Below are 131,902 nucleotides of genomic sequence, written 5' to 3' on the forward strand. Positions count from 1 at the left end.
ACATCATAGTAGTATGATTCAATTCATCTTTTTGTTAAGTGTGAATTACTGTGCTACCCATTGCAGATATATTGGGAGAGGTTCAAAACAAAGCACTATGTGATAGCTAAAGGAGAAGGTCAACATTAACTTGTACACTGAGGTTAATTAGCTCTTGTAGCCTTAATAAGGGAGGCAGAAAGGAGGGAGACAATCCATAGTAACGGTATTAGAATACAGAGAAAGTCAAGACTCAAAAGTCAGAAAACTTGGCTGCTATTGACCACTGTATCCAACATGAAGACAGACTGAACTTCATCCAGGATTAAGATTCAGAAATTTGGGAGGAATTAACCGTTTCTTTAAATGCAGTTTGGTTACCTGCCACAATTCCGTTTTCTGAGAAAGAGGAACAAATCTGAGAAAGGTGAACATACTGGGGGCTAACCTTGTGCACACTCAGTCCTCGTGCTCAGACATTCAAAGCATCAGGGATGCTTGATTGGATGTGGAAGCCATACTATTCTCTGAAAGGTTTGCTTGGGGCACTGTGAGATCTGGAGAGGGAATGTGAAACTTAAAGCTTAGTGTCCTAACTATCCTCAAAACTCTAAAACCTCCGCAAAAGAGTACAAAATACTGAGGATTAAGATGGCGTTGTATTTTTTAATTAACTGATTAATTTGTAATGTGCTATTTCCATTTTCAGGGAAAGAAAGTTAATCCTTTCAGTATTCAGATTAAGTACAGCCAGAACCTTGACTGACAACCAGATATATACAAAAGTACAGAACAAAGTAATGGATTCTTCTAGACATTCTTTCACTAATGGTCCAGATATATCTTCAGAAATTCTACAATAAAGCAGATGGCCAAGGAAGATCAATGGTAAAGGAAGATTAATTAATTATTTATGTCATTCAAGGTCTTCTGAAATTCTAATGTAGTTAGAACAACTTAGTTATTAAAAATTAATTATTGTGTTGTCCACATCGGCTTTGCAGCTCATCTTTATACTGGTTCTGTTCTCTAACCATCCCACCATACACTTTGAGACCAAGGTATTGTCCAGTACAATTAGTCAAGTATCCAGAAGAGCCTGCACCAAATTCTGGCTCTGTCCCTGACTACGTGACCTTGGGCAAGTACCTTAATCTCTTGTGGCCTCTTCTCTCCTTGGTAAAACGAGGACTTTAGATTAGATGACCTCTAATGCCCTTCCAGTTCTGAATCTACTATTCCTAAAAGTCTTTTCCTAATATCCTCAGGTGAAAAAGATAAGAATTAGTAGGAAAAAAATGAAAATATTCATATTATGCCTTAAAGTTGGGAATTTTAAAATCTTTCTAAAAAATCTAAAACTAGTTCATTTTTATATATAAATGGAGTATTCATAGAAATAACCACATACAGTACACATGTGCTATGAGTCCGATGGCTATCATCCTTAATTGTACTACATGTAGTACATATGTTCTGTAAGTCCAATGGCTATCACCCTTAATTGCTTTGCTTTTATCACAAAAATTTATCAAACATATTTCCCATGTTTTTATTCTGCTCTGACTTTGTGTCCTTCCTTTTCAGCCTCCCTTTTATTTCTAGAATTATACTAAAAACTCAGTTGCATTAACAGTTCTTTACACAGCTGTTTCCGTGCCACACTTAGGTAGGCAGACCTGTAGTGGACTGACTGCATGATGCCATACCTGCATAGACTGCTCCTCCATATCTCCTCCAGCCTCTCCCCCAAACAAAGTTAAAAAAAAAAAAAAGGTTATTACTTTCCAGCTACTAGTCTTTAAAGAATTCTGTCAACTCCCCAAGGTTTCCCTTGTACAGTGGCAGTGGAAAGTGGCTACCTCTCCTTATTATTCCCCTGTCTCCAAAAAACTCACACCAACATTAGATTAAGACTTCCATTTGGGGGCTTGGTGGGATGAATTTTGTGAAATCTAACCTTAAAATGGCTAGCTCAAGCCAGGAGGTCGTCCTCTTGCTCATGGGGCCTCTGCCTACAGCTCTGAGGTGAGCAGCCACTAAGTTCTATCCAGTTTCTCCATAGTCTAAAAATCAGTCATAAAATTAACTGAAAGGGGCTTACTGTTCTTGGTTACAAAAAAGCATCTGATTTGTTAGAACAAAATGGCAGCCTCAGTGGCATTTCTTCCACAAAATATCGCCACGGTATATGTTCCTTCACAAATGTAACCAGAGAATCCAATCCAACGATTTGTATCATCAGCATCAAGGGTGACGTAAAACAAATCAGAGTCCATATGAAAGAGGAATTCCCTATTTATGGCAGTTCTGTATGTTCCTATTTGTAGAAAAATTGGTGATTGTTAATATTATTATTATTGACCCTGATTCTACAGGGTCTCCATAGAGATCTTTGCCAATCAAAAGAAATCAGTCTTGTTAACTATCCATACATTAAAACCAAATGGATGAAAATTGCCTTTTGTCCAGATCGTGACCCTGAGATGGAGGGGCAGCTGAATTAGTCTGTCAGCCCATTTATCTGCAGATGCCTGATTCCAGATATTAATAGGAGAGAGTAAGCTGGAATGTTTCAGAAATTCCGGAGTGCTTTCAATAAGCCTAAACTGCTCTAAGAAAAGAAAACATCTTTTAAACACCAATATTCAGAGTGATGCTACATGGCAGCTACCAGGGAATCACCACAGTCTTATAAAACTGTTCCGGGTTGGGTGGCTAAATAGGTATTTCTAACACTTTTCTGTCCTATTTCCTACCACAAACATGGAAGAAGCATGGCTCAGTGGAGTGAGAGCTGGATTTGGAATCAAATGGTGGTCCAAATCCTCACCTGCTTCTTCCTTTCTGTGTCGCCATAGAGAAGTCCTTGCTTCTTTAGGCCTCATTTTCCTTTCTCCCAAAGTGTTCTCTAATGTTCTAAATCTGGGATCTAACGCCCAAGACTAATCCATTTTCCTTATGACTACAAACGTCAGACTTATTTCTCCCTAAAGCGGCATCTACAAAGCACCAGCTGAAGTGCACCTTTTAACCAGACTTTCAGAGGTATAATTACTTGTGGCTACTTTTATAGAAATCAAGTGTGTCCGTGGACAGATTAGAAACAAATCTGAAAGCTCACACGTGGTTGTAGACTTGACAACTGACACGTACTTAAAGAATCAAGCTCAAATCTCTCTTGAAAAAGCACTTGTAAACAGCATGGCTAGACAGACAACACATGCTGGCTTTGGTGAATCAGGACTAGCATTTAGAAAGACAAACCAGTTTATGAATGTCTGATATCCCATCTTCTTGATGGATGGGTATTAAAATATGCAGACCAGTGATTCCATCAGTTTAGAGAGCTCCTTGGTGAGAAAACTCCCTCTGCTGATGAATTGGAAACTGTTGTGCCAATGATAATCTCAGAGCGCTGCTTACGGCACTGAGACATTTCGGTGACTTGCCTAGGGTCACACAGTATGTGCTGGAGATAGGGCTTGAACTCAGGTCATTAAGTCTCCTGAGATGACTCTGTAGTCACTCCTCCACATACGAGAGCAAATTGTTTTATGAGGACTGTTGGATGACAGAGAAATAAGTGGAACCAAACCTACTAGGCAGAGACATAAGATCAAACCACACATATGATAAGTCTATATGTGTGGTCTCAAACTCAAAACTACCAATTAACATTATCTATGTTATGTTGTATTTTTATTAATTTTGTGAAGCATTCCCCAATTACATTTTAATCTCGTTCAGCCTACACGCAAGAGTTGTGTAGGGCAAGTCTGACACCTCAGGTCTAACTTACCTATAATAACCACTAAAGGCAACAAGCTGTAGTGACACCTTAGTGAGGTTTGTTAGAGCTGGAAGAAACCTCTGATGTCTTCAAAGCCAACACCATGTCATGGAAACTGAAGTTCAGAGGTACAGGATGGGCACACTATTTTTCAAAGAGAGCCGAAACGTTTTCAGACAGACCCAAGCTTACGGCACCGGGGGATACAACTGCTCAGTTATTTCATAGCTAACTCTCAATCTGACAAGCATTTATAAAGCCCCAACTATATGCCAGGCGCTGGGGAGACAGATAAAAATGAAATAGTCTCTATCCACCAAGAGCTTCCATTCCCCTGCAGACAAAACAACACAGGCATACAGAGAAGGAAACATAAGATAGATAAGAGAGGGATTTGGAGAACGGGGCTGGGAAGAACACTAACTCAACTGGGAAAATCAAGAAAGGTCCTGTTTAAGAGGCCGATGTTGAGCTAAAACTCAGAGAAATCCAGGACTTTCAAGAGGTGGGGTGGAGGAAGGACTCTGGGTGCGGCAGGGGAGAGGAGGGAACAGCCTGTGCCTAGGCATGGAGGCGGGGGCAGGAATGTCACATAAGGGAACATCAAGGAGGCAACTCTGGCTTAAATAGGACATGTGACAGGAAAGGTAGGCTTTAAGATGAAGTCCAGAAATCCAAAACAGTCATTCTCTGATATTTTTTTTGACCAGTTCACTTTATTTAGAAAGAATTCTAAGTAGTATAGATTGTCACCCCAACACACACACACACACATGCACACACGTCTGTCTGTTGGTTAGCAATCTATAGGATCCATTTCCAGCTCTTTACATGCAGTCATCATTGTCATTCGGGGCAAAGGTCAAAATCAACAACAATCTGGGATCCGTTTTTTACTATGAATCAGTAACGAAATGGTCAAAACCCAATGGCAAGGGCAGAGAAGCAAATGCTCGGTAAGTGAACCCACTGCAGGGCTGGGGCACCAGGACTTTATAATCAGTTATGGAATAACTAATTTAAGGAACCAGAATTTTTTACAAAAGAATTTTATTCCACCAAAAGTTTTACATATCTTACATGTGTAGCATATTTACAAATTCACTTTTTATAACATTCATTTAACGTTTAGTATTTTACCCATTATTTCTTTTTTTTCCTATTTTCATCAGCACAATGCTGTCCAGTACTCACAGTAATTAAAAAATCAGCTTTTTTGGTAATCCTCCTAGGAAGAAACAGAAAAAATTTTACTAGTTACCAAGTTTCAATTGTCTCCCCCACATTAAGATTTTCTAAGATCACTTACTCATCACTAATTACACTAATGGAAATTTACACACAAAAAGGATCAGGACGGCCCTTTTTTGTCAATTAAAGGTGTAAATGATGAGCGGTTTGAATGGAAGCATATAAATAACAAGTCCTGCTCAACTTGTACAAGTGAAGCTCACAAATAGTTAAGTTAGAAGTGAAGAGTCATTGGGAGGGGATCAGAGCATGCATCTGAAATGACTGATGTAAAAACAAAAGGCATCAATAAAATATTAATTGAAGAACAGTTACAATTCCATCTTGCTTCCAACTTTATTTCTGTGGCATTTCATGAATGTACATTAATTAGTATAATATGAATACCATTAGAGAAGCCAAATGTTTACGAACATCTGAGGCAGGCAGGCGGCTTGGTGGATAGAGCTCCAGGCATTTCAGTTGTGTGACCCTGGGCAAGTCACTTAACCTGTCTGCCTCAGTTTCCTCAACTGTAAAATGGGAATAACAAGAGCGCCTTCCTCCCAGGGTCGTTGTGAAGATCAAATGGACCAGTATTTGTGACATGCCCAGCACATCTGCAGGCAATTTTCACATTTATTTATTATAAGAGATTAAAATTAAAGGGGAATATTCAAATTCAAGATAAACTATTTTATTAAAATTCAAACCTAAACAAAACACCCAACTAAAAATTCTATCCTTTGTGCTGGTGATTTGAAAATACCACACTTGGGTAAGATTCACGTCACAGAATTTTAGGATGTTTCTTAAACAACGCAAATAACACTAATTAGCAGTTAAAACACTGAATCAGAATCAGTAAGTTCAAATTTGGCCTAAGACACTTACTAGTCACATAACCCTAAGCAAGCCACTTCACTTCTTTTAGTCTCAGTTTCCTCAGCTGTAAAATGGAGACAACACTAGCACCGACCTCCTCGGGTTGTTGCGAGGGTCAAATGAGCTAACAGCTGCAAAGAGCTCAAAGCGTCTAAGCACTCTAGAAACACCATCGTTCTCATCACTCATCTTCCTATCCAGAGTATACGGAATTCCGTTTATGTCTTAAGAACTCAGGGTTTCTACCTTGTTCCAAGGCATCTGTTCGTTTCCGTTTTGCTGCCATGGCTGGATGGGGCTGCTCCTTCAGGGATTCCGCAGGGCAGTTTGGCCTTGGCAGATGGCACCCAGGAGTAGGGCCTGGTCGGTTACTGAAATACTTGGTTTTCAATGCCTTAAGAAAAATGCCAGAAGGACCAAGGTAGTTTTAAATTAGCAGTCAAACTTCTCCTCACATTCCCTCTTTTTTCTAGCCTGAACAATTATATGCTTAAGTAACATCAAAGAATTCCATGTTTGTTTTTTCAGTGAGGACCAAGCATATCTAACAGGAGTGTAAACATTTCTTGGGTTATTAGTGCCTTAAAAATACAAGGTGTACAAGAAAAGCCCAAACTAAAAACTTAGCCCAAGTTTAGCTAATCCCATGAATAACAGAAAGGGAAAATGTGCTTATTTTATAGCTCTTTACAAAGCCCTAAACACAATCTGTGGCACTGGAGGAACTTGGCATCTTTTCTCAGAAAAGTATATTCTGCTGTATATTACATCTAGGTTTAAATATTTTGTATATTTCAGTTCTATACTTGAGGGATCACAGTTCAATGAAAATGTGGAGAATGCCAGAAAAAAATGAGTGCTCTCTAATTAGGGTCCTGATATATCAACCAATATCAGGAAAAGTACAGATGTGGTACTGCCTTTGATTTTTAAATTTTTAGTCGCTGTTTCATTTAAAGATCAAAGATTTAATTACAGTTCAAATAAAAAAGAAGTAGCTGGTCATGTCTGAACAGGTCTACTGTCATTTAAACAGGCAGTCAGGGAAGCACTCGAGGCTTTTAAAGTTTGCACGTATTTTCACGTTAGGGCAGCTAGCTGTCACTGTGGGCAGAGAGGCAGGCCTGGAGTCAGAAAAGACCTGAGTTCAAATTCAGCCACAGATACTAGCTCTGTGACCCTGGGCAAGTCACTTAATCCCATTTGCCTCAGTTTTCTCATTTGTAAAATGAGCCAGAGAAAGAAATGACAAGCCCTGCAGTATCTCTGCCAAGAAAACCCTGAATGGGGTCATGAAAAGTTGTATATGATTGAAAACTGAAAAAAAATTCTCATAAAAAAAAAAATTCGTGGATATCTTTCACCTCACCAGTTTCTCCCTCTCTCAGAGACCCATCCTACCTAACAAATGATATTTTTAAAGACAAAAAAAAAAGGTGGGGGGGGGAAAGTCATCATAACTGATCAATACGCTGAAAAAGCCTGAAAAATGTACAGCGTACAACACATGTGGACAAAGGAGCTGGGCTGAGAGTGTCTTCTCATATCTCTTCTTTCAAGTCATGTTTGTTCTCTATAATTTCACAACAGTCACTTTTGATTTATTTCCTGGTTGTTCTTTGTTATAACAATTGTGTACGTTGTTTTCCTGGCTCTATTTACTTTGCTTGTACTTAGTACTGGCTTATAAATTCTTTGTGCACTGAAATGACCTTGCCATCATGATCCCTCCATTTCTATTTTTAGTGTGATTCTAAATATTTCAAAAAATGAATCTGCAAAATTCAGGGTTTCAAACGGTGCTCAAAACTGAATACGTTACTAGAGAAACTGCAAATAGTGGTCATTTTAATTAGGACAGGACCACAGAATTGGAAGAAACTTTAAGGTTTAATCCAACTTCTTCATTTCACATGAGGAAACTGAGGCTCCATGACTTGTCCAAGGGTCTCTCAGGTTTAGACCAGATTCAGTTCTAGTGCTTTTTTATCTATTTCTCGACGTGTTTTGGACTCCAGGTCCAAATCTAAATGAAAAGTCACACTTTTCATACAGATACATAAACTCAAAAGAATACCACTTCCAATTTTTAAATAGATATTTCCTGGTATTAATTCAACAAATTCTTGGCAATCGTGGTCTGAAAATTCTAGTGCCCAACGGAGAGGTCCTGGATTTCAATCAAAGTAGCTGAGCCTCTAAAACGGAGCATCTGCCAAGCTCAGCCACTCGATGGACAAGCAAAACCTGCTCCATCCTGTGTAACAATCTCAGTAAAGCAAGTGTCTTCCTGCCTCCACCCAGTCATAAAATGCACTGCTAACAACTGTTTCAAGCATTCTGGTCTAATGTAGGTGACAAAAGATATAATATAAATGAAACCCACTTTCTTATTTTCTCCAAAGTTCCAAAACAAAAATTTAAAAATATTACTGGGATACTGCAAATGGCAACTTTACTTTCCAGGTGTGATGGCCACTACTGGTACATTAAAGAAAATGTTTCCCCAACACTTTTAATACATACAATGCTCTTTTAAAGATTCTCTCCAGATTGCTTAACATGATCTTTAAAGGATATGTTAAAATACCTGAGCAGCTGTGAGCCGTGTACAAGGATTAAATGTGAATAAACCTTGTATGAGGTCTAGTAAGTCATCTCCCGCAGCACTAAAGATATGTTGTAAAGGGATTCCAGGGAAACTCTTAAATGTCACATAATCTGGAAGACTACACATACCCTAGAGAGATTGCAGAAATTATCAAAGTCAACGACAGGAAAAACAATGCATTAAAAAAAGCGCAATTCGCCACAAGAGTCTTCCAAGCAAACACATAAACAATCTGCCTTCCAAGTGCACCCCAAGAAACAGTCTGCAAGTTACCAGAACAGAGGGGCCTGCCCTTCTACTCTGATGGTGCAGCGAGTGCCAACACTGATCTCTGTCTGTTTCTGCCTCTCCATGCAGACTTTCTCCTGTGTAATCTGGCTCTGCTTTCTCTGTCCTGAAACATTTAATACAAGTCTCTCCATGTTTCTCTGAATTCTTCATAGTCCTCATTCCTTATAATGCAATGATATTCCATTACATTAATACTCCACAATGTTAAGCCATTTCGTAATTCCTGGCAAAATAATTTGCTTTCAATTTTTTAAAACTCAGCACTCTAAATATTTATTAAAGACACAGAAAAGCAGCCTGATCTAGTGTGTAGGGATCTGTCCCTGAAGTTAAGAAGATCGAAATTCAAATTCTGACACATACTGTGTGTTAACCTGGACAAGTCAATTAAAATCTCTCAGTGTCTCAGCAAGTCTCTAAGGTCCTAAGTTGTAAAGAAGTGGCTGATGGGTATTGGTAGAGGCAGCTGCCTAAATATGGAATCTTTTATACTAATAAAAGTCACAGGTCTGGAACAAAAATAAAGGAACCGGAAGTATACGAAAAAGAAACAGGAAAAGAACAAGGGGCCAAAAATATTTCAGAATCTGTTTGTGGCAATACGTTAGATATTTAAATCAACCAGATATAGTTTCTATACTTCAGACCTGATGATTTACAGAAAAAAGCAACGCTAGATATATTAAATACAGAGGAAGAAACAATGATTGTAGACAGAATTTACATTTTATACAAAAAAATGGCACAGATTAATTCTGTTTGGTTAGGAAGAAAAAGAGGGGCTACGGGTCTAGGCAAAGTGAGGTTTAGAAGAAGCCTCTACTTACGCCTAATGTCAGAGAAAGCTTTTGGGAAGGAGTGCAATATATTAAATCACAAAAGATTTAATAGCACTTAACCACCTCTAGCACCCGGCACACAGCACATGTTTATTGAATTTCTTATTCAGTGACTGTACTATTACAACCTTCTAATAAATTTAAGGTCAAGAACATACCTACAACATCAAGATGCCACCGACTACTTAGAGCAAAAGCATATTATCAATGTAATTTCCACTTTCAATGTGTTTCCTTCAATAGTGAGGCTCAGAGTGGGGACCAGGAAACACCCCGATTTGTCCCTGAGATGCAGACTCCTCCCTCTACTGTGTATTTCCTGAAATACTTAGTCACGGTGACTATTCCTTGCAAGAAAAGGAAATGGAACAGGCTGCCATTCACAGTCTTAAAGAACTTCTCTGAAGCAATCTGCGCAGGATTGAAGTTAGCATATGGAGGAAACAGGGCTTAAATAAATCCAAGCCTTCTAGGTCCAAGGCTGGCTCTCTATCCACTACTCCACACTGCTTGCCACAAAAAGGCACTTTGAGGTGTAATGTCCAGCGAGTCACTGAGGCAACAAGAAGAAAAATACAAAAATAGATCCAGAACAGAAGCAGGAATACAGAGAAAAGAGGTTTCTAAAGGGCCTGGATATCCTGGGAGTGCAACCATTTTAACCTGTTAATGTCAGTTTTAAAAGGGTCAAAATTAAAGGAATTATTCTTTAATATATAGAGGGACAATTCCCTAAATATGATCTACACTTTAAATGTCTTTTAAACATCTCTTTGGGCCGTGCGGCTTCATATGAAAAGCCACAGGTAATTCCAGCAGAGAACGTTTGTTTGTTTGTTTGCTTTCGGAGGCTGACCGATGATTTTATTGCACTTTACTGGAACATCGAGATGTCTCCATTAAAACAAAAACCCTTATAAGACTTGCAGTAGCCTTGGCATTCCCAGAACTACAAGGAATATGATCGATTAAAAAGCTTTTAACAGTGCCTACTTATTGGTAGTAGTGAAAAGACGAGATTCCTGCCATGAAATCCATATGATATCAGCATTTAAGACATAACACCACCAACAAAGACAGCAAACACAAAGCGAGCGGAGGAAGGCTTACAGGCCACTGCTCTTCGGTGGGTGTTCCTAAAGTTTCAAATATTCTTGTTAGCTGATCAAGGTCAGAATCTCCTGGCAAAAAGGGAACCTGTAAGAAATGAAGGAGGTAAGAGTGACTTCCTGTAAAAAGAATTCATGACATGACCCCACTGTCCCAAAGGTGCCCAACTCCAGCGACTTCCTAAAATGCTTGAAACTTTACCGTGAAAATGATCGCCCTAGGCCTAAACGGTTAACTGGATCAGTACTATCAGTGAGTGTGGTGGAGTGGACAGGACCTGGATTCAGAATCCAATGTCCTATGCTCAAAGTCCAGCTCATCTCACTTATCAGCAACCACTGACCAGCAAGTGACTATATCCTGGAGGCCTGAAAATAAGGAAGAGGAAGAAGGGACCTGATGATCCCCTGTGCTACATGTCACTACACAGACAAACCTCAGTGCTATCACCAAGCCATTTTAGATGTAAAGTTCATCAAAACCTCAAATTTAGTATTAGATTATCAGACTAGAATGTCATTTACACTGAAATTCAATTGAGTTCTTTCTTTCTAAGGTAACAGCTTCTAGAGTGCAAAAAGATAAGGGTTACCCTAAACATGAAGCTGAAACTTGTGGACAGAGAAAAAACTAAGGAGACAACCTAAACCATTACTATGAAATAACACTAAGAATAATGGTGGGAGAAGCCTGCAACAATCATATTTTATATGTATGTATGTATGTATATGTATATATATGCATATATGTGTGTGTGTATATATGTACGTATATACACAAAACATCACAGCATAGTACTATTATAGGAAGAATTTCGAACTGGGGACTCCTACATCTAATACTAACTCTAAGACCAAGGTATAGACAAGTGAAGAACTAAATCCTTGATGTACCACAAATATGATTAAGAATGATACAACGAGCAGCTGCTGTGGGGCAGGATATGAATAATCGGTGTAGACTTGCTAAGCCAGGAAGGATTCTTTCTGTGGAAGAGACGAGTCTGAGCTAGGCCTCAAAGGATGTGTTAAAAAACATATGCTTAGTCCACACTGATTCAGATATACAACATACAGTATATGTGACTGTTCTGCAGAATAGTCACATAAAATAAAAACTAAATAAATGGTCTTCGGTGTCAAACTTACATTACACAACTATAAAGCATTTCTTAGCTTATCAATCTTTTAACTTAGACATTTCATTTTTTTCTTAAAGAGGAAAAATTTCTACATTTCTGGTCACAATAAAAAAATGCTCATTATGTTAATATCAAGGAAAGGTATATACAATACAATAAAGTGTGTGTATATTCAAGGCTTACCCTCAGAAGCAACTCTGCTAATATACAGCCAACAGCCCACATGTCAACCCCTACACCATACATTCTAGCTCCAAAGAGGAGCTCAGGGGCTCGATACCATCTGAAGAAAGAATTAGAAATATTGCTTTCTTACAATAAAAGTATTTAAAAAATCCACCAAAGAAAAATTTACAGCTGATTTCCCTAGTTACATCCTAACAGCACAGGTCACAACTGCTTTACAGAACAGATGCATTTCCAAAAAGCAGATCACAAAGGAAATTTCTGTAAAATACATCATTTTGTCACTTATGTCTATAGTAAGATCAGCAATGCACCTCCAAGGATTATGAAAGGCTGCAGAGCAGGGAGAAGGAAGACCCAGCTCTATAACATGCTGGGCATTTTTGTCCAACAGAAGAGCCATGAAAAATAAAATATTTCCCTGACTCTGGACCCTTACTCTCAAAAATCACCCCTTCCTAGAACCCCAGTAATGCTTCCCTTACTGGAGAAATGCCCTGACTCCATGCTTAGTCAACCATAACCTTCATAGCGTTTTAAGGTTTACAAAGTGCTTTACAAACATTCTGTCACTTGATACGACAACACTGAGAGGTAGGTGCTTTCATTATCTTCATTTTACAGGGGAGAAAACAGAGACAAAGGGTAAGGGCCTTACCCATGGTCACCCAGCTGGCGTCTAAGTCCAGATTTGAACTCAGGTCTTACTGATGCCATGCCTCGTAGTCCATTTGCTGTGCCAGCCAGAATTTTAGAACACAGTGACAGAGCTAGAAGACACTTTACTTTGTCTTAATCCAATCTACTCCCCCCATGAATTGTCCCAGGTTAAGCAACTAATCAGCGTCAAGGTTAAGACTAGAACCGAGAATCTGTGACGTCTATGTAGACTCTTTCCACCACACCACTGTGCTCCTCTCTTCCTTTCTGGGGGGACATGACGACGTCCAGGGCAGGAGCCACCCTGATCATTTATAATGAACTCACTTTGTTTTTTTCGATTGTACACGTTAGAAATTTTATACATTGACTACACTTAAAATAAGGAAGATACACTAATTGTAAGTTGCAAGAACAGACAAAGAAGTTAACAAGAAATTCAGCCATCAATGTTATTAGAAGGGTGTATTATCTTCATTAACTTTCTTTGGCAAGAGGTTGTTTAATAGGCCATCTTAACAATATTCCCAGCTCTTCAAAGAACTATATCACACCTTCAAATCCTCTTTTTCTAACTCCATTTTTTTTAATAGGTGAGGCTCCCTCAGCTATTGGGAACAACAATTCAGTTAGCATCCTCAGACAAATTAACAGAAAAAGACTTGAGAATGCAAACGAACACTAAATGAGAATCTTGCCAACTGACATAAGACACTTTGAAAATGAATAATTAGCATGAATTAGATCAAGAATAATTTACCAACTATTAGGTATTTATTCAAAAGAAGACAAGGATAAAAGAGAGATGCCTCTATATAGCGAAATATTTATAGCAACATTTTTTGTTGCAATAAAAAACTGGAAACGAAGTAGAGAGCTACTGATTGGGGAAAGGCTGAACAAGGTGTGGTACATGAATGTAATGAAGTTAAATCGTGCTGAAAAATAATGACTGACAAAAAGAGAGAAGTACGGAAAGATGTGAATTTATACTCAGGGAAATAAACAGAATCGGAAAAACAACACACACACAACTTTGTAATGGAAGAGAATTCTCAACAAAATGATTGAAACGCAATGTTGAAAAATTCTAATGACCAACCTAGGCCTGAAGCAAGGCAGATGAGAAGGTATTTCTCCTGGCTTCTTGGCAGAGGCTATGGGCGTGGCACAGTAATAAGTTAGCACGCCAGGCACTGTGGTAAGCACTTTACAATCATTATCTCCTTTGATCCTCACAATAACCCTGGGAGGTAGGTGCTATTATCTCCATTCTACATCAGAGGAAACTGAGGCAAACAGGGGTTAACTGACTTCCCCCAGGGCCACATAGTCAGTAAGCGTACAAGGCCAAATCTGTATTCAGGCCTGCCGAGTACAGGCGGGCACTCCGCCCACGGTGCCATCCGGCCGCTATGTGTAATGCTACAATTTTTAACACGTTGATTAGTTCTGCTGAACTTTTATTCCCTGCTTTCTTACTCTCTGTTAGAAGGGATGCCCTGGGAAACGTAGGTGACATATAAATGGTATCAATGGAAAATGAAAAAACAAACACAAAAACACGTCTTGCTCATCTGTTGTCATTTTTGGTTCTGACATGTTAAAAAGGAGAAACAGAAAACATCAGAAAAGATTCATTCCTTCAGTTTACATTTTTTCTCCCACAATTCTGGTTGAAAACTTCATTATCCATCGCTTACAAGTGGAGGTATATTCAAGACTACTTTTACACTGGACCACTAGGTGGCGCCATGGTGCAGAGTGCTGAGCCTGGAACCACAAAGACTCATCTTCCTGAATTCAAACCCTGGGCAAGTCACTTCCCCCTGTTGGCCTCAGTTTCCTCATCTGTAAAATGAGCTGCAGAAGGAAATGGCAAGCCACTGCAATATCTTTGCCAAGAAGACCCCAGACGAGGTCATGGCGAGTCGGGCACGAGTGCAAATGACAACCACAGAAAGCTTTGAGTCCCTCCCACGTGGTCGTGCTGAGCACATCACCAGCTCTGATGAGACCATCGATGGAACAGGACAATTAAAGTCTCAGAGATTAGATCTGCAGAGGAGCATGAGGGTAAACTGAGGGAGAGAACTGGAAAGTTACATAACAGATGTTGGATAGGAGGAGAAACTGCCATTATAAGCTAAATAACCTTCAGTACCCTTAATAGCAAGGTTCACTTACATGAAAGATTTAAACTAGGGTTTTGAACTATGTTTAAAAAACAAGGCAGATGCACAGCCATGGTAATAAGACATCGTTTTAAAGAGAGTCCTGAAGCACCAGCCCAATCCTTTACATCAGAGGCGTCAAACATACAGCCCATAACACTTCTGAATGCAGCGGAAACCAGATTAAAATGTAACTGGGAAATATTTAACCCAATAAATAAAAGTACGATAAAAGATGGCTAGTATTACATTTTCTAAAACTAAGTTAATGCACGGCCTGCAGGGGTCTCTATGGCCCCTCATTTCCACGAGTTTGCCATCACTCCCATACAAAGTAGTTTTTAAGCTCAGGTTTCAGCAATGGGCTCTGGGCAGAAATCCTGAAGGCGGCTAACCCTCCATTAGATGGAGCACTTATATTTTACAACAGTATCCAAAAGCAACGTCTCTGACATCTCTCCAGGTATTCGAGAGAAGATAAGCAGCAGCCTTCATGCCCGGTTATCCCAAATGGCAAAAGCTGGCCAAGCCTCCACTGTAGTCCAGTCACAGGCCTCTTCCTCCTCTGTCCAGAGGGCACCCGTGTGTGAGGTCGAATCTTTCAAATCTTTTGCGTACTTTTTTGTCTCATGCAACTTGGTTCATTCAGAGAAGCAGATGCCATACACTCATTACCCAGTGGCCACACAAGACAAGAACTCTTCTACCCTCCCCATAACATGTGCAGGCCATAAGCATACAGTCCTTTCCCGCGCCGCCTCTGTCCCTCCTCAAAGACCCATATTACAAGTCAGGGACAATCCCCCTCACCGCAGCTTTGGACTAACCTCAGAGGTTACTATGACCATAATTTGTGTGGTTAACACCCATTTCTGATATTCCAGACTTCCTTTTATCTCTTAGCAGCAGCTCTAAGTACCATTATCACGTTTTTCCTTTTCTCTTCTCTGGCTGACCCTATTCCCAGATAAAGAATGATTACTCTTTAGAATTCTGCCAAGTCTATTAGCAAGAGGCAGGCAAGAAACAGAAAAATAATTTTCAAAGCTCTCCTTAAATCCCCAGGAACGTTACTAGCCTCTGTCACCTCCACAGTGAGGCAGGAACAACTTGTAAGCCTGCAGTCATTTATTTGAACATACCTAGTTACAACCTGATGTGTATACGCTCTATTGGGACTCCCAAATGACTTAGCTAGGCCAAAATCAGCCAGTTTTAAAACTCCATTTTCATCCAACAGCAAGTTGTTTGGTTTTAGATCCTACGAAGAAAAGGAGGGAAAATTAACATTTATAACCATAATAAATTTAGCTAGCTTAGCTAGACTTTTAAAAGAGCCAAAACATTACAATGATATTAAGCAAATATATTTGCCATTACAGGTGAGATCTGTATGGATCGTACCAATTCCAGGCTTGAGATACTCTGGAAAAGAAGCACACTAACACCTTTATCTGGGCCAAAAGTATTAGCAGCTCAATACTATTAAAACAATGGCAAGAGAAAGTTTTAAGATGTGTAATACAACAAGCTGCTGCTCTCAAGTGCTCAAGAAGCCGCGTTACACCTCAACAGCTTGCTAATTAAAAACCTGTGTTAATACTCATTCCAAACAAAAACCAAAGGACTTCTACTAGAGTAACAACGGTATGTCTAGAGCTATTGTCCCTAAAAACAAAAGAATGGTTTCCTTTAAAGGTATTTTAGAATTTTCACTCATTTAGACTGGTCTTTCCATATGCAGTGAAGATCTTTAGTTGAAATCTGGGAATTTACAGTGTTCCTTAATTACCGTCCCATGTTGTTTGTGGCTGTTGTTGTTTCTGTCGTGTCTGACTCTTTGTGACCCCATCCGGGGTTTTCTTGGCAGATACTTGAGTGGTTTGCTGTTTCCTTCTCTAGCTCATTTGACAGATGAAGAAACTGAGGCCAACGGGGTTAAGTGACTTGACTACCCTGAGATAGCTAATAAACGTCTAAAGCCACATCTTCCTGACTCCAGGCCAGTGCCCTGTCTGTTGCACCACCTAGCTGTCCCATGTGGTGGAGCTAACCAATATACTTCATTGTTTTGTGATTACTATAAGAACTCTGACAGTATGAAGTATATCCGCAAAACTTACACTGACTTCAGAATATCTGAAAGGGGAGGCAGTTTGAGTACAGAGGAAAGAGGGTTAGACGTAGCGAAGTCCAGAACCTGCTACTTACTAGCTATAAGAATTCAGGCAAATGACCATTCTCAACTTCAGTTTTCCCACATCTGTAAAATGGGAAAGATATTTGTACTGCTTACCTCATAGGGTGGTTATGGGGACCAAACAAGATAACGTGTATAAAGTGCCTTGTGAACTTCAAAGGACTGTATAAATGTCAGCGGTTAGTATAATTGATAAACACTAAGTCTGATATAAGGTTCTCTAGTATATTATGATTTTAAAGAGTGGAGAGCAGGGGGGGGGGGGGGGGACCTGGAGCCCTTTGAATCCAAACTTCACAAAACAAATCCCCTTAATAAAACGATCTGTTCTGTAAAACTTGGGACTCAGAAGGTTGCACCCAAGGACTTAGAAGGCCACAGGTTCCCTGTCCCTAGAAGTCTGCTGGAAAAAAAACTGTCCAGTTCATGGTAGAGTTAGGCTTTAGGACACCCTTATGAGACAGTGGGAAAGTAAGAAAGAAGTATTTTGTTTCATAACTAAAGCATTTATGTAATATTGTTATCAGTGCCACCTGAACTGCAATATTATATTCTTACGAGACTAAACTCCATAAGGGCAAGGACAATCTTAATCTAAGTTTTTCATCTGTCCCAGCCTCTGGCATGGTGCTCAGATCTTCCAGGCTCATCTCCACAGACCTTTGTTTATCAAGTCATAGAAAGAAATCTCTTCACCCTGGATGCTCATTCCACCCCTGGACTACTTTTGCCATCTCAAAGGACTCTCTGCTCCTGGGCCTCTCCCCACAATTGGCTGCTTCCTCCTGGAAGCTTCAATTTAAGGGGGAGTCCAGGCCAACCCTGTCTTCACTCCTCTCCAGGGGCTTTTTGAAGAGTACCTTCCCCTCTGCTCCTCCCCCCAAACTTTTCAGCTCCCTTTGATTCGGGGGATTCTCCATTAGAATATAAGCTCCTTCAGGGCAGGGCCAATCCGTTTTCAGCTTCTATCTGTATCTCCAGGGCTTAGCATGGTGCCCACACATAGTAAACACTTAATAAATGGTTGTTAGCTGAGTAGGTGATTCTTTACATATATTAAATCATTAAGATGGCATGAAGTGGTGGGCAGAAAGCAGGCCTCAAAGCCAGGAAGGCCTGGACTCAAGGCCTGCCTTTGACACATAATGTGAACTGTTGTAACCCTGGGAAAATAACAACCTCTCAATGCTCTAGGCAATTTTCTAAGACTATCTGTGGCAGAGAAGGTGCTAATTTACATTGGTAGTCAGCGTGTCCTAATCTAATGAAGTCATAAGCCCAGTTCCCAGGCCCCTACACTATTACAAAGAATTAAGTTATACTTTTAGGAGTTGAGACCTTGGCATTGTACCTCTTGGAAATTCAAATACGAATCAGCAGAAGACACCCGGTAAGAAGGATGACTAGGAGTGTCCAGGGCCAGGCCTTGAATGGTTGTCAAATACAGCAATAGAGGGATAGCACTCAAATGATAAAGTTGGTCTCTACTTATTGGTCCCTTATATTTTCCATGTATAACAAAGCCTAACTTTGCCATGTATACAAGACCACCACACCTAGGGGAATTATACTGGCTGTGACAGCTAATATCTTACCCGATGTAGAATCCAGTGTTGATGCAAATATTCCAGTCCTTGAAGAGTCATCAGCATGTAGGCTTTGATATGTGAAGGTGTGAGCACAAGACTATTATCCTTTATTATGACCTATGAAACAATTTCATAGCATATGCTTAAACTTTCATAATAGAAATTATTTTTCTTTGAATAAAACACTGCACAAATGTCATAAAGTTTCTGTGACTATCTCTTACAAGGATGATTTAAGGGAAATAAAAGCTTTGTACTTCTAGTGAAAGGTCAGATTTGTACCCCACTTAACCCAAAGAAGGAAATTAAACCACATCAATAGTTTTTGTGGCTTGAGATGACTTAATGATAAAGGAGGTGAGGAGTGAAATTTGAAGAACTCGGATGTGTTACAGATTCAGAATACGTGAAGGTATGATTAACCTGGCATTCCTCTATCAGTACGTTCCTAAGCACAAACAGAACATTACACCTCCTTTTGACATCAGACAAATCAGCTTCCTCCAGGTGTCCTGAGTCACTCTTACCTCCAGATCAGTTTCCATAAAGTCAAAGACAAGACTAATGTTCGACTTATGCCCAAAAGCATCAAGGAGCTGTTTGAAAACAACAACAAAAGGTTTTTCTTACTCTTATGCTCTTATCGATGTACTACACACACTAATAATGAGATTTAGTTTTTGAAATTAAACACTGAACACAGATTATGAGCCAGTTCATATCTATTCTGTTAATCACTAAGTACTGAAAACTCTCTACATGAGTTCATTTTATTGCATTATCTGCTTAGGCAGTTTCAAATTTTATAATTAGCTATTCCAAAAGCAAGGCTATTATACACTAGTTCTTATGCTTTCTATTTTCCCCCACATGTAGAAATTATGAATTGACTTCTTTCTAGACTCCCATTCATAAAAAGTACTTTAGCATAAGTAGAAAACTGCTATGAAGGCAGGTAGTAGCATCAAAATGGTTACTAAACACTCTCCTCCTCCCCCTCTCCCCCAAAGAGCAAAAAAAAGCCATCAAACCCAACATTTAATCACCCACCCAGGGCCAGAAAAGTGTTATTTCATTACCTATGAAGTAAAAGAAATGAAACCTATAGCAAAGTGAATAATATTTTATGGGCTAGTAAACTTTTAATGTTTTCCAACAAAGCAGCAACTTGTTACCCCCAAAGAATCTATACATCCTCCCAATGTATTTTCAGAAAAGATCAGGCACCCAAAGTCCAAGTTTCAGCGAGGCTGTACTCACACCAATAATATTTGGATGGCTTAGTTCCTGAAGTAATTTTATTTCCCTCAAAGCTGTTCTGTTTATACCTGCAAAAGAGTAAAGTGAGAGCCAACATTTCTGAGATACCATACTTTCCTCTAAGCATGGGAAAATAAGTATCTTGACATCTAAGAAGCACATTCTAAACAAGTCCAATATGAACCTTTAAATTCTGACCAAAAGATGTGCTTACTTTTCTCTTCTACTTCTAAATTACAGTTGTTAGCTTAAGAAACAGAGATATAATTAAAAGTTAGTAAGCAATAGCACTAACTCAACTTGAGGCATCTTATGACCTTATGATCAAGACCTCTGCTGAAAAGTGGGAGCTATATGAATAGCGCAAAAGGTAGAAATCCAAGATTAAGAGGTGCAGTCATTGGGATGGGGTCTTCTTTGTGGGAGCCTGCTTTAGTAGTGGCCAGTCATACCTTGTTACCTTGGAAAAGCATGATATGTGGAAAAGGGGCTCAAGCACTTTTTTTTCCTCTCATTTTCCCTGTCATCCATACTGTGGCCTGCCATTATAGCACACCAATCCATCTGAATCTCCAAAGAAAAAGGGAGTTGAAAAATACAACAAAGGAGGGCTCTTAAAACTTAAACAGAGAAATAGAAGCAACCTCAGCCTCTTCATTTATCAGGATGGCTCCAGAGAGATTTTTCAAAACAAAATCCTGACTATTTATTTAGGTGGAAATGTCCCTTCAACCACTTCCTCAGACTGGAGACAGTCAGTTTTCTTTGATCTCCACTTCCAATCCTTTCCCCTCTTCTTCCCGTTAGCCCCCCACTACTCCTTACTCCTCCTCCTAAGGAGCTCTTCCCCACAGACCTAAGTGATGGAATCAAATCTAAGAAACTTTGAAAATACTAACTTCACAGTGATTTCTAGAAACTCTTCCCTTCCCCCTCAAAAGTGAACCTTTCCTTGTAACAAAGAAAAATAATTAAGGAAAAAAACTCCCAAATAAATATTCTAAAAAGTTAGTGACTGTAATTGATAAATGCATACAACATTCTGTCTTAGTAGTCTTTTGCCTTTGTGAGATAGGGAAGTTAAACATATATTTATTTGAGATGCTTCGTTTGTATGGAATAGGAGTTTAAATTATACTCTCCTTGTGGGCACACATTCTAATATACTGGGATAAATTTTTTCATAATACCCAGAAGGGCACTTAACTTAAGTCTGTAATAACCTGCAATCAATTAAATTCAAAACAATGTGCAAGGCACTAGGGGTCGAGTCAAAAAGAGAAAAACAGTTCTTATCCTCTAGGAGAGTATGTTCTACTAATGACATCCTCTGGAGATACTGTTTTAAAAAGGAATGAAAAGGAAAGCTAGAAAAAAAGAAATTAAGAAAACCCTGTTTCCTATTCTCTGCTACAGCAGGGGGTAGCATCTAGCACATGCATTGCCGGTAAAGATTGCAAACAAAAAGCCCCCAAAACCCTGCTATGGTATGTGAGGGCTTCGGTCATTATTTTTTTCCAGGGGTCAGCATTCACTCCTAGAATATCGTGCCAAGTGGAATCACAATACAGAGAAAAAGCAAATTCGAGGCTCCAAGAGTTGTTTCCAAAGGTCCCTCCTGAAGCTGAAATGTTTGTAGCATCCACTCCCACCCCTACAAGGGTGCATTAAGTGTTAAAGCAGTCACTGAATGCTCTCCAAGCCCTTTCCTCACCCCTCAAACTACTCTTGTGCCACGTGTTTAGAGCCAGCCTGGTGAGGGCACACTGGCTCATCCTCTCCAAACCAAAGCGTTATCAAACTCCAAACAGGATTATTATTATCTATTCCTTTGATCCTTGACTGGCAAGCAGACAAACGCAGCTTGAGGGCAAACATGCTCAATGGAAACATGTTCTTGAAAGGGCAAGTAAATAAAAAGTGGTTCAAAGGGGAAGGTCAAAGGTTGCACATGGGGAGCAGCTTCACGGGCTTTTTCTCTGCCACACTCAATATGTAAGGACTCATCTGATGGTGTCTATGTTTCACTGACCACCTCAAGCCTTCCCTTTATGCAAGAACAGAGGCTTTTCCCATCATGCCATAGGGCTTAATTTATTTATTCAATAAACATTTATATGTTAATTACCATCTTTGGCTTCCGATCTATGTCCAAGTTTGATCTGGAGGGGAAAAAAGGACACAAAAATTTAGCAACATAGATTTAAACACTTGTAAAACCGAACCATCCTGCACACATGTACCACTTCCAGAGCTCATGAGAGCTAGACTCCACCTCAGTCCCAGAGATGGAAGGAACTTTAAAAATCAGCCTAGTCCAATCCCCTCATTTAAAATATGCACATTCAGATAAATTATACCCTAGAGTACTGACAGCAGTGGTCACAAAACCATTATTAGTAATCTAAGAAATGATGGGAGACAGGCAAAGGATCAGAAGACTGAAGACAAAGACCTACTGTCCCACTTTCAAAAGAGGGGAAAATGTAGATTCTGCAAACAGCTAGATGTCCATATTCAGAGCAAAAGTTCTTAAAAAGCAAACAGCATAAAAGACACTTAGAAAAGTAATCACTACCTCTATGGATACAGGAAGGGAGTCCAAGAGCAAACAAGGGACAGAAAGAATCAAAGAAGATGATATGGACAATTCTGATTATATAAAACTTAAAAGTTTTTGCACAGACAAATCCATTGAAGTTAAGAGTACAAGGCAAAGATTGAACTGAGGAAAAATCTTTACAGCAAGTTGACCTGAGGCATGTTTCATTTCTCAAATGTATTTAGAACTAATTCAAGTGTACAAAAACAAAACCCGTTCCCCAAAAAATACGAACAGAGAGTTTTCAAAGTAAGAAATCCAAGCTATCAAAAGCCATAAGAAAACAAGGCCACTTGGGCAATTTGGATCTAAGCCCCTAAACTCCTAAACCATGCAGTTTTTCACCTAGGGAAATCACTTACTACGAAGCAAAGGGCCCTTGTGTACAAAAATATTTATAGCAGATCTTTTTTATAGAGCCAAAGAACTAGAAACAAAAATAGTGCCCATCAATTGTGATATGGCTGAACAAACTATGCATATGAACGTAATGAAACATTATTGTGCTGTAAGGAAAAACAAAAAGATGGTTTTCGAGAAGCCTAGTAAGACTAGTATAAACTGACATAGAGTGAAGTAAGTAAAACCAAGAGAGCCACTTGTAACATTGTAAAAACCACTCTGAAAGACCTAAGAATTCTGAACAATGTAACGTCCCATCACTATTCCAGAAGATCAATGCTGGCACATGCTACCCACCCTATACTGACGGAGAAGTGATGGGCTAACTATGCAGAACAAGACACACAATTCTGGACACGGCCAAATATGGGAATTTGTTTTGACTATGTGTGTATTTGTTACAAGGGTTTTGGTTTTTCTTTTCAAAGCGGGGTAGGAGGTGGAAGGGAAAAACAAATGCTTGTTAAATGAAAAAAAATTAATTTTAAGAAGTTAAATAAAATTAAACACCCCCTCAAAAAAAAGGCCAGATCTTGCTCAATTAACCTCACTGGTTCTTCTGATAGGATTACTAAACTGGTACATCAGGGGAATGCCGTAGATATTGTATACTTTGATTTCATCAAGTCATATAATCCTAGTCTCTCCTTACATTTTCACGCACATTAATGAGCATATGTGGGTAAGTGACTACATAGCTGATGAAATACCTAAATAATTAGTAAATAAATGGGCTCTGGTGACCTACTGTATGACTTTTTACTTAGTCCTTCCAAACATTAATGGAGCACCTCTGTGCAGAGCTTTGTGACGGACAAAAAAATGAAGAGTGTTCTCTGCCTTTAAGGATGTTACAATCTAACAGTTTATGTAAATAAGTAATTAAACTATAAAGTACAAGGTAGAATGAGAATCTGATGTCAGGTGCAATTAATTCTAACAAAGTGTTACAGGAACTCACAGGAAGGCTGGAGAGTAGATAAAATTTAAAAAAAAATCCTACATGGAAAAAAAGACTAGAAGAAGGATGGATCTGAAGGAAGCAGCAGTGGACCATAGATGTAAAGCTGAAAGGGACCTTAAGTGTCATGGACCCCTCGAATGCAGTGAAGTGTATGGGTCCCTTCTCAGAATAATGTTTTTAAATGCACAAAAAACACAGGACTATAAAGGAAAGGAATTATATTAAAAGTTATCAATTTGCTTTAAAGTTCACAGATTAGGTTAAGACCTGATCTAGTTCAATTGCTCATTATTACAGATAAGAAGACTGATGCCCAGTCAGACTAAACAACTTACCCAAGTCCCCATAGCTATTAAACTAGGTATAAATTTGAACCCAGATCTTTTAACTCAGCCCTCTTCTGACTACAGCAGTTTGCCTTCACTTACACTTTACAAAGGGGAGAAATGAAGATTACTCAGAAAGGTTACATGACTTTTCTGTGACATCACTGATATGAACCTGGATTTGAACCCAGGTCTCCTGATTCCATAGACACCTTTTTCACTATACCAAGTTGCAAACTCCAATGAAATCTGTAATGAATCATATCATTACTAAGCATCAAAGGTTAGAAAGTAGAGCTTGTGTTTGGAGAATAGCTGACACATCAAACAGAAGAATCAAAATTTCATCAAAAAATGTGGACCTGAGGAAGACATGTTCATAGAATTTGCAGGTGATACCAATCTGAGATAGAGAATTATTATTACAAACCATGAAACAGCTTCACAAAAAGCCTGCTAGGTTGGAACAGGCTGAAATCAACAAGATGAATTGAGGGGGAGGGGCTGGGTTCTGATTTGACCCTTATCAATAACTCTTCAATTGAGAGTCTTGTCAATTTGACACAGTACGTGTCAAAGGCCTGATTTTGCCAGCTCCAAGGCTGGTTCTCTTATGTCAAGCATCCTCTGAAGAGGAAACTTAGCAACAACAAAGACCTTCATTTAAGGTTGAAGAAGATACCTAGAACAAGTAAAGGCCAGAGGGGGCACCTGCCTTAAAAGTTCACCTGCAAAAGACCAAAACGTGTATTTGGGAAGGGGACAAGGAAGAAAGGGAGTAAAAAGGGAAGGGGAAAACGATCTTCCAAGATGGGACAAATTCCGTATAAACCAACAAGTTACTAAAAAAAAAAATGAATGCAATCTTAGGCTGAATTTTTAGAAGCACTATACAGCTCAGAGCTAAAACTAGTTATTTTGGGGCTTAGGGCAATCATGACAAACTGTAATTGGAACAAGTGGAATGGGATATACCTTCAGCTGGGTTGGGGGAAAGCAAGGCAATTTCTCCATGGAAATAAAAGGAATCCTGGATCCTTATCCTGACTTCCCCTCTCTCTCTCTCCATTTGATAGCTTCTTGTTTGACTAATTCTTCTTCCTAAAAAGTTGCTAAATTCAGATGTTTCTATATTGTTTAAGTACTGAAATTTTACCTTGTAAATGCAAATTCAGTTCCCTGGGACAAAGCCCTTGTTGTTCTACCCTAGATATGACTCTGATACAAAGCACCTGAATAAATCTCAGTGTGATCTGTGCTGTCAGATATTTCATAGAATACAAAATGCAGCCTTATGCATATCATTATTTTAAGACACACACTATAGTGCAACCAAGATGGCAAAAGATCTGGAAACAATGCTGTAAGAAAACCAGTTTAAAGAAGTAAAGAGGCATGTTTTGGCTTAAATATAATAATGTCATCAAAAACTGAATAAAACTGCTTTATAATAAGATCATAAATTTGGAACTGGAAGGGACCCCAGGGGATACTGAATTCAACATCCTTATATTAAAGATGAGGAAACTGAGGCTGAGAAGTTAAGTGAATTAGCTGCCCAGGATCATAAGGCTAATAACTGTTGGAGACATGATTCCAACAGAGGTTCCTGACTTTAAGACCTGCACTATCCACTGTACTACCTGGATGCCTCCGTAGTAACAAGGGGAGAGAGCTGTCAAATAAGCTTCCCTTTGCTAGAAGTGTTCAAATAGACAATGGATGCCTTTTATAGAAAAGTGATTTCTGCATCCGGTAGAAAGTCAGATGATGGCCTGAAGAAAGTTCATTTCAATTTTAGGATCCTATGCTGGGGATATGCTGGTAAATGTTTAATAACCTGACCTCTGGGAAACACACACACACACACACACACACACACACAACCAGCTTGTATGCATGACACAGTTTTAATTTTAATCTATGTTATTAACATTTTATTCATCACTTTTCAAGTCTAGACAATCAAGAAAATATTACATCAAGCTCTTTGTAATATTTACTGATTTTCAATGTGTAAATGATAACAGTAAAAATTTAATAATTTGTTCTCTGGCTCCAGCACACCCCTGTCTGTGAGCTGAACTCTTTGGTTTTTTATGTAAGTAGGCAGTTAAGATTGCAGATCATCAAAACTCCAAAATTAATTTAAATCATTCAGCCTGATGAACTATTCAGAGGGCACCAATATAGACATAAATATTTTATACTCTCAAGGAAGTTATACCCTTCTGGGGGATATAGAGTAAATAAAAGATAATCTGAGAAGGAAAAGTTTTTTGTGGGCAGTAGCAACTGAGCTGACCCTTGAAGGAAGCTAGACATTCTAAGAGGTAGGGTTTAGGATAAAGATCAGTTCAGCTGTGCAGGCTAGCCAGAGGCACTGAGACAGGAGACAAAATATTAAACTTGGGGAACTGCAAGTAACCTTGTTTGGCTCAGAAAAGGCAAAAAAGGTGGTTGAAGCCACACTAAGACAGATTTCAAATGTCAAACTGAGGAGTATAAATTGTGTGCTAGAGGTTAAAGAGAGGGACTAAGGCAGGAATAGGGAACTTGTGGCCTTTAAGGTCCTTGGAGAGAGTGGCCTTTTGACCGAGTCCAGGTTTTACAGAACCAATCCTTTTATGAAGGGTATTTGTTCTGTGAAATTTGGATTCAAAAGGCTGAACACAAGGACCTAGAGTGCTACATATGGCCTTGAGGCAGAAGGTCCCCCACCTTGGACTAAAGCTTCAACAGGGTCAGACCTCTGCTTTAAGATTGTTTTGGGAGCTATGAGGAAGAAGGTTGGAGAGGGGAAAGTCTGAAATGAGGGAGACCAATTAGGAGAACTTCTTGCCATTTTTATTAATAACTCAGGAGAAAGTTGATAAAGTCTAGAGTTCGAGTGGGGAAGAGAAGGCTACAACTGCAAGAATCTCGTGGAGGTGAAATTAACAGCCCCAGGCAATTGACTGGATTTGGGGGCTGGGTTTAAGAGAAAGTGTGACTGGTCAATTACGATTGCAAGCCTGGGTGACTAGAAGGGATGGTGGGAGAGTTTTAGAACCCAGAATGTACCTCAGCAACCACCTAGTTCCATCTCATTTTGGACACAAAAAATTAGAGAGAAAGTAAGTTACTTCTCCCAAGCTTCCAGCTAGCTTAGGGAAGACTAAGAAGTCAGGTTTTCTAGCTCTTAGTGTTCTACTGTGCCATGCTACCTCCTTCCATCTGAGACATTTTACAGCTTAATCTGAGGAATTTAGATTGGTGAAGAAAATTTAAAATTTTAAACTATGAAGCAAATAATTCTTATAGGATATTTTATTGCTACAAGTAAAGGTGTGGTCCTGCATAAAGGCAAAAGGTAGGGACTAGAACCTCTCTCTCAAGGGGCATCCAGCCCTCCGACTGGGCAGCCATTCTCTCTCAGGTAGTTTCCTCTCCTCTCCTCTGGTGTTCTGCTCAGGGGGAGGTAAACTCCATGGACAAAAGCTGCCTTTTTTCCTTTGGGTTTACTGGCTAGATTTCTTGCTCAAAGATCAAGCCTTTAACCCAATTCACGCTGGATCTCATAGAATGGACAAGACCCCACCCACCTAGCACAGAGTGGATGTAATAACTAAATAGTAATTATTTCTCTTTTACCCAGGAACCCTGAGGGTCTTCCCCTCCCATTTTTTTTTTTTTTTTTTTTTTATTAAAGGGGTCATCCCTTGAGTAACTTAAAGAAGTCTATTCATTGAATGGGTGTATCTCACTCAAAGTAAGATTGTGTAAGACCTTAGCCTAAAATGGCCAAGGTCTCACATTGCATCCTGGGTCATCTCCAGTCATCCTGATGAATAATATCTGGTTACTGCACCCAGATGGCTCAGGAGAAGGAAGTGAGGCTGATGACCTTGTACAGCCCTCCCTCACTCAAATCAAAGTCAACTGCAAGTCATGTCATCATCTTGATGTCATAGTCCTCTTCCAGAATGAAGGACAAACACAAGTGCTAATGAGAAAAGGAAGGGCTAGAAGTAGCTAGAAAGTAGAATTGAAGATTTAAAGTTGGAAAGGACCCCAAGGTCATCAAAAGTCCAATTCCTTATCTTTACAGATAAGGAAACTGGAGCCCCAAAAAGTTAAATAATTTCCCAAGGTCACACAGGTACCCAATAACACAACTACTATTCAAACCTAGGTCTTCTGTGCCCCTTCCACTGTACCTGAAAAAAAAAAAAAACAGCAGAGCACTAAGATATGATTCAAACTTATTCTCTTCTGTTAAATGACAGCTGACTTTATTAATGTCATGAAAGCCGAACAAAGTGAAAATTATATATGTTATAAGGGAAAATATTTCCATGACAACGGACAATGGATCAAAGTAGTGAGTTGTTTAAAGGAAAAAACAGGATAGCTGCAAAAGCAAAACTTAGAGACTCAAAATAGTATTTTGGGGGAGGAAAAAAACCCAAACCAGAAAATAGAGTCCCACCGTCTCTGGGATGAGCAATGCTTAGTGTTTGGGAGTATCTGCAGCTCAGGGATCAAAATAAGTAAAAAGATTTTATGCTTATTTTAAAAAATTGTATTATCACAAACAGGTTTCCACATCACACCCTAAATAAACATAAACATCACCACTCTAGGCCTACAGCCTGTCAGGAAGCGGTTTTGGTTAACGATCGGATTTCAACTGGACTTATAATTTTGTCAATGTAGGGGGCTCCCTTTACCAACACAACTGTTCTGGAACTTGTAGTTTGAGAGAGCTGCCCCAAGCACGGACACACGAAATGACTGGCCCCGGTCACAGAGGCAGTCATGTGTGTCGGAGGGGACAGCTGAATCCAAGCTATACTAATTCTGCTGACAATCACGATTTACGTTGGAGAGGAACCTCAAGAATACAACTCCATCTCAATCAACAAGCCTGAAAGTAAAGGTCTACTTTTGTGCCAGACAGGCTGAAGATACACAGAAAGGGAAACGCGTTCCCATAAAAGCATCTGTGAAATGTGTTTGCAGACGAGCGTACACAAACGCGTACGTGTGAAGCTGGACCTCGTACTTACAGGATACAGTATGATACAAAGCATACCAAGAGATACAAAAGAGATACAAAGTAAACACGCCGCTCCAAAAAGGAAGCAGAAAGGAAAGGCTGGGAAGGCAGGCGGCAGCCCGGACACCGGGGCCGGGCCTCGGAAGAAGCCGGGAGCCCAGGAGGTGAGGGCGGAAGGCCTGAGGAAGGCCGCTTCCCGTGCAGGATCCCGGGGGGCCGCCAGGCTCGCCCCTCCGCCCCACAACCCCCCTTTTCACTCGCGTTGGGAGGAAGAGACAGACGAGGGAGAGCGAAACTCGCCTTTTTAATAGCGACGATCTGGCCGGTGTTCTTGTCCCGGGCTTTGTACACCGTGGCGAACTGCAAGGGAAGAGGGCACACGGTGACTTTCTGCACGCACTGCGGAGGGGGAGGGGAGGGCACGGGGAAGGGCCGGCAGGACCGCGGCCGCACACACGGGGGCCTAGCCGGCGGCCCGGCCCCCCGGCCACCCGCTCCCGAGCCGCCACGCCACGGACGGCGGACGCCCCGAGTGTACCCACCTGTCCCTCCCCGAGGAAGTCGAGCTTCTCGTAGCGCTTCGCTCGTGACTTCACGTCCAACGCCATTGACGCTCGCGCGGAGCCCGGGAAGGGGAGGGGGGAGAGGGAGTTTAAAGCGACCTCAGCCGGCCCAACAGTCACTTCCGTCCTTCGGTTTCCCCCCCAGATTCTTAAAGCATTCAGCCCTCGACTTCCGCGATGGGCGGAGCGATGGTGGATCCCACCCTCTGATTGGGCGTCAGCTACTCCCGCCCCCGCTAGGAAGCCACCAAGCGATTGCTTCCGGGCGTGTGTCCAGCGAATCCCCGCCTCCCGCGGCCCTAGCAACCGCCGTGGCTTCTCTAGTGACTCGGCCTTGTCGCCCCGCCCATCGCCGGAAGTGAAGATGACCCGACGACATGGCCCGGGAGACCGCCGGGGCGGCCACTTGTCACTCGGTTCTGGGCTGGAGCGAGCCGAGAGGACGCGCGGGCAGAGGGCCGGAGCAGCCGCCTCTCCTGGCAGAGTTCGAGCCTTTCTTGGCCGCCGGCTCCACGGGCCGCGTGGCGACCCTTCCCAGCGTGGAGCCTGGCTCGGAGGGGGGCGCCACGCTTGGCCCTGGCGCCCCGCAGCAACAGCTCCAGCCGAGTTCGTGCAGCCTCCTCGCACCCTAGCTTACGCTGGAGGAAACAGACCCAGGCGTCCGCTGTCCACGTGTCAGACAGCATTCCCACCCTGGCCTCTCGGGTCCTGATGTCTGGGGGGCGCGGGGTGGGGCGGGGAGGGACTCCTAAAACTAAGTCTGAGCGCGGGCTGTGCCGGCGGGACCTCGCTTCTTCGGGGTTCTGCTGGTGAGCCACCTGGGCAGTTCCTCACCCTCGTAAACCCATAACCCTACGATTTCAGTGTCTTGACAGCTCCTTCCATTATGTTAGGACGGTGGGGGTAGGGTGGGGAAGGGAGGGAAGAGAAAGCTAAATTACTGAGGGAGCAAAACGAAGGCGCTAGAAGGGTAAGAGCCATAAACAGTCAGGAGAGATGGTAAGAGGGTGAATGAGGTGGCTGGGTGAAGAGAAGAGGATGAGAGGAAAATTAAAGACTTTTCCCCTAGATGAAGGCGAAGATGAGGGAAGGCAGTAAATTACTGGGAATGAGGATGCTGGAGGGATGTGGCATCGAGATTCACGAGGGACTTCACACACGTCACTTGAGATTCACGATTGAAGCACTACAGGTAATGTGACATCCACTTGATCCGCAAAATGAAGCTTAGAAAAACTTTTTGCTCAGGGTCGTGCCAATAGTATGAGACAGGATTTGAACTCAGGCCTGATTCCAAGTGCAACGTTCCATCTACTGAGCCCCACTCTTGATAGAACCATTCCCCTCCACCCCCGTTGTTTTTGGATAAAAGAAATGCAAGGAGTGGAGTTCATGTTGCTAAGATCTAGACTTAGAGGTGGCTGCTTCCATAGAGAACACTATATTTACGTAGCCAACGGTTATGATGGCTGTTTTATGCTTGATCTGCATGTGTCCCAATCATTTCTGAAGAGGAAATGTAATTTGGAAAATCCTGGATAGCTATTGTGTGGTCCTCACCTGTTCTAAGCAGCACTAGGGCAACAGAGCTAGAGGGAGGAACGAGTACAGTGCCCTTAACATCTGTGATTTCGAGTAAAATTTTTATACTAGGCATTTTGAAGACTGCATGATATGGTGGGGAAAGTCTGAGACTAGGAACTAGAAGACCTGGGCTCAGATTCTGTCTGTCACATGATAGCTATGCAATAAGCCAGTCCTGCACTTAACCCCTGTTTTCTCCATAAAGTGGAGTTAAGGCAGTTTTGTGATCTTGAAAGAGCACTGAGTCAGAAAATCTAACCTCAGACCTGAGTTTTGCCACATACTAGGTGGAGGTTTAACTTCTCTAGGCTTCAGTTTTCTCATGTGTAAAAGGGGTTGTAAACCAGTGTTCTCTATGATCCTGTCCAACTCTAAATGATATTATGAAAAATAATTCTGTCAAGCAAGGTATTCTGATGGTGGGGAGAGGAAGTGGAGGGAAGAGTCATTAGAGGTCATCCCCCTCCCCAGCTGAAAGCAATCTATTAAATATTTAGAGGATTATAGGAAAGGTGTGTGACTATTTGAGAAAAGTACCACAGCCCTACTCCAATGGTGCTACATACTGTGCTAGATCCAGAAATGAATAGAAAAGCTAGACTACCTTTGGGAAAATGTGCAGGGCTCTAAATAAATTCAGTATTCTCCCTGAAACAAAAGACTCATCTTTTTAAAACCAATATTCTTCCAGTGGCGTTATATGGCTTGACTCATAAAATGCTACAGCCTCTGACGAACTGAAGCTACGGTTCAGGCAGGAGTCAGTGGAGACAACAGGATGGGCGTAATAAGCAGGCACATGATAAACAAGAATGACTCAGGAGAAACAGCATAAAGGAGACCATCCAAGAAGTGTGTGCCCATTTAAAAAAAAGGATAGGCTAATCACATAAGTTGGTGGATAACTGACGGACAATCTGAGTGTTCCCTCTGTACCCCTGCAATATCAAGAGATCTAGAGGAAGGTCCCCAGAATGTTGGGTGAATCCTCTACCCTAGATTTATGAGGAGATATAGACAAAAGGTGCATAGGGTAAGCAGCCATGTATGAGTTACAATTTGCATTACTAGAAAAGAAAATAGCCAAGTTAATGAGGTCAGATCTATCTACTGGAATACTAGACAGAAATCATAAAATCAATTTACATTTTTATGGTGCCTTATGGTTTACCAAGTACTTACAAACATCATCTCGCTTAGTCCTTACAACAACCCTAACATACACTTATCCAGTGCTTTAAGATTTACACAGCCCTTTCCTCACACCTTTGTGAGGTAAGAAGTACAACTGTGATCATTCTCTTTTACAGATAAAGAATACTGAAGTTCTGGATTTGCCCCACGGTCATCCATCTAGCAGGGACGTGTTTCACTGTCCTAAACTCCAAACCCAGGGTGGTAGAGGTGGTGGTGGTTTCCCCCACGCCATTGTGCTGCTTCTCACGAGGTAGGTACAACAGATACCATTACACCTGTTTTACAGATAAAGGAACAAGCAGAGAGGCTGTGATTTGCCTGAACACACAGCACCCCAAAGGTTGGCTTCACTGGTCCACAAGGCTAACAGGCATTCGAATACCATGAGAGCATGAAAGAATGTGAAATAAGAGGGCGTTTCTTCCCACTTGGAAAAAATTCCCAACAGACAAAGCTCAAGGTAGCATCTAAGCGTGTCAATTTTTGTGCTCCTCTGCCTAGGCACTTACTGCACTAGTACTGCTGCAGTATGTACCCAAGCCTGCTCCATCCCCAAAGCACTTCAGGCTCTAGATTATCTACCCTTTTATTATTGCTAGATGTTAGAAAGCAAGGACGCTGGCTGATTCATGTTATATGAATGGCTCAACCCTCACAGAGACACATATTTTGAAAAGAGGATATCTGTTAACCAAAATGAATCTCAGGCAGTGAAATAATTGAATTTCACTTCACATATGGGCAGGTGAGCCCTCCTCAGGGCCTGTCCCTATGTTCAGTTTCCCTAAATTGTTCCTACTTTTCACAGCTTCACTTTCTGAACATGCAAATTCTCTAAAAAGATAAAGTTCTGTTGTTTTTGTTTTTTTTTTTCAAAATGAACACAGGGCAGCCATATGTACTTAAGGGATCTGCTTTGTAAATTGGACACTGCCAGTATAGTTTCTACTGCTGGTCCATAGCTTTATTCCAACCCAATTCAGTATAGAGCAGTAAAAGAGAGATGATTCTTTACCCTTTTCCTATCTCCTGGATCATATATTTTACATAAAAATAGTAGATGATGAAAAGGAGAAAGAAGCCTGCCCTGCAAGTCAGTTTCCCACAGCATAACATACATAGAAAGAAAAGAGAGTAGTGAGCTGTTTTCTCAGTTATCAGGTAAAGAACAAATTTGTTGTTTAGTCGTTTTCAGTTGTTTCTGATTCTTCACGACCACATTTGGGATTTTCTTGGCAAAGATACTGGAGTGGTTTGTCATTTTTTGTCTCCAAGTCATTGTACAGATGAGAAAACAGGCATCCAGGGTTAATTAAGGGACTTGCCCAGGGCCACAGATGTGAACTCAGAAGGATGTCTTCCCGACTCCAGGCCTGGCACTCCATCCACTGTGCCATCCAGCTACCCAAAACCAAACTGCTCTCAGTGGTAATACGCTAATTATTGCTCACGAATTACATGGGAACCAATAATTCAAAATAGTTACCATTACACAACAGTTTTACCATTCTGATTTACTGAGGTTGGAATATTAGGATGGAATTTATTTAGTTTTATGTGCCTAGATCACCAACAATGATATATTTTCATAATCTGACCTTAGTGGAAAAAAAATCCTTATTATAGTCAGTATTAAAACTTTGGTAAAGTAGAAATGTTATGTCAATGCTTTAAGACACTAACCAATATGTGACAGGGACAAGTGGGAAAATAAATATTTAATTCAATTTGTGCTCATAATACATGATGAAAACATAACAAACCCAAAGGGCAAGAACTTTTTCTTCTCTTAAGACACATGCAGAAGACCTTTTAAAGCACATCCCTCACTTCCATTTCATTTTTTTTTGCCATTTTATGGTTTTTGACAAATACAAGTTTGAAAACTATAATAAAATACAATTTTCATTATTATCCTACTCTCAGTAACACAGTGATCAGTCCTATCTGAATTTTATCCTTCAGAATAGACTGATTCTCATTTAATTTCAAAAGCTTTGGTATCTCTCTTAAAACAATGGTTCCACCTGACTAGTACTTTCCATTACTAAGGGGGAAAAAAATGAAAAATCATGGGAAATCTGATAGGTTACTGGAAATTAAACCTGATCTTTTAACAATTAAATATTAGAGATAATGGAAAATCAAAAAAGTTAATATTCTATCTAAATTACAAAAGAAAAAATCCTACACCTTAAGAAACAATAACTGAAATTCTCAGGTTAATTTAAGGACAAGCTGACTTAGAAACAAATTAGGATATATAAATGTCTACCTAAATTTTCTACCCTTCATCATTTTATACAGAATCTTATATTAAATTGGTTTCATATACAATTTAACATTAGTCATTTTTGAAGGCCTTTATTGTGAAGATAACCAGTCTTTGTCTGACAATCATAAATAATAGGCTTGTCAGCGATTACTCTGGACCTCCACGCTGCAAGAGAAAAAATAAAATAAAAGATTACATAATGTCTCAAAAGATGCTACCATACTTTTATGAGCTAACAAAAGGAAACAACATACTTGAATAAATTCAATCTCTTCTGGAGACATGAGTTTCCTCCTGTATTTCTGAGGTAACATCTTTACTATTTCAGCAGTATCCGGTGGACCATGATGCAATGGCAAAGCTGATGAGCTGTGACCCCCTGAATGCTGTGAGATTGCCGAAGAGTGAGACGGAAGCGCGGATGAGTTTAAAGATCCTGGTACTGGAATTAAGGATTTTAAGATGAGAGAAATTGTCTGGGAACTTGACAATACTTATTTACTGTACTATACAAACCAATCCATTCTTGCAGCTACAATGCAGTCGTAGGTACTAATGTTGCACAGAAATAGCAACTAATATAACAGTTTGGAAAAATCTAATAAACTATTCTTCTTGTGCTTTGTTCTACACACACACACACACACACACACACACAGACACACACAGACACACACACCCACACACCCTCTGCCCCAACCTGGGGTGTGGGGAGCTGCCCTGCCTCCACCCTAATACCCCCGGGAATCTCTCTAAAGTTTTCTTTTTCAGTGCTGGCCAAGGCCTTGCCTGTTGGCCACCTCTGCTGTTTCAGGACTGCTGCCTTCTCTGACTTGTCTAGGTTCCTACTATGTAGGACCCTTAAAGAGGAGGATGCAAACAGGAAAACTGCAGGGCTTTCTTCCATTGTTTTGTTCAACAATGACCGTATCAGTCCCCAATAGCTGGGCAGGGATATTTCCCCACAGTTATGTTTTTAAACTAAAATACTGTGATGGAAGCAGCAAGGCTCAGCAAATAGAGCATTGGCCTTGGAGCCCAAGTCACACTTAGGACACTAAACTGCCAGGCCCAGCAGCGTTTTCTCTTCCTCTTGCTTTCTTCACTGTCTTTGTTTTCAGTAAGATGCATTTGATACCTTCATTTAATATTCCAACCTATTTTAAAAGGTTTGAAAAGCAACGTTGGTTTATTGGTGACTAATACAGTAACACATCATACGCAAAAAGTAGGTCTCATCCTTTGTGACCTGTGTGCAGCAATGGACATAGTTCACTATATTCTTCTCAGGAAAATAGTCTCTTCCTTGACTTTTCTTGGTTTTCTTCCTTTTAATATGACAGCTTCTACGCAATCTAATTTACTGAACCATTCTTGTGCTGCTCCAAAATTGTGGGTATATACACCCCAAGACTCTGCCCTGGGCCCCCCTCTCTCTAAGTTACTTAGGCTGTTCTCATGGGATGATAATCATTTCTATTCAGACAACTCCAAACTCTTAGAGCCCTGGGCCCACAGTGACCAAGACAAGAGTTAAATCCAGTCTCAGATGTTTACTAACTGTGTGGCCCTGGGCAAGTCACATCACCTCTATTTGCCTCCCTTTCCTCATCTGTAAAATGGGGACAATAAAAGCACCTATTTCCCAGGGTTGCTATGAGATCAAATGAGATAATAAATGTAAGGCACTTAGGACAGTGCCAGGCATACAGTAAGCGCCATATAAATGTTATTACTTCTTATTATTTATTATTATATTATTATTATATAGTTAGTATTATTTATTATTATTATATCCAGTATCATAGATCATCAGCTTCCTATTGAGCATTTCCCATTGGATAGCCCATATATTTGAAACTAAGTACGTTCAAAACAACTCAATACATTGTCTCCCAAATGCATCGGTCCTAATAATTTCCCTATTTCTGTTGACGGCGCCACTACTGTTGCTCAGTCATGCTCAATTTTTCACCCTCTCTCATCTCTCACATGCAAGTCTTATCATCTCTATATTTACAACACGTCTCCTATCTATCTCCGTATCTCTCCATTCACAAGGTACCATCCTAGTTCAGCCTCTCCTTATCTCTCACACTATCTTCACACTTTCTTTGAACCCACAGCACTTAGCAGAATGCATGGCCTGTGGGCTTAATAAATCCTTTTTGACCGACTGGACTATTGGAAAAGCTCCTTTAATTGGTCTAGTTGCCTCAAATCTCTCCCCTTTTTTGTTCATCCTCCAAGTAGTTGCTAAGTGATATTCCTAAAGTACATTTTGAGCGCCCCCTGCTCAAAAGGTCCCAGTGTCTGTCTCCTGTGTCTCAGATAAAATACAAAGTCCTCTGTTTCTCACTTAAAGCCCTTCCCAATCTGGAACCAGCCTGTCTTACCAGGCTTCCACACACTATGTTCCAGACAAACTTGCTCTTTCTTGTACATAAAAATGACGTATTTAATTTGTATGTATTTTGTATTTACTTATACTTGCACATGTCATTTCCCTGGACAGGACATAAGATACCTGAGAACAAGAACTGTTGCGTTTCCTTTTTGTTTTTGTATCCTCAGTGCCTAGGCACATAAAAAGTATAGGATGTGACTAAGTAAGTGCTTGCTGACTTGCTGATGCTAACCAGCTACTGTAACCCTTGGAAAGTCATTTCATCTCTACGACCTCAAGCACTAAATCCTTTGGATTTAGTGACTACACTGTTTAGAGAGGAGTTCTCTCAGCAGTCCTATACTCTTTGTCAGCATAGTTAGAAAATACATTACTTTCTTGTATAATTATTTGCAAGAAATAACAGTTATTAGAGATTAATTCTTGTGCACTAATTTGTTGTACTATGTTAGTCACAAATAGCTCTACGTCACCTATCAAACATCCTTAGCAAATATGTTAGAAGCAGTAGCTGGAATGAAGGTATCAAGGGCATGTAACTGGAAATAAAGGAGATTGTAGAGAAAGGAAGGGGGACAGAGAAACTTCCAGGGCCTTCTTCCATTTGATACAATTGTTGCCAACGTTGTTTCCATGGCCTAGAAGTCGAGAGAAAAGAGGGAGGGAGGTCATCAAGCTCTACATCCACTGATAGGGGTGAGGTTCAGAGAAGCATCTGGAATCTTGCCCATGGACAGGGACAATGGAAAAAGAAACAGGAGAGAGGAGGAAAGGGAAAATGGGAAAGAAGTGCTGCATTCATAAGAAAAGGAAAAAAAATACCTAGAAGAAAATTACATTCTGGGTTTCTTCTCCCCTGCCCCCATATTTCTGACATAAAAACTCATTATCAACGAAAAGGAAGAAACGTTCTACCACCATATCATCATTGCCTCCGTGCCACCTTCGGCTATTTCCAAACTTAATAAATGCCTTATATGGCTACCATTGGGTTTAATGCTGAATAATTAAAAATTAGAAGAAAAATATATGTTAGAGAAAAATTGGTCCTAGATTTCCCTGGCATTAGAATAGCTGATTAATAAAGACTTGTTGAATTGAATTCACTCTATTCCGCTAACACCCTCTAAGATACCATGACTAGCTTTAAAAAAAAAAAGGTTACCTGGTTTATGATGACAACATACAATCTTATGATAAGAGCGAGTGTGTTAATTTGAGGGAAGATGGTACTTACCATTCAGTTTGGGGTAGCCTTTTCTGTCAGGGAACCTTATTAGTGGAGTATGTGGCTTGACTACCTAAAAAGAAGTATAAAATAGTATGAGAGAAATACTACTTGTAAACTCAGAACAGTCATTACAAAAGTGTACCATGATTAAGAAATTATCTATTACACTTTATAAATGATTTACCTTGCCCAAGATATACGCTATTGTTTCTAACTGCTAAATTTGCACAAGTCAAAGATCCAGTGACCTCGAAGGCTAGCTACTTTCCATTTAATTTTCATTCCTCTACCCTGCCCTCCCCAACCCCCTAGAACAAAGTAACACGATGGCTTGGACGTATTTCCTTTGCAAGACCACTGACATTTCCATGATCACAACATAGAATTCACTTTCTCACGAGAAACAATATTTGAAGTAAATAGCAACATTCTAGAAATTTCAGGAATCACGTAACATACTTCCATAAATGTGTACTTTTGTAATATTTTATACTTTAAGCATTTTCACATTTGAACCTTATGGATTCCCTGTTAAACTGAATTCTATTATTTGCATGCAAATACTTTTTCTGGAAAAAAAATCTGTCAGACGGGCTAAATGGGTTGTTCAGATTCACTAAATTAGTTGACGGAGAGAATTATGATTAGTATTCAAGTCTCTTGAATTCTTGTCTGATGCCTTTTTCCTCTATACCAGACTATACTTAGTTTAGCATAAAAGAAAAATGTACAAAAAAAATAAAATTAGTAAAATATTTGAAAAAAATAAACATCTTTAGAGAGCACTATTTCCTTTGGGCATAAGGCTACAGCTATTGTAAAATAATAATTAGGGTGTGAAGTCTTAGGAGTTGGAAGCAACAAGATTCTAATTTTAAAAAGTTCTATTTTTTTCAAAAAAGTTAATATTTTTTTAAACACTAAACTCATTAGATAATCCCTTTAATAATTAGATGATCCCTTTCACCATAAAACCCTCCCCAATGGCAACAAAAGTAGTTAAGAAAAACCTCCCAAATCGGCCAATGTGCAGCATTCCTCACCTGTAGTTCATAATTTATTGAAAAAGAATAAGTGTGTTACACTAACCTAAAACCAACACTGGTCACAGCACTTGAGATGATTATGTTGCCCTTTACTACTGTTTTCAATTATATTATCAGGGTTACTACACATACTGTTCTGGTTCTTTCTGCATGCAGTATCAGTTCATACAGATTTTCTTAAGTTTCTCATATTAAAAATTTCTTGTGGAACGATAAAATTCCATAATATTCATACCAGCTTGTTTAGCCATCACCTAAAAAGGAAGGGTACCTACTCTGTTTTTCCACTACTGTGAAAAATGTCTTCATGACTATTTGGGCATGAATGAAACTGCCACTGACATCTTTGGGCTATAAACCCAATAGAGAGTTCAAGGGGTCAAAGAGCATGAAAAGTTTAATATTTTCCACCCAATCCCAAAATGGTTTGACCATACAGATATCTGCCAACAGTGTATATACATGCCTGTCTTCCTGAAGCCCATCTGATACTCACTCTTTTAACCTTTTATCGTCTTTGCCAGTTTGAGGGTGAGTCCTCAAAGCTGTTTTAATCCGCATTTCTCTTAGTGTTTGGGGGCATTTTTTTTCCTTATGGTTGTTGATAGCTTCCATTTCTTCTTTTGAAAACTTTCTTCATCTTTAACCCACTAGCAAATCTATTGGGGAATGACGGCTATCATATATTTGAATTAATTCCTCAAGAGAGATGTCAAATGTTTTATGTTTTGTCAGAAGCAAGGAATTTTTCCTAAGTTATAGCTTCTCCTATTCTATCTTCATTGACCAGATTCCCTAAATACATTTGGGGCTTCTTTTGGTATACAAGATACTAATCCAAACATATTATCTGCCAAATAACTGCCCAGTTTTCCCAGGAGGTCTTGTCACATAATAGGAAGTCTTACCAGTAGTTTGTTCCTGGGTATAACAAACCTTGGGGTTATCATGTTCCTTTGCTTCTAGGTGTTGCTTATCTAATCTGTTTCTCCAACTTCCATTGTTGTTTTTTTCATCAGTGCCAAATAGTTTTGAGGATTACTACTTTATGATACAGTTTGAACCTAGCAAAACTAGGCATCCTTCATTCCTATTTTTCTTCATTATTTTCCTTGAAATTCTTAACATTTTATTCCTCCAAATAAATTTTATTAGTTTGGTAATATTATTACTATCACGCTAAATCTATATAAATTAGGCAGTGTCATATTATATTGGCACAGCCCTACGATGAACAATAATTCCCTTTTCAAACTCTCTTCAATTCAATCCATGAAGCTCTACTTTTTAAACTAAAGTGACCTATCAATTTACTTATAACATATTTCAATTGGTCAAGGACCTCATCAATGAAGTCCTTTGAAGAGTAAAGATGGACACGCACCCATTCCTTCTTCTGAGCCATCACTGTACGTGTCTTCTTATAAATCCTCCAAAGGGGGTGTACAAGGTGCAGGACTTTCTCTAGGTTTCTTAACATCTAGTACCCGGGTGGTCAGCAGGCTACATACACATTCACAATGTGACCGCTCACCTCTTTATAGAGTCACACATTTCTTTGATAGAATCTTTTATGCAGCTTCTTGCAGGGTCTGTTACATGATCCAACAGTTTCTATTCACTGTGCATTTCTCCATGGTCTTGAGACGACCCAAAAGTTCGACTCTTTTAGGGCTGCAGTATTTTATGATTCATAGGTATTTGTCACCAGATGAATACTGGTGTTGAAAAGGATTTTTATTTTAGGGAGAAACTTAAGTTTTTATTGAACATGTTGGGCACTATTTCATATGCAATCCATACCACTCTCCTCTTTCACTCATTTTAATTCTGGACCCAGCCTCACTGTCTCTCTGAGGTATCTGTTTAAGAGATATACTGATGGAGCAGATCAATGAATTGTATCATAGCCTACAAGCAGATATCAAACTCCTGGCCAGTGGGCCCAAGACTCCTAAATCAGATTAAAATATAATTGAGAAATTTTTTAACAAGATAAAAAAATACAACGTAGATAAGTGTTAATTTGTGGTTTTCTAAGTCAATATACACCCAGCAAAGATTCTTTTTTTAAAAAAATATTTTTATTTATTTTGTTAAATATTTCCTAATTACATATAAAAATTTTTTTAACAATCATTTTTAAAAATTTTGAATTCCAAATTCTCTCCCTCCCCACTCCTTGAGAAGCCAAGCACTTTGACTGTAATTATACATGTGAGGTCATGCTATTTCTATATTAGCCATGCTGCAAAAGAAAACAATAAAAATAAAGTTTAAAAAATGCTTCAATCTGTATTCCGAATTCATTAGTTCTCTCCGTGAAAAGAAATAGCATTTTCCATTATGGGTTCTTTGGAATTGTCCTGGATCATTATCTTGATCTGAGCAGCTAAGTCTTTCACAGTGGATCAAAGAATTCTTTTCTATTGAGTTTAACAGCCCTGGTTTAAATAATAGATATTCTCCATCCACTTGATTTCTTATATGGATTGTTAGACTGAACTCTAATGACAGTGAATCTCACTTAGGAAGCTCTGCAGCATTCCAAGGCTTCATACTACAGTGTAACATCATCTCCAAAGAGAAGCATCTGGAGAGCCCCATCATCTATAGGAATCCCTCCACCTACTGGACTCTACACCAGCATTTCATGATGGTTTTCTTTTTTCTTCTTCAATTGATTTCACTGAGCATTTACTACAGTCACCATTCTTCACTAGATTAGTTAGTGGTCTAAGGAAAGGAGAAAGTTTTCAAAAGATAAAAAACAAAATTGTCAACAATCATAAGGCAAAAATGTTCTAAATCGCTAAGAAATGCAACTTAAAACTGTGAGGAATCACCACAGATTGGCAAAGATGGTAAAAAGTTAAAAGAGCCAATACTGAAAGATTATGAGAAGAGAAACATACACTGTTGACAAAGCTCTGAACTGGTCAAACAATTCAGGAGATCAATTTGGAATTACTGAGGTCTGCAATCAAGATGACCTGAATTAAAATCTGGCATCAGACATTTACTAATTGTGTGACTCTGGGCAAGTCACTTAACATGTTTGCTTCAGCTTCCTCATTTATAAAATGAGAAAATAATAGCACTTATCTCCCAGGGTTATGAAGATCAAATGACATATAAGAATTGTTAAGCGCTTAGCATAGAAGTGCTATGTAAACATTAGCATTATTATTAAAACAAAGTACATGTCCATCCATTTTAGAGGACAGCAGCACAAATGCATGAATTTAATGAAATGTTTCAGTTCCTTAAGGAACGAGAAATACAATATGATAAAACCTAGACGAACTCTTACAGCTTGAAGAAACGAGAACCAGGAGAACAACATACATAGTGACCAAGATAATGGAACGGAAGACAATACCAGAGGGCAATGTAATCAGCTCCAGGCCATTTAGAAGAGGGAATGGCATGGAATGGGACTCAGAGGTGGGAAAGCGTTTAGTGTCCTGAAGATATTACCTTCAATGTCCTAGACCAGTGGTTTCAAACTCAAAATAGAAACAGGGCCACTAATCAGTACAAAAAGATCCCTGCAGGCCACTATTAACTTAGTTTTAAAACATGTTATCCTGGTCCAACCATTCCAGAGAATAATCTGGAACTAGGCCCAAAGAGCTGTAAAACTTTACACATCCTTTGACCCAACAATACCACTTACTATGTTTGTACCCTAAAGAGAGAGTTGTATTGAAGGGTGTTACTGGGAAATCAAAAAAACTTTTTTTTAAAAAAGAAACATTATGGCAGAATAGAAGTGCCAAAGGACTAGAAAGAGGCAAGATGTCCTTTAAAAAAAAAAAAAAAGGAGGAGAGGGGAATAGACTAGTCTAGAATTTATAGGGTTAATGAACTTGACTTCAGTTCCTGGTAAAATTTTAGCACATGTGATTAACAGGAAGACTTGTGAGCTTTTTAGATCACAGATTTAGAATTGGAGACTTTAGAGATTATCGAGCAATCAATCTTTCTTTTTACAGCTGAAGAAAGTAAGGTCCAGAGAGGTTATACAACTAAGGTGGTAGGATACAATAGGAACCCAGGTCTTGATTCCAAGCCTGGTACATTCCTTAATATACAGCACCGTTTAATGTTAACCATGCCAAGTGGAGTGCCCCATGGAAATGTATTCTTAGCTTGTGCTACTCAACATTTTTATCTATGACTTGGATCAAAATATGCATGGTTTATTTATCAAATTATCTAATAACAAGGCTCAAAGAGAAAACTAGCAAGCTATGTGAGAGATTCAGGATCCGAAAAGATCTTAAAAGGCTAAAAAGAATAGTCTAATAATATGAATTTTTTTGTTTTTCAGTTGTTTTAGTCATGTCTGATTCTTCAAGAGCCTATATGAGGTTGTCTTGGCAGAGATATTAAAGTGGTTTGCCATTTCCTTCTCCAGCTCTTTTTGCAGTTGAGGGAACTGTGGCAAACAGGGTTATATGACTCGCCCAGTGTCACACAGCTAGTAAATGTCTGAGGCCAGCTTTGAACTAAGGTCTTCCTAACTCCAGGCTCAGGGCTCTGTTCCTTGCACCATGTGGCTGCCCCAAAATATTCAGTTCTATTTTGGGTTAATAAAACAGCATGACTTCACAAGTATAAGATGAAAGAGATGCAGCTAGAAAACAGTTCTTGTGATCCAGATTGCAAACTCAAAATGGGTTAACAGTGTGACCTGGCAGTCAAAAAAGCGTTAGTTTCCAGAATGAGCTCAGAAAAAAAGGGGGGAAAAAGAGCAGCAAAGCATTAAAAAAATGAGAGGAGAGAAGAATAAAAGCAAGAAATAGTACAGTTTTGAAAGTTGTCAAATTTATTATATATTTTTAAAAAATAAAGTTCTACATAAAAGAGATTCAGTTAGATGTACAATCCTCTTCTTTCTATTATGTATATGGAGATGCTCACTTGATTTAGTGTTTCAAATCCAGAATGTAAAAAAAAAATCCCCAACATAATAGAATGCTATTTCAAGTGACATAAAAGCAGGTACAGTATCCACAGTGAGGGAGGTGACAGTCCTTTCTACTCCCCCATTGTGAGACAACAGCTGGAGTATGTTTTGAACACATTTTTGAGGAAGGGCACTGACAATCTGTAACACATCCCAGGAGAGTAATCAATACCCTATGGGACTCCGTTAAAAGAACTGGTTATATTTAACCAAGAAAAGCCATGATATAAAAAAGGGGAAAGGACCTACATGTACAAAAATACTTACAGCAGATCTTTTTGTGGTGGCCAAGAACTGGTGCCCATCAACTGGGGAATGGCTGAACAAGCTGTGGTCTATGAATATAATGAAATGCTACTGTTGCATAAATGATGAGCAGGATTATTTCAGGAAAACCTGGAAAGGCTTCCATGAACTGATGCTGAGCGAAGTGAGCAGAACCAGGAGAACACTGTATATACAGTAACAGCAACACTGCTCGATGCTCCACTTTGATTGACTTAGCTCTTCTCAGTAATACAGTGATTTAAGACAATGCCAAAAGACGCATGATGGAGAATGAGACACATCCAGGGAGAGAACTATGGGGTTGAAATGCTATCAAAGCATACTACTTTCACTTTTTTTGTGTGTGGCTTTTCCCCTTTTGTTCTGTTTCTTCTTTTACAACATGACTAATGTGGAAATATGTTTACATGATTGCATATGTACAACCTATGTCTTGGGAAGGGAGGATGGGAAGGGAGGATGGGAAGGAAGGAGAAAAACTTTGGAACTCAAAAATATTATGAAAAATGAACATTGAAAACTATATAATTGGAAAAAAATAAAATGCTATTTAAAAAAAAGCCATGGTAGCTGTCTTCAAATATCTGAAGGTCTATTGTGTGAAAGAGGGATTAGATCCTCTATACTTTACTTCAGTTAACAAAATTAGAAGCAATAAATCCAAGTCTCAAAGGATCAGATTTCAGCATGATGTTAAAAAAAAAACCCACAAGCTTCCTAAACATTATAGGAGGCCAGATCATACATTTAGAACTAGAATAAACCTCATCAAAAGCTATCTAATTCAACCTCCTCATTTTGCAGATGAGAAAGCTGACAACCAAGGAGATTAAGTGATTATAAAGTCATATAGATAAGGAAGTAAAATAGTAGAGGGGTCAGCCAGGTGATGTAGTGGCTAGAGTACCAGGCCTGGAGTCACAAAGACTCATCTTCCTGAGTTCAAAGCCAGTCTCAATCACTTCCTAGCTGTGTGACCCTGAGCAAGTCACTTAACCCTCTTTGCCTCGGTTTTCCTCATCTATAAAATGAGCTGGGGAAGGAAATGGCGAATCACTCCAGTATCTCTGTGAAGAAAACCACAAATGCGGTCACACAAAGAGTAGGACACTAAAACAAATGAACAACAACAAGAAATAGTAAAAGCAGTATTTCTCCTCAGATCCTACGGCTCCGAATCCAGGGTTCTTTCTGTGGTGAGCGATGCCTTGGGAGTGAGGGTAATCAAGAAGGCCACTTAGCACCTGGGCTATATAAAAGCCTTGGGGTCACACACGTTTGGCTTAGTTAACAGTGACAGCAGCTGACACTGAGAAAATGCAAGTGTGAACCACACAACAAAGAAATGTGAAAAATAACTTAGGTTTTATGAAGCCCACTTTAGAGCTGAAGAGACAGGTCTAGAAAAGTTACAAGGCCTACCTATGGTCTCCAAGCTAGTAAAGCATGGGAAGGAGAATTCAATTGCAAATCTTAGAGAACTCAAGTCCAATAGTCTCTCTCCACTATGTTACACTGACACTCTGAGGTCCCTTCACCTCCCAAATTCTATTCTCTGAAATCTCCAAATTTCCCTCTTCAGTTTAACTCAAGAGTTGAACTTTACAATAACTTCCCTGAAACTTAAACCACACAGTACAAGTTACCTTAATTTTCTTCCTTTAATTGTCTACCTTGAAATTTCTCTCTGTCATTGCCCATCCACCATTCTTATCTTTGAAGAGGAAGCCTCCCTCCCTTTGCTAAGATTATCTCTTCCATTTATCAGCTCCACTGGGGCTCTTGATCTCAACCTCTTAGCACTGTGTTCCAACAATTCTCTTTTCACTTGTGAACAAACAAGCACGTTAGGGGCTATGAATGGTGGGACCACAGTGGAAAACTGGTAGAAATTATGAAAGAAAAAATCATTACTCTGTTTACATCCCCCTTGCACCACAGATCCGACAGCCAAGCATATACCCCAAGAAGAAGGGAGATACACAGACACATCCATATGTATAGATGCATGTACGGAGGTAAGTAGATATAAACAAAATATCCACAGTGGAGCTTTCAGTGGTAGCAGAAACACTGGAAACAATGTGGGTATCCACAGCTTGGGGAATGACTGAACTATTATGGCATATGAATATGATGGGATATTGTTATTACCCCAAAAAAGAGCTATTAAATTCTGAGAAACATATGACTTGTACGGAATGATGCAGAACACAGTTAAGAAGAACCAGGAAAAATGTATATACAATAACTGAAATCTCATAAAGAAAAACACTGTAACAAAAGGCAGGTGAACTCAATGACCAATCGTGGTTCTAGCGGGAAATGTTGAAATGCATACTCCCCCAAAACAGCTGTATACTATCCAGGCCCTGTGGGATGGCTTGACAACTACTTTTATTTACTTTGAGTGAAGCTATAAATTTCATTAAGCCTCAGTGTCCTCACCTAAAAAATTCAGAAAATGCCTTTTAGAGGTAGGCACTATTATCGATGATCAATTAAGAGTATGAATTAAGAATCAACCTTTAACCAAGAAAAATGTTTCAAAAGTTATTTTGGGATACAGCTGCAATGGGGAAAATATACTTTATATTAAAATTAAAAGCCAAAGAGCAAAAGGATGGATGAAAAAACACAGAAATATAGCTAACAAAATTTAGCAACTGATAAGGAGAAGAAAATACTAGTTAATGAGGGAGTGTACTATTCCTTCTTCCACAAACTTCCTTCCATCTATATAGCTTAGCCAGTTAAATCTAATAATCTTTCAAGGCTCAATTCCAAACACCATTTAGCTTTTCTCTGATACTCTCCTCTCCAAATGGAACACTTTTTGTGGTCTACTCAGTATTAGATCTGAATGCATGTTCTCCCTTAGTAGATTATAAACTATTTGAGTATTATCAATGAATAAGCAGCATTTATTAAGTGCCTGATGTAAACCAGGCCCCATAACAGGTGCTAGGAATACAAAGACAGTAACAACATAGTCCCTGCTTTCAAGAAGGTTCCCCTCTATTGTGGGAAACAACATACGTAAATGTGAATGTAAAATAGATACAAAAAAATAAATGTAGTTTTAAGGAGAAAGCGAGGAACTAGGAAAAGTAGCCCAAAGAAGGTGGCACTTGGGCTCGACTTTAAAGGGAGCTAGAGCTTTGAAAAGGCAGAAAGGAGGAGGAAGTGCCTCCTAAGCCTGGGGACAGCCTGGGCAGTGTCATTAAAGTGGAGACCAAACATCCTGTGTTTTGATGAGAACATCATGTGTGTGAAGCTGAAGCCAGATTGTGAAGAGCTTTAAATGCCAAGTAGAAAAGCTTGTATTTCATCCATGAGGCAAAAATAGGGGGAGCAAGGGCAGGTTTTTGAGCAGAGAGTATCATGGTCAGACTTGTGTTTTAGGAACAGCTTCGATGACTGTGTGGAGGATGAATTAAAGAGAGTAGGAATTGCAAGCAGGGAGATCAATTAGGAATTGTTTGCCAATAATCTGGATGAGGGGGCCAAGCCAACTGAACCATATAATGGTGACCGTACAAGTGGACTGAAGGGGACAGATTCAAGAGCTCCTGTAGAGATAAACTGATGAGACTTGGCAATGAAGTGTTATAAGGACTGAGGATGATTCTAAGATTGGGAACTTGAGTGACTGAAAGGATGATGGTGTCATCTGTTCAAAGAGGGGGTGAGTTTAGGAGAAAAAATAAGTTGTATTTTAGATATATCAAGTCTGAAACATCTGAGAAATCCAACAGGCAATGTCTAAGTGTAAGTTAGGAATCTGATGCAGACGGTCAGGAGACTAAGGTTGGATATAGATTGTAAAAGCATCTACATAGATGATTTTAATAATGGCTTGACGGTCTGAAAAGTGCATTACATATATTGTCTCACTTGATTTTGTGAGGCAGATGCTATTATTATGCCCATTTTAGAGGCTTGATTGGATTCACACAGTTAATAAATGTCTGAGGCAAGATTAGAACTCAGGTCTTTCTGACTCCAAGTTCAGGAAAATATTCACTGCACCAGCGAGCTGCCCCAATTATCACCTCATACAGTCTATAAGAGATAATAATTATTATCTCTAATAAACAGGGCAGCTAGGGGGTACAGCAGATAACATAACTGAACGTATGAGAAATAAGATCATCCAGGAAGTGTAAAGAAAGGAAAATAAGGGATCATAAGGAGATGCTTTAGTTGTCTCTCTCATGTCTAAACAGTTCAGTTTAGATACTTTCAGTTGGGGAGAAATTGAAGACAATCAGCAAAGCAGACCAAGGAGGTACCGGACAGACCAAGAGTAAGGCACGTGGGGGTTACAAGCCCACAGGATACACATCCACTTAAGGTTTACCAACTACTTTCCTCACAACCACCATGAGAATATAAAGCAAGCATGATCCCCATTTGTGTGTGCATTCGTCCTTCATTGACAAAGAAGACAATGCCACCGGAAAAATAATGACATGACTTGACCTTGACTTTGTTTTGAGTGAGGGAGGGCTGTGCAGGTCACCAGCCTCACTTGTCCTGCAGAGCCATCTGAATCCAGTGACCAGATAATCCTCAGGATGACTGGACATGACCCAGGATGAGGCAATTGGGGTTAAGTGATTTGCCCAAGGTCACACAGCTAGTGAGTGTCAAGTGTCTGAGGTGAGATTTGAACTCAGTTCCTCCTGACTCCTGCACTGGTGCTCTATTCACTGCACCACCTAGCTGCCCCATCCCCATTTTACTAAAGAGGGAAATGAGGCTGAGGTGCAAAATGCATTGCCAATATTCTAATAAAAGTGGCTTAAAGTAAATTCCAAGCCAGTTCTCCTTTCTTCTCTTATAGGTTTTATCAAGCTGCCTTGAGTCAGGAACTGAGTTCTCACTTCATCTCTGGATGTTCTTCAGCACACAGCAAAACTCTTAGTGTGTATTCAGTCCACAAGGAACTGAAAATATTGGGGAACCTCAGCATCTTCTACACAGCAATAATGATACCCAGCATTTACACAGCTCACACCTGCCCTATGAGCTAGACTCTACGTCTCACAGATGAGGAAACTGAAGCCTAGGAGGTGACACATACATACACACACGCACAGACACACGCACACATAGGCACACACTCAAGCGCACACATATACACACACGCTCACTCCCACGCACATACACTCACACACACACACCCTCCTCTGCCCAGGAACACGCGGCTAGGAGGCACGCGAGGCTGGGGAGTTGCCCCAAGGGCCGCCCGCAGTCTTTCGGGAGGGGGGCTGTTTCCACCACCAAACCCTAAGCTCCCCGGGGGCAGGGCGGTCCTTTGCCCTTCGGTGTATCCTCAGGGCCCAGCGAGTGTCCGGCATGCCGGCGGTACTTCACGTTTCCAGGGACACAAGGTCCCAGGCCGGACCGGAGGGCAGGGGTCCCTCCAGGCCGGAGTCCTTGACAGCCCGCACTGAGTGTCCTCCCGGACCGGCCCCTCGTTTCTGTCCCGCCCCCTCTTCCTCCCTATTGGCTGGGACGGGACAGCCCCTGCACTGTGATTGGCTGTGCAAGAATTGGGAAAGCGAGGGCCCGCCTCCCCCCGCCAACACCCGGGGGTAAAGCTCCAAGCCCCAGCTAGAGGACGGCGAGAGGAGGCCGGGCCGGGCCGGGCGGGGTAGCGCCACCAGCCCAGGCCAACTCGCCCCTCGTCCCCCGCCGCGGCCCACGCCCCCACACTCCCCGTACCGCCGCAAGGGCAGCCGGGCGTAGGATCCAACGTCCACCTCCACACGCTCCCCGCACGGCTTCCTCACCCTTCGGGAGATGGTGCCGGCGCCGCCAGCGGCCCCTCGCCCTCCCCGGGGGCGGCGGCTATGGACCGAAGTCTGTCCAGCCCCGCCTGGGGGCCCAGAAAGGCGACCCCGGCTGTTTTACCTGCACGACCCGGGTGGCCGCAGCCATCTTGCTGCCCATGGCGACCCGCAGGCTTGTAGCGCTTCCGGGGCAGAGCGAAGGACTGCTAGGACTCGGCGGCGCCGGGCGAGGTTTTCTGTGGCGTCACTCACCACGTGGCGAAGACGAGGCCCCGCCCGCCCCTAGACCCGCCCACCCCCGAGGCCCCGCCCTCCCCAAGGCCCGCCCACCTCGAGGCCCCGCCCGCCCACCACGAGGCCCCGCCCTCCCCAAGGCCCGCCCACCTCGAGGCCCCGCCCGCCGCCGCTGTCTCGGGCTGCTTTGGTCCTTCCAGCCGGCGTTTGTTTCGCCCTTTGTGCATGAATTATGATCAATCACTTCCAAAACACATTTTCCGAGGAAAAAGACTCACATGGATAAAAATAGGCAAGCTTCCTGTAGTGGCAAAAGTCCTCAAAAGTCAGAGAATGGCTTTAAATGATGAAGCCGGGCTGGGGAGGGCAGGAGGAAGGATACACGGGACACGTCAGTGGCTTCTGTCTCCTTGTCAGAAACAAAGTGTCAGCACTTGCGACTGTGGCACGCTGCTTTCAATGAAAGTTTTATGTATCTTTGCAAAGTACAAATAAAAACCGCTTTTAACATTCTCTATTAAAATACTGTTTCAAATTTCTTCCCCACCCCTTAGATGGCAAGCAATTAGATAGAAACTATGTATATCTATTTATGTCCGTATATATGTTTAGTCATGCAAAACGTTCCCATATTAGCCACGTTGCAAAAGTAAATGGACAAAACAAAAGAAAAATGAAGTTTTTTTTTTTTAAAGTAGGTTTGGATTCTTGCTCTGAAGGTGGTGACGTCTTCATGTGTCCTTTGGAATTGCACTTGGATCACTATTATTGAGAACAGGTGTCTTTCATAGTTGGCCATCATGTGATACAGCTGCTGCTATGGACAGTGTTCTCCTTATCCTGTTCACTTCATTGTGAATCAGTTTATGTTGTCTTTCCAGATTTTTCTAAAAGCATCCTTATAACGCCATAGGATTCCATCACGTCATCACAATACAACTTGTTCAGCCATTCCCCAACTGATGGGGATCCCCTCCATTTCCAATTCTCTGCTACCACAAAAGGAGCTGCTATATTTTTGTAAAGATATTTTTCTTTGCAAAAGAATATTTCTCTTCCTTTTTAAAAAAAAACTTCTTTGGAATATAGATTTGGTAGTGGTATTGCTGGGTCAAAGGATATGCAAGGTTTTGAGCATAGTTCCAAATTGCTCTCCAGAATGGTTGGATCAGTTCACACCAGCAGTGCATCCCCATTTTCCTACAACCCCTCCAACATTTATCATTTTCCTTTTCTGTCACATTAACCAATCTGATAGGTATAAGGTGGTACCTCAGAGTTGTTTTAATTGTCATTTACACAATCAACAACGATTTAGAGTATCTTTTCATATAACTATGGATAGCTTTTATTTCTTCTTCTGAAAATTGTCTGTTCATATCCTTTGACCATTTATCAAATGGGAAATGACTCCTGTTCTTATAAATTTGACTCAGTTATCTATATATTGGAGAAATTAGACCTTTATCAAAAACACTTGCTGTAAAAATCCACTTCCCCCCACCCCTTTCCTTCTAAATCTTGACTGCATTGGTTTTGTATCTGTACAAAACCTTTTTAATTTAATGTAATTAATTAAAATTATCCATTTTACACCTATCCATCCATGCACTCTATCTCTTATTTGGCCATAAATTCTTACCTCATCCATAAAACTGACAGGTAAATTGTTCCATCCTCCCCTAATTTGCTTATTGTATCAGTACATAATTGTTTTTTAAAAAAATATGGTTTAGGAATGTAATGAAATACTATTGTGCACCTAAATTGCTGTTCTTGTGTTCGTCCTTTGTTTCCAAAGAAAACACTGCCATCACAGAAATGATGACTTGACTTGCACTTGACTTTGTTTTGAGTGAGGAAGGGCTGTGCAAGATCACCTAAGTAATGCAGTATAATAAGCAATAGATGTAGAGTCAGGAAGATCCCAGTTAAATCTGACCTCAAACATTCATTGGCTGTGTGACTCTGGGCAAGTCACTGAACTCTAAGCCTCAGTTTCCTCCACCGTAAAATGGGCATAATAATAGCACCTACTTCCCAAAGTTGTTGTGAGGATTGAATGAGATGATATTTATTTGTAAAGCACTGTAATGTTAATTAGTTAAAGATCTTCAGGCCTCACCTGGAGCCCATTAGGGGAAGGCTTGATTGGGAGAGGCTTATTTCTGTAGGAAGGTCCACACCTTTTGTTAATTGTTGATGAGATATTGGGTCTCCAGGGTCGTGATGCTCTCCAGCTCTGAAAACTGTATATATACTCTGAGGTGAGGTTTTGCTTTGGGGGCTTGGAAGAAGGTTCCTGTGCCAGATGGGGCGCTAGCCATTAAGGAGTTTCCTGCTTCCCTCCCCCCCACCCCCCTTTGAAAACCCAGATGTTGGTGCTTCCCTGTGGTGACTGTGTATGTATTTAATGATCAGACAGTTGGATCTGTCTCTTGATCTATGATGTACGTATTGCTTATGGACAGACAGAAGGCTTGTCTGTTGGTCTTTATCTCTCTGCTTATATTTTCTCTGTTGGTGAACGTCAGTGAAGTAGATTGTTGACGCTTCAAAAGTTGCTTTCCTTTTAGAAAAGCAGCTCTAAGAATCTGTACAGCAGTCCCTCCTGTGTATGCTGGGGTGCTTGCTGCTCCAGGCACCAAGCACATAGTGGATGCTTGCCATGCTCATTCTCTTCCCTGTAAGAAATGATGGAGATGGTTTTAGAGCGATGTGGGAAGACCTACAGGAACTGATGCAAAGTGAAGGAAGCAGAATCAACAATTGATATAACATTAACAAAAAAATTTTTTGAAAAATTGAAAAGCTAATCAAAATAATGACCAACTACAATTCTGGAGGACTGATGATGAATGTTACCTGCCTCCTGAAAAAGAGGTGAAAGAAAAGGAAAATCCATTTTTAGACACAATTTGGGAATTTTTTTATGAGGGCTTTTGATTTTTTTCTTTCCCAAGATGTGTGGAGGGTTGGAATAGTGTAACAAACAGTCACAGGCATCTTTATTTAAAATGCAGGGAGAACAGAAGGAAAACCAGAAAGAACAGACAAGCCAGATGGCTTTGAAAGTTGGGTGTTGATGACTAATGGGGAAATATGTTTTATATGATTGCACATGTATAATCTCTATCAGATGGCTTGCCATCTTGGGGAGGGTGGGAGGGAAGGAGAGAGGGAGAAAAATTTGGAACTCAAATCTTTCAAAAAATGAATGTTGCAAATTTTCTTCCCATGTAATTGGGGGAAAAAATAAAATACTATTAAATAAAAAAGTTGGATACTGAATCTATTATATACTTAAAAACATAAGCAAGGTGTGCATAAGAGATTGATCTGCAGTTTCACTTCAATCCTGTCTTTTTCATCTAGTATGTACATAGAAATAATTGCCTGCTTTATTTGGTGTTCAAGTTTAAGATAAACTTTTTTAAAGTACTTTCCAATTTCCACCAAGTTCGGTTCAAAATTTAATGCCCCTACTAAATCTCTGTTTCAAACACTTAACAAAATAAAAAATAAGACAAGTCCCTTAATAGGACCTGTGATTGAAGTGATACAAGCAACTCTCAGATGAGGAAACTCCCTCTACCAAAGCATCAGCACATTTTCTACAATTTATATGATCTTAAGAGTTGTCTAGAGCACTGAGAGGTTAAGTTACTTATCCAGGGTCACACAGCCTGTATGATAAGGAACCCAAGTCTTCTGGCCACTTTGATCTGTTAGAGGCATAATGAAAAGGCCAGCTTTCTATCCAACACAAGCGTTATATTATTCACTTAATTGTGGCAAGAGAAAATTCTCACTCTCAGCTAGATTTGTGACCTCATCAATCCATTCTGCAAGAGAATATCAAATGGTTCCTGATGCATATTAGGTGTTTAATAAATGCTTCTTGACTTGACAACATAAAATACAGATCTTTGAAATCAACAGACACCTTTACTAGGGTTTACTATGTATGAAGCACTTAGTTAAGAAAGGGACATAAAAATGACAGCTTGCTAAAGAGCTTTTCCTACTTGGGGATATAATCTATACAAATAAATTACTCATGATACATAAGTATATGTAAGATAATTTGAGGAGTTACTAGCAGCTGGGGAAAGGCCTAATATAGGAGAGGCATTTGAGCTAAGCTTTTAAGGAAGGTAGGATTTTAAGAGGCAGAGTGTGGAGGGAACCCATTCCAAGCTTGGGGAACTACAATGCAAAGGCACTTTGGAAAAGCAAGAAGACTCATGTAGTTAAGCATAGTGGGAGGGGAAATAATGCATAGTAGGTCTAGAACAAACAATTTAAGCCATTTTATCATTGAGGCAAAGGGAAACCACTGGAGCATTTTTGGAGAATTGAAAACTGTTCATGATCATATGAAAAAATGTTCTAAATAATAAATAAGAATGAAAATCAAAACAATTCCTGAGGTTTCCATTTCACACTCAGCAAAATTGACAAAGAATACAAAAGATGAGAAGTCAATGTTGGAGAAGATGTGGAAAGATAGGCATACTAAGGAATTGTTGGTGGAGCTGAATCAGTCCAACTATTCTGGAAAGCAATAATAATCACTTATTCTGGAAAACTATAATAAAATACATGTTGAAAATGAATGAGATTAAGGCTACTAATAAGAGGATGGGAACAAAAGTGAAGATGAGGAAGGTAGTAATTGAGCTTTAGGCTTACTCTATTACCATCCCTTCCCTAGGTTGGAGGAAACTGAGAGGCTGCAGAAAATTTTAAAACATTGCAGTTAGTCACCGGAACAAAAAACGAAACCATGCAGAGTTCCTTGTGGCTGCAGAATTCCATCAGCTTGGAGCTCACAGACTTGCTTTTATAAAATCAGTTAAATCAGCAAGAAGTCCTGAGTAGGGACCATCTTTTGTCCCTTTTTTTGTGGCTAAGATGACAAATTTTGCATACCTGACTCCCTGAAGATGAATTCCATCTATAGATGGTTCCCTGATGGCAAAAAGCAAGGGAAAGGGTAAAATTCTTAAAAGTAGAGGGGTTTGGTAGACTGGCTCTATGCTACCCCAGGATGCACACCCTCTCCCCTCTCCTATGATCAGTTGACATTGAGGCAATAGAATTCACTTTCTGGGTAGAGCCCTAGATAATGTCCCAGTCTTTAGTTATCAGCCTCCCCTCCCCACTCCCTTACCCCTACTCCTCCATTGGGGGAGAGGAGCAACCCAAATCAGACCAGCCACAGTGGCTATTCAGACAAATTCAGGCACTCTGGGTTGGTGAAAAGAGGCATGGCATTGTACACCTAATAGGTAGTCAGAGGGAAGTAGATATCACACGGATTTCTGGAGTATACCTGAACCTGAAATATAAAGCTACTTAAATTGATGGTTGTGATGTCATTTGTGGAGGGGATAGAACCTCCTAAGGATGCCATGGTGTGGCAGCAAGCAGGGTGGGATCTGTTTGTTTGGAGTTGTTTCCAGGCTCAGGCTAAATTGTGAGCACCTGAGGGTTCAGTTACCTTTGAGCCCTGATGGTTCCCAGCTGTGCTGAGTCATGAGGTTTTCTTGCCTGCTGACTGAGCCAATCAGGAGTTGAGTCTGTTATATCTACCGGGAGGTTACTATTTTACTTTGGAGGTTCTCTTACGAGAACCATCTTGCGATTACCTGGTTGAGACTCCAAGTGGTCATGTGCTCAGACCTCCCCAAAGGGATGTATGTAAATTGTATGGCAATATTGCTTTGATTCAGTCAGTAAGAGCCCTTTCTGTTGATCTTTTTCTCTCTGCTTATATTTTTCTGTATGTTGAATGTAATTAAAGTGATTGTTGACCTCTCAAAAGTTGCCTTTCATAAATGCAGATTTAGGAACCTGTGATAGTAGGTCCCTTTGTGTATATCAGTGTTTACTGATACACACAGCTACTTCTGCTCAACAGCTTTCTTCGTGGAAAATGCAGGGCCCATCTATGAAAGACTAGTACAGTATCTTCAAAGAACAGCTTTCCACGATGCCCGTGACTCCCAGATCAGACACATCTCATAAACTGATCTTCAGTAAATGGCACCACCCTAGGAAGGTGAACTCTCCAGTCCACTTTTTGGGTCCACCCTGCAGGACGACTTACTTTATAATAGATTGCTTTTAGATATAGGTCTGTTTGACTTTGTTGAACCTTTCTTTATTCCATTGCCTTGGACTTGCCTGGGCCTCAAGGTCTTGGTCCCAACCAGGGGCTCCATACATTCTAGAGAAATGAACATTGGTAGGTTTATTTTCCCCTCATGAAAGTCTGGACTTCCCAGACATAGCTTGGGGCATCATGGAGGCAACATTGCTGGGAGGTGTGTTCATCCTTCGTTGCCGAAGAAGACCATGCCATCAGAGAAATGACATGACTTGCACTTGACTGTTTTTTTTTTTTTTTGAGTGAGGGAGGGCTGTGCAGGTCACCAGCCTCACTTCTCCTCCAGAGCCCTCTGAATCCAGTGACTAGATATTCATCAGGATGACTGGAGATGACCCAGGATGAGGCAATTGGGGTTAAGTGACTTGCCCAAGGTCACACAACTAGTGAGTGTCAAGTGTCTTAGGTGAGATTTGAACTCAGGTCCTCCTGATTCCTGCACTGGTGCTCTATCCACCACACCGCCTAGCTGCCCCTTGTTGGGAGGTATCTTGTCCTCTAATGAGAGCTGCAAGTTATAACTATGGTTAATGTTGGTACCTGGAAAAATGACCCTTAGGTGACTGTGGCAATCCTAAGTGTATGAAGGTGAAAGAGAATCCTTGCCCAGTCTCCAAAGAAGAGGGGAGACCCCTAGTACAGGATTTTATAAGGGGTGAAGATTTAATGATTCTCATAGGCCTCACAAGGAACAGTGCAATTGGTGGGCCTTGGAGCACTCGGTAGGTGTTGGTCTAGGGAAAGTCTGGTGTCAGCTCTGGCATCAGCAAGAGACTGCATGTAAGAGGGTGATGGTCTCTTTGCCACTTTACTACAAATGATAGGTAATTGTTTGGCAAGTGCTGTCATCTTAAATGTGGCCCTGGTGCAGCCCCTGCTTACTATCACCACTATACTTCAAGAGATCTACTGGAACTCCATCATACACAATGTGAAAGATTTAGTCTTCAATTTATCTGAAGAGGATGGTGATAGCAAAGTTTGAGATTTATGGTCTTTGTCCTGTTGCATACATTTCTTCAGTGTATCATCATCTCATAACTTATCTTAAAAAAACCCAACTCTTTATCTATATTAAGCTTCTCTAAGGCTTCTGACATCCAAGAGGTTGGGGTTGTTGGTTAATAGTTTTAAGATTACTTAGGACCTTTCCACCTAGGGATGGGGTGTGAGGAGTAGTGTCTACTAGGGTCCCTCTCATGTAGGCTAGCTTTTCTCTAAAATCAATTAAGGCTCTCCAAGTCTTAATTAGTTCAGGGGACTAGGTTGACATGGCTTTGTGATTGTCTAAAGTATAAAAAAGTCCACAAGGAGTTCGTGCCCCTTATTTGTGATGGATGCTCTACTGCCATGAGTCACCACACTCATCTGACCCAACCCATGTTGCTGACCAGACACATTTCTCCATTTAGTAATGGGGGTGGGGAAAGAAAGTCACATCTATTTAACTAGAACACTATTCCTGCAGAATTGTTCATTTGTCCAGTCAAGACTGACTCTTCCTGACCCTTCTATCCTTCATTATCTCCTAACGTCTCCCCAAGTTCATGTTCATTGCTTTCATGAAACTAACTATCCATCTTATCCTTTGCTGTCTTCTTTTCCTTTTATCTTCAATCTTTCCCAAAATCAGGACCTTTTCTAATGAGTCCTGTCTTCTCATTGTGTGGCCAAAGCATTTAAGTTTCAATATCAGTATTTGACCTTTAGTGAATAGCCTGAATTAATTTCTTAGTATGCTCTCCAGATTTGTCATAGCTTTCCTTCCAAGAAGCATCTTTTAATTTCATGGTTGCAGTCACCATCTGCAGTAATCTTTGAGCCCAAGAATATAAAATTTGACACTGATTCCATTTCTTCTCCTTCTATTTGCCAGGAAGTGATGGGACCAGTTGACATGATCTTAGTGTTTTTGATGTTAAACTTCAAGCCAGCTTTTACACTCTCCTCTTTCACCCTCATCAAGAGGCTCTTTAATTCCTCTTCACTTTCTGCCATCAGAGTGATATCATTTGCATATCTGAGACTGTTGATATTTCTCTCAGCAATCTTAATTCTAGCTTTTGATTTAATGTACAGCTCTGTTGTACTCCTTTTCCAATATTAAACCAATCACTGATTCCATGTTCAGTTCTGTTGTTTCTTGGACCACATAGGGGTGCCTCAGGAAACAAGATGATCTGGTACTTCTATCTCTTTGAGGACTCAGCACTTTTTGTTGGAATCCACACAAAGACTTTGGTGTAGTCAATGAAGCAGAAATTGATGTTTTTCTATAATTTCCTTGTTTTCTCCATCATCCAGTGAATGTTGGCAATTTGGTCTCCAGTTCCTCCGCCTCTTTGAATTCAAGCCTGCTCTTCTGGTGATTCTGTTGAAGTCTAGCTTGAAGAATCTTAAGTGTAATCTTGCTGGTGTGTTAAATGAGTGCAATTGTTCAGTGATTTGGACAGTCCTTGGCATTGTCCTTTAGGATTGAGATGTAAACCAATCATTTCCAATTCAGTGGCCAGTCATGTTTTCCAAATTTTCTAACATATTGAGTGCACTTTACTTTTTTCAAATTTTATTTGTTTTTAGTTTTCCACATCCACTTCTATAAGATTTTGAGTTCTAAATTTTCTTCCCCTCCCTCCATTCCCTCCTCTCCAAGATAGCATGCAATCTGATTAGGTTATACATGTACAATCATATTAGTATATTTCCACATTACTTGTAAAGAAGTTAGAGCCAAAGGAGAAAACCACGATAAAGAAGAAACAAAAAAATAGGATATTCCCAATCTTCCTTCAGACTCCACAGTTCTTTCTCTGGATCTGGATAGCATTTTCTATCACGATTTTTTTAGAATTGTCTTGAATCGTTGTATTGCTGAGAAGAGTTAAGTCTATCAAAGTTGGTCATTGCACAATATCGCTGTTACCATGTACAATGTTCTCCTGGTCCCACTCACTTCACTTAGCATCAGTTCATCTAAGTCTTTCCAAGTTTTTCTGAAGTCTGCCTGCTCATCATTTCTCATGGAACAATAGTATTCCATTATGTTCATACACCACAACTTGTTCAGCCATTTCCCAGTTGATGGGCACCCCCTCAATTTCCAATTTTTGGTCACTACAAAAAGAACTGCTATAAATATTTTTGTACATGTAGGTTCTTTCCCCATTTTTATGACCTCTTTGGGATACAAACCTAGAAATGGTATTGCTGGGTCAAAGTGTATGAACAGTTTTATTATAGCCCTTATAGTTCCAAATTACTCTCCAGAATGGTTGAATCAGTTCACAATTCCACCAACAATGCATTAGTGTTCCAATTTTCCCCCATCTTCTCCAACATTTGTCATTTTCCTGTTTTGTCATGTTAGCCAACCTGATAGGTGTGATGTGGTACCTCACAGTTAATTTGCATTTCTCTGATCAATAGTGATTTAGAGCATTTTTTCATATGTTGAGTGCACTTTAAGAACACCATCTTTTAGGGTTTTAAATAGCTCAGCTGGAATTCCATCACCTCCAACAGCCTTATTGTTAGCAATGCTTATTAAGGTCCACTTGACTTCAAATTCCAGAATGTCTGGCTCTAGAACAATAACCAAACCATCATGGTTTTCAGCAATGTTAAGATCTTTCCTGTATAATTCTTTTGTGGATTCTTGCCACCTCTTCTTCATCTCCTGCTTCTGTAAAGTCGCTACCATAAGACAAACTCCTTCACATTAAAAAAAAATGCCAAAGGTAAGACAAACTACTTTTAAAAATAAAAGAATTTTTTCCCCTGCTACTTTATGGACATTTTAATATAAATTGATGTTTGGTTTTATCTTTCAAAAATTACTTATTTAGTATTTCATTTTCCCCCAATTACATGTAAAAACAATTTTAACATGGGTTTAAAAAAAATTTTGAGTTCCAAATTCTCTCCTTTTCTCCTGTCCCCCCTATTGAGAAGGCAAGCAATTTGACATAGATTATATATGTGCGATCATATAAAACATTTCTATATTAGTCTTGTGAAAGAAAACAGACCCCAAAATAGTATGCTTCAATTTGCATTCAGACTCCAACAGTTCTTTCTCTGGGGACAGATAGCATTTTAAATCATAAGTCTTCCTGAATTGTTTTGATTATTGAATTGCTGAGAACAGCTAGGTAATTTACAATTGATCATTGTACAATATTGCTGTTACTATGTACAATGTTCTCTTTTCTCATTTCACTTTGTATCAGTTTGTGTAAGTCTTTTCAGACTTTTCTGAGAGCATTCTGCCAAAAATTTCTTATAACACAATAGGATCCCATTATAATATATATCACAACTTGTTCAGCCATTCCCCAATTAATGGGCATCTCCTTAATTTCCAATCCATTGCCACCACAAAAAGAGGTGCTATAAATTTTTTTTATGTCTATGTCCTTTCCTTTTTTTTTTTTCAATCTCTTTGAGATATAAACCCAGTAGCAGTATTGCTGGGTCAAAAGGTATGCAAGATTTTATAGTCCTTTTGGCATAATTCCAAATTGATGTGCAGAATGATTAGATTAGTTCATAACTCTACCAATAATGCATTAATGTCTCAATTTTCCCACATCCCATCTAACATGTCATTTTTTTCTGTCATATTAGCCAATCTAATAGGTACAAGGTAGTACCTCAGAATTGTTTTAATTTTCATTTCTCTAATCAATAGTGTTTTAGAACATTTTTTCAAATGACTACAGATAGCTTTGATCTCTTCTTCTGAAAATTGCCTGTTCATAGCCTTGCACCATTTATCAAATGAAGAACAGGTCATTTTTACAAATTTTACTTAATTCTCTACATATTTGAGAAATGAGGCCTTTATCAGAGAAATTTGCTGTAATTTTTTTCAATTACGATTACTAAATGTATTTCCCTTCATCCTACTTTCCTTGTTTATTCTCATCTTTCACCCTGAACATCTGCAAGTGTTTTTCTTCTACCACCTCCTCCAATCCACCTTCCCTTCTATCAGTGCCCTCCCTTTTATCTCCTTCCCTCCTACTTTCCTGCAGGGTAAGATAGGTTTCTATATCCAAGTCAATATGTATAGTATTCCTTCTTTGAGCCAATTCTGATTAGGGTAAGTTTCAAGCATTCCCTTCCCTACCCTACTCCCATCTTCACCTCCATTATAAATTCTTTCATGCCTCTTTTATGTGAAATAACCTACTCCATTCAACTTTTCCCTTTCCCCTTCTCCCAGTGCATTCTTCTTTCTCACCCCCTTTATTTTGATATCATCCCTTCATATTCAACTCACACCTGTGGCCTCTATGAATACTCCTTCTAACTGCCGTAATAATGAGAAAGTTTTTATGAGTTACAGGTATCATCTTCCCATGTAGGAATGTAAACAGTTTAACCTTATTAAGTCTCTTATGATTTCTCTTTCCTGTTTACTTTTTTATGCTTCCCTTGAGTCTTATATTTTGAAAGTCAGATTTTCTACTCAGCTCTGATTTTTCTATTTAACTGAATGTTCATTTTTTTCCCCTTAAGGATTATATATGGTTTTGCTGGGTAGGTGATTCTTAGTTGGATTCTTAGGTCCTTAGCCCTCCAGAATATCATATCACAAGTCCTCTGAACCTTTAATGTGGGAGCTGCCAAATCCTGTGTTATCCCAACTTTGGCTCCACATTGAATTCTTTCTGGCTGCTGGGAGCTCTGGAATTTGTCTATATTGCTCCTGGGAGTTTTCATTTTGGGATCTCTTTCTGGAAATTCTTTCATTTTCTATTTTATATTCTGGTTCTAGGGTAACACGGCAGTTTTTCTTGATAATTTCTTTAAAGATGATCTCTAGGTTTTGTTTTTTTTATCCTGACTTCCAGGTAGTGTAATATTTCTTAAATTATCTCTCATGAATCTAATTTCCAGGTCAGTTGTTTTTCTATTTCACATTTTCTTCTATTTTTTCATTCTTTTGATTTTGTTTTATCGCTTCTTGATGTTTCAAGGAGTCATTAGTTTCCACTTGCCCAATTCTAATTTTTAAAGAATTTTCTTCATTGAGCCTTTAAGACTTTAAAATTTTGTTCTATTTTACTTTTTAATTAATTTTAGTTTTCAACATTCACTTCCACAAGATTTTGAGTTCCAAATTTTCTCCCCACCTCTCTCCTCACCTAGCCCAACATGGCATGCATTCTGATTACCCCTTCCTCCAATCTGCCCTCCCTTCTATCACACCCTACCCTTTCTTTTATCCCCTTCCCTTCTATTTTCCTATAGGGCAAGATAGATTTCTACACCCCATTGCCTGTATATCTTATTTCCCAGTTGTATTCATTGAGCTTTTGTACCTTTCCCATTTGGTCAGTTCTACTTTTCTTCCTCACTGAAATTTTACACATCTTTTCCCCAGTTAGCCAATTCTGCTTTTTAAGGCATTCCTCTCAACAGTGGATTTTTGTGCCTTTTTTACCATTTGACTTATTCAAGGTGTTATTTTCTTCAGTATTTTTTTTCTCCTTTACCAAGCTGTTGATTTTTTTCATGATTTTCTTGCATCATTCTCATTTCTTTTGACAGTTTTTACCACTATCTCTCTCATTTGATTTTTAAACACATTTTGAGCTCTTCTAGGTACTTTTTTGAGACCAATTCACGTTTTTCTTTGAGGCTTTGGATGTAACAGTTTTGACTTTGTCTTCTGAGTTTGTGTTTTGATCTTCCCTGTCACCACTATAACTTTCCATGGTCAGGATCTTTTTTGGTTTGCTCATTTTTCCAGCCCATTTTGGCCTTTAGTATAAAGCTGGCTCTGCTCCCAGAGTCAAGGGGGCACTGTCCCAAACTTGGTTTTTTGTGCAGCTGTTTTCAGAGCTAGTTATGGGGGGTCTGAAAGCTTTAGTTCAAAGTGATTTTATCTAAAGAGGTGGGTTTACTCCTCTCCTGGCCTGTGCTCTGGTCACTGAGCAGCCACAAGCACTGTCTTCTGTCCTGGAACTGCGACCAGAGTCCCCGCTCTCCTGTAACCACATGCTCTAGTGCTCCTCCTCGTCCTAGGACTGCCACCTAGATCTAAGTATAAACAATACAACAGAGTACTATGCCAAGTGCTAGCACAGGGTTCCCTGTAGTCTCTTTCTGACCAGTTGTCAGAAACCCCTTATCCTCTTGGGCTCAGAGCTCCAGAAGCAGCCACTGCTGCGGTTGATTCAGTCACCCTGCTCTCCCCTCCCCCCAAAGCTGTTTTGCTACACGAGATTACAATGACATAGCCTTCTCTCCACTCTAATCCCTAGTATGGACCTGTCCTTCTAAATTGTCTTGGCCTGGAAAATTGTTTTGAGGCATTAAAAGTTGGAGGAGAATTTGGGAGAGCTAAAGTAAGTCCCTGCCTTTTCTCCACCTTCTTGGCTCTGCCCCAACTAGAAAACTTAAGAATTTTGATCAGTGCTATGACCAATCATGATTTCAGGTGACCCAAAGACGATGCGGCAGCTAGGTGATGTAATGGATAGAGCACCAGGCCTAAATCCAAATTCAGATGATCACTAGCTGTGTAAACCTGGGGCAAGTCACATCTTGGTGAGCTTTAGTTTTCTCACCTGCAAAACTGAGTTAATAGCACCTATATCCCAAACTTGTTGTATGGATCAAATGAGATATTTGTGTACATTACCTGAGACATAGTAAGCAACATATAAATATTAGCTATTATTATTGGTACTCTCCTGACAGAAGAATGGAATTAAGATGCAAAAGGAGACATATTTTTGGATATATCCAAGGTGGGAGTTTATTTGTTTGATCATGAATAAATGAAAAATACTTTTTTTTAATTTAAAGAGAATTTTTTTTTCCAAAGGGGAAAACTATGAAGTTAAAAAAAAAAACCTTAATCAAAATTTGAATAAGGAGCTGAACTAGATTTATAAATAATTAACTAATATATTTATAAGATATGCCTTTTTGAAATAAATTCTTACAATATTAATGCAATTATTATTCAAATAACTATCATAATTTAATCTGTAATTTTATTAAAGTTTTTAATACCATAAAAAGTTCAGAATTTTAGAAAAACACTGCTTTTAAAGTGGGATTATAGCCACTATTTTCTAGAATACTAATCAATATATACTATATAAAGGAACAACACTCAGGGCTATTTAGCTATGGAGGAGATTGTTTAATGAGGTAGCAAATGCTTAGTCATTGGAAGGATTTGAAACAATGACCAGATGACCATCTCTTGCAGATGTTATAGAGGAGGTTCCCATATTAGGTGAGAAGTTGGACTTGACTTTCAAGGATGCTTCTAACTTAAAAACCTCAAATTCTATGATACAATGTCATTTTAGTAACTGACACAGAATGACTCTGAAGTGAGTGTTACTGAAACAAATGTTTTAAAGAGTGTGAATTAATCAAATAGAGCCAAAAATACAGTTTTTCTGAAAGTTACTATTTAATTGCATGTAAAAAGCAGAACTGTTCAAATGAAATTCAAATTTTTCTCAAGCTGTAAAATAAGAGCCTTCAAGGTTGGATCTGCTGCCCAGTCAATCTTTGCTGCCATAACGATGTGCTATAATGAAAATAAAAAGTTACGCTGAATATTCTTGGAGTACTAAGGCTGACATTTTAATACAGGAGTGCCTTTTATTATCATCAAAATTATATTGTGTATTTTCTCTGTGCTTATTTTGATTATGGAGCCTGAATTATTTCCAGAGGATGAAGTTGTGGATCTTATAGTTGTAGGAAGTTTCGATGTCTACAAATTAATATTTTTTCCTATGAGTGGGCATTTTCTGATTTAAGATACTTATGGAAAAGAAAATGGTTAGCTGGGAGTAGATGTTTATTTGTTTTTTAAACACTAATGAGGAAAAGCATGAAAGAACATTAAGAAACCTAGAGAAAAGCCGAACAGTGATTGCGAGATTGAATTCTACCACAGACACTAGCTAGATGGCCCTAAACAAGTCATTGAACTCTCTCGGAGGCTGTTTCCCCATTTGTAAAGTGAGAATAATCATGAGAATCAATGAGATTACATAAAGCAATTAAAGTGCTATGTAAATGTTAGCTATTATATGAATCAAGGTTGGTTTATAGCTACTGTGAAGTTCCAACTTTTGCCAAGTTAAGTAAAAACCTATTTCTTATTTATAATTTTAATACTGCCTGATGAACCTTAGTTGTCAGTTGTTGATGGGTGACAACAAACAAAAAACCTAATACCACCAGAGCCAACAGAGGTCTACATAGTGAATGGATTAGCAGAACGAAAAAGCTCTAGTAGTAATTATTATTTATTGACAGCTAATTTAGAGTACACAAATATCTTTGTAGCAATAAAATAATCATTAAGATTAAGTTAACTATCATAAGACCCTTTGTAAAGGTTAAATTCCTCTTACAGTCTTAGTGAAAGAAAAGTCCCCTACTCTTGAGCTCCTTGAAGTAAGGTCTTCTTTTTAGTATCTGTTTAGTAAATTATATTAGTCAACCTAAATGATCCTTAAAAGTAACACTTCTAATTGCAAATGCTACAGCTGTAGGACAAGACTTCTAAAGCAATCTCAGTTTGACAGACAGGTTCACAGACACAGGTCCAATCCAAGAGAACACCAGATTTAATAACTGTCATACCCTAGAAACTCGTTAGGTCCCCAACAAGCCCACACTTCAAATGTTGGCAGTAGCTGCTAGTTGCATTGGTAAAGCCTCAAAAAACACTAGTTCAATGACCTTTGTTCAACTGGCATATTTTCAAAACAAGTCTCAAGATTGCTCTAATTTGTAATTCCTTTTCTTCTGTTATAAAAACAAGCTCTGTAAATCATTCCTTTGTCTCTGACTACTAAGGAGTCGGTAGACCTCATGTGTTGGCAGCTGCTAGCCTTGTAAATAAATCATGGCACTCGGAAGCTCTGAGATTCACATTTTTCTGTTTGAGATATTAAACCAAGAACAAGAAACAATGAAACTCAGGAGGCGTAATTCTCTGCTACAGACTTGTAGAGCTATTTCACTGTGCAATATATCCTTAGTAAAAATCCAACAAACTGACAGTTCTCCATTTTACCTGAATTCTCAAGGTGGCATAAAACAACATGGAACTTAAGTGGTCTGGTTTTTGAAAAACAGTGGCAAATTCAAGTATATAAGTCTTTAGACATGGAGAGAAAAGTTCTTAATCTTATGGACCCTTTTGGCAGCCTGGTAAAGCCCATGAACCCCTTTCTTCAGAAAGATTTGTCGCCTACATTCATAATTGAAGGAAGTGCTAAATTTCAATTAGAAGTGAGTGAAAATAAAGAAGTCATTTTCCACCTACCCACCCATACAGGACTCTCCTGTAATCTATGCACTAACTTCTTTGGGGTTCATGGACTCCAGTTAGGAACCCACAGTATACAGAAGAAGGAATAAAAAAAGACAAAGAAAATTTTTTTCAAAAATGGTAAAATTCACATATATATATTTTTTATATATTCACATATATATATTTTTTAAGTAGAATGGGCTGCTTCAATGGATAGTGGGTTTCAAGAAAAAAAAACAGATGACTACTTGTTAGGTCCTCTACAACACCGAAGCATCATCTTTTAGATTCCAATTGGACCTGATGATTGCTAAGGCCTCTTTTAAGTGTGAAATTCTGTGATTCTATTAAAAGTTTAATTAATATAAAGTCAAACAATCTTAGCACTGAAGGGGTCTTAGGGACCTTATCTCTTATTTAACAAATGGAGAAACCATAGGACAAAGATGTTAAGTAACCCATGGCCACAAAGTAAATCATGGGCCAAGATGGGACTTGAACTCAGGTTCCCACCCTCACACCTGAATCTACAGAAGGCCCATGAGCCTTCTACTATATCGATGACAATGTCTCCCATGAGCAATTGGTTAGGAAATAAGACGTTCCGGGCCCAGCATGCGGAGCACAATAGGCTTCAGGGAGTAACTGGCAGAAGCAGTTTCCAGAATGCTCAACCCGTAAATGCCACAGACAGCTTCAAAGGTCAGTGGGAGGGCTCCTTCACCCAGGAGAGGGGAGCATGGTCTGGACCAGCAGCAGCAGCTTCCATTTTTGGAGTCCTCTGCCTAGAGCCCCTGGGGGAACTGCTTGGCTGATCTGAATCTCAGCCCTGAGCCCAGTCCAGGGTTAAGAGGAGCACTGGGGTGGTGGAGCTGGAGGCCGTTGTGGTGAGGGAATTCTAATCGCAGATTCTGGGCAGAAAAGTTTTTAGTTGCTCCTGGACCAGTGTGCAGGCCAGGAGAGGAGTAAACTCCTCTCCCTTGATTGTGCCACCTTGGAGGAACTGAGAACTTACAGATCCTCAGAGCATACTCTTCTCTTGACAAAGGACTCAAAAGTCAAGTAATGGGCTGGGAAAATGCCCAAAAAAGGGAGAAGAAATAAGAATATAGAAGGTTACTTTCTTGGTGAACAGCTATTTTCTTCTGTCCTTTCAGATGAGGAAGAACAAAGCCTAACATCAGAGGAAGTCAAGGCTTCTGCATCCAAAACCTCCAAAATAAATATTCAATGGTCTCAGACCATGGAAGAGCTCAAAAAGGATTTCGAAAATCAAGTAACAGAGGTAGAGGAAAAATTGGGAAGAGAAATGAGAGCGATGCAAGAAAATCATGAAAAGCGAGTCAACAGCTTGCTAAAGGAGACCCCCCAAAAATGCTGAAGAAAATAACACCTTGAAAAACAGGCTAACTCAATTGGCAAAGAGGTTCAAAAAGCCAATGAGGAGAAGAATGCTTTAAAAAGCAGAATTAGCCAAATGGAAAAGGAGGTTCAAAACTCACTGAAGAAAATAGTTCTTCAAAAATTAGAATGGAGCAGATGGAAGCTAATGACTTTATGAGAAACCCAGAAATTACAAAACAAAACCAAAAGAATGAAAAAATAGAAGATAATGTGAAATATCTCACTGAAAAAACAAATGACCTGGAAAACAGATCCAGTAGAGACAACTTAAAAATTATGAAAATACCTAAAAGCCGTGATCAAAAAAAGAGCCTAGACATCATCTTTCATGAAATTATCAAAGACAACTGCCCTGATATTCTAGAACCAGAGGGCAAAATAAATATTGAAAGAATACACCAATCACCTCCTGAAAGAGACCTGAAAAGAGAAACTCCTAGGAACATTGTAGCCAAATTCCAGAGTTTCCATATCAAGGAAAAAATACTGCAAACAGCTGGAAAGAAACAATTTGAATATTGTGAAAATACAATCAGGATAACACAGGATCTGGCAGCTTCTACATTAAGGAATCAAAGGGCTTGGAATATGATATTCCAGAAGTCAAAGGGACTAGGATTAAAACCAAGAATCACCTACCCAGAAAAACTGAATATAATACTTTAGAGGAAAAAATAGTCATTCAATGAAATAGAGGACTTTCAAGCATTCTTGATGGAAAGACCAGAACTGAAAAGAAAATTTGACTTACAAACACAAGAATCAAGAGAGGTAAACAGGAAAGAGAAGTCATAAAGGACTTTTTAAAAGTTGAACTGTTTACATTCCTACATGGAAAGATAATATTTGCAACTCTTAAAACTTTTCTCAGTATTTGGGTAGTTGGAGGGATTTTACACACACACACACACACACACACACACACACACACACACACCCACACACACACACACACACACACACCCACACACACACACACACACACCACAGGGTGAGTTGAATAAGAAGGGATGATACCTAAAAAAAAATAAAATTAAGGAGTGAGAGAGAAATATATTGGGAGGAGAAAGGGAGAAATGGAATGTGGCAAATTATCACTCATAAAAAAGGCAAGAAAAAGCTTTTTCAATGAAGGAGAAAAGGGAAGAGATGAGAGAGAAAAAGTGAAGCTTACTCTCATCATATTTGGCTTAAGGAGGGAATAACATGCTCAATCAATTTGGCATGCAAATCTATCTTACACTATAGGAAAGTGGGGGAGGAGACAAGTGGGGTGAGGGGGATGATAGAAGGGAGGGAAAATGGGAGAAGGGAGTAATTAGAAGTAAACACTCTTGGGGAGCAACAAGGTCAAAAGAGATAATAGAATAAATGGGGGGCAGGATAGCATGGAGGGAAACATAGTTAAGTCTTACACAACATGACTATTATGGAAGTCTTTTGCATAGCTACACATGTATAACCTATATTGAATTGCTTGTCTTCTCAGTGGGGACGGGTGAGGAGAGAGGAAGCGAGAGAAGTTGGAACTCAACATTTTAGGAACGAATGTTGAGAATTGTTTTTGTTTACAACTGGGAAATAAGAAATACAGGTAATGGGGTGTAGAAATCTATCTTGTCCTATAAGAAAAAGAGAAGATGGAGATAAGGGAAGGGAGAGGTGTGATAGAAGGGAAGGCATATTGAGGGAAGGGATAATGGGAATGCAAGGTGTTATGGGGTTGGGAGAGGGGAAAGATGGGGAGAAAATTTGGAACTCAAAATTTTGTGGAAATGAATGTAGAAAACTAACAATAAATAAATAAACATTTTAAAAAAGGAAATAAGACATTCCTACCTAACACAAATTTTGCCCTCCAAATTCACATATATATTACCTGAAAAACATTTTGAATAATAGTAGTTGTATCTATCTCCTTTTGTAGACTTTTCTTCATTTTATTTAACAAGGCACTATTTTTCAGTAGGTTTAATTCATCTTTTTTCTTTTTCTTCTCAGCCTGTATTTCTCGTAGCTTTTCTTCCCCAGCTTTTTTAAACACTGTTAAATTTAAAACAGATAAAATATTACAATAAAATATAACAAATCAGAATCTACAAGTATGAAAAGGTACATTTACAGTATTTAAATCTGAGATACATTTTAGGCAAGAGAAAGAAAATTTTCAACAGCAATAAGGCTGTTGTTCTCAAGGTGTTTTCATCCATAAATTACTTTCTCAAAGGCAAAAGACTGTTGTTGATCACCTAACTGATCAACTGATTTGTATCCAGGTTCATATTGCTTTTTAATTTTTCTTCCATAGAAGCATCCACTAATACAACTCCCAGATACAGGGGTGGAGAACCTTCAGCCTCAAGGCCACATATGGCCCTCTAGGTCCTCAAGTGCAGCCCTTTGACAGAATCCAAACTTCACAGAACAAATCCCCTTAACAAAACCCCTAACCCAGAATATTAGTCTGCAAATCTATGTGGTGCTAAAAATCAATTGAATCTCTCATTTTTAACAGCCACCTCTAGCCTTTAAATAGGCAGATGAATATGGTGTAAGGATTGCTTTTTATCATTTATTGTAATAATACAGAACTTTGTCCATCAAGGTAGATAGAGAAATAGACCTATTATCTTGGAAAGACATTGGAAATGTACAATGAGTTGGGCCCAGAGTTAAAGAGGAGAGTGGGTTTGAATGTGCTGGATATACTGCATCATTCAATGATGCTAAACTTCTCCCTCAAACAAAGGGCTCCTTTTGTAATAACAAAACTATATTAATATTGCTATAGACTCAGATGTGAGTCACAAAACAAGTTTATTAAGCATTGAAAATGAGAATCAGTCAGAGGACAATGGAAAGACGTATGATACAACATATCACATACAAGTTATGATGATGAACGTCTAGAGTTAAGAATGGCAGCAAAGAAACAAACAAGCGTGTGTCTACCAGCTGGCCACACGGGCCACTGGCATCCTAGTAATATCAAAACAGCATGAGGTAACTGTGACCCTCAGCTATCCTAGGATATGGATATATATTTTCTATTCTAGATATTCTAGAATATGTGGATCTATTTTCAACTTGTAGCATCTACTTTCACAGTTTTTGCATTTGGAGTTGTCAAATGGACTGCTGAGTATTACCTTTGAAATTGTGAACCAGTGACACAAGCTGGATAATGCTAGAGACACAAGCTGTTTTCAAGGGCAGAAACAAAAAAAGCACAAGGCTTTCAACAGAAAGAGAAGGGAATAAGCACTTATTAAGCACTTACTATGTTCCAGGCACTGCGTTAAGTGTTTTACAAATGTTATCTCACTAGATCCAGAAAAAAAGAAACTGTCCTTTGGGTCATCCCACCTAGCCCCAAATGCTTCCAAACCTTTAGAAATGTCAGTGTTAACGTGTGTTATGAGATTCAGTCTTCACCTACTGGTTTTCCAAGGACCAATGACGAAGTAGAACTCCTCCCCCTGACAGAAAGGTGATTTTTGAAGTCATCTATTTTCTGGATGGGACCAATTCAAGAACTCATTTTGGTAAGGCATAAATGGTTCAAGGGCTTTATTTTTATTTTTCTAGAGGGGCGCAGTGTTAGGGGGAGAGGAAAAGGAAAGAAATTAAATTTATGTTCATGGAAATAAATTAAAAGACCTATATCACAGGAGGGAATAATTAATCACATCAATAAAATCCACCCAAAGTAACAAGGTAAATTATAGGAATTTGACTTACTTAATCTCTTCTTCTTAACTTCAAGCATTTTCTCTTCCAATTCCTGGGTTTGCTGTTATTCAAATTCAAAAACAGGAAATAAGCTTTGTGCCAACCAACCACACAGTCCACCAGCACTGAGTAAATTATCTATTGTGTGCCAGGTACCTCGCTAAATGCCGGGGACACAAAGAAAGCTAAAAGGCAATCCCTGCCCTTGGGGGACTAACAGTCAAAGGGAGGGAGACAACATGCGAACCATCATGTACAAACAAGATATATACAGGATATAATGGAAAAATCAACAGGGATTTAGGATTAAGAAGGATCAGGTACTAATATTCAGAAAATTCCAAGTCACCATTAGGGCAGCTACTTCACTTTACCTACCCTGATGGTAATAGCTCCCCAGAGCCTTGGGAACAGACACAAGAACTCAAGACCACTAGTCTTACTTCTAGGTGGGGAATACGCTGAAGAAGGCTGCCACAGCCATCATTCTGCGGCACAACCCCAGTGGAGATTAGGCCTGGCTATTGTTTCTGCAGGTTTTGCAATCACAGCTATCTTGGACTCAGAAAAGAAAGTTCTTACCACCCAAGTCCCTTGGCACTGTCAAATGATTCAGTATCAGTAACTGATTATCAGTGGAAATTAAAAAAAATACAATATTATCTATTTTGCTGCTATAATGTAAGCATCATGGGACTTAGACTTACAGCTAAAACCTCCAACATCTTGTTTATTCCATTAAAAATGTGAACTCTTTGAGGGAATACTAACTTTTTAATTTGTATTCCCAGCATCCAGCACAGTGTCTTACACAGTAAACTTTTACTATTTATCTTTTCAATCATTCTGGCATAGGCCTACCGCTTTCCCTTCACTTTATCAACTCAAAAGGTAGAGTATTAAATATTTTAAATAGCTAATTGAGTATAGATGCAATAGAGTACTGGATAGAAAATGCAATCAAGTGGGACAGGTAAGTAACACAGTGGATAGAGCATTGGCCCTGGAGTTAGAAGAACCTGAGTTCAAATCAGAATTCAAATTAGAGTTTCTAGCTGTGTGATCCTGGGCAAGTTACTCAACCCCATTTGCACTCCCCCACCCCCAAAAAAACTCAAAAGAAAATGCAATCAAGAAGACTAAGTCTTGTCTGATACAAGTTTAACACCTTAATAGTAAATCCTATTAAATGGTCATTAAAATAGCTCCAGAAATTCAGAATTTTATATTCAACCCTCACTGCCTATAGTGTCTTTCTAACAGAACTAGTCCTGACTGAAGATCAAAACTACAAATTAAGTTTATTAATAAACCCCTTAATGAAGGAGAATCAATATTATTTGGCATTTTAAAAAAATAGATTTTAAAAGATTAATGTTTAAAAGAATATATGTTAAAAGGATGCTTATTTCTTAGGAAATGATTTAGTGGTGCCACCATTAATATGTGTGCTTACATGGGCAAAACATAAGACAGATTTCAATTCCCTACATATTTTTAAGAAACGTAGGTGGGAAATATTGAAAACACTAAATCTGGCTGAATCCAGGTACAGCAAATACAATTAAAATATAGGTTTCTAGAGACAAAGATTAAAAAGGAGGCCCTATTTGGTCCAACTAAATACTTTACTCAAAGTCTCAAAGACTAGAACAGTTCAAATTGTCAATCAAACCAACCAAACTAGAACTAACAGAAAGATGGAAGAGGGCTAGATCTATAAATGATACTTGCCCCCTGACCTCAACTGGCTTTCAAAGCGTTTGAAAATTAACAAGCAGACTACAAGAAAAGCCTAACTACTGGTTCTATTTATGGCTTTACAGATTGAGAATGTGGGGCCGTTCTTATGGTTTTTTTTTTTAATGTTTTTATTGATATATTTGTCTTTACATCTCCTTCCTTTCTGAAATATATCCTTTTGACAAAACCTAAACCGTTAATCATCTCTACAAATTAAATAAAGCTCAGTTCCCATTATCACCTTTTTCTCAATTCTTTTCCGAGCATTAGTTTGATCACTTACAATCACACATCAACCAATCAAGTACTTCTGTTGTTAATATTATATCATGACAGTCATTTATATGTTGGTTTTTTCTGGATCTCGTTACTTCACTGGCCTCAGTTCACATATATCCACTCATGGAAACATTCATTTTAACCAACTTCTACTATAATAGAGCAATCTAAGCATTCCAAGGAATTCTATATAATGGAAATTTGCTTATATTATCAATTAATACATCTTCACCCACACAATCATCAGGAAATTTGTGTTTGGGACTCCAGCTCAGCAGTTAAGTTCACACTACACTATTTCAAGTACATTTGAGGCATGAATATGGTCAGGTGACATGCTTCAGTGAATTTCTTTCCCTTCAGCAAGTATCCCACTGAAATTCATTTCCCACCTTCTTTCTGGTAAAAAATAAATGCACTGCATGCCTACATACTTACTGCGTGCAGACAATGGGGCAGGTTCAGATGAGCATAGCCCATACCTTCAGAGAGTGTAAAGCTGCTTAATATTTATGGACTTAAATTGAGGAAAGAATTCATAAAAATGAAAAATAGGTAGGATAAGGGATGAATGAGAGACAAGAATAAAAAAATAAAGCCAAGATTGCTGGGAAAATTATGTTGTTAATGACAGAAGCGTGAAAACTGAGAAGGGTGGGACTGGTTTAGGAAAGACAGTGATGGATTAAGCTTAGTGCTTGGGTCAGGACTAGATAAAGCAGAATCATCAACAGAGGTGACAATGGAAATCATGAGTAAATAAGTTATATAACATGGAAGACACTTACCTGCTGTGCTTTCAGTATTGAACTATTAAGGGTTAAAATGTTTTTCAAAATTGCCAAGATTGATCTGAACAAGGAACAACAAATGTCAGTTACAATAAATTCACTTCTCATTGACAAAAGAACCAACTGGGAAATGGGGACACACAGAAGTTCCTCAGATCAGCTGTTTATTATGATAGGAATCCTTCGCTTAAGACAAGAACTGTGTGCCACAAAAGTTTAATGAAAAGAGAAAATTGCTACTAAATGGTAGTTGACTTTTATCTTAAAATCTTAGATGTATTTCACTGGAAAAAAATGTTGGTCACTGAAATAATAATGAAAGTCTTACAATGTAGTAAGTTTTCTAAAACATCATACTTAACAGGAAAATAAATTCCTGACAATAAATATTAAAGGACAATCTGGATTAAAAAAACAAACAAACAGGCATCACTTCTGCCTTATTTCCACCATAAGAGTCAGGGAACATAATAAATTTGACTTTGGCCATACAGAGTTTAAGGGACAACACAGCACAAGAACACAATCAGATTATTTATTAACCTATTTTCCTAATGTTCATTCATACAAAGTTGCTGACTGTTTGGAACTCAATCCATCTCCCATCAAATGAATGCAGTCCAAGGAAATCCATTATTGTCCTTACCTTTCCCAGTTCTCTACAAGTCACCTTTTACACTCAGTCCCTTCAGAAGGGCCTCCAGAATTAGCTTAGAACTTACCAATCACCATTCCAGTTCAACTCTCTAATTTTACAGATAAGAAAGGCTCAGAGAAACCGAATTGCCAAATATCTTTCCTCATCTTTCTAGTGGTGCTCAAAGGGGCAACCAGGGAGTCCTAGCCCTTTAGATAAAGGATCTTCTCACACCCTCTGCTAATGCTACGCATGAAATGACTCCAATTCTGCGTTATACCCGGGTTAATCAGGTTTATGCTAATCTTTGTTGTATACAAAAAAGTAATCCCTATTCCTCACTCTTACAAATCTTCCCTTCCCCAATAACATCATTCTCCTCCAAACCTCTCAGAGACTTTCTCATTTATTAGTCATACACTCAAAAAAAAAATACATAAAAATGTTTTTCTCTTCAATGCCGAAAGTGTATCTCTGTTATGCACTTATAGTTCCACTACCCATTGATCATGAAAGAAAGGCATTTAATTGTAATAACCTGTGAAACCAAAGTCGGACAGATTTTATTCAAGTTTATTTCTATCCTCATCAAGTCAAGAAAAAATTAAAATCTTACTCAGATTCACTGTCCTTTTTTCCCAGTTTTTTCTGAAGGGCGTGAGCAACCTGGACCCTGAAATAGTGTAAAATGTTCTATTACAAGATAAGGAAAAACATTCAGGACAAACCAATGGAGAAAACAGCATCATAGATTGTGAATTTTCCCTTGAGCGTACAATACAGCTTTCTGTCATTGTTTTTTTTTAAAGCATGCAGCAAATGCTCTGCTACTATTCAGATCAACTTACTTCCTAAACCATCTCTCTACTAAAATAAGTAAAGGACAAACTCTACATGCTACATACCTTCTTTCCTTCTAGTTTTCCTATCGCTTAGTAGGTCTTCAGAAGTTGCTGTAGCAAAAAAAGTTCATCACCTCACACCCCATACCCTGACGAGTCTCTCCAAATTTACCTAGGCTAGTTCTCAAGTGACAGTTCATAATCAGGGCTGTCCTTCCTTGGAAGCCTTCCCAGTATTAGAGAATCTGCCCCAGCTTACGTCCTATTGCCAACATTACCTCCACATCATAATATGGGACCATGAAAGCAATCATTTTCTCTAATTCCATAAGCTATCCCATTGAGATTTTGACTGGGGTATTATTATGTTGCACCTACAATTAGTTCTGGATAATGAGACAAGATAAGACTTCAGAGTAGGAACCAGTAACTTCATATGACAAAATTCCACTAACAAGACTCGCATAGTTCCTACTTTTTGGTAATGAGATTTGACCTGCATACTTAAAAAAATGTTTCCTTGAGAGGTGTTTCCAAATCTTTTTCATTATTTGAGAATGAAATTTGTAGTTTTTAGACTAGTAGACAGGATTTATAAAGCTCTTTAAGGTTTAGAGAACACTGTATCAATATTATCTCATGTGATCCTCACACAACCCTGAGTGGTAGGTGCTATTCCAATTTTACATATGAGGATTGAGTTGAGATAGAGATTAAGTGATTGCCTAGGGTCACACAACTGAGGCCAGATTTAATAAGGTCATGTTTTCTTGACCCAGTTTTGTACTACCCAGATGTTACTTTGAATGAACATATTCAGAAAATAACATCTTTTATATTTGTTAAATAACTTTAAAATTCCAAATTACCTTTTTAAAGCTAGAGTTTTCATTTCTAATTCAACCTTCACATCTTCCATTTTCCTTTCGAGCTCTTCAATCCTATTAACAACAACAATAAAAAAGTTAATGAAAGTACTGTAAGAACTTCAGGAAATTGTTTTGTATTTTTGTAAAAGTTTCAAATATACTATTGCTGGCAGAATGAGATTTCATTCTGTGAAGGAGAAAAAGGGCACCATCTTATGCTGTAATGAATGCAGAAGGGAATGAAATGTTTCCAGTTAACTGTATTTTAAACCAATATTTAGGATTGCTACAGCCAAATTTCCACTTCTTAGCCTTTCTTTAGAGCTGAATTCGAATCCCGTATGAAATGTCTTCTGACCAATCTAGTCCTCAGTGATCTCCCTCATTTTACAATGACTTTACTTCTGGTACAATTTAGCTCTAATTCCACGCACGCCTAGTGTTCACTATTATTTAGTTCACAGTCACCTTCTCCCCCAAATGAACCACAACCTTCAGTATTAAATGACCATGTCTCATTTCTATATCCCCCACAGTAGCTAGGACAGAGCCAAAGACAGAAAGCACTTTATAAAAATAACCAATTGCCAATTCACATTCAATTAATGGCCAGACCAGCATTTATACAACACCTTAAAGTTTATAGAATCTATTTTGAATGTAACCATCTCATGAGAGCTTCACAAACACCTTGTAAGGGAGGAAGGAGGCCTGGTTGTACAGGTAATGTCAGAATAGGAATTCAAACCCATGTCTTCTGACTCCAAGTCCCAAACTCTTTCCACTACATCAAATCTCCAATTACTAAGTATATCCTCCTAGTTGTACAACAGGATTTCAGAAAAGTAAGAATCAGATTTCCATGAAAAAGTAAGACCTAAGCTGGTCCTGAACAGTGGGAATTGCACTACATAGAAGGGAAGAAAGGGTATGCCAATGAGGGAGAATGTGATCACCCACTCATCTACCAGGAAACCTGGGCCTACTCAGGCATCTTTTCCTGGCTACTACCCCCTTCTCAATAAGATGCTCTGCAGACCAGAACCTACAGACAATACAATCCCACCCAACAGACACGGTGGTGCTGGTAACAATGTATCTAGCTTTGGAAATGAGCTGTCCTGATTAATAACTTCAAACTCAACTGACCTTCTATATCTAGGTCTAGACTTGGGCCTCTTGCTATCTGCTATCTTTCCTGCTTCCACACATGGACCATCGGCTCTTTTTCCACTCATTGCTCTGGGAACTCTCATCAGAACAATATTACGCTTGGCTCTGAAAAGTCTGTGACAATCAGCTGGCTTCTGGCTCACTCACAGTCCCAAAGGGAGCTCCCTTCCTCTTTTATATTTGTGTCTGTAGTACTTAGCAAAGTGAATGGGTATTTAGTAAAATTCAGAGTCTTCTGGATGAGACTATTAAGGCCACTGAGACTAAATCCCAAGATAAAGTGAATGGAAGGCAGTGTCTTAAGGGAAAAGGGGATGAGCATTTATTAAATACCTACTATGGGCCAGCTTCATTGGTATTATCCCATTTGATCCACGCAAGAACTCTTCAAAGAAGGTGAAGGGAAATTTAACTAAATCCAAGTTAAGTCCCATAAAAGGAAACTGAGAAACCATACCTCTGAAGTAAGTTGCCTTCTGTGAGTTCTTCTGCAGGGCTCTCTTTACCTACAAAATAAGCAATATTTTTTAAAGTTACGAATACATAAAAACACATAGCTTCTACTGAGGAACATACATATAAAACAGAAAGTCTTTTCACAAATATCAGTCCTCACCAGAGGCTGAACACAACCTGGTCTAGATGTTCTAAGTTATAAAGGCAGAAAAGTAAAAACACACTTAGGGCCATGAGAAACATACCAATCTAGCTTTCTCTCAGAAAGAATAGGGAGACAAACTACTACTGTGACAGGCTAACTCATCAGGCCGCCTAAGGACTTATTCTTTGGAGAAAATATGACATTATGAACATAATCATCTCAGGAGAGCTTCACAAGCTCCTAAGCAAGTTTGATGGAGGGGATCTGTGTAAGTTGTTCAAGTTTTAATTATGCAAATCTGCAGAACCAGCAAAAGCAAGAGGTGAACAGGATAAAAAAAAGAATACAGGAATCACTGGTAAATAGTTGATATTAAAGACTCCCACAGACATTCAAATACTTCATTTTCAGCCTTAAACTTGTCTTTAGAGAAATCATATTTTGTGATGCATGAATCTTTTAAAAATGTAAAGATAATGTTGCGGAAAAAGTACAATGTCAGTACAGATTACACCAAGATTCGTAATAGAAAAGGTGGCCAAGATCCTTGCAATCACAAACTTCCAGTAGGAAAATGACAGTCGTATAATCAAACAACAAACAAGCATTTAGTTATCTATCAGGTACTGTTGCTAGGTGTGAGATAAAATGCCACAAATAAAGCAATCCTTACATTCCATCAAGAGAAACAAGCACATATGAAAGCATGTACAAAAGAAATCGAAGGGAATTATGTTTAGAAGAGACCCCTCTTCTTCTATGGGCTATGAGGCCCCTCTTTATCACTTCTTGATGAGACCTGCTTTATAAAAATGTCTGCAAAGGAGCACCAAAAGCTACTTTTATTAATGAGGCATTGGGAATAAGTTTGAGATGAGTTGGAAAGGGGGATCTGCAGAAAGCAGTCTTGTTCAGTTGTTTCATCAACCCCAGTCAGGGTTTTCTTGGCAAAGATACTGGAGTGGTTTGCCATTTCCATCTCCAGTTCATTTTGTAGACGAGGAAACTGAGGCAAACGGGCTTAAGTGACTTATCCAGGGTCACGCAGTTAGTAAGTGTCTGAGGTCAGATGAGTTTCTATCCATGGTGCCACCCAGCTGACCCAAGAGCCAAATTCAGGCAGAGAATTCCATTGAAGGAGAAGAGATACATAAAAGGAGATAAGAAATTACCATAGTTCTTGGCTTCCACCTAACATTTTGTTCTGTTCTGTACATCTCTTGTGGATTACAAAGGAAGCAATGTTCCCAGAAATCCTTGTCTCAGGGATTTAAAAGGTATATGGAGGTGGGCAGAGTCTTTGCGCTAAGTAAGCCAATGGCTTTACTACTCTTTCAGATATGCTCCTAGAGGCATCTGGAAATTTATGAGGGAGTTAAATGTAAGAGAAGCCTCAGTTCAGTCTGCCTGCATCAGTCTTGGGCAGCTGGGTGGTGCAGTAGATACAGCACCAGCTCTGGAGTCAGGAAAAACTCATCTTGCTGAGTTCAAACCTGGCCTCAGACACTTCCTACCTCTGTGATCCTGGGCAAGTCACTTAACCCTGTGACCCTGTCTGCCTCAGTTTCCTCACCTGGCCAACGAGCTGGAGAAGGGAATGGCAAACCATTTCAGTATTTTTGCCAAGAAAACCCCCAAATGGGATCATGAAGAGTTGGACACAACTAAATGATAGTATCTAGGATTTTCTAGTCTGATCCACCCTGTAGACTGCAATGAAATCTTCCTAAAGCATTGCTTCCATCATGCAATCCCCAACCCTCATACCCCACTTGAAAACAGTCATTCATTGCCTCCCCATCTCCAATTTGGCATTCAAGGCTCTCCATAACCTGGGTTCTCTCCCACAACGTGGTCCCAAATCTGAGTCTCCACTTCAGAGAAAACAGTTTTCCCAGTTTCCAACAAGATGCTATTTTCCAACTCTGAGCTGTGAATTCCTATACCCTACACTTATACAAATCTTACAGATCTTTTCAAACTTTAAAAACCTTACTTTTGGCAGTCCATGGCGATTTTCCCATTCTCTGACATCACAAAATGATTACAGTCTACAACACTCATTTTAACCCACAATCCTTCAGATGCTGCCTTGTGGCATGTGAGACACCTCAATGTGACATATAAAACCACTTCATTATTTTATTTGTATATATCATTTGTATAGCTAGATCAATATGGCTTACAAGATAGTTTTAAAGGTGTAACTAACTCAATCCAAGCCTCTCATTTTACAGCTAAAGAAACTGAAGCCCAGAGAACTTGTTTAAGGTCACACACAAAAAACCAAGGGCGACTAGAATTCAAATACAGGTCTGACTCAAAACCTTTGCTACTTACCATACCACACTCTCTGAAAGTTCTTGAAGGTCAAGGCCCAAATCTAAATTTTATGTTAGGCACAGAAAAGACAAGCACAAAGCAGGCAATGAATATTTGGAGAAGGACAATTTTCTGTAAAGCAGATTTCCTTTCCCCTAAATAATTTATTGGTAGCTAGGTGTCCCATCGTAAGAGTGCCAGGCCTAGAGTCAGGAAGACTCATCTTTCTGAGTTCGAATCTAGCTTCAAACACTTCCTAGCTCTGGGACCCTAGGCAAGTCACTTAAGTTTGTTTGCCTCAGTTTCCTCATCTGTAAAATGAGCTGGAGAAGGGAATGCAAATCACTCCAGTATCTCTGCCAAGAAAATCCCAAATGGGGTCGCGGAGTCCGACAAGCCTGAACAACAAGAACAATTTATTCATCTTCTATTATTGTCTCTACAATCAAAGCCAATGATAAGAAAAGCTAAATGAAGACTTACTCGCTTCAACCTCTGCCTTATATTCCAGCAGCTGCTGCTTAATCTGATCCTTCAGTCTATAAAGGGAAGCTCAGGGTTAGAACAAGGTAGTGAATTTCACAGAAATACTATGTATCCTATACTTTGCTACATATAACATTGCCATACGTTTCCATAGGAATACTGCTCACTCAGTAGTCTGCCCAGCTTCTGACAACTAAAATTTTCTAAAGTTTCCACAGATCGAGAGGAAAAGAAAAAAATTGTAACATGTGAAAACGTGCAAGGAACCAAGCTTTCTGGTTTACAGAACCAAAAACTCGTCCGTGGCCGGTTAAGGCAAGAATAAGCAGAAGACTTTAAAGGAAGGACCTTCATCTCCGGGCAGGTCACAGTGGGGGCAGCCGCACAAACACGGCTCTGGCGACCCAAAGAATGTTGCACCCCCCTTTACAGGCGTACAAGAACATCATCCGCACTCAAGGTGACCGTTCCAAAGAACCCCAGATAACCGGAGTGGCGCAAAGACTGTAAGCACGCCCCAGCGGTTGGTTTATGGAGCGCTCCCCACAGCGGAGCTTCCTCTGGCAAGGCCAGCCTTCCCTGGCTGAACCTTCCAAAAGCGCCGGGGTAAGTAGTCCGGGGCAACCGCACAGGTTTGGTGAATGCTGGCCGAAGCGCTCGGCGACGTTGGGGGGCTCCCAAATAAAAGGACCCTTTCTGAAGACTCCTCCCGAGCGCACGGGCCTGCGGGGGTCCCGGGGGCGTGCCGCCTTCCTCCGGGTGTGTGCCGCCTCCAGCAGCGCCCCCGCACAGGCCCGTCCGCCTCGGACCCGCTCACTCCTCCGGGGGCATCGGGCCGTCCGGCTTAGGGAAGGGCACAGAGCCCGCACCGACCCGCACCTGAGCAGCTGCCGGACCAGCCTGGAGTCCTCGTCCTCTTCCCCGCTCGCCGGAGGGGCCTCCTCTAGGCCGGGGCTGGCGGCCGTGGCCCCGGGGTCCGGCGCATCTGGCCGTGGTGACCGCCGCCCCGGCTCCTCCTCACCTAGGTGGCTGGAGGGGCCGCCCCGCCCGCGGGGTCCGGGAAGCGGCGTCTCGTCCTCTCCCGCCACCGCGCACTTGGCCGGGGCAGAAGCCGCCCGCCTCCCGGCCCCGGTGCCCCAGCCGCTCCGCTCTTTCCCATCGCCGGGGGAGCCCGGTGCCGCGGCGTCCTTCCCCGCGCTGCTCCGGGCGCTCCCAGGCGACGTGTCCCACACCGCCTCCGGCTCCCAGGGGTGCCCGGCGCCTGGGGCAGAGGCCTTCGGGGCCTCCGGAGCGCCGGAGCTCCGCACTCGGCCGCCGCTGCGGGCCCGCCGGGGCGGGGTGCCCGGCGCCCCCTTCTCCTCCCCCCGGCCGTGCGGGCCGGGCCGGGCCCGGGCTCGCCCCGTGGCGTCTGCCTCAGCCTCCGCCTCCTCCCGGGCGCTCCCACCCGAGCTGCGCAAGGCCCGCCTGGGCACCTCCTCCGCTCCCTGGCGAGGGCTGCTCCAGGCGCGCTGCCACCGGGTGACCGGCCCCCCGCCCTCCTCCGCCCCGGCCCTGGAGGAGCGGCGCGCGGCCCGCCAGGGCCTGGCACTCCGCGCTTCCATCCCGGGCCGGGAAGCCCTGGGCAGAACTAAGTTTCCCGCGCTCTGGGCGTTCGGGCCGCCTACGGTCACGTGCCTCGGGAGGCGGGGCTGGGGCGGGGCTAGCCCTCGGATTGGCCTCGGCTCGGGCCTCCCACGCGGCGGCCCCGCCTTCGGTTCCCTCTCTCCGCCCCGGGCCTCCCTCTCTTAGTGCTGCAGAGCGGGCCCCAGGATTAACTTCCTACTTCAGGAAACCCATCGGAAAGGCCTGGGAGGCGGGCACTTTTTTAATTCCGCACCAGCCCCCCTGCGGGGAGGGAGAGGGAGGGAGGAGGAGGGAGGAAGGGAAGAGGAGGAGGGAGAGAAGGGGGAGGGAGGGAGTGGGGAGAGAAAGAAAGAGCTGGCGGAGGTGGAAACAAAGTTGCGTCACCGCGCGGCCGCGTCACGTGCCGGCGTGAGGCCCGCGGCGCGGGGGCGGGGCGGGCGGCCCCACTTGGCCGGAGGACAGCTCCGCCCGCTTCACCGGTTCTCGGCCAATCCAGAGGCAGAAAAGTCGCGAGGAGCCCGGCCCCGGGGCGCCGTCTGCGCCGCCTTCCTCCGTGACCGCGTCGTGCGTGTGCGGTCAGAGCGGCTGCCCGCAATGTCCCTCGTGGCTTTTCAGCCCTTTGAAGACCTCGCTCCTCCCCAGGGAACGTGCAGGGTTTCCCAGGAGCCGTTTCTGCGGCGTGTTCCGACCCGCACGCGGTGTCCTCCGCCTCGTTCCGACCCGTTTGGGGTGTTCTTGGCAAAGATGCTGGAGTGTTTACCGGTGGGGAAACTGAGGCCCGCAGGGTGAGGTGGCTTGACCTCGGGGCCTCCTGACTGCTGCCCTGCTCGTTCCCCAGCCCAGGGTCAGCCTCGGCCGGCGGGCAGACTGGAGGCCGAAGGGACAGACCGAGACCGCGGGCAGACTGGAGGCCGCGGGAGGCGGGGGTGTAGGAAAGGACGTCATGACGGCGTTCCTTCGGCCTCCCACGGTCTAGGTGAGACGCCAGTCCTGACCAGCCGATAGGACGGTGGTCAGCGCTTCCGCGGACCGGGGGTCACCGCCTGCCTGTCGCTCTGCGGTCCCGCGGGCGGGGCCTCTCCCACCCAGCAGACGCGAGCTCTCTGAAGTCCATGGGCGTCTGCTCTTAGATGGTCACTGAGGACGGTGGAGACCGAGAGCCCAGCCCTAGATCCGAAGCCGGACAGGCCGACATCGTCTCGTGCTTTCAGTCGTGCCCCATTCTTTTTGACTCCGTTTGGGGTTTTCTTGGCAGACGTATTGCGGTGGAGCGCCGTTTCCCCCTCCAGTACATCTTACAGGTGAGGAAACTGAGGCAAACGAGGTTAAGTGACTTGCCCAGGGTCACACAGGTAGTAGGTGTCTGAGGCCAGGTTTGAGCTCAGGAAGATGAGTCTTCCTGAATCCAGGCCCAGCACCCTTTCCGCTTGAACCACCTGGCTGCCCGCTCACCTGAGGGTGGAAGACCTTAAGATGGTTGCCCATGTCATAGCTATTGTCAGATCCAGGACTTGAACCTTTAGGTTTTGACCCCAGTACCGGTGTACTTTCCGTTCCACCACGCTGCCTCTCCCTCTCCCTCGCCCTTCCCAGAATCCTTTTTCCTTCCTCTCACCCCCAAAACACATGTACCCACAGAGAACAGACAATTGAGCTACAGGTCAGCACAGAGATGGCGTCCTGGAAACAGGCTAAAAAAATGAATTTTCTCTCCCTGAGTACGGAATATTGGCCACGTTGTTCCGAAGCCTCTTGACTCCACAGATACTCAGTTTTAGAGTCTCTCCGTCCTAGGACCCTCTCTGGTTCCTCTGCTTTCTCCGAGTGCATCACATGCTCTTACCTCCAAGGGGCCAGGAGTTGTGTCGGCCTCCTGAGGTCAGCAGGCGGTGCCTTGCGCGATAATGTTCTAGGAACATTTGTTAGCTGAATTGACTGTTTTATTCCTATAAATCTCACTCGACTTAGTTTGCTAACTTTTTTAAGACTTTGGAAATTTATGAAGTACACTTTTTCTGATAATTTCAGTTTATGTTCTCATTTGATTGACTGATGATGCTCCAGGCTAGAATGATGATACAGTAACATGTTCACTGAGGATTCTGCCATGCAGGAATACATGCTGTGAAATTACAATAGATTTATAAAGCAAAGAAATAATGGCACTGTTAGAGTTGGAAAAAAGAAACACTGAGTTCCCACTGAGTTTTCCACAGGCAATGCATCTGTGAATAAAATTTTTTACTTTACAATGTGGAAAATATGCTGGAATCGTTAACGTAGTCAGCCCAGGAAACAGGTCTTTTGGGCAACAGCTTTGTCATACTTGGGTTGGAAATGTTAGTTTACTTCAAAGCATTCTATTCTGAAACTCACTCGTTAGCATCTGCAAGGATTTACATTAAAAACTTGTCATTTGATTCTGGAGGCCAAAGGAGCCAGGGTTCCAGCCAAGAATCAACTGCCCAGCAGAACTGCCTGTGATCCTTCAGGGGAAATGGACATTCAGCAAGCGTTCCTGATGGAAAGACCAGAGCACTAGGGTAGTTGGAAGGAGGGCACAGGTAGGAGTTGGATACGAAGAGATGACATCTAAAAAACAACATAAAGGGCTGAGAGAAGAATGTGCTGGGAGAAAGGGAGGGGCAGATAAAAGGGGCAAGAGAAAGCTTTTACAGTGGAAGGGGAGGGGGAAGCTGAGGAGGAGTGCGTGAAGCTTACTCTCATCAGAGCTGGCTCAAAGGGAACAACACACACACGAAACTGGGTATAAAAATATATCGAACCCTACAGGAGGGGAAGAGGATGAGGGGGTGATGGGCGTGGGGGAAGGGAACAGGATGAAGAGAGAATATAGCGGGGGAGGGGGACAGGATGTGGGCAAATACAACTGGTGGCTTCTCCCTTTTGTTCTGATTCTTCCTTATGTCTAACAGGATCACACCTGTGTGGCCTATATCAGATGCATGCTGTTTTGGGGAGGGGAGAAAAAAATGTGGAACTCAAAATCTTTTTTGTTAAATGTTATTTGTTTCCGTGTTCTACAATCACTTCCATATAACTTAGATTTTTTTCTTCTCCCGCCCTCTCCCTCCCTGAGACAGCACACAATTTTATGCAGGTTCTACACATACATTCCTATTTAATACATTTTCACCTTAGTCATGTTGCACAGAAGAATTAAAATGAATGGGAGAAACCATGAGAAAAACCAAAACACAAAAGAAAATGAACTCCTCCATTCTGCGATTGAATTCCACAGTTCTTTCTCTGGATGTGGAAGGCATTTTGCCTTAAGAGACCACTGGGAATTTTTCAGGTCCTTGCATTGCAATGAAGTTCTTAGTCTACCAGAAAAAAATCCTCGCACTCTGTGGGTGTTGCTGTGTACAAAGTTCTCCTGGTTCTGCTCCTTTCCTTCAGCATCAGATCATATATGTCTTTCCAGGCCTCTCTGAAGTCTTCTGTTCATCATTTCTTTCAGCACAATACTATTCCATTACATTCATATACCATAATTTATTCAGCCGTTCCCCAATTGATGGGCATCCCCTTGGTTACCACAAAAAGTGCTGCTACAAATATTTTTGTACATGTGGGACCCTTTCCCATTTTTATGATCTCTTGGGGATACAGTCCTAGAAGTGGTATTGCTGGGTCAAAGGGTATGCACATTTTTGTAGCCCTCTGGGCACAGTGGAACTCAAGAATCTTATAAAAGTGAATGTTGAAAACTATCTTTACATGTAATTAGAAAAAATAAAGTACTAAGTGGGGGAGAAAACAGCTTGTCATTTAAAGTCACATTAGAAGCTGCCCCTAAGGATGATTGAATCAGGAGAACAATTTATACAATGAGGGTATGGTAGAGAAGAACTTGGACCCTCTGATCAACACAATGGAACCAACTACAGGTCCAGCGAACTCAGGATGAATCCACCTTCTGACTGAAGTGATGGATGCAAAATACAAACTGAAGATTATTTTATTTGGACATACCTAATGAGGGCACTTGTTTTGCTTGACTGTAATTTGCAATGGATATTGTTTTCCTTACTTTCTCAATGAAAGAGTGAGGGAGAAGTTGGAAGGAGAGAATTCAGAACAGAAAACAAAATTTGGAAACAAAAATTAACTTAGATGGGGCTCAGATCAAGGTTCTCTGTCATCCTGTTGAAACCTTCCAAGTGAGATAACAGATTGTCAAAAATGACTGAAGGGCAAAGTGACAGATGTTGGAGGAGCCGCGGAAGAACTGGGACACATTCATTGTTGGCCTCCATTTTGGAGAGCAATCTGAAGTTAGTAAACTGCTTATTCTTTCTGACCCAGCATTATCACCATTAGGCCTGATTTCAGAGATGATTAGGAGAAAAGGAAAAAAACTTATATGTTTTAAAATGTTTATAGCAGCTCTCTTTGTGGTGGCAAAGAACTAGAAACTTTGGGGATGCCCATCCATTGGGGAATGGCTGACAAGTTGTGGTTTATGATTGTGATGGAATATTACTGTGCTATTAGAAACGATGAGCTCAATGGTCTTTAAAAAAAACCATGGATAGACTTGCATGAAATAATGAAGAACAAAATGAGGAGAACCAAGAGAACATTGTATACAGTAACAGCAATATTACTTTGAGGACAACTTTGACTTAAGTGATTTTGACTATTAGAAATACCCACATTAACCACAAAGGAGATAACAAGGAAGATGCCATTTGCATCCAGAGAAAGAACTGATAAATAGAAAAAATATGTAGCATGATTTTACATTATATATATATACATATACATACATACACACACATATATATGTATGCATATGTGTGTGTACATATATCTATATCTATGTATTGGTGTCTAATGGTAGCCATCTACAGTGGGGTAGGGGAAGAAAAAAAGTTGTGTGATAAGGTTATTATGTATTTAAAATGAATAGTAAGTTGTACATAATAGATTTGTAGTTTTATGTGCAATTACTTTTTAAAAATTATACTGTTATGGAAATTTTTTTTCCTTATTAAAAATAAGATAAATATAAAAAATAAATCTTCCAGGGGAGGAGCCAAGATGGGGGATTAGAAATATACACATATGCTAGCTCCTAACCCATAGCCCATAAAATACCTGTAAAGAAGAACTCCCAATAAGTTCTGGAGCAGTGGAAGTCACACAGCATCCCAAACATCCAAAATAAATATTCAATGGGCTCAGGCCATGGAAGAGCTCAAAAAGGATTTTGAAAATCAAGTTAGAGAGGTGGAGGAAAAACTGGGAAGAGAAATGAGAGAGATGCAAGAAAAGCAAGTCAACACCCTGCTAATGGAGACCCCAAAAAAATGCTGAAGAAAATAACACCTTGAAAAATAGGTTAACTCAATTGGCAAAAGAGGTTCAAAAAGCCAATGAGGAGAAGAATGCTTTCAAAAGCAGAATTAGCCAAATGGAAAAGGAGGTTCAAAAGCTCACTGAAGAAAATAGTTCTTTCAAAATTAGAATGGAACAGATGGAGGCTAATGACTTTATGAGAAACCAAGAAATCACAAAACAAAACCAAAAGAATGAAAAAATGGAAGATAATGTGAAATATCTCATTGGAAAAACAACTGACCTGGAAAAGAGATCCAGGAGAGACAATTTAAAAATTATGGGACTACCTGAAAGCCATGATCAAAAAAAGAGCCTAGACATCATCTTTCATGAAATTATCAAGGAAAACTTCCCTGATATTCTAGAACCAGAGGGCAAAATAAATATTCAAGGAATCCACAGATCACTGCCTGAAAGAGATCCAAAAAGAGAAACTCCTAGGAACATTGTGGCCAAATTCCAGAGTTCCCTGGTCAAGGAGAAAATATTGCAAGCAGCTAGAAAGGAACAATTCAAGTATTGTGGAAATACAATCAGGATAACACAAGATCTAGCAGCTTCTACATTAAGGGATTGAAGGGTGTGGAATATCATATTCCAGAAGTCAAAGGAACTAGGACTAAAACCAAGAATCACCTACCCAGCAAAACTGAGTAAAATACTTCAGGGGGAAAAAAATGGTCTTTCAGTGAAATAGAGGACTTTCAAGCATTCTTGATGAAAAGACCAGAGCTGAAAAGAAAATTTGACTTTCAAACACAAGAATGAAGAGAAGCATGAAAAGGTAAACAGCAAAGAGATGTCATAAGGGACTTACTAAAGTTGAACTGTTTACATTCCTACATGGAAAGACAATATTTGTAACTCTTGAAACTCTTCAGTATCTGGGTAGTTGGTGGGATTACACACACACACACACACACACACACACACACACAGCACAGAGCACAGAGTGAATTGAATAGAATGGGATCATATCTTTAAAAAATGAAATTAAGCAGTGAGAAATATATTGGGAGGAGAAAGGGAGAAATGGAATGGGGCAAATTATCTCATAAAAGAGAGCAAGCAAAAGACTTTTTAGTGGAGGCAAAAAGAGGGGAGGTGAGAGAAAAACATGAAGCTTACTCTCATCACATTCAACCAAAGGAAGGAATAAAATGCACACTCATTTTGGTATGAAAACCTATCTTACAATACAGGAAAGTGGGGGTGAAGGGATAAGCAGGGTGGGGGGGGATGATGGAAGGGAAGGTAATGGGAGGAGGGAGCAATTTGAAGTCAACACTTTTGGGGAGGGACAGGATCAAAAGAGAGAATAGAAGCAATGGTGGGGCAGGATAAGATGGAGGGAAATATCGTCTTACACAACATGACTATCATGGAAGCCATTTGCAAAACTACACAGATATGGCCTATATTGAATTGCCTGCCTTCCCAAAGGGAATGGGTGGGGAGAGAGGGATGAAGAGAAGTTGGAACTCAAAGTTTTAGGAACAACTGTTGAGTACTGTTCTTGCTACTAGGAAATAAGAAATACAGGTAAAGAGGTATAGAAAGTTATCTGGCCCTACAGGACAAAAGAGAAGATGGGGACAAGGGAAGGGAGGAATGATAGAAGAGAGGGCAGATTGGTGATAGGGGCAATTAGAATGCTTGGTGTTTTGAGGTGGGGGAGGGGACAAATGGGGAGAAAATTTGGAACCCAAAATGTTGTGAAAATCAATGTTAAAAGTTAAATAAATACATTTAAAACTAAAAAAATAAACTCCACCTTCAGCCGAAACAAAAAAAATAAATAAATCTTCCAAGTCTTAATTTTTTTGTTCTGTCACTTTCCTGCCTATTTTTCTCTTTACCATGGCACTGGAACTAATTTCTCATAGGGTTATTCCAAAATAAATGAAAAAATGCTTTAGTAAAATTGAATATTTACTAAATTTTACCCAAAATTTGGGAAAACTGTGTAAAAGCAAAACAGAGGTATGGTGTAGTGGAAAGGGCACTGAATTTGGAGTCCTGGGTTAGACTATGAAGGAGAAAATGTCAGATTTCAAAACACAGTATACCTTAGAAGAGGCAAATTTTAAACCTAATTGATAAAGGAATGGAAAACAGATAAGAGAATCCTATAAAAGACAAACTATTTCATGTTGATTTAGAACTGGAAGGGGTCTTAGAAGCTGTGGAGTCCTACTCCTTCATTTCACAGATGAAGAAAGTGAGGTATGGAAAGATTGTGTGACTTGCCCAGTTACATGACCAATAAGTGATGAAAAGCAGAATCAAATTCATGCTTTCCTGACTTGATTCCAGTGCTCTGCCATGAGGCTACTTGGCTGGCTGAACCCAAGATAATAAAATACTGGGGAATAATTCAAGAAAAATTGTTAGGAAAATTATCAGTGCAGTGAATGATGATTTTAGCCCTACACCCTACACAATAAAAATATGGCTAATATTTTAAAAAACATTTGATATATTTTGTTTTTACATCATCTTAGATTTTTTTCCCTTATAGATCTCTTCCCCATCCCTTATAACAGAGAAAAGAGTTAGCACAAAATAACACATTGAGAGTCAACATCCCACGTAACATGGCACATCCAGTCTCCCACCTGCACAAGATGCAGAGGTAGGACCTTTTCACATCTCTTCTCTGGGGTCAACCTAAGTCATTGTAACTTGATAGCATTCAGTTTCCGGTGTTCATTCTTTGTTTGCATTGTTGTAGTCACGGTGAAGTTTTCCTGGTTCTGCTTGCTCCCTTTTGCATCAGTTCATGGAAATCTCATCATGCTTCTCTGTATCCTATTTCTCACAGCACAACGTTTCATTGCATTCAGGTACACGCTTGCCTAGCCATTCTCCAGTCTATGAGCATCTACTGTTTCTAGTTCTTTGCTGCTATAAATAGTAACTTGGAATACATGGCATCTTTTTGTTATTGACCTTCCTGGGATATAAATCTGGCAATGGAATCTCTGGGTCTGCCTGGGGCGACTCCCGGGCCTTCACCTTCTACTTACCTATCCCCGGTCTTCGGACGTCTCTGGCCCCTCTCCTGGTTGGGGGAGGGGAATTCCCTCTCCCTGTTGGGGGAGGGGAATAAACAGGCAGAGCACCCGAAAGGAGTTGCAGCCAGCAAGCTTTATTGCGTTTCTTCTCCTCCAGCTCTCGTGGTCATCCCCTTTTATTATCCCCTGTCTCCTCCCCCGTACCTCCCATGGGCGGGTGAGCTCCTCCCAAGTGCCTCCCCGTGGGTGGAGCCAGCCTGTTACCAGGGCCATCCCAGTACCCCACAAGGGGGCAGGTTCGGACCCTCAGGCGTCTCACGGTCCTCACGGGGGACCCCGGTCCAGAGCTGTCCCCCAACATCTCCCCCTTTTTGTTTTACACGGGTAGGTTGGGCGATTCCCCCCATGGGGACCTGCCCTCGCGGTGTCTCAGAGACAAGACATCGCCTTTAATACTCTCCAGTGCCCGTGTCAATAATTGCAGGAGGCACTTCAGGAGGCACGGCAGGACGAGACACATAAGGACAAGAACTGCAACGGAGGAGAGCACCCCTGGCAGCCAATGCAAGTCCAGGATTCGTTGTAACCAATCGAAGATGGAACGCTCTTCTTGTTCACGCTTTTCCTCAAACGTTCTGGAAAGGTTATTCAGCTGATCAATAAGCAAGTCCAACTGATGGATGTCATCTGTGGCGTTGTAAGCCAGCATAGCCCCCTGGAGGGCTTTGCGGACCGCCGGCCATTGATTGGGGAAGGTTGAGGAATCAATTGGGAGGTTAAGCACACAAAGCGGGCAATATTTATAATGGCATTGTAACATCTCATAGCGTTGATGTAACGCCATTTGGTCTCCTAGCCAAATTACCGTGTCTTGCAGGGCGGTAATTTGTCTTTGGAGGAGATGGTCTATGTGGTCCTGACGGTGCCACGCCGCTACCTCTGATTTCATGAAAGATTGGAGAGTGGAAGCTAATAATTGTCCTTCCTCTATTAGTTGTTGAATCTGAAACTCTTCATAAGGCGGGGAGTCCCTGTGCTAATGCCCAGTAGGTGTCGCCCCTTTGATCCGCGGCTCGCTGCTCTGTGGGGGTGGCGTTGTACCATTTGGACTGGACAGCCTCGGACCCAGGAAGGAACTGTTGTAAGGCCATCAGAAGTGTGAGCATGGTTATCTCACGCTGTTTGCACACCCGCTTTGGACGGTGCCTTCCTCTCCGCCCTCGTCTCCTCCTTGCTTTCGGCTTCTCGCAGCTCAACTGCCCATCGTGTGGGGATCCAGATCTCCGTCCCTGGGTCGGCTCCATCTGGTTGGACACAAAGATACCCCTGACCTCTCGCTATAACTACTCCAGGGCCATGCCATTTGCCTTCTTGGTCCCTCCACCGGATTCGAGCTCCGGTGAGGCAGGCAGTAGGGGCCTTTAACGGCCTTTCCCTTCTGCCTCCCATCTCGTGGAGATAAAATCTTTGTGCGGGGCATGTGCCATCGTCTCGGATTTGCAAAAAATTGTGAGTGAAGACGGCTTGTGCCAGATCACCTCGGGAGAGGCGCCCCGCCGCCCTTACTCCCCCTTTTTGTTTTAACAGAAGAGTTTTTATAGTGCGGTTAGCACGCTCAACAATGGCCTGACCTGTGGGATTATATGGGATGCCAGTAATATGAATAATAGAAAATTCTCTACAAAAGGCAGCAAAGGCAGAGGAAATATAAGCTGGCCCATTGTCTGTCTTTATGGCTCGAGGCACCCCAACCATGGCAAAGCAACCATAGAGGTGGTCGATCACTGCACGGGCTGTTTCCTTAGGCTGTATAGAGGCCATAATAAAATTGGAGGCCGTATCAATACAAACATGTATAAGAACTTTGCCAAAATGTGTTACAACCATTTGCCAAAGATCGTTAGGGAGATCACCACGGGGGTTAATTGTGGTGTCTCAGGCAAGAGGGCGAAATGGGGCACAATTGATACACTGTTTGACTATTTGGCGAGCGTTTTCTCTGGACAATCCATAAAGGCGTCGCAAAGATCGGGCAGATAGGTGATACTTATCATGGGCTGCCTGTGGTTCTAAATGCAGAGGGAATATAAGGGCTTTATCTACAATATCATTACCCTGATAAATGGGTCCTATGGTGGACATATGTGAATGAATATGCAATACATAAAGAGGAGTAGAGCGTTGTAACATGGACTCTTGAATATCATATTGGATTTGAGCTATAGTTGAAGCACGGGGATTAATGAGGGCAAAAGGTAAAGCAGCAATAGCATTTGCACAATACAAGCTATCAGTAACAAGATTAAAGCTCTCATTAGGTAATATGGAGAGAGCATATTGTATTGCCAGCAATTCATTTTTCTGGGCTGAGGAATGCTCAGTGGTGTACACCTTAAGGAATTGCCTGGAAGGGATATAAACCGCAGCCCTATGGTTTTTAGTAGCATCCGTAAAAACAGTGGGTCCCGTAACTGGCTGTAGAGATACAATAGTAAAAGCCATATGGATAGGAAGGACTTCCCATCTTCTAAGCGCTGGGGGGAGCGGAAGCTTTATGGTATTACACATACATAAAAGAGAGGCCCATTCTGGAATCTCATCGGAGAAGCACCTTAAGGCTTCCTCTGATGCCTCTAAATTCAAAATGGGAAATCTGCCAAAAGCCAATAGGCAGCACTCGGCACCTAAAAGAAAAAATTGGGCGACCATTCGCCATTTATGTGGAAGGGCCTTTTTGTTGCGAGGGGGGTACAGCCACTCCAAAATGCCATGTGATTGATAGAGGCACCCAATGAAAGTACTGGCTTTTAATATAGTGGCATAAATGGGTTGGTTGGGTTCCTGCCGCACAACAACTGTGGAGCATCTGTTGAGGATGCTCTTGGCTGCCATTAAGGCCTCGGATGTCCAATGTCTGGGTGAAAGCAGAGCGGGATCCCCTCGCAGCAAATTATACAACGGGTATAATTCACCATCAGGGATAGGGGTAACTGCCCGCATCCACTGTATAGCGCCAATCAGCTTTTGAAAATCGTTGAGAGTGGTGAGCTGAGAAAGATCAATGCTCGGAGGACAGCGAGCAATCCGTCCTTGTTTCAATTCATGGCCAAGATACTGAAAAGGGGGTGTAGTCTGTACCTTGTCTGGAGCCACAGTTAGCCCGTGGGCAGCTAAGGTATCGACCATAAGTTGAGTAAGCGCCATCGTGGAATCCTGACTAGGTGTGGCAATAAGAATGTCATCCATATAATGAATGATAATGGCCTTGGGGAAGCACTGTCTGAGTGGGGAGAGGATGGCATGGACATACATTTGGCACATAGTAGGACTGTTTGCCATCCCTTGAGGGAGCACGGTAAAATGATACCTTTCATATGGCTGCTGGCGATTTTCCGAGGGAATGGAAAAGGCAAATTTGACTCTATCTTGTGGATGTAAGGGAATGCTATAGAAACAATCTTTGATGTCAATAATTGTCATACTAAAATCTCGGGGGATCGCAGCAGGGCTAGGGAGACCAGGCTGTAGCGCCCCCATAGGCAGCATGCATTTATTAATCTCTCTAAGGTCTATGAGCATGCGCCAAGATCCATTTTTCTTTTTTATAACAAAAACAGGAGAATTGTAAGGGCTTGTAGTGGGCTCAATGCGGCCCTGCTCCAAAAGGGAAGCAACTATAAAGCGTAAGGCGGTGAGCTTTTGAGGGGTTAGGGGCCACTGCTCAACCCACACAGGGGTCTCGGTTTTCCATGTTATAGGTGGGCTGCTCACCGTCACAGTGGCCCCGGAATGTTTAATTGAAGGTGTTCTGGGGTGGTAAGGTGTAACCCAAGTTGCTGAAGAAGGTCACACCCCCAAAGGGCGTAGGCAAGGCCGGTCAATTTCAAAGGGCTAAAATACCCATGATGATTCTCAAAGGTCCAATTCAAATGTTTAGCAGCCCATAGTGCCAAACTGGCACCCCCTACTCCAGCAACCTGGGCAGCACCATCGTTCACCGCCCAACTGGGGTCCCACTGGGATGCATTGATGACTGAAATATCTGCTCCGGTGTCGAGCAGACCATGATTGGGCGTCCTTCAACCAAAACTTGTACCATGGGGCGATCGCCCACAATGGGAGAGCACCAATTAACTTGATGGGTTTCCTGCCCGGACTCTTCAACCCAAGGCAGAGAGATACCCCCGGGCTGGGGGGCAGGGACAGGGCCTACAGCCTCCACTGGGAAGATCTGTTTCTGGGGTCGGGGGCCCCCCCGAGGGAGGCCCCCTTTCCCATTTCCAGACCGAGGTGGTTGAGGCTGCTGCTTTAGATGGCAATGTTTGGCAATATGGCCCGGTTTCCCACAGCGAAAACAGGTGGGCAATGCTCCCATTTTAGCGACAGGGCACTGGCTCTTAAAGTGCCCCATTTGGCCACAGCGATAACATTGTTTCTGGGCCTTGGTACCTTGAAGGGCCTGAGTCACCCCTTGGGCCACCGCCGTCACCATGGCTTGGTGGGTGTCTTTAGGTGGAATGTCTAACAGCCTCTCTACTATCTCTTCGAGGGAGGCGAGAGGTCCCAAGCCCACTAGGGCTTGGGAGCATTCTGGACGCAAGCCATCTCAGACCAGCTGAGCTATCAGGGAATCCGTTCCTGGTCCCAAGCCAAGAGACCGCCGGACCGCAAGCTGGACCCGACTCACAAAATCAGTGGGGGACTCGCTAGCCCTCTGCTTTAGCCCTACCAACTTATCCCTCATAGTCCCCGGGGCGTCAATCTTGGCAAAACCCCTAATATGACAATACTGAACTGCAGCCATCACCTGAGGATCGAATTGGAGCTGGTCAATAAGCTGCGAGTATGGCCCTGCCCCTGTTATCATATTCACAGCGTCCTCTGTCTCTGCAATATTGTGTTCCTTGACATATCTGAGCGCCTCTTGTCTAACGGCGGCGCCATAAGCCACTAACTGTCCTGGTGTAAGGATAGCCCCTGACACTTCCTTCCAATCAGCTGGGGCCCACGGCCAAGTGGCTGTGGTATTCGCAAAGAGATGCTTCACATAAGGTGACGAAGGGCCATATTTGGAAACGGCCTCCTTCAGTTCTTTCAATAATTTGAAGGGCACCGGTCAATGGAAACGGTTCTCGTTTCCCATCGGATCCCGCTCCACAATGACAGGGTAAGCGCCGGCCCCCTCCCACTCCTCTAAATCTATCTCCTGTCCCTCCACCAAAGCTGAGGATAGGCTCTGAGTGAGTACACTCAGAGGCTCCGAGGGCCCGGACCGCCCGTAGGTAAATGACCGCGCTCCTTGTGATGATTGTGACAAGGACGTGGCGGCTGGGGAGAAGGAGAGGGCATTCAGCCCGACCTCGGGAGGACTGGGAGTTCCCAAATTCCGTTGAAACTTCTTCCTGCGAGTTCCCCAGCCCTCTCTTGCTGTTTCAGGGACTTCCCATTCCTTCTTGAGTGTTCCTCCCTCATCGGACTTTCCCTTTGTCTTGGGAACTTTCCACTCCCTCTTGGGCGTTCCCTCCTCATCAGACTTTCCCTTTGTCTCGGGGGCTTTCCAGGGGACCTTCCACTCCCTCTTGGGTGTTCCCTCCTCATCAGACTTTCCCTTTGTCTCGGGGGCTTTCCACTCCCTCTTGGGCGTTCCCTCCTCATCAAACTTCCCTTTTGTTCTTCCCCTCGGGGCTCTAGAGTCCCGCCCCTTGCTCAGCCATGTGCCACCTTGAAGGGCGCAGTCCTGGTCCCTGCCTGCACATTCTCTTAACATACCCCATGGATATAAAGGCTTGGGGTTGGGATCATCCTCATCGGATTCCTCTTCTTCTTCTGTCGTCCCTTGAAGGGACTGCCCTGTCTGGGTCTCGCCGTTTGATCGCCAGGGGGTACGGGGATCCGAGCACAAAAGTGCAGCGACCACTTGAAAGAATGTAAAGTCCTCCTCTCTTAATACACCCGGGTTCACCCTCTCATAGGCAACCATCTGTTGTCCCCCTATGTCCCATTTGGCTGGGCGTAACCCACAATGCTCTAGCCAAGGGGAGACATCCCAGATCTTTTCCACAAATGCTCTACAGTCCCGAATGTGGGGCTTAAGCCCATGGATCTTACAAAGCTTATACAGCTGACAAGCAAGTACTCCTTTATCTTCAGGCTTTAAACTGGGAAAACTATTTCCCTGACCCATCCTGGCCACTTCCCAATATTAAGACTCCCTGAATCTTCCCGCAGTAGCAAGGCAAGGCCACTTCTCAATACTGAGGCTGCCTGAATCTTCCCGCAGTAGCAGAGCAAGGCTACTACTGCGGGGCAAGGCGGATTCTCCTCTCCCTACGGCGGTCCCTGTCCGGGCGCCAGATGCCCGGGGCGACTCCCGGGCCTTCACCTTCTACTTACCTATCCCCGGTCTTCGGACGTCTCTGGCCCCTCTCCTGGTTGGGGGAGGGGAATTCCCTCTCCCTGTTGGGGGAGGGGAATAAACAGGCAGAGCACCCGAAAGGAGTTGCAGCCAGCAAGCTTTATTGCGTTTCTTCTCCTCCAGCTCTCGTGGTCATCCCCTTTTATTATCCCCTGTCTCCTCCCCCATACCTCCCATGGGCGGGCGAGCTCCTCCCAAGTGCCTCCCCGTGGGTGGAGCCAGCCTGTTACCAGGGCCATCCCAGTACCCCACAAGGGGGCAGGTTCGGACCCTCAGGCGTCTCACGGTCCTCACGGGGGACCCTGGTCCAGAGCTGTCCCCCAACATGGGTCAAAAGATACAGACATTTTAAATACTTTCTTAACGTCATTCCAAATGGCTTTCTCAAAAAGTTGGGTGAATCCAAAGTTCCAGCAGCAAATAATTATTGTTTTTCCACAATTTTTCCCACATTGGCCATCACCTTTTGTCATCTTTGTCAATTTGCTGGGTTTGAGGTAGAATCTTAGAATTGTTTGGCATGTTAAGTATTTTTAAAATTAGTATAAATTTATAAAAATCATATACTTATCTCCATTGGAGAAGAAATCATATTAAGTAAATGGAATAAACCACCAAACAAAAATAAACAAGGCTGATCATACAAAACACAGAAGTTTGCACAATAGAAACTAATGTATTAAAAAAGAAAGATGGGTGATCAAGGGGCCTAATAGTGTCCTGAAGAGGACAAAACAATTCTGGGAGAGTGAACTGAAGAAAGGTAAAAAAAATTAGGGATGCAAAGTTCAGGGTTTTGGAAGTGTGGAGTTTAGGGTGTCTTGAGGTCAACTTGGAGTTGATGTGGAGGTTAAATTTATCTGGTGACAAGGTTATCATCAAAGTGTTGATCGACACTAATTTAAGGAATGAATAACCTTAATCTTTATGGTATATGCAGTTTGGGGGGGATTTGTTTTGTTTTTTAAAGGAACTGGATAACCTGAGCTGTTAATTGATGGAATTGAATGTCTCAGGACTGCCTTATCTGTGAAGATGCTGTAGGTGGGACCTTTTGAATCAGATGACTGGAAGGGGATCCAATGTCAAGCAGCTAGTTCTATGCATTTACATTTAAAATGCAAAATCTGTTCTAGGGTATTTTATGTTGGTTAGGGATGGTCATACTTACATACTTACAGATTCACTGTATTTTACTTGTCCATCTGCATATTGGTTGAACATATAAGAAATCAAAATACATTGTGTTCTTCCCTCAAGTGCTACCATCCTCAGTCTTGAAAACCTAGATACATAGACACTAAAAAAAAAAAATCTACCAAATCTTTATTTTTATTATAGTTGTTTCCAACATTCACTTTTATAATATTTTGTTTTCCAAATTTTTTTCTCCCTTCCCAAGTTGGCAAACAATCTGATATAGATTATACATATATATTCATATTAAACATATTTTCCAGGAGTCAAGTTGAGAAAGACAAATCAGAACAAAGGGGAAAAACCACGAGAAAAAAAGAAAATAGTATTCTTCTATCTGCATTCACACTCTATGGTTCTTTTTCTGCATGTGGATAGCATTTTCTATCACGAGTCTTCTGGAGCTGTCTTAGATCCTTGCATTGCTGAGAAGAGTGAAGTCCATCCAAGTTAATCATGGCTCAACGTGGCTGTTACTGTGGGCTACGTCTCTGTTTGCTTCACTTGGCGTCAGTTCATCTCTTTCCAGATTTTTTCTGAAACCCATCTGCTCACCATTTCTTACAGCATAACAGCATTCCATTACATCCATATACAGCTTGCTCAGCCATTTCCCAATTGATGGACTTCCCCTCAAATTCCAATTCTTTGCTACCACAAAATGAACTGCTATATTTTTATCCATGTGGGTAACTTTCCATTTTTTTGCGATCTCTTTGGGACAGACCTAGTAGTGGTATTGCTAGGTTAAAAGGTTGTGCAGAGTTTTATAGCTCTTTGGGCATAGTTCTAAATTGATCTCCAGAATGGATGGATCAGTTCCCAACTCTACCAACAATGAATGCATTAATGTTCCAACTTTCCCACATCTTCTCCAACATTTATCATTTTCCTCTTTTGCCATTTTACCTAATTGGATAGGTGTAAGGTGGTCCTCAGAATTGTTTTAATTTGTATTTCTCTAATCAATAATGATTTACATTTTTTCTTATAATTAGAGATAACTTTAATTTCTTCATTGAAAACTGCCTGTTCATATCCTTTGACAGTTTATCAATTGAGGAATGACTTGTACTCTTATAAATTCGACTCAGTTCTCTATGTATTTTAGAAACAGGCCTTTATCGGAAACACTGGCAGTAAAAATTGTTTCTCAGCTTTCCGCTTTTCTTCTAATATTGATTGCGTTGGCTTTGTGCAAAAATGTTTCAATTTAATGTAATCAAAATTATCCACTTTGCATTTCATAATGTTGTCATAATGTTCTCTATCTCTTGTTTGGTCATAAATTGTTCCCTTTTCCATAGATCCTTTTTTCAAATGCTTAGAATAAAGCTGCAAAGTGCAGAATACCAGAAGCATTTGGTTCTCTTGTAGTATGGTAGCATTAGAGTAATACAGCAAATGAACATATACAATATAGGTCAAAAGGCTAAACTAGAAAGGCATTAATTGGACTCTTTCACTCCCAAGGTCTTCTTGAGTTGCTGTCTGAAATTACTCTCACTGATACTAAGGTTGGTGGGCAAAAGCTCTGGCCTGCAAGTTTACATGGAGTTTGGGAAATACTTAAGTGATTCTTCATCTGGAAAATCTTAAGATAGCCTAAATAAACATTTTGCTTATCTTCATTTTATTCCATCAAAAGTGATGAAGCTAATAGCTGCTATGTCTTCCATAATTTCTAACCCAGTAGTCATACTAAAACACACATACCACTATAAATCTTTCCCAAAGGACTAAAATGCAAAATATTACAGGATATGATCCTTGAAACAAATTTATGAAAGTTGGGGTTTCCCCCCCAAAACAAGAGGATTTTCATGCTTGCTAATTTCTTTGAGCATATGAATTTTTCCCATTTCTGATACTTCCTTGGTAAGATGAACTTGTCTCTCTATTCTAGACAAACAAGGAAATCACTAATTCACTCACTTGACATTTATTGAGCAGCTGCAAGGTGCAAGACATGGTAAAGTATACAAAAGAACTCACATTTCTATAACACTTTTGGGGTTACAAAGTATTTTCCTTATAACAGTCCTCTGATATACAAAGTACCCATACTGTTATCATTCTTATTTTACACATAAGAAAATAAGCTCAGAGGTTAAGTAATTTAAGAATTTCACATTTCCAAGACATATAAAGAACTGATTCAAACTTAGAAAAAATATGAGCCATTCTACAACCGATTAAATGGTCAAATTATCTAAACAGGTTAGGTAAAGCCATATTTTTTTTTTTAGTGATCCAAAACATTAGAAAAATACAAACATTTCCAAGATTCCACCACATACCCACCATCATATTGGCAATGATGATAAGCCTATACCCCAGCACCTCAAAGAGATCAAAGAAAGAGGGAAAGATCCTGTATACAGCAGTTCCAATTGCAGGGGAAAAAAAAGAGAAACTGAGGGAGAACCCATTAAGTGGGGAATGACTGAACAACTATGGTATAAGAATGTAATAGAATGCTAATATTCTCTAAGAAATTGAGATGCTTTTGAAAAAGACATGGAAAAAACTGTGTATGAACTAATGCAGAGTGAAAGGAGTAGTGTTAAAGAACTTATCATTATGGTAAAAACAAACAATCCTAAAGACTTGGACAAATTGATGAGGAGTGATTGAAGAGAGCAACTGATCTAATAATCCTGTAGGAGCTTTAAGAACTCCTGATTAACACGTTGATCATCCGTGATTCCTGAAGACAGATGATGAAGCCAGCTATCTACCTCCTGACAGGGGTGACAGATTCAGAACAAGACATGTATTTTTGAACATAGCCAGTGAGGGCACTTATTATGCTTACTTATTCATATTTGTTACAATGAATTTTTCCCATCCAATGGGATGTGGGGAAGGGTAGGAGAAAACAGATTTCTGTTAACTAAGAAAAAAATGTTGAACAATTTCACAACTAGTAATGTCAAGGCCCAGGACTCAAACCAGGGTTTTCTGAATCTAGTGCTTTATATACCATGTGACAATCTCTACCCTCAATTAAGACAAAACTCATAAATGACTATGACAGGAGACAGAATGTGATCAGTAGTAATAGATGACACTTATACACAAAACTTCCAAGGTTTGCCAAATGCTATATGTAAATTATCTCACAAGACCCTTATAGCAAGCCTGAGAGGTGAGTAATAAGGTACCGTCCCCATTTCGCTGAAGAAATAGTCTCAGAAACAAAAGCAGTTATCTTGAAGGCAGAATTTGAACTCAAATCTTTCCAAGGAGAACTCTTTGATCCTAGACCACATGCTATACTGCCTCTCATACAAAGTATTATGAGAATTCTACCAAGAAGGTTTTAAGGAAGGAAAGGTACTGACTTCTGGCATTTAAGGATTAACAGAAATGGGAACAGCACCAATTAAAGTCAGGAAAAGAGCACTTAACTTTTAGAAGTTGAAAAAGGAAATTAGTGTAAAGCTTCAGCAGTAAGCCGCCACAAGGGGAAGTTACAGAAGGGTTAGAGAGAAAGATGGCGGCTGCACTTTAAGAAGGATTGCTGTGGTAATGTTGTTGTATAGCACAGCAGAGAAACCCACTAAGGATAGCATCTGAAATCAAATTAATGAAAAGTTAAAAGGGGCCAAATTAGGGTAGTGGTTAACAGCAGGACATTCTGAGAATGAGAGTTCACAAAATGTAGATGGGAAGTGGGTCAACATGTGTCATATAGATGTTCAGGTTCTTATGCTTACCAGAAGGACCTGGTTTGGAGAAGGTGGAAAGTTTTAGTTTCAAGTTTAGGTCTCTAACTGGTAACATACTCAGGGGTTGTCACCTGGCAGTAATGAAGGGTTGCTAAATAGATGCTAACTGAAATCAGATGAGGAGGAAAAGGCTGACACAATTTCAGGGGAATACCAACCTTTTAAGGAACAAAAAGAAAAAGGAGTCAGTTAAGACTGAGGTCAGAACAGACAGGACAACAACCAGGATCATATCATGCTGTGGAAATGGAGAGAAGTTTCAAAGTGGGGTCTTTGATCTGATAATTTATGGTATAAATCCAGAGTAGTTTGAACATGGGTTGGAGGGAAAAAAAGAGCCCCCCCAAAAAAGTAAAAGAGACTCAAATAAGATCATAAAAGGAGGAAGATCTGGAGATAGAAATGATAGTGCCCAAAGAAGTTGGATCAGGGGCAAAAGTGGAAAATGAATCTTGGCAAAGACTATTTCTTCCTCTGGGGATAAGTGAAGATAATACAAAGTTCTTAGTCTACGGGTCTACAAAGTTATTTGAAAAAAATTTGATAACTATTTCATCATAATTAGTTTCCTTTGTAATGCTATGCATTTTATTTCATACACCTAAAAAATTTTTCTGAGAAGGAATCTATAAGCTTTAAAAGACTGCTAGAGGTCTATGACACAGAACAGGTAAGAAACTTTTAACAGAGAGGAAGAAATTTTTAAGAAATAAAGTTTTGAGGAAACCTAGGGTAGATGGCATGGATGTTGAAATGGAAGGAAACAGATGGTTTTGAAAGCAATAATGAAGATCTGAGCCAGACTACATAAGAAATTCTGATAGGAAACCAAGTGAACACAAGACTGTTCAGCATGAAACTGAGAGATCTACAATTTGTTAATGTTAAATCTTCACTTACTTGTCAATGTAACAATGAAAAAAACCTTTTCTGTTCTTGGGGATGGAGGAGGGGAGGTTCATACCTCTTTCCTGAAGCCTTTTAACTACATCAGCTTTACCCTCTTATATGGCAAGCATAACACTTGTTTCACTCATTAGACTGAATATAATTTCCAGGTTGACTCAACCTTTACCTGCATTAAGTCTAACCTCAACAAATACACAAAATCCCTAACATGCTTCTGAGACATTGACATTAAAAAAGTTAACACATAAAAGTAAAAGGGACAAAACAAAACTTTATTATGACAAATATTTGGTAGCTATAATATGTACAAAAAGGCACATGGTGCCAATTTTATTGCAGATTTCACTACAGTTCAAAATTAAGAGTTACACTTTTGTTAGTGGCCTGGCTAGATCTTGAATTACTACAGAATTCAGCTGTGCAATAGTGCTGATCTTTGCGTGCTTAGTGCTGGCATACTTATTCTTGATAGCCTGAAAGAGTTAAGAAAAAATCTGGTAGACATTAAGGAAAACAAACCACCAAACATAGATCTTAGGTGCTAAGACAACTGAATTGGATGCACCTATCTACAAAAAACTAAAGCTTTTAAACACACACACACAGACTCTTCTCTCCAGCACAATTACTTACCCTTGGCTTAACTCAGAAAATTCCAGCGTGATCCCAACCCATTTCCACTTACCATGTGCTTTGTAAGCCCCCGGTTCACTAGGATCACATTCTTAGCCATGTGCTGCATTACAGGAACAAGGGCCTCCTCCGTATAAGACATGTAGTGTTGAAGAGTTGGAGTCTGAGTCAACATATCAAATGAGAAAACATATACAAAGTACTTAGCGCAGTGCCAGACACGTGGTAAGCGCTATATAAATATTAGCTACTAACATTAAGGGATTTTTAAATGTTAAACTGCACTTTTCATAGTGTGTGTGTGTGATCTTAGGGAAGAGGTTCTGAACTGAAGGAAGAACAAATAAGAACTTACTTCAGAGAAGCTGAATCCTACTTTTCCTCCAAGCCTCTCTCTCATTTGATTTACAGGTGAAATCAGAACAAACAGTGTCTTAGTATTTGCTTTTTACAAATCAGACTGGCCTTAGCAGATTTACAGGCTGAAAAGTCATAACAAAAACACAAACACCAAGTTCACTCAAGTATAAGATGGCGCACACAGGGCTTACCCATTCACCGTTGTCAAGGACTTTCAATGCCAAGCAAAATGCACTGGCTGCAATCTGGGAAGGAGGGAAGTGGACCATATCATAGTCCACCATGGTGAGTTCCATCAGGTATTTGGCCAAGGTGTGCTGTTCAATGTCAACCTGGAATGAGAAGTGATTTTCTTTGGGGCAGAGTCCACTAAACTTCTGTTTGGAAACCATTTGATCTAAGAAAAATATCCAACTCCACTAAAGAAAACTATACCCACAAATCTCTGACTTTAAACTTCCATACTACCATTCCACTACCTTTAGCCAGCCCAATCAATAACAGGTCATGCTTCATATCCCATCCAACTGTCTATACAAGGTGTCTTCAAGCCATTTGCCTTAATAGTACAACCTCTGGACTTCCCAAAATGATGCCCTGAAGGACTTAAATCTACTGATTTGGGAACATTCAGCCCACAGTCTTAAGTTGTTCTGAATGGTGAGAAAGCACAAAATCCTCTGTACCTCACTGACCCTAGACCAGAGAATGCTTCATATAAGAACCAGTCACATTCTTGCCATAATGAGACCTTTATCAGCACCTGTTTTGATGTTAAGATTTTAAACTCTGAAATTCTCCTCTTTGACCACACTCTGTCCTTCTACATCTCCCAGTGCCTCACTCTTCCCAAGTCTGGTCTCTATCTTCACCTTGACCTCTGGATTCTCATTTCTTTGCTTTGCTAGTCCATTAACTCCCTGATGCTACAGTTACCCAATGTAACCTATATTAGCAGGACACTTAGCTTGAGTCCCTTGCCCTGCTACTGGTCAAGTCCTCAATTCTTAACTGTAGTAGGTGTCTATCACACCTCCTTCCTCAAAGAGCTACCAAGTGTGAACAAAACCATTTCTCCCCCTCCTCACCTCCATGGCACATGGAACAGGGACAGACTCCCAAAGCTAGTACCCAACTGTCTTTCAAGAAAGTCTCTCACTTCCTATTTTACTGGATCATGTGAGTTTATCTGCTACCTTTTCAAAGTCTTTTATAGGCTCCAACCTGCTTTTGCAGTCTTATTACACTTTAATTCTTTCATGTAGGAGTCTAAGGTTCAGCTAAAATGGCCTTCTCTCCAACAGTCACCTTCATATCCCGATAACCATTCCTTGTTCACAGTATGCGCCTGCCCATCTATTCAGGTTGGGTAAAGTAAAAAATATGCAATGTAAAGGAGCTTAGTGTGACTCTGGTACTTAAAGACCTGCCTACTTTAGACCATAGTTTTATCCATACCAGCCTGAACCAAGGATTCAACTCACCTCTCCAACCTTGGATGCTCGGCGTAAAAAGTGCAGGGGTAAAGGACGACCCAGACTGAAGTCTAAAGCTTTTAGGATCTTCATTTCCATCTGCCGAATCTGGTGCTTGCTATATGTGTGGTCAGTCACAAAGGCAAAGTCCCCAATTTCAGGGGGGTACATCTCTTCATACTTGCTAGCAACGAACATGGCTGTCACACCCACCAGTTGCAGCAGTTTCTTAGGTACGTTGTTATCCTGCAAGATTGATCCAAGAAGAAGTTTAGGCAGTGAGAGAGGCTGCCAAATGAACGCAAGGCAAACAGACTTCTCTTCATGACACATAACTTCTTCAGGGACCACTTCCTTGGAAGTACCAGTGAAAGGACCTCAGAGAAACATCCTTCCCTTCCCCTTTAAACCCACAGCCCCACCAGAAGATGAACACTAATGAGGAAACACTCTTGCCAGGTTCTAATAGATGTTTGGTTTTTAATAGTTATCAGAAGGCTAACCCATCCAAAGACACATGCAACATCCCTAACCACTGCTAACAGACCTTACAAGAGCTTCTCCCCTGCCACCCCTCCAATGTTGAATCGGGGTATACATTAGTTCTACCGTCCTGTTATTATGGGACGGAGTGACTTAAGCTTTCTAAGATCTGAAAAAGTCAGAGAAACTTAATAATCAAAATGGAGGCAAAGGAAGAGTTCCTAATTCACTTTAAACCACAGAATTTTATATATTTGAGCAAGACTGGAGTGCAGTGAGATGAAAGGATCCTGCACCCAGACTCAAGAAGTCCTAGGTCAGAAATCCAACTACAGACACAACACTAGCTGTGTGACCACAAGGAAGTCACTTCACCCAACCTCCAAGCCTCAAATTCCTCATCAGAAAAACAGAGATGATAAAATCTTCCTCACAGGGTCACGGTGAGGTTTAAATGAGAATGTACTTTGTGCTTTGCAATCTTGAACACCCTACATAAGGGTTTGCTACATTATTATGACCATTAGGAGCAGCAGTACTGACGTTTGACACTAAGTGTTACAAAGTAACTCATTTAAGCACAAACAACCCCTGAGGGCTTATGTCATAAACTATATAATAGTGCAAATGTTATCATCCTCATTTTACAGGCAAGGAAATTGAGGTTCAGCAAGTTAAAGTAACTTGTCTACGGTCTCACAGCTAGCATCAGGATGGTTCCTGAATCCAAGGCTAGCCCTTCATACACAACACTTTATTTGTATCACATTCCATCGTATATCACCAGAGGCAACTCCAGAGTAGAAGGAAGAATTCCTCTGGAATGACTACTTCGCATGTCTTTCGGAGATCATACATAGTACTTCTCTAGGGACTCAAGATTACCTATGCTCACCTGCATAAATCGGTCAATAATGGCCACAGTCATATACATAGTCTCCTGTAGCAACCTGAACTTCATCTGCACTTGAACCAACCAGTCAATTAGGATGGCTCTCATGTTCCCAGTAACTTCTTGACCCACCAGGTATTTTGGTCTGATGGCCTGCTCTTCCTGCATTTAAAAAAAAAAAAAAGCAAATCATCTTTTATATTCCACAAAGCACAGAATCTTGAACACAGGAGACAACTGCATTTGGGTAGGTCAGTTCTTGCTAAATGGATAAAAGTTCTTCTTTATTTCCAAAATATAAAGTTCATTATCTTAATGCTAGTCATTATATACTTACTATTAGCTGTACTTTATTAAGACTATTAGTAAATGGGGTTTTTTAAATGAAAAATTAAAAAAATTTTTTTAAAAATAAAAATGCTTCTTTGCCTCCAACTCGCCTTTCCCCCCAATCCCACATATAACAGGAAGTCTGTTTCAGAAGATTTTGAGTACTGACCTCAAGTTGTCTAAGATAGCAATAAATATCTTTCACATATTCACTACAAAGGTTTGGATCATCTGTATCCTCTGCATCAACATCTTTCACTGCAAGTATGACATCGGAAAAAGCCTGGCACAAAAACTCTTCTGCAGGTGCACAACCAGATGTTTCCATTGGGCTTGGGGATGGAGAATCCACCTGGTAACAGAAGGCTCTTGGAATCAACACTGTCATGATATACCAGACTGCAAGAAAACTTTCTGATTAGAGTTATCCACCCATTCAAGAAGTTATTGCTACATGGATGGTGTCTCTATGTGTTTTTTTCCTCAGAAGAAAAATCTTCAATCTGTTTCCTATGGCAGCATCTCTTGGAGTAATAATGTATCAAATGTTGACTAGTTCTGTAAAAGCCACAAGTTTGTAGACTGAAGATTTAAACACAGTAAAAGCGAATATAAAACGATCGGGGCTTTTCCCCTGCTAACACAGTGGAGGTATACAATGACCACGTCATTTGACCAGCATCATCAAAAGTAAACTTGGCTATACCTAAATTTCAAGTGAATCTTAGTTTACCGTAGATAAACATGTTAGAAGGAAAGATACTGCAGATTTGAATGGAAGCCAGGACTTTTCTTGATCCTTTTTCCTTTGCACATGGGCAGGGAAAAGACTGTTCTAATTCTGAAGGAGAGCCTAGATCCTGTTTATATGGTTTACCTCACTATTACAAAAACATCCCCTAAAGATGGCACATATAAAACACAACATGTTCAGTTGTTTCAGTCATGTCCCACTCTTCATGACCCCATTTGGGGTTTTCTTGGCAAAGATACTGAAGTAGTTTGTTATTTCCTTCTCTGTGTGTCCCCATTTTACAGATGAAGACCTGAGGCAAAGAGAAATTAAGTGACTTGCCCAGGGTCACACAGCTAATATGTATCTGAGGTTGCATTTGAACTCTGATCTTCCTGACTCCAGACACAGTGCTCTATCCACTGCACCACTTAGCTGCCCCTCAACATTGTATACCCAAAAGAAATTCAGTAACTTCAAGAAAACAGTCCAACATTCTAATGATGCTTGCCAAAAGAGAGAGTGTGCAAACAAGGCCAGTAGAAATCAGCAGTTTGTCTGTTCCTTGTCAACACAATTCATTTGACTGGCACCTTCAAGCATGTGGATGAAACATATTACTTTCTCAACCCAATTTATTTAAACCCCACCCTTCAAAATATGTGGGAGCATCAATCAAAAGAATGCCTTTTTAGATTTTTATTTTTTTCCTTCATTTTAGTTTTCAATATTCATTTTTGTAAGATCTTGAGTTCCAAATTTCCCCCCTTCCCTCTGCACCCCCTCCCCACAAGATGACATACAATCTGATATAGGGTATACGGGTACAATCACACTAAACAAATTGTGAAACAAGACTCAGAACCAAAGGGAAAAACTATGAGAAAGCAGCACGCTTCAATCTGCAAAAATACATATCTTTAGGAATCAATTACCTTAATAGGCTCAGGAGTCAGTTTGTCTTCTTTAACAGGTTCAGGCACAGGCATCTTTTCCACTGGTTTGGGGGCTTTTTTGGCAGCTACTTTTGCTATGGGAGCTTTGGCTTCCTGGAAAGAAGGGAAGAAAAATAAATGAGAACTGGCAGTTAGAAGAGGAAGGCCCGTTCCCGTGCAGCCAAGTGAGGGAGTTACCTTTTTCAGGGGTATTTTTGACGGAGGGGGCTGCTGGGGCTCACACACTTTGTTGCCAATATCGCCCAGGGCCATCCTGGGCCTCAGCGCAGGCTTGGAGGCGGCAGTGGGCACAGGCACCCTCTTGGCACCGGGGACACCGCCCTTCACTTTGTTCTCAGCGTTGAGCTTCATGTTCTGCAAAGGGAACCCCGAAAACACAAAACGGTCACAAGTGTATCGCTGCAAAGGAGGCAGCAGGAAGCAAGTCCGGAAACCACGGGCTCCAAAGAGGCCCCAAACCTGACCCCCTCCCCCCATTACTGGGTCACGGAGAACAAACCCAGGCCCCCCCTTCCCTTCGGTGCTCCTGCGCCCACCCCCAACACAGACAAGGGGAAAGCAGGCTGGGGGAGGCCGGGCCCCACGGTGAGTGGGAGCCCTCCCGGGGACACAAGGGGGGCTGTCTGTCTGTCCGTCCCACCCTCCGCTCCCGGGCCGGACCTTCTCGCAGACAAGCCTCCAGCCTTGGTCGCCCGGCCCTCGGCAGCCTCGTGCGCCTGCCCCCCTGCACCGACGCCGAGGACCCTCCGGGGCCCCCAGCCCCCCTTCGTAGCCGGGAGGGGGGTCCTCACCCTGGTCACACGGAGCGCCATGGCTTGCACCTCTGCAGGCGGCGGCTACACACGAAGGAATGAACGGGGACAGAGAGCGCCCCCCCCGCCCCAGCCCAGCTCCCGGCGCCGGCGGAGCAAGCAGCCGTTCGTCCCAGCACGCAGTGGCGAGCCGCGGCCCAGCCTCAAGTTTAAACCCCGCGCAGCTCCTCGCTCATTGGCTGGTTCGTCGCCTTCCTTCGCCCTCTATTGGCTGGCTGCGAGTTCCTCCGAGAATGCGTTTCCTTGGCGATCCCGGCAGGACGTTCGAAAGGAGGGCGGGGTTAAGGGCCGGGGAGCGCTCCGCGTCACTCACGTGGCAGGGCCCGACACTGAGCGTGCGCGCTCTCCTCCCCCTCTTCCTCCCCCCAACTCCCAGGCGATTGGTTGTCGCACCTGGAGAGCCGCGGCCTGGCGTCCCGGGGCGCCCCGCAAACTGGGCGGAGGCGGAGGGGGTGAGGAGAGGCCGGGCCGGCCTACGAATGCCCGAGTGTCGGTAAGTTTATGAAACGTGGTGTGTGCCAGTCACTATGCCAGGTGCCCGAGGACACCAAGGAGAAAAACTACGCCTGCGCTGAAGGACCTAAGGCCTAACGTGGGGAACAGCGCGCAGGAGCGCTCGTCTTTCTGCGCCCGGAAGTCCTTTCCCAGCCCCGCCCACTGCGGGAGGGTGGGGTCTTCCTGCGCGGGCGTGTGTGCGTGACACGCATGCGCAGATGTGTCTGTTCAGGTTTCATGTAGACGCACGTTCTCAAGTGTATATATGTAGACAAACGTATGTACACATACAGACACCTACGCACATTTCCAGGATATACATACATATGTATATATGTGTGTATATGTATTATCTTCCATATATATGTGTGTCAAATATGTCTGTACACATCTGCGTATAGTCCATCTACAAGTTTTAAATGTTGTCTGAACTAAGATCAGAAAAAAGAGCTGATGACGTCACAGGGTCCGGCTCGAAGTCCGCCCCGCCTCCCTCCCCCGCCGTCAGACGCGGTGACCTTGGCGCGGTCACTGCCTGGGCGGGGCCGAGCGGACCGCGTGGGTGCGGGACACGCACGTACGTGCATGCACACCTACACACACGCGCACGCACATGTACACGCACGCGTACATTCATACATACACATGTGTGTGCCTCCGGCTTTAATGAATCCATGCACATAACTGCACATGTAATATAGAATACGGAAAACATGCGTATGAGTGTGTGATCCGTACACGCTCCCAGGGTTAACAGTCACACACATTTTCTACATCACCCCCGCACACACCCGCACCCCGCACACGCACGCACTTCCAGGGCTGCTCCCCCAGAGCGCCCGCGTTTCGCAGCGCCCTCCCTGTCCGCACGCTCGCTTCTCCCAGGCGGCTTCCGAGCCCCGGCCCGGCAGCGAAGTGGACCGGGGCAGAACCGATGAAGAAGCCAAGCCCCCGCTCGGAGCGGCTCCGGACCCCGTGGGTTCAGCGCGCGGGGCCGCCGGCGTGGTCTGCCCCCGCAGCGAGGACCCCGCAAGCGGCCCCTTGGGTGAAGACCCCCGCTCCCGCTCCCTCTCGGCCGCTGTCCTGTCACCTCCATGCTTTAGCCTCGCTGTCCGGACCGAGAAGCGGAGCCGGGCCGGCTCCTAGGGCTGCCCAGCCACCGCCACGAAGCCATCAGAATTGGATTGGTTTTAATGACATGTAGAGCGCTGGGCCCAGAGCGCGCCCCCCTAAACAGCAGGAGCCCCGCCGCCTCCCCCCGACGGACGCCCCGCAGTGTCAGCCGGATTGAGTGAAGTCACCCCCCTCCCCTCCCCAACCCTGCAGGGGCCTTCCTGCCCCCCCCCCCCCCCCCCACTGAGCCACAAGCATCAAAGTAGCCGGTCACCTCCCACCACCAGATGTTTGTCTTCTCACAGGCTTCACCTTGGCGTCCCCTCAGCGTCCGAGGCCGGACCGACCCTTCCCTATGCGCTCTGCTCCTCAGTCCAGCCTCATGTTTGTCACGTGCCCGGCAGCGCAGCGCCACGATCCTGCCTTCATCCATCACAAAAAGTGCAGGTAGAGGCAGCAGAGGCAGGGGCGACCCAAGGCGGGGCCTGGCAGGCAGGATCACAGACAGGATGAGGGGACGGAAGACTCGAGAGAACGGTGCAGGAGGAGGGGGATACAGCCAGGGCAGGGGGATGGCCTGGGAAGAAAAGCCGAAAGATGAAGGAATTAGAGGTCATGTAAAAATAAAGAGCAGGGTAAGGGACTGCAGAGCAGAGCAAACAACAACCAATTACTAGTGGGATTTCAGAATTCATGAACGTGGAAATGGACTCCTTGTGAGCGACTGTAGGATCAAAGGGGAAAATGAAAGGAAGAGCCTGAGTAGTTTTTGACAGGTTAGAATATTGTAAGAGGTTGATTTGATCTATAATGTTGTTGAGGTGGAGGGGTGCTGGGGACCCCAGAATACCCACACACTGGGTCCTGCTCAAATGAGTTCAACTCAAGCCTTCTTAAAGTCAAAGAAAAGCAAAGTTCATTAAAGATTCACCATACTGGGTCGACTCCTAAGGAGCCTAAGCATTTGTAACACTTGTATTCACAAGTGGGCCAGACACAATCCCAGCTAGACCGAGTCTGAGCTGGACTGAATCGCAGCGCCTTCATGAAGGGAGGAGGAAACTTTCCAAAGGTGGTCTTGTGCTCTGGGAGGAGGGTCTAAGGAGGATCTTGATGGGACTGGGGTACATATCCAGGCTGGGAAACAGCTGGAAGCAATTGGGAGATATCGGACAATGCAGGGTTTGGGTGGGAAGCAAGTGGGGCAATCCGGAGGTAACAGACAATGGTAACAGACAGGCTAGGCCAAGGGCAACAGATGTGAATATGAAACGCCAGCTTTCCTCAAGATTTTGAGTTCCAAATTTTCTCCCCATTTCTCCCCTCCCCCCACCCCATAATACCTTGCATTCTGATTTCCTCTTCCCTCCATGTGTCCTCCCTTCTATCACACCGCTCCCTTTCCTTATCCCCATCTCCTCTATTTTCTTGTAGGGCAAGATAGATTTCTATACCTCATTACCTGTATTTCTTATTTCCCAGTTGCATGTAAAAACAATTTTTAACATTCAGTTTTAAAACTTTGAGTTTCAACTTCTCTCCTTCCCTCCCCGCCCATCCCCACTGAGAAGGAAAGCAATTCAGTATTTTGATTATACATGTGTAGTTATGCAAAGGACTTCCATAAAAGTCATGTTGTAAAAGACTGTATTTCCCTCCATCCTATCCCGCCCCCCATTTATTCTACTCTCTCATTTGATCTTGTCCCTCCCCAAAAGTGTTTACTTCTAATTACCCCCTCCTCCCATTTGCCCACCCCACCTCTCAACCCCGCCCCCCTCTTATCCCCACCCCCCTCTTATCCCCTTCCCTCTACTTTACTGTAGTTTGAGAAAGATTTTCATCCCAAGTTGAGTGTGCATGTTATTCCCTCCTTAAACCAAGTGCGATGAGAGTAAGGTCCCAGGCTGTCATGGGCTGGAGATTGCTTCCCTCTGTCATTCTGTGGGTTCTGCAGTTCCAGAATTTGTTTAGAGTCATATTTTACAGGTATTTGGCTGGGTTTGGGAGGAAAGCTCTAGCAAGTCCTTGCTGTTAGCCCACGGTCTTGGCTCTGCCTCCCGCGGAAGCTTTTTGAAAGCAGACGTTGTTCAGTCTTTGTATCCCACAGTGTCTGTGACATAAGATGCTTTCTAAATGGCTGAGTGCTGTAGCTGGGATTCATGATCTGGACGGGGATGGACCAGATGATGTCTGAAGTTACGGCTCAGCTCTACCATTTTGTTATTATTGTTTTCATGAATTTACCCCTCCCCTTTCAGGCTTCTGTTGTCCTGTGGTGAAGCAGCCTGCCTAGCGTGTAGCCAGCCTGGCAGCAGCCAAGCCTGGCAAGGAGCCAGGCACACAGCTGCCAAGTGACCTGCTGGACCTACCCAGGAACATATTGGCCTGGCCAGTCCAGACACTGCACCTTAGAAAAATAAGCCACCTGTTTACCGTAGATGCTAATCCCTATGAGGAACCATCTCAGGAGAGTAGCAGAGAAACTCTCGTTACTGACATCATGTTCCACATCGAATTTCATGAGGACCCTTCAGAAGAAGGATATCAGTCTAGCAAATCCAGTGCTATTAATTGCCTTGGCCATGCATATTCCTTATACATGTCCTTTGCTATTATTGTATTTCAAATTTATGCCCAATCTTCTCCTAATTTTGGAGGCTGGGCTTATTTGTGGGAGACTGTACCCCTGGTGCTGGGGAATGTACTTCTTAACTACTGTCCTTTTTAAGGTATTTGAGCAAAATTTATTTGCTAAAGAACTGAGGGAAAGGGAAAGCACACCTGTTGGGGCTCAGAAGCTTATGTTAGGGTAGCCACCCACACAATTAGCCTTCAAATCCTGCAATCCTAGTAGGCACACCTCTGGAGACCCAATCTGACAGTGCCAGTATGGTATGGGCTGGAGGAGTGAGCCCAGGGTGGTGTGTTACACACCCAATACTTTTAAAAAAGAGGCTATTTGAATAGAAAAGGAAGAGAAAAAAATTATATGTGAAAACATGAATCTATTTTATAGATCTTGCTTTTTAAAAAAAGTTCATAATAAATTCAAAGTTATCCTGTTTGTATGTTTCCTTCTGAACTTTCTACTGTTACCTTCTGTCCATTAGAAAATACTTGAATGATCCTTTTTGGGGGGAGGAGGAAGTAATTCTACAGGTCACTCCCCTTTCTCAAACAAATCCTCTTTCCAAATTAAAACAAAAACAAGACAAAACTTGTTATAAGCATAGTCAAGCAACAAATATCAGCACATTTGTTGTACTTCAAAGCACATGTATAGTTCTGCACCTTGAGGCCATCACCCCTGTTTTTCAGGAGATAGCTGGCTTCATCATCCGTCCTCATTGCATTGATCAGCATTCGGAAGCCTTTCAAAGTTTTCTCTACGTAGTTGTTGCTACTTTACACACTTCTGGCTTTACTCACTTCACTATCAATTTATACAGGTTTCCCCTAAGGAGTCTCTAAAACCATCCCTTTCATCATTTTTTACAGGGAAATAATATTCCATTCCGTTAATATGTCATAGTTGGTTTGATCAATGGATGGAACTTCTTTTGTTCCCAGTTCTTTGCTGTGAGAAAAAGAGTTGCCCTATTTTTGTAGGTGAGGCCTTTCCCTGATTTCTTTTGTGGCTTGGCCAGGTCAAAGGTCATGACTCTTGGAAATAGGCACAAATTGCTTTCCAGGAGGGTTTGACCAATTGAGCGCTCTCCCAGCAGTGCCCTGATCATTTTCTTCTCTAGGTATTCACCAACTGTCCCTTTAATAATACGTTCTACAATCTTGCTGGGAATTGTAATCTTGTCTATTGTTTGCAAGTTTCATTCATTTCCCCCTATTTTGAACTTCAGGACAACTTCTGCTCTTTTCTGGTCCAGCAGTTACTCTCCAGTTCTTCACAGTTTCAAAACTCACACTGACAATAGCTCAGAAATCACATCGACTAGTTCTTTCAACACCCTCTGATGCAGTTAATTTGGACCCCATGACTTGAACTCATCAAAGGCAGGTGGGTGCTTATTTATCTTGATTTCGACTTCCTTTTAGCCATTATTGTTTAATTTTCCAGTTCAAAGATCAGTCTTTTTGGCAGAGAAAGCAAGCAGGATTAAGAGGTGGTTTTATCATCTCTGTTCCCAAACAACAGTCTGTACTCAAACAATAAGCTTTTATTAAGTGCCTAATATGTGCCAGGTGCTGAAGATGCTGATGAGGGGTGGTACAGGAACTCCAAGGCTAGAGCTCCTTGCACAGGCCATCTGGAGAAGAATTTGTGAACTCAAGTATTGTTGAGCTCAAGGTTAAGATTTTTGATGCTTTTCAGTGGGCAAAAGTTCTTAGGGAACCTGCAACCTTAGAGGGGTACAGGGAAAGTTTATATAGGATGTTCTACAGTATAACTTGTGCCAAATATGCAAATAGTGATTCAGGGAGGGATTAGGGAGTGGGTAAGAAGTGGTTAGTTCTTAAAGGAACATGCACTTTTGGCATCTACTTCGAAGATATTTTACGAAGAATTCATCAGGGAAATAGCCCAAGAGAGAGGTGTGGTATTAGGTTTGAAACATCCCCAAGTCAACTAACAGTCAGGACTGACTAAAGAATACCAAGTTGCTCTTATTGTCTTGTTAGACAAGATAAATGTAAGGGAGCATAGATAGATAGATAGATAATCTGATGGAATTGGTTAGAATCAGGTGAGAATCCCTAACCCCAACCGATTTTATATATATGTATATATATATATATGTCTAAGTCTAGGATACATATGATTGGTCAATGGGCAGTAAATGTCGTTATGACCCAGTGCACAGCCCATTCAGCCAGCACACAGCTGGTTCAGACAAGTAAGTTCTGTAGGTGCAGCAGGCTACTATATCAGGAAGGGAGATAACAGTCTTGCTGGGGCAGGTTGTGTCCTTGGGCTGGGGAGAAACTGCCTGGGATAGGGTTTTGAAGCTAGGGAGAAATGTGATTTTTAGAGAGAAATGTGATTTTAGAATTGGGGCCCAAGCACATGCACCCAAGCACCCCATCCATCCCAAGACAAAAAAATATTCTCTCCCCTCAAGAAGCTTACAGTACTTTCTTTTTTGGGGGAAACATATACACATATGAACAAATATAAAATAAAAATAAAGTTATGTCTCAAGGGAAAGAAGAAAGAGGGAGCAGGAAAGGACCATGTAGGAGCTAGTCCTTGAGTTTGATGGGAACTAAGATTGTGGACTGTATTCCAGGCATGGGGGAAGGGAGGGGAGGGTGAGCACAATCCCCAGAGACAGATGGAATGCTGTGTTGGACGGTTGGACTTGAATGTAGAATACCTAAGGGTAGCCATATTTATTAAGACTGGAAAGGGAGGGTGAAGCCAGATTGGGACGGGTTTAAAAGTCAGAAGAATGTGTTCTGATCCTAGATGAAAGAGAAAGCTGGTCAAGCTTTCTGAGCCTCTAGCGAAGTCACGAGGTCAGACCTGTGCTTTCTGTTGTTGTTGTTATTCAGTCATTTTCAGTCACATCCAACTTTTTATGACTCTATTTGGGGTTTTCTTGGCAAAGGTACTGGAGTGGTTTGTCATTTCCTTCTCCAGTTCATTTTACAGAAGTGGAAATTGAGGCAAACAGGGTTCAGTGACCTGCTGTGGCTTATCACACAACTAGTAAGTGTCTTACTTGGATTTGAATTCATGAAGATGTCTTCCTAATTACAAACCCAGTGCTCTATCCACTGCACCACCTAGCTGCCTGATTAGGGCTTTAGGAATATCATTGTGGCAGCTATTAGGTTGACAGATAAGACAAGAGAAAGGCTGGATACAAGGAGACCAGTAAGGTGGTTGGTGCAATAGGTCAGGCATTGGTTGTTATTGTCCCATCCATTTTTATACTCTTTCCCCTGCCCATGTGATTTTTAAAATTCCTTTGTGTTATCCATAACTTACCATTAGTTCATTTAGTTTTAGAGCTCCTGACCAGGACCATTGGATTTAGCAGTTGGGACAGCTGCTTTGGGAACGTACTTTTCATTCCAAGCATTTATTTCTAAATGAGTGCTAGGTTCAGGGAAGTCAAATTCCACTGCAAAGAACTTCAAGCGTTCCTGTGCTGGATGCCCACTGTAATTAATCAACGCTTTACAAATTCTCCCTTCAAGAAGTCTTACTAAAACCTTTAATATACTATTCCTTCCTTTTTCTTTTCTTAGAGAGGATTTTGTCTCTGGAGGAGAGTTAGGAACCTTTTAAACTCAGAGGCTAACAGAGGAGTTAAGTAGGAGCAGTGCATAAAAAAGGCTTTCACAAGGAGAGCAAGGGGGTGTGGGGAGGGAGTCAAGAAACATGAATAACGGAAAAAAGTGATAGAGTGAGGGAAGAATAGTAGGGGTAGTAAGGAATCTGATTAAGTTTGATTGTACATTCTTTTTTTTTTTTTTTAATAAAGCATAGTTCTTCCATTTGGAACTATGCCCAAAAGGTATAAAACTGTTCATACCTTTTAACCTAGCAATACCACTAATAGGTTTGTATCCCAAAGAAATCAAATAAAAGGGAAAAGGACCTTTATGCACACAAGTATTTAATGCAGCTCTTTTGTGATGGCAAATGTGTGTGTGTGTTCATCCTTTGTTGCCGAAGAAGACCATGTCATCAGAGAAATGATGACATGACTTGCACTTGACTTTGTTGTGAGTAAGGGGTGAGGGAGGGCTGTGCAGGTCACCAGTCTCATTTTTCCCTCCTGAGTCATATGGACTCAGTGACTAGATATTCATCAGGATGACTGGAGATGACCCAGGATGAGGCAATTGTGGTCAAGGGACTTGCCCAAGGTCACACAGCTAGTGAGTGTCAAATGTCTGAGGTGAGATTTGAACTCAAGTCCTCCTGACTCCTGCACTGGTGCTCTATCCACTGCACCACCTAGCTGCCCATGGCGGTGAGAAATAATTGAAAATTGAAGGGATGCCCAGCAGTTGGGGAATGGCTGAACAAGTTGTGATATGTTGTTATGGTGGAATCCTATTGTGCTATAAGAAATGATGAGGACGGTTTCAGAAAAACCTAGAAAGTCTTATGTAAATTGTTGCACAATGAAATGAGCAGAACCAGCAGAGCATTGTACACAGTAACAACATTGTAATGATGATCAACTGGGAAAGACTTAGCTACTTTGATCAATACAAAGATCTAAGGCAACTCCAAAGGACACATGATGAAAAATTCACCTTCAGAGAGAGAGCCGATGGACTCTGAATGCAGATTGAAGCATACTTTTTCCATTTTCTTTATGTTGTTTCATTTTTTTTCAACATGGTTAATACTGAAATGTTTTGCAGGACTTCACATGTATAACTTATTAGATTGTTTGCTTCTTTAATGGGTGGGGAATGAATGAGAGGAAAGGAAAGAATTTGGAATTCGAACATTTTTTAAAAAGAATGTTAACGAAGAACGAACTAAAAGGAAAAGAGGACATGGTTCTTGCCCTCAATGATGAGTTTATAGAAAACTTTTTGGGGAATATGGGAGATATATGGACCAACTGGAGGATATACAGCAGCATATGTTAATTTTGGGAGTATAGACCAGTAGTCTCCAAATGGAGGACACACACATCAGAGACTTCAAGATGATGCACTCAGCTACAATTGAGAACAGCACAGCTGTTCTTGCAGCTGCTGTCTCTTCCTGCTGCTCTTTTCACCCCTCCCTGAGCCTAGTGCAGGATAATTGCCACACATGCTCCTCTCCATGGAAGACATCAGACTTCCATTTCCTGCCCCTGCCTCTCATTCCTCAACGAAGCAGCAGTAGTACCACATACCTGGGCTCCACAGATCACCTATTCTGCCTTTCCCCAGCATCCTAGGCTGCAGTAGGGACACAAGTAGACTTGGTCTGATCTCCAGAGATCATGTCTCACCCTTCCTGACTTCAGGGAAGAAGGAAGTTTGCCAGCCAAATTTCAACAACGACGTGCATAATTGGTACGTGGGACTGAAAAACGAGTATCCTAAGTGGGGTCAGTTGTAGATTTCTTCCATTTGCATCTGTATCTGTGAAATGTTTTCCCACCCTGTGCTGACAGACATTAAAACCAAGTATTAATGTTCACTGAACTTAAAATCAGTGTTAAACTATAATTTAAAAAATGAAGCCCATTCTATGACGCTGCTCTGAAAATATTAGCATTCGTCTGTGCTAAAGTTTTTTGTAATCATAAATTTTAAAACTTTTTCATCTCTCATACTTTTAAACGTCTACTTTTAAAATGATGTACATGATATATTAGTATAACGTAATTTATAAATACATGTATATTAGTGGTACACAATAGAAGATGCTGAGATCCTTCCAGTAGACACCAAAAGCCATACAAATTCAGTTAAAGATTCTGGATCGTCATTCCACCATAGCCAGTAAATGCCTGATGAATGAATGGGCTTGCATCAAGAGATAACCCAGTACAGCAGTTCTCAAAAGGTGGTCCAGGGCCTTTTGGAGAGTCAGGAGAGTGCTGAGGTCAAAATGATTTTCATAATGCTAACATTTTAATCTTTAATATTGTAAATATAGATATAACCCACATAAACAAAAGTTCTTTGAGGATGTCTTCAACAATTTTTGAGTGGAAAAGGGTTCTAAGACCAAGAAGTCTTCGAATCACTTTTCTAATGCAACCCTCTTATTTTAGAAATGAGAAAGTTAGAGCTCAGAGAGGCTGACTTGTCAAGAGGGTCGCATAGCAGAGCTGAAATTTGAGCCCAGGTCCTTTGACTCTGAAACCAGTACTCATTCCATTATTAGCACCCATGAAATGGTTGGGAGAACTAACACATGGGGCCAAACGAAGGAAAACTTTGATTGAATGTCTGGCCCCTTTCCAACTTTCCAGTCTTCTTATGGTTAACTTGCCGCCAGTGCATTCCTCCACCTAGTGACACTGGCCTCTTGGCTGTTCCACAAACAAGACCCTGCATCTTATGGCTCTGGATACTTTCTCTGGCTGTCCCCCATGCCTGGAATGCTCTCCCGCCACACTCCACCTTCTGGCTTCCCTAGTCTCTCAGTTCCAACTGAAATCCCATCTTGCACAGGAAGCCTTTCCTAAGCCCCTTCTTAATTCTATTGCCTTCCTTGCATTAGATTTCCTATTTATCCTGCGTAGCTCGTTTGCCTGTTTGTTTGCTGCTTCCCCCTTGGATTGAGAGATCCTTGCAGGCAGCGATGGCTCTTTGCCTGCCTCTCTTTGTGTCCCCAGAGCTTGGCACAAGGTCTGGCCCACAGCAGGTGTTTAATAAATGTTTAGTGCTGATTTGCTGAGAGTGCCTGACAGCCTTAGAAGAGGAAAGCTGTGTTGATTAAATAGTAAGAAAAGATAGTAGTCGCAGATCTATCAGGGGCAGTCTGATTAACAAGAAATTCTTTTTAGAAAATTTTTAAAAAATTATTTAAGAAATCCTTTATTGGGACCTTTGAGTAACCTACATACCTGGGCCCCATTTATCTTAATTAGTACAGTGGCTAGAATCTGTTCTAGCTGGTGTGATGCACTTTACTGTTTTCCATATGAGAAAGGAAAAGAGCTAATTTATAGGAAAACCTTTACTCATAAAAAATGGAGAAGAGAGTGAGCTTGTGTACGGATGGGAAGATGTATACAGAAGGAAGTGTTACCGCCATTCTTGTAAGCACTCCTGGTGTGATAGATGATTAATTGAACCCCTGTTTTATTCCAATCAGTACTAATCAGTTTGATATAACTCCATAGGGGTAGTGATTGCAAGTTCTGTATATCAGGCTCCAGAAAACTATGAAATGCAGATTTTAAATTCACTTGCTTAAATCACAGGAAGTTAACTTGGTTGCATGGAAATTCCCCTAGCTATTTTTGCTTCCTTTCTGTCCCTTATTACCTCTTTATTACTCAACATAGTGAAATTGACCAGCTGGCATGTGGCTTACTTGTATACTGACCCATCAGCCAGTGTACATACTTTGACGTCTGTTTATCAGTCCAGCCCATGGGTATGCTCATCAGGATCTCCTGAAAGGTCGATAGGTCTGTCAGGGTCTGCTCATTAGCCTGTTTTTCAACCAGTGGGATTCAGTATTTTATGTAGACTCTCTTGGAGGGTCAAGGACAAGGTCTATCAACCAATGAGATTGTGTATTTTTAGTTTGCTTCATCTGTGTTGTCTAGGTAAAAAGCTCTTTAAAACTAAGGTTCTGGAGGAAGAGACATCTCAGATTGTGAGGAAGATCTGAGGTCCACTTCATCAGAGGGGGCCATGAACCCTTTAATGAAATACCATTGGCTCAGAGCTCTGCCTTAATTTCTTTTATTGTAGGCTGGGCAATTTTGGATCCCACTTGGGTCAGATTTTCACACCTACTCACCTGGGTAGCAACAGAAGTGATGGTGAGAAAGCAGGTAGATTATTTCAATTTTGACAATCTTCTCCATTGCTCATTTAACATTCATTATTGCCCAATGTATGAGGGAGAGACACAGATATCTGGATGGAATTTGTTGTGTTCTTTCTCCCAGTTTTTCTAGATGGGTCACAGTAGGTGATCCCCCACAGTAGGTGGGGGATCAGTGTATTGGACAGAGAGGAGGATGGTGTGATGGGGGCACAAGTCATCATAATAAATCTCATGTGAACTTTTCATACTTTCAACCAAAGCCACAAAAGCATAATTAGGGAAATAAATTCATGTAATACTCTATTAACCAAAGAAATACCACGTTTATCACAAATGAATGACTGAAAAAGTATTGAAGTGCTTGCCATGTGTCAGGCACCTTGATAATGTCTGGGAATGTAGATAAAATATAATCCCTGCCATCAAGAAGCTTGTACTGGAATATTGAGACAACACAGAGGGGAGTGATGACCAGAAGGGTCTTTTGGTCTGGGAAGTCCTAGAGATATTGAATGCAGTAATAGGGCACTGAATCGATAGAATAGAGGCAACGAGAGTACTGATTTATACTGTTCTCAGAGAAAGAGATAAAAAGTGGAAGGGGGGCAGATGGCAAGAAGCTGGCCAGTGTGGTTAGGTCTAAGGAAAGCTTAGGTATAGTAGTGGGTGCTCACCAGTCAAGACAGCACAGCCTTATGATGGGAGTTCCAGAACTGAGAAGAAACAGACACGATTTCTGGTCAACAAAACTTATATTTGTATCCTCCTCTTTCTTACTAGCTTTGTTACAAAAGCCCTAAAATAGCACAGTGGCTCTTTGAGCGAAGAGAAGAGGTTGCATGAGAGACAGTGTGAAAGTAGAAAAGATTTGGCATCTGGATATATGGAGTGAGGGAGAGAGCACCAAAATTATGAACACAGGAAACTAGAAATATGGAAATGTATTTGAGAAAAGTAGGAGTAGTTAGGAGTGGCTTTGAGGCAAAAATAATGAGTATTATTTTGGACATTTGCGTTTGAGATGTCTTTAGGACATCCAATTTAGAAAGCCCAGTAGGCAACTGGTAGGTGACACAGTACTGAGGTTCAAGGTTAAGACCAATACTGGATACACATCTAGAGGGCATCAATGTAGAGATAATTAAACCTGGGGGAGCTGATGAGGTCACCAAAGTAGAGAGTGTAGAGACACATAAGGGGTTTATAACAGAGCCTTGGCAAACAAAATTTAATGTCCTATACTCATAATTATACAATGAAGTATCATACCAAAAAAAATTGAGGTGAGATGATTAACTGGGAGAATCAGGGAAGTTGTCATAAAGTACCTGCACTGAACCTTGAAGGACAAGAATTCTGAGAGCAGAAATGAGGAGGAAAGGTATTCTAGGGGCATGGTAAAGAGCTACAAAATGAGAGATGGGAGTGTCAAGTGTGAGGAATAGTTACTAGTGATTTTGCTGGAATTTAGTGTTCATGAAAGATTAGGTGGTTGTTGTGTCCAACTCTTTGTGACACCGTTTGGGGTTTTCTGGGCATATCAAGATAATGGAGATACTTCCCTTTTCAGCTCATTTTCCAGATGAGAAAACTGAAGCAAACAGGGCGAAGTGACTTGCTCAGGGTCACCCAGCTAGTAAGTATCTGAGGCCAGTTTTGAACTCAGGAAGAGGAGTCTTCCTGACTCCATACCAGGCACTCTGTCCACTGAACCACTTAGCTGTCCTCATAAAGGACAGATGTATGAAATAAGGTTGGAAAGGTGTGAGCCAGATTGTGGAGAGCTATAAAAGTCAGCCTAAGGAATATGCACTTTTTATCTCATAAGCAATGGGGAGTCCATGGTTATTATAGAATAGGGGAATGATAATAGGGGAGTATGCCTTAAAAAGATTAAGTTGGTAGCCACATGGAGGGTAGATAGAGATACATGGAGGAGAGACTCAGAGCTCTGAGTTAAAATAAATTAGAAAGCTCTTAGAAAAGTTTAGGTGAAAAGGCCTGTCCTAGGGTAGTGGCTGAGACAAAGATTGATGAAAAAAATGTGAAAGTAAGAAAGTAAGCCTTATTGACTATACATGGAGGCATGGGAAAGGGAAAATTATAGGATAACTCTAAGGTCAAAAACTTGGATTACTAGATGATAAAAGTAATGCTAACTTAAATAGGGAAATAGGTTTAGTGCTCAATATTGTGGGAAAGTGTAAGCTGTTTTGGACTTATTGAGTTTGAGATGTATACTACACATTTAGTATGCAGCTGATGAAGTAGGACTGGACCTGAAATTTAGATTGGGCATATAGATTCGGTAATCACCTATGAAGAAATGATATTTGGACTGATGGTACAACCTAACTAAGGGAGGGGAGGCCCTAAAACAGCTCTACAGGATACATGCTAAGGAGGTGGCGATAAGGTGATACAGTAAAGGAGACTACAAAGTTGTCAGGTAGGAGACAAAGGTGGGAACAGTGTTGTAGGACTCAAAGGACAAGAAATGTGACTGACCTATTTGACAAAAAAAGTTATCTAGAAGTACTGGAATCAAAGGCAAAGTGCAAATTAACAGAATCAACAGATTACCATTAGAGATTCCTAGATATAAAACACTCCAAAATATGATCTCCACAATTGAGAAGAACCATGTCAAAGGAAAAAACCAAACATCAGTTTTTAGGAAGGAAGACCACACATCATGGAACCCTTGTAAGAATCACACACCACCATGCATCAAATCCAAGAAAGAAATGATACATCAAGTAGAAAGGCTGCAACCAAGAATTATTTATTCTGAAAAGTTTAGCATAATCCTGCAGGAAAAAAAAAATCAGTGTTTAACATTATCAATGACTTCAAAGAACTCCTGGTGGGAAAACAAAAACTATGCAGACTTCTGAAGGCAAAAGCAATCAACAAAAGAAACTTTGGAAAACAGGACATGATGATCGAGTGTTTACATCCCGAAAGTAAAGAAGAATCTAATGCCCTTTGGTTTTAAGAATGCTTACTACCCTTTCTACCTCTTGCAATCTCTAGCACCCTTCAAAGTTCAGCTCAGGAGCCACTTCCCACATGAAGCTTCTGAATCTTTCCTGAACCCCCCAGGAGTTAGTATCCTCCAGTTACTTTGCAAATATTTTGTAGTTACTCAGCTGTGTGCATGTTGTCTCCCCCACAATAGGATGTGAACTCATATGGTTAATACTTCACAATTCTCTGGACTTGTCACTTTCTACAATGTCTGTTGTAGCTTTTTGCTGTGTGTGCTTCTTTATAGCACTATCTCCTCCTCCTCCTCCTCCTCCTCCTCCTAATGCGCTGCATGGAAGAAAACAAGATAGCTTGAGAGTTATTTGTAGAGTAAGACTGAATGGACTTGGAGCTCCTTATCACGTGTAAAGTACTGCTGAATGAATTCTATGTGCTAGTAGGTTTGAGCAGCATGCTTTTTTGTAGTCTTTGAAGCTAAATTCACTGAATGATGTTAGATTTTTATGCATCAGTCAACACTCAGGGAACACCTACTGTGTGCCTGGTACAGTGAATATCAAGACATAAAGAAAAGGTTCCCTGCCCATGAGGAACTCTACTGGAGAAGGCATGTACATTACAAGTATATACAAATAATTATAATACAGCTGTCCATGTACTGCTGGATGACCTCAGTTAGTATAGGTTGAGCTCTAAATGGATGTAATAATCTGGCCTATAGACAATTCTCCATCCACTTAGTTTTTCAGGTGAAGACAGTGGTATGATAATGGATCTCTTCCAGAGACTAGGGCTTGATGTAACCAGCAGCATCTCATCCATAAATAGAAGCACTTGGAGAATCTCATCAACAGTGGGGAATCTTTTCAAGTAGGATTCTATACAGGATCTCCTCTCTGACAGTGGTGGACACCTTTCGTGAACATTTTTCTATCTCATTTGATGCTAACGGATCAGTTGTCTACTAGATTTCCTCTTAGGATACTTGGTCTAATCCAGTTGAGTTTCCCAATTTCTGTTCTCAGTTAGTACAATTTCTGCCTCCTTTACAAGTATATTCATTAGTAGGGTTCTAAGAGTTCAAGTGTGGTAACTTAACTGACAGTGAAAAAAATTGCTACAAAATTTTTGTAGATCTTTTCCATTTTTCCTGTGCTTTCTGTCCTTTTTCCACTTTCATCCTTAAATGTCTCCAGGATAACTAGACATATTTGGGTCTGGACTTGATCTTATGTTGCTTCTCTGTCTTATGAATCAGTACTGTTCATAACCTTCCATGATCCCCTAATGTTTTACAAACATGTTTGTATTTTAAACAATGGTTGCTTTCTGCTGTCATCTTTCCATTTTGTAAATCAAGTACTTGCTGACTAATGTGTTTTTAGGTTCTTCTGATTTCCTTAAGGAAATGATTTGCATGCTTTAACTCCTTTCTTATTATTGTAGCAAAAAATTTGTACTTGTTTTATCCATTTTAACTAGGCCAGGATGGAGTTGGTTTTAATTGCATGTCATATCTTTATCATTTTTGTTAGCTTTTAGCTTTGTACTAATTTTGACCTTTGGACTAACAAGTCAGTAATCTGGCTACATACAGAGGGGTGATTTGTGAAGAACTCTCATGCCAGCAACATCTTTTCTGTTAAAATATAATACATTTTCTGTGATGTTATTAAGTGTATACCATGCCAACTGCCTCCGGATTTTTTTCTCAAATATATTATTAAATATTATATGGGCACAAGTCTTTTGGGTAGTAGCCTCTCTCATTCCTTATTCTTTTTTCTAAACTATTACAAGTAATTTGAATAAAACTACCTCTAAAAATGGTCATGGCAGCTTTAAGAGTTGCTTGCCATTCTGTGTAATAGGGATAGACTAGAAGTATTTCCAGTAACATCAGGGGTGAAACAAGGATGTCCATTATCACCACTGTTATTCAATATTGTACTAGAAATGTTAGCTTTAGCAGTAAGAAAAAAATTGAAGGAATTAGAATAGGCAAAGAAGAAACAAAGCTATTACTCTTTGCAGATGACATGATGGTATACTTGGAAGAATCCTAGAGAGTCAAGTAAAAAACTACTTAACAACTTTAGCAAAGTTACAGAATATAAAATAAACCCACATAAATTACCGGCATTTCTATATATTACTAACAAAATTGAACAGCAAGAGATAGAAAGAGAAATTCCATTTAAAAAATTAGACATCACAAAATATTTGGGAGTCCACCTGCCAAGACAAACCCAGGAAGCATATAAAAACAATTACAATACACTTTTCACACAAATAAAGTCAGATCTAAATAACTGGAAAAATATCAGTTGCTCATGGGTAGACCATGCTAATATAATAATTCTACCTAAATTAATTTACTTATTCAGTGCCATACCAATCAAACTACCAAAAATTATTTTATAGAACTAGAAAAAATAATAAGAAGAATAATCTGGAAGAACAAAAGGCCCAGAATATCAAGTGAATTAATTATAAGAAAAGCAAGGGAAGGTGGCCGAGCTGTACCAGATTGTAAATCGTATTATAAAGCAGCAATCAGCAAAACTACTTGATACTGGCTAAGAAATAGAGTGGTGGATGAGTGGAATAGGATAGGTATGTAAGACACAATAGTCAAAGACTACAGTAATCTACTGTTTGATAAATGCAAAGACTCTGGCTTCTGGGATAAGAACTCACTACTTAACAAAAACTGCTGGGAAAACTGGAAAATAGTATGGCAGAAACCAGGCATAGACCAATATCTCACACTGTATACCAAGATAAAGTCAATATGGGTACACTATCAAGGCTGATACTTTTAAGAAAACTAGGAGAGCAAGCAATAGTTTACCCCTCAGATTTATGGAGAACTGGAAGAACGTATGACCAAACGAGATAGAGAACATTATGAAGTGCAAAATGGATAATTTTGATTATGTTAAATTGAAAATTTTTTGCACAAAACCAATGCACCAAGATTAGAAGGGAAGTAGAAAGCTGGGAAACAATTTTTACAACCAGAGTCTTTGATAAAGGCCTCATTTCCAAAATATGTAGAGAACTGAGTCAAGTTTATAAGAATACAAGTCATTCCACTGATAAATGGTCAAAGGATATGAACAAGCAGTTTTCAGATGAAGAAATGAAAGCTATCTATAGTCATATGAAAAAAATGCTCTAAATCACAACTGATTAAAGAAATGCAAGTCAAAACAGTTCTGAGGTACCACTTCACACCTATTAGATTGGTTAATATGACAAAACAGGAAAACTATATATATTGGAGAAGATGGGGGAAAACTGTAACACAGAATGCCTTGTTAGTGGAGTTATAAAGTGATCCAACCATTCTGGAGAACAATTTTATAGCCCCCTATGCCTAGAGGGCTATAAAACTGCATAATACCCTTTAATCTAGTAATATCACTTCTAGATCTATATGCCAAAGAGGTCATAAAAATGGGGAAAAGACCTGTAAACACAAAAATATTTCTAGTAGCTGTTTCTGTGGTGGCTAAGAATTGGAACTAGAGGGAATGACCATCAACTGGAGAATGGCTGAACAAGCTGTAGTATATGGACGTAATTCAATATTGTTCCATAAGAAGTGATGAGCAGGCAGACTTCAGAAAAACCTAGAAGGGCTTTTATGAACTGATGCTGAGTGAAGTGAGCAGAACCAGGAGAACATTGTACACAGTAACAGCAACATTGTAACAGTAATAGCAACATTGTACACAGTAACAGCAACACTGTGCAGTGAATAACTTTGATACATTTCGCCCTTCTCAGCAACACAAAGATCTACGACAACTCCAAAAGACTCATGATGGAGAATGCTGCCAAATCCAGAAAAAGAACTGTGGCATCTGCATGCAGACTGAGGCACGCTATTTGCTTTTTTGTTTTTTCTTTCTCGTGGTTCCTCCCATTGGTTCTAATTCTTTACATCATGAATGGTGTGAAAATGTTGAATATGAATGTATATGTAAAGGCCATATCAAATTGCACAACATCTTGGGGAGTGGAGAGAGGAGAAAATTTAGAACTCAAAATCTTATGAAAGTAAATGGTGAAAGCTAAAAATAAATACATTAAAAAAGAGTGCTTGTCCAGTGTCACATGGCTAGTATGTGACAGTGACAGGACCCCACCCATGGATTTCCTGACTGTAAGGCTGACTCTCTATCCACAATGTAGCCCAATCTCCAACTTTAAAATTGAAAAATAAATTATTTGTGCTGAGGCACTCTGAAATATCTAGGGATTAAGAGCTTTCTTGAGCATATATTTGAAAATTATAAATAGGTACTTAGGGTACTAAGAATAGCTAAATATTTAAGGAAAGTAATTAATGATGCAAGGCAAGGGGATTCTACGGATTGATTTTATTGCTTGTGCACTTCTGGGATAGGGCACAGGGACGGGGTCTAAACTTTTATAAACTACAGTATTTATGATGTAACATTCATTGAACTCGACTTTTAAAAGCTTAAAATACGAAACTAAAATCAAAAGGAAATTCCACTATTCCTGTTGTGAAAAGGGTAAATGATGTGAATTAAAATGAAAATATTGACTCAAGGTATGTACAAAAGGGAGGAGACAAAAACATCAAATGACTCCAACTCAACTTAACATGCTGACATTATCAAGAACATGATGCAATATAAAACAACATATGGGATAAGTAAGAGAACAGCTTTAGAATGAAAATAAACTACCTACTTATGAAAATTCTTTGATAATAAAAAAAAGATAGCTAGTAAAAATCTTTTTTTTCAAAAAACAGTTTTCCTTGGTTTTCCTATAATTTTATATCTTTTTATGATATCCATGAATAACTTGCAGAGCCTTCTCAGATAATTTAAGAGAAACATGAAAAACAAAATTAAGCAGAATTAGTGTAAGAGGTAATATAGCTACAGATAAAAATAACTCTATGGATATCTTTGACAAAGTATTTTTTTTGGCCTAATTAGCACAAAATTAACTACTTTAAACCTCCAAGTAATGGAAAAGAGAATTGGAATTTTGTCTCGGGACCTGAGAGTAAGCCTCAGCTCTGCTTCTTGTTACTTGTGTAGGTTTTTAAAGTTGTTTTTTTTCCAGTTCTGAATTATAAGGAAGTTTAAATGTTCCAGAAAGGAGTTATTTGATTGAGCCATCAAAGTGAACTGACAATAGTAAAGAGGCTTGCTGTATAGAATTAGAGTCAGCTAGGTGGCTCAGTGGAGAGAGCTGAATTCAAATCAGACCTCACACACTCACCTAACTTCTGTTTGCCTTAATCCACTGGAGAAGGAAAAGGCAAAGCAGTCCTGTACCCCTGCCAAGAAAACCCCCTGGGACAACACTAACATGCTATGGGGTCATGAAGAGTTGGACGTGACTGAACAACAGTCCTTCCTTTTTCCTGTCCTCCTTCTAACTGCCAAGTTTTCCCTTCTCCTTGTCCCCTCCCTTTCTTAAGGGCAGCTAGGTGGTGCAGTGGGTACAGTTATGGGACTGGAGTCAAGAAGATTAGTTCAAATCCAGTCTCAGACACTAGCTGGGTGACCCTGGACAAGCAGTCATTTAACCCCGTTTGCCTTGGTTTCCCTATCTATGAAATGAGATGGAAAAGGAAATGACAAACTGCTGTAGCATCTTTACCAGGAAAACGCCAAATGA

At 41.1% G+C, this 131,902-nt stretch overlaps 5 protein-coding genes across 8 annotated transcripts; 1 reads left to right on the forward strand and 4 right to left on the reverse strand.

The window, feature by feature from the left end:
• Positions 1 to 4,848: 4,848 nt before the first annotated feature.
• CDK7 (cyclin dependent kinase 7) lies at positions 4,849 to 29,960 on the reverse strand. The gene is made up of 12 exons (XM_072606447.1): positions 29,826 to 29,960; positions 29,584 to 29,643; positions 22,077 to 22,110; positions 19,949 to 20,016; positions 19,216 to 19,284; positions 18,695 to 18,805; positions 16,042 to 16,160; positions 12,063 to 12,162; positions 10,739 to 10,825; positions 8,478 to 8,627; positions 6,134 to 6,281; positions 4,849 to 5,000 (listed from the first exon to the last, which is right to left on the reverse strand). Exons 1-12 carry the CDS (start codon positions 29,889 to 29,891, stop codon positions 4,972 to 4,974), a joined length of 1,041 nt encoding a protein of 346 aa, XP_072462548.1. The 5' UTR covers positions 29,892 to 29,960; the 3' UTR covers positions 4,849 to 4,971.
• On the forward strand, positions 14,649 to 35,508 carry LOC140502722 (uncharacterized). Its single transcript, XM_072606658.1, has 7 exons — positions 14,649 to 14,801; positions 29,247 to 29,506; positions 29,595 to 29,817; positions 29,860 to 30,655; positions 30,916 to 31,038; positions 32,741 to 32,877; positions 35,231 to 35,508. Exons 1-4 carry the CDS (start codon positions 14,649 to 14,651, stop codon positions 30,556 to 30,558), a joined length of 1,335 nt encoding a protein of 444 aa, XP_072462759.1. The 3' UTR covers positions 30,559 to 30,655; positions 30,916 to 31,038; positions 32,741 to 32,877; positions 35,231 to 35,508.
• On the reverse strand, positions 34,331 to 50,958 carry KGD4 (alpha-ketoglutarate dehydrogenase subunit 4). The gene is made up of 4 exons (XM_072606448.1): positions 50,772 to 50,958; positions 38,547 to 38,610; positions 35,157 to 35,344; positions 34,331 to 35,067 (listed from the first exon to the last, which is right to left on the reverse strand). The coding sequence occupies exons 1-4, from the start codon at positions 50,808 to 50,810 to the stop codon at positions 35,050 to 35,052; spliced, it is 309 nt and encodes a 102-aa protein (XP_072462549.1). The 5' UTR covers positions 50,811 to 50,958; the 3' UTR covers positions 34,331 to 35,049.
• Positions 50,959 to 65,478: 14,520 nt separating this feature from the next.
• Positions 65,479 to 84,815, reverse strand: CENPH (centromere protein H). The gene is made up of 11 exons (XM_072606659.1): positions 84,739 to 84,815; positions 84,255 to 84,604; positions 83,127 to 84,030; positions 82,245 to 82,300; positions 79,296 to 79,344; positions 77,666 to 77,737; positions 76,571 to 76,627; positions 75,315 to 75,378; positions 72,514 to 72,565; positions 70,652 to 70,815; positions 65,479 to 65,622 (listed from the first exon to the last, which is right to left on the reverse strand). Exons 1-11 carry the CDS (start codon positions 84,813 to 84,815, stop codon positions 65,530 to 65,532), a joined length of 1,938 nt encoding a protein of 645 aa, XP_072462760.1. The 3' UTR covers positions 65,479 to 65,529.
• A 19,948-nt stretch (positions 84,816 to 104,763) lies between these two features.
• CCNB1 (cyclin B1) lies at positions 104,764 to 113,365 on the reverse strand. Of its 4 annotated transcripts, none has more exons than XM_072606449.1 (9): positions 113,069 to 113,365; positions 110,552 to 110,728; positions 110,354 to 110,467; positions 108,855 to 109,037; positions 108,359 to 108,517; positions 106,990 to 107,226; positions 105,697 to 105,837; positions 105,198 to 105,308; positions 104,764 to 104,985 (listed from the first exon to the last, which is right to left on the reverse strand). In XM_072606449.1, exons 1-9 carry the CDS (start codon positions 113,225 to 113,227, stop codon positions 104,878 to 104,880), a joined length of 1,389 nt encoding a protein of 462 aa, XP_072462550.1. In that variant the 5' UTR covers positions 113,228 to 113,365; the 3' UTR covers positions 104,764 to 104,877. The 4 variants fall into 4 exon arrangements, with proteins under 4 accessions (XP_072462550.1, XP_072462554.1, XP_072462552.1 ...); XM_072606453.1 differs by having other exon boundaries at positions 113,107 to 113,172; XM_072606451.1 differs by lacking the exon at positions 113,069 to 113,365 and adding an exon at positions 111,580 to 111,838.
• Positions 113,366 to 131,902: the final 18,537 nt, after the last annotated feature.

Source organism: Notamacropus eugenii, chromosome 4, assembly GCF_028372415.1.
Source record: "Notamacropus eugenii isolate mMacEug1 chromosome 4, mMacEug1.pri_v2, whole genome shotgun sequence".
Lineage (NCBI taxonomy): Eukaryota > Metazoa > Chordata > Mammalia > Diprotodontia > Macropodidae > Notamacropus > Notamacropus eugenii.

Excerpts from the sequence above, each read along its gene's own strand:
- CCNB1 (XM_072606449.1), bottom strand. The coding sequence starts at position 113,227 with ATGGATGAAGGCAGGATCGTGGCGCTGCGCTGCCGGGCACGTGACAAA. Across the intron at positions 105,838-106,989 it reads GAGCATCCAAGGTTGGAGAG|GTTGACATTGAACAGCACAC; the intron begins GTGAGTTGAATC and ends TTCTCATTCCAG. Across the intron at positions 105,309-105,696 it reads TCCTTGACAACGGTGAATGG|ACTCCAACTCTTCAACACTA; the intron begins GTAAGCCCTGTG and ends ATGTTGACTCAG.
- KGD4 (XM_072606448.1), bottom strand. The coding sequence starts at position 50,810 with ATGGGCAGCAAGATGGCTGCGGCCACCCGGGTCGTGCAG. Across the intron at positions 38,611-50,771 it reads CGGCCACCCGGGTCGTGCAG|GTAGTCAAGCCACATACTCC; the intron begins GTAAAACAGCCG and ends ACTTCTTTTTAG. Across the intron at positions 35,345-38,546 it reads AGGCTACCCCAAACTGAATG|TACCAGGATCTTTAAACTCA; the intron begins GTAAGTACCATC and ends CCTTAATTCCAG.
- CENPH (XM_072606659.1), bottom strand. The coding sequence starts at position 84,815 with ATGACGTCCTTTCCTACACCCCCGCCTCCCGCGGCCTCCAGTCTGCCC. Across the intron at positions 82,301-83,126 it reads CTGGTCCGGCAGCTGCTCAG|ACTGAAGGATCAGATTAAGC; the intron begins GTGCGGGTCGGT and ends TTCCCTTTATAG. Across the intron at positions 76,628-77,665 it reads AAAACTCTAGCTTTAAAAAG|GGTCCAGGTTGCTCACGCCC; the intron begins GTAATTTGGAAT and ends ACACTATTTCAG.
- CDK7 (XM_072606447.1), bottom strand. The coding sequence starts at position 29,891 with ATGGCGTTGGACGTGAAGTCACGAGCGAAGCGCTACGAGAAGCTCGAC. Across the intron at positions 12,163-16,041 it reads ACACATCAGGTTGTAACTAG|ATGGTATCGAGCCCCTGAGC; the intron begins GTATGTTCAAAT and ends TTCTTTCTTCAG. Across the intron at positions 6,282-8,477 it reads CACGGCTCACAGCTGCTCAG|GCATTGAAAACCAAGTATTT; the intron begins GTATTTTAACAT and ends ATTTTTCTTAAG.
- LOC140502722 (XM_072606658.1), top strand. The coding sequence starts at position 14,649 with ATGGCGAGTCGGGCACGAGTGCAAATGACAACCACAGAAAGCTTTGAG. Across the intron at positions 14,802-29,246 it reads ATCTGCAGAGGAGCATGAGG|ACGAGCGTACACAAACGCGT; the intron begins GTAAACTGAGGG and ends ATGTGTTTGCAG. Across the intron at positions 29,818-29,859 it reads GGACGGCGGACGCCCCGAGT|CGCTTCGCTCGTGACTTCAC; the intron begins GTACCCACCTGT and ends AGCTTCTCGTAG.